At 46.6% G+C, this 144,179-nt stretch overlaps 2 protein-coding genes across 4 annotated transcripts in view; one reads left to right on the forward strand and one right to left on the reverse strand.

The window, feature by feature from the left end:
• Window positions 1-5,819: 5,819 nt before the first annotated feature.
• Window positions 5,820-80,516, forward strand: LOC119459395 (ATP-binding cassette sub-family C member 3). Its single transcript, XM_049671693.1, has 12 exons — window positions 5,820-6,022; window positions 17,434-17,610; window positions 25,721-25,888; window positions 26,308-26,489; window positions 34,538-34,613; window positions 36,523-36,718; window positions 39,655-39,965; window positions 41,888-42,229; window positions 55,949-56,107; window positions 69,114-69,280; window positions 76,735-76,929; window positions 80,202-80,516. The coding sequence occupies exons 1-12, from the start codon at window positions 5,876-5,878 to the stop codon at window positions 80,365-80,367; spliced, it is 2,286 nt and encodes a 761-aa protein (XP_049527650.1). The 5' UTR covers window positions 5,820-5,875; the 3' UTR covers window positions 80,368-80,516.
• A 15,203-nt stretch (window positions 80,517-95,719) lies between these two features.
• Window positions 95,720-144,179, reverse strand: part of LOC119458764 (A disintegrin and metalloproteinase with thrombospondin motifs 13-like) — a 74,276-nt gene continuing 25,816 nt past the window's right edge. Inside the window, exons 4-11 of one of the 3 annotated variants that reach the window (XM_049671421.1) lie at window positions 140,811-140,956; window positions 140,694-140,731; window positions 123,314-123,419; window positions 108,742-108,876; window positions 105,590-105,704; window positions 99,563-99,601; window positions 98,556-98,663; window positions 95,720-95,860 (exon numbers count right to left, since the gene is read on the reverse strand). In XM_049671421.1, coding sequence (XP_049527378.1) covers window positions 95,825-95,860; window positions 98,556-98,663; window positions 99,563-99,601; window positions 105,590-105,704; window positions 108,742-108,876; window positions 123,314-123,419; window positions 140,694-140,731; window positions 140,811-140,956 — 723 coding nt within the window. In that variant the 3' untranslated portion in view covers window positions 95,720-95,824. Of the gene's footprint in view, window positions 95,861-98,555; window positions 98,664-99,562; window positions 99,602-105,362; window positions 105,504-105,589; window positions 105,705-108,741; window positions 108,877-123,313; window positions 123,420-138,859; window positions 138,891-140,693; window positions 140,732-140,810; window positions 140,957-144,179 lie in introns of those variants that run through there. The other 2 variants (XM_037720627.2, XM_049671422.1) reach the window with 2 other exon arrangements.

Raw genomic sequence — 144,179 nt, forward strand, 5'->3', positions numbered from 1 at the left:
TGTAAGATGACTACCGCTATATAATAATAATAATAATAATAATAATAATAATAATAATAATAATAATAATAATAATAATAATAATAATAATAATAATAATAATAACACCACCACCTTGGTTATTTCCACCGACGATGGAGGAGACTGCGGGTAAAAGTCGCCTGAGGAACAAGCAACTTGACTGAAGCCCGCAGGCACCTCTAGACATCGTTATTACTTTAACATCACTGTTATTTGTGACATCACGGTTGGCACTCTGCTGTTGAGCACAAAATCGCGCACTAGATTGCCGGCCGTGGCGTCTGCATTTCGCTGAACATGAAATGCAGGAACTGTGGTGTTGTTTAATGTAGCGTGGCGTTAGGAGCACGGAGGTGGTCGAAATATTTCCGGAGCACTCGTCTGTCGCGCACCTCTGTTCAATTTCGGGGCGTTGAAGCCCAGAATTTTATTTACTTTGAATGCTGCTCGTACCGGCACGGTTCATTGAAATATGATGTTTGGAGCTTCAGCATAGAAAAGAAAACCAAAGAATAATTTGCCCGCTTTCAGGGACGCATAGTTACAAATATGCAATCTGTTTTCCAAGTGATGACGAACCTGGAGCTTCGTTTATGGGAACATTCGTTTAATTTTGTGGGTAGCGCTGCAGGTCATGTGAAGGGGTATATTCAAACGAAGCTGCTTAGCGCACTCATTCACTCGGGACTGCTAAGCCTCTCTCTCTCTCTCTCTCTGTGTGTGTGTGTGTGTTTTGTTGGTCTATTCGAGGCTCTGAGTGACTCTAGCCTGTCTTTTTACCCATAGAGTTTCTCACTGCATTCCCTAGGGGGGACATATGGCGCTGCTGCGCTGTGGTATGCACGGGAATGCCGGTATATTGTGACTTCGGATTGGAATCGTTCTCAGAGAGCTAGGAAGCCTTAAAGACGCGCCTGGCTTGGACTGCTGTCACAATGATTAATTTCCTGCTGAAACAGCACGTAAGAAGCTGTTTTAGCTTTATTATTACACCAAACATGTTTTGTTTAATTTTGAGGACTTATTATTGGATGTACAATTATATGAAACGTAAAAAGTGTCAACTGGCCGCTAAAGTTGGAGGACAGACGACAAGATTCTCGCTCGCTTTGGGAAAACTTGTCGTCTGTTCTTGCTTTTCTTCGGTTGATCCTGCATTGTAGGTGAGTAAACTTTATTGAGAGATGTAATCTGAGAGGATGAAAACCTTTTTTATAGATTGTATTTTAAGAACGCTATATATGTGTAGCCATATCCACGTTTTAGACGAAGCTTCGTTCAACGCTAGCCAACACAAGCCTCGCCGACACATATTACGTCATTCCCATGAAGGCACAGTGCCCTTTATGAAACTCGCATAGACGGTGTTGCCAGATTACCCTCTAGGTATAATAGTGTGAAACACTAAGTTCTAAACACTAAATGTGAAGCGCATTTTAGTAACGTGGTGATGCTCTGCTTCAACATTGTTCAGAAAAATCATGAAAAAGCATTATGACACTTGCTCATCATCACGCAGCCCGGTGTCATGATAAGTCTTATCAAACTTGATCCGACCAGTAGAAACCCTTACCAAATCCTTATCGGTCGTTATCAACGTTGTCGCAATTGATCCGATCCTTAGGTGTCCTTATCAACCTTATCGGACATCTTGTGGTCCTTATCAACCCTTCTCGGCCCTTATCAACCTGATCTGCTTGATCCAACACTTATCGCCCCTTGTCAACGTGATCAAAATATGCTATGACCATTATAATTCCTATTGTTCTTTAGCACATTACGCATACGCCTGGAACCATTATCAACCGTGATCAGACCCATACAACCCCTCATCACTCCTTATCATCCTTATCAACTCATTGACTACTTATCTTTCTGTGTTGTGCGACGCGAAGCACATGATCCCTTAGAGATCGGTGTTATTTTGGTCGGTGAAGGAACACTCCAATGGAAGCAGCATCCCGCGCCCACGCATCGGGAATGCGGCTTCTTTGGCATTAAATTATGACAAAACGGGAATTTTACTGATGTCTAAAAGGCTCTAAGATGGCTCTACATTTATTCCGAGAGATGGCTTTTATTCCATCTCGAAATATTTCAACAAAGCCTTCATAAAAACTGTTCCCTCGTGACATTTTTTAAAGCGAAGCTTTATAGGCTCACAAGTGTCGGCGGTTGTGGTGGCGGCGGCGGTGTCACGCCGAAAAGTGGGCCGATCCTGGTGATAGTGCAGAACAGGTCCAAGCTCGATGGCACATACCAGGGACAGAAAAGGAAGAAAGAGAGAAAGAAAAAGAGAAAGAAAGAAATAAGGAGAGAGGGAAGGAAAGTTAGATAAAGGGATAGAAAGAAAAAGAAAGGAATAAACAGAGAGAGAAAGTTAGATAGAAAAAGAGAGAAAGTCACCATGAAGGTCAGAGGAAGAGAGAGAGCGAATGGAAAGAGAGAGAGAAATAGACAAAAAAAGAAGTAAGGAGAGAGGGAAAGAAAGATAGATAGAATGGTAGATAGAGAGAGAAATAATGAGAGAGAAGGAAAGAGAGAGGCAGAGAAATAGAGAGATAGAAGGAAAAATAGACAGAGGAAGAAAGAAAGCCACTATGACGGTCACAGAAAGAAAGAGAGAGAAAGAGAGAGGGAGAAAAAGAAAGAGAGAGAAAGAAAGAAATAAAAAGCGAGGGAGAAAGAGAGGTTGAGAGAGAAAGAGATAGAGATAGAGAGCAAGAGAGAAAGAAAGAAAATCACCACGAAGGTCAGATACACGATAAGCTTCGCACACCCCCATTTTCTCTACAGGGGAAGGGCTGGTGATTTATTTTTATAGCGCGTTTACAACACATTCATATGGCTCAGATATATTCGCCTTCTGCAAGCGTGGGGGAAGTAGAAAAAATATTTAATACAAGAAAGAACGCAATAACATATCTTTAAGTTACCTAAAACATGTGTAAGCTATTGGTACCAATCGCCTGCTTTTCGTTGTATGCTGATGTGATTGGTATAATGGCATGACACACCGCGAAAGTCGTATATAGATAAACTGAGAAACGCGTTTACAACGTTGTGATGTTAACTATAATCTGTGACAACCTACGAAATACAAGACAATATGTACGCTATGTACAATATGCAATATGTACGCCATTTATTTATCATTTATGTATTGCAATTATGAACTGTAGTTATTTTCGCCTATGCTGTCCTTGGGATCATTGTTGGCTTCTTATATGACAACCAAATATCGGGCGCCTCGGTTTTCTTGCTGCTCGTTCACACACACCCACACTCATTTATTATACGGACAGAGTTGAACCCACATATATCGAAACCACATATAATGAATTATTGTATATGACGAATAGTAGTAAAATCTCCTCGAAATTTGTGTATAAAATTTTTATTTTATATATATGGAAGTACCTATATATAAAAGTTTTTGTAATCCCTTTCAGATTCGTTATATCCGGGTACAACTATATATATATATATATATATATATATATATATATATAAAATTGAACCTCGGATATGTGTGGGTTATATATATATATATATATATATCTATATATATATAGGAGTGTGTGTGTGTGTGTGTGTGTGTACGTGCTTCTGCGTGTGTTCTTTATTCTTCTTTTCCATTTTTATTTGAATTGAATCATACTTTGTCCTTCTTTCGCAACAAGAATGTATACACGTCCATACACGTCCTGCAAGGGCCACATTGTGGTCTGTTGTATGTCATCATCATCATCATCATCAGCCTATATTTATGTCCACTGCAGGACGAAGGCCTCTCCCTGCGATCTCCAATTACCCCTGTCTTGCGCTAGCATATTCCAACTTGCGCCTGCGAATTTCCTAACCTCATCATCCCACCTGACTTTCTGCCATCCTCGACTGCGCTTCCCTTCTCTTGGTATCCATTCTGTAACCCTAATGGTCCACCGGTTATCCATCCTACGCATTACATGGCCTGCCCAGCTCCATTTCTTCCGCTTAATGTCAACTAGAATATCGTCTACCCCCGTTTGTTCTCTGATCCACACCGCTCTCTTCCTGTGTCTTAACGTTACTCCTAAGATTTTTCGTTCCATCGCTCTTTGTGCGGTCCTTAACTTGTTCTCGAGCTTCTTTGTTAACCTCCAAGTTTCTGCCCCATATGTTAGCACCGGTAGAATGCAATGATTGTACACTTTTCTTTTCAACGACAGTGGTAAGCTCCCAGTCAGGATTTGGCAATGCCTGCCGTATGCACTCCAACCCAATTTTATTCTTCTGTAAATTTCTTTCTCATGATCAGGGTCCCCTGTGAGTAATTGACCTAGATAAACATATTCCTTTACAGACTCTAGAGGCTGACTGGCGATCCTGAATTCTTGTTCCCTTGCCAGGCTATTGAACATTATCTTTGTCTTCTGCATATTCATCTTCAACCCAATTCTTGCACTTTCTCGATGAAGGTCCTCAATCATTTGTTGTAATTCCTCTCCATTGTTGCTCAATAGGACAATGTCATCTGCAAACCGAAGGTTGCTGAGATATTCGCCGTCGATCCTCACTCCTAATCCTTCCCAGTCTAAGAGCTTGAATACTTCTTCTAAGCATGCAGTGAATAGCATTGGAGAGATTGTGTCTCCTTGCCTGACCCCTTTCTTGATAGGTATCTTTCTACTTTTCTTGTGGAGAACCAAGGTAGCTGTGGAATCCTTGTAGATATTTGCTAAGATATTCACGTATGCCTCCTCTACTCCTTGATTACGCAATGCCTCTATGACTGCTGGTATCTCTACTGAATCGAATGCCTTTTCATAATCTATGAAAGCCATATAGAGAGGTTGATTGTACTCCGCCGATTTCTCGATTAGCTGATTGATGGCATGGATATGGTCCATCGTAGAATATCCCTTCCTGAAGCCAGCCTGTTCTCTTGGTTGACTGAAGTCAAGTGTTGTCCTGATTCTATTGGAAATTATCTTGGTGAATATTTTATACAATACTGAAAGCAAGCTAATGGGTCTGTAATTCTTCAATTCTTTAACGTCTCCCTTCTTATGGATAAGTATAATGTTGGCGTTCTTCCAGCTCTCTGGTACACTTGAAGTTGTGAGGCATTGCGTATAAAGGGCCGCAAGCTTTTCAAGCATGATATCTCCTCCATCTTTGATTAAATCTACTGTTATTCCATCTTCTCCAGGCGCTTTTCCCCTGGTCATGTCTTTCAAGGCCCTTCTAACTTCATCGCTAGTTATAGAAGGAGCTTCTGTATCCGGTTCATCACTATTTCGAATGAAAGTAGCTTGGCTGTTTTGGCTACTGTACAGGTCAGTATAGAATTCTTCTGCTGCTTTTACTATGTCATCGAAATTGCTGATGATATTACCATGCTTATCTTTCAGTGCATACATCTTGCCTTGTCCTATGCCTAGTTTTCTTCTTACTGATTTCATGCTGCGTCCATATTTTACGGCTTGTATGTACTAGATAACTAAAGCAATAAAATACTTTGTACGGAAATCACTGAGCCAGAGTATGTTAAGGGGGCAACATTTAGTTGTCCGTTTACTACGACCAGCAATACTGGCGCCGGACCGCGCACAGTGCTATTAAGCTGGACTAAATTCAGAAAGCTTTTTTTTTTTCATTACTGCTATTTGCCATTGGCGAGCCGCCTTCCCCTGTTGATTTATTCAATGTCAGTATTGGCTAAACTTGTTTTTGACGAATAATTCTAGAGTAAGAGGTTATTGCGAAAGCGTGCCAAGATGCTTTCAATTTTATCGCACTTGTAGGCTCGGTCTGCCTGGAAAATTGTTGGTTCACCTGGAACTCCGCGGAAGCCTCCACTGGAACAAACATGGAAGCGGTTCTGCGTGACGTGAGCCTGAAAGTGGAGCCTGGGTCGCTGGTTGGCCTCGTAGGCTCCGTGGGAAGCGGGAAATCATCACTGCTGACTGCACTTCAGGGCGACGTGCATAAAATAAGGGGCCTCTGCAGGGTGAAGGTGAGTGCGCGTGCGCACAATAGTCCGCCCGTGAAAAGTCGGAGCAAGAGTGGTGCGCAATGCAGCATCAAACTCGTCCAACGACAAACATTGGCAATGAAGCCACGTTAGGGGGAAATGTTCGCGATTGTCGTTTGTCTCGTAAACCTACCCATTATCACTTTAGTGGCTGCAGGTTAGAGGAATTAAACTTATTACGGTAAAAAAAAAGTTTTCTGAAGGAACCACCGGACAGGAAAGACCATCCTTTATCCTGGCTGGTCATTCTTCACAAGGTTTCGTGTCTACTCCACGATAATAAGCTATGAACTTTCTCCCGCTCCGTGTGGTCGTCCTTTATCACAACATAACCGGCATAAAGAAAACTCGCGATCTCGACTCTGAGAAATTGGATGTCCAGCGAAGCTGTTGAAAACCACCACTACAACTGCTGAAGGCTTTGTGCAACTGCTGAATGCAAGGCTTTATTGCTTTAGAGTAATGGTCGTTGTGCTGTTTTAGAGTAATGGTAGGAATGGGAGTAATGCTTATTTTGACCACACGCCGCCGCCCATAGCAATGCTTCAACAACATTGAAATCACTTGCAAGGCTGGTATACGAAAGGCTAGGGACGTCACATCCCACGTCGCAAGCTGGCGTCGCCGCGGCAGCTTCCGCAACAGTAATCTTTAGTGGGAAACGCATGTGGGGAGTGCTACGTGCTTCGTATTGCTATCACGGGCGCCTTATCATCAATTATGTGGTTCGGATGCTTGTTTTTAGCTTGTTCTTTATCGAAGCGTATGCGCTTCTGTATATGGTACGCGTGATTCCAAAGAATGTATGCACTGTTCACTTCACTTTTCTGAGTGCTTGTAATCCCTGCCTAACAGAGCTATGAGCCATTTCATTTTTTGCTTGCTTAGGAAGTATGAGGCATCGATGATGATAGTTTTCTGTTGACGGACGCGAAAGATTCCGGGATCCTAACCATAGACAGGTGTGCTGTAACAATGCAGAACATTGCGTGCTTCGTGTTTTTTGACTGTGCGGAAATAACAGTTACCTGCGCCAAGAAACAAATATGTAAGAAGCTTGCCTGCTGTCTCCCCTTTCGATGGTGGTTTCGTAAACAAAGAAAATTACCAGCATAGTAGATGCTTAATTTTGTTTCATTTAATATAAATAATCTCCAGCCACGGTCAATTATTCTCGATCTTTGATATCGGCAGTATAAACAACCATCGAGGTGGCTTTAGAGAAAATGATACAGGTGCGATTTTTCAGGACGGGGTCATGTAAAAGAGCGTGATGGTATTCACTGCGTGATTGATACTTCAGTTGGGCGTTGTGAAGTCTCATACCGGAACTAGACGAATGATTTCTTATGGAGCCAAATAAATGCAGTGTGTTGAGTTAGACGAGGGCACACACATATATACATAATAAAGCAGCTCTAAAATTTGTATTATTGACAAAAATGAATGATATGAATAAAGCTGCTCAACACGCGCACGCTCACCCAGTAATTCACCTATGTGGGTGTGTCTGCTCAGACATTGGGATCACATATATGTCGAAAGTGGGAATGGAATTGCCTAAAAAGCAAGACACAACCGGACTAAAAATACCGGGTGAAGTCGGGCAGTGAAGTCGGGTAATGTAAAAACTTGGCAGACGCTTAAGCTTTGCCTTTAAAAGTAGAGCGCGATAGCATTCAAATATCCCTGACGGCTTCTCGCGCTTCCCGGCAACTGCAGCTGATGCAACCATAATCTTTACCGAAAAACGCTTGCGGCAAACGCTATGCACGAAGGCGCGCTTTCTGGTTCTTTTTTTTTCTTTCCCCGGGCTGGCCGCCGCTGCCGCGGCTGGTAGAAACGCGGCGCGCGCCTCTCTATGATTGGTAGAAATGTTTCGCGCTGTACATATTAGCGCTGTACAGGTCCTAACACATTGAGCGGAAACTTGCAGGTTAACAAAGTCCGAGAAAGAGCAAGAGCAAAAAGCGAAAAAAAAACATGCAAGAAGCAATGCAACGAAAAATAAATATTGCGGCAGAAATAATCGAATATCATCGCCAAAGTGAGGGCTAGTTTTTTTTAGGTACCCAGCTGCATATTCCTATGCCATTCGGGAACCACGAATCCTTATGTGTCCATCAGCGCACACAGGATGTGACAATCTCGCGGGCAACCAAAATGCCAAATGATACCAGGTCGCAATATGCCAGGTTATAATCAGTGCACCCATGTTAAATCTCTGTAGTAACCTCCACTATCCGGAGTTTACTGGTTGAAGCTTCCTTGCAATGTCTACTCATCAAGGCGATGCGCTCGACGCGGGGGTATCTGTTGCGGATGGGTCAATATCGTGTTAAAATTTCTGGTGCCACACACCTCTTGTGTCAGGACTTCAAGTTTACCCGAGAGCTGGAAGAATGGCAACATTATACTAATCCAAAAGAAGGGAGAGGTTAAAGCATTGAAGAATTACATGCCCGCTATCATGCTTTCAGTACTGTATAAAATATTCACCAAGATAATTTCCTATAGAATCAGGTCAACACTTTACTTCGATCAACTAAGGGAACAGAGTAGCTTAAGGAAGAAATATTCTACAACGAATCACATCCATGTCATCAATCAGGTAATCGAGAAATTTGCGGAGTACCATCAACCTCTGTATAAGGCGTTCGTAGATTATGAAAAGGTATTTATTCAGTAGAGATACGAGCAATCATAGAGGGGTTGCGTAACGAAGAATTACAGGAGGCATACCTGAATATCTTGGGAAATATCTGCAAACATTCCACAGATACCTTGGTCTCCATAAGAGAAATAGGAAGTTTTCTTTCAAGAAAGGGGTCAGGCAAGCAGACACAATGTCTCCAAACCTATTCACAGCAGGCTTAGAAGTATTCCAGCTATTAGATTGGGAAGGCCTAGAAGTGAGGATCAATGGCGAATATTTCAGGAACCTTCGCTTTGCAAATGACATTATTCTGTTCAATCACATTGGGAAAAATTATGGCAAATGATTGAGGACCTCAACCGAGAAAGTGTAAGAGTTGGGTTGAAGATTAGAAACTTGGGAGGCGCTTAAGCTTCGCCTTTAGGTGTAGAGCGCGCTAGCATTAAAGGGTCCCTGATTACTTCTCCCGCTTCCCGGCAACTGCAGTTTATGCAACCGCAATCTTACCGGGAAACGTTTGCGTGGAAAGCTGTGCACGACGGCGAGCTTGCTGGTTCTTCTTTCTTTCTTTCCCCCGGCCGGTCTCCCATTGTCTCTTGTTTATCGTATAAGGCGCGCTTGCGCGCTTGCTTTATAGGGCATTTCCGCTGGCCGATAGCAAGCACTTGCGTGGCTCAGGGGTAGAGTATCTGGCTCCCACGCAGCCGGTGCGGGTTCGATCCCGGCGGCAAACGCGTGCTTTTTTCGCATTTATAGCAATAGTGGTTGCGGCGGCTAAACGCCGGCGGCAGCGGCATCATCGCGAACCGAAACGGCTATTAGAATGAGCCCAAAACAGCTTACGCTGTAAAACTGGGCTTCGCGAACCTCAGGCCGATAAAGCTTACCCCCTGCGTGGGCAAACTTATGGAGCACGTCGTTCAGACGCGGCTCAATAGGTATATGAAGTAAAATGGACTGTATCCGGACACCATGATCGGTTTTCGACCAAAGCTGTCGGCATGCGACGTGATGCTGCAGCTCAAGGACCAAATCATAGACAAGCAATCGCGAGACACGACAGTTATCGTGGGGTTAGATGTGGCAAAGGCATTGGAGAACTAGAGGTACGTGTCCATCTTGGAGAATCTGAACTCACTCAATGTCGGGAAGAAAGTGTACGATTACATCAAGGACTTTCTTACGAACAGGAAAGCCACTCTCAACATAGTGGAAGAATCTATCGAGAACAATGAACTGGGTAACATTAGGACGCCGCAGGGCTCAGTTTTATCACCGACGCTAGATCCTTCAACATTGTGATGTTGTTAGTCCCCGAAAAGCTGGGGGAAATTGAGAATCTAAACCACACCATATACGTGGATGACTTAACATTATGAATGAACAAGGTCAGTGACGGGCCACCTAACAGCTTCCTGCAAAGTGCAATTGACTTCATCGAGGACTACTTGGAACCAAAAGGACTTAATGTTCGGCCTAAACATCGGAAGCACTATTCCTCATGTCCCCCGTAAAACGGCGGCTTCACCAAAAGCGCGAGGTGGAAGTAAGGTCCAGAGCTCTCCCTCTCTCTCAAAGGTACGGCTATTGCTTCCCCACTTGGGCGTGCGAGACGCACTGCCAGAGACGGTCTACGCAAGTGAAGAATACCGCCGCTACGGATAGCGGCGATGGTTTCGCTGGATGCTTCTGATGGTTTAGAAGCAGACACAGATGAGGCGTGAAGGCACTTTGTATTTACAACTTTTTACAAGATATACACATAGAAATGAAAGTTGCAATTGGCATATATAGGGCGACCCTATATCCGCAGAGCCGATGGTGCATAGCACTGCAAGTTGAGTCCAGAACGCTTGGTCGGGCAACGTGGCCACGTTTTCTATCCCTCGTGCCCGCCCCAAACATTTACAACCGAATCGCCACCGAGTGGTTTTGAGTATGGTCTGCCGGTACACCAATCACTAATCCTGTACGATGATCGTCGTGTGAGTGGCCCGCCGGATATTCAAGCATTAAGTCTCGTCTACGCCCCCATGGTTTCAGCTGTTTGCGCCTCTGCCTAAAAACAACGTACCGAAAAAACGCCATGGCAAGGGAGAGGTTACAAAAGAAAAGCAATCGTATACCTCGCAAAGCAACAGAGCCCAACACAGCGGGCGTAATTTAAGATTAATAATGTAATCTCCTGCGATCGACGGCGGCAGGGTGATTGACAAGCGGTGTCTCCCCGTCCCACTTTCATAACCGCGTACGATCTTTGGAAAAACCGATAGCGTAGTAATTGCGGGTCGTACCTCAACGAAAGTTACCCACGCGAACCTTTAGGATAGCGTATATTTGCGGAGTAAACGCTTGCTGTGAAAAGGTTTTCAACGACGGTCAATTGGCCATGGTCTTAGAAGGAGTTTCCCACGATGGTAACAATAGAGACTGTGCGTGCTGCACATGATGAATACGGCGTTTACGCGTTCTGTGCCGTCACCGCGATAGTCACCCGCCGCCGACAACCCATTATCCCATTGTGCGTCGCTCGTCATGAAAGGACCATCCGCAACATACCACCAACCGTTTCTTTACCCCCTCTTTGCAGCCGTTCCATTCGGCGAGACCAGGATGAAGGAAATGGCGATCCCAAGCTTTCCGAGGAACAATTAAAGAATTAACTCGCACTTTTCAGCAGCAGGCTGACAGCGGACATCCACCTGTACGTCAACGGTGCAAAGATCCCCGCGGTCGACAGTATTCGCGTCCTCAGGCTGAGGATTCAGGCGAACCGGAAGAATTATGAAACGCTTGCTAGGTTAGAAGCCAGTTTGAATCAGATGTGTCATCTCATCAGACGAATAGCGAATAGGCATGCTGGGATGAAGGAAGCGAATCTCCTGAGACTCGTGCAAGCCTTCGTAATCATTAGGATAGTGTACGTGGCACCTATACCTCAAGATTAGTCATGTGGAACGGAACAAGCTGCGAAAACATTATCAGGAGAAGTGTCAAGGTCGCGCTCGGACTCCCCACGAACACGTCCATCGACAGAATTATGAAGGTAAAGTTATCGAACACTCTCGAGGAACTGATCCTAACAACGAGCCTAAGATGTTTTATAGCTTTAGCATTCTTTTGGTTCTTCAAATGTTTTGAGGGGCCTATGTTTGTGTCTATGTGTATACTAGCCGTTTTCTCGCCTACCTGGTTTACCCGGTAGTCAGTGTTCGAATGCGTAGCGTGTAGGACTGTCTGTGCCGAGAAAACAGGGTGTGAAACGAACCATCGGAGTAGCTAGCGCCACTGAGTATGCGGCAATGTGCAATGTGCCGCTGTTTAACGAGCCTCGCTCACGCCGACATGGGTTCGAACAAACATTTTGACACCGACTTGGTCCACTGGGTATGTGCCATTCAGTCTGTGATGGTCTTCAATGAAACTCTTCGATGTCAACTTGGGTCACTGAGTATGTTCCAGCTGGTGCGTGCCGATCTTCAATGAACGTCTTTAACGCCAGCTAGGGTTGCCAGGCATGTGCCACTGGTCATGCGCCCGTCTATAATTTCCCGATAGATCCGTTTAATTTCTCCGATGCCTAGCGGAATCCAACCTAAGAGACAAGGGTTCCTCAAGGACAGCAGGCGGATTCATTAGCAGGCTGCGCCACAAATGCATCGCGCATGCGCTGCTTAAATCAACGCCTCTCACGCCGACGTAGTAGCGAGCTACGTCATGAATGCACGTGGTATGTGCCTCTCTTCAATGAGCCTCTCGTCAACTCGGGTCACTGAGTATGTGCCACTGAATCTGCCACAAGTGAGGCAACAATTCTCAGCGGTCGCAGGTACCGGCGCGCCGCGCTTCTATTCTCGGGGGCCACGTGCGAACGTCTCGGCAGCGCTGCCAGATGGCGCCGCGTGCCCGTAAAGTAGCGTGAGAGGAGCCCGGTTGCCGTGTGACGCGTTTCTCAGCGCTCGCACGCACCGGCGCGCCATGCATTTCGGACGCTGCTAGCAGGCTTTACGGCCGTGGCGCTAGATGGCGCCTCGTGTTCTTAAGGAAGCCCGAAAAAGGAGCCTCGCTGCAGTACAAGCCTCCTAGACAGCTCGTTTCGGTGGTTGAAATACGTTCTGTCGTTAAATTGATTCTACTAACACATTACCGTCGATACTCATCGTGAAATGGTTTCTTCCTTAATTTTATCTAGTTGCGATTAAAATGAAGAAATAGATTTGGGCAGGCCATGTAATCCGTACGACGTATATTTGATTCATTATTAGGGTTACGGCATGCGTGCAAAAGGAAGGAAGGAAAACGCATTTGGAGGACGGAGATACATAGACGGTGGGACGAGATTAGAAAAGTGTAGGCATAGGACGGGGTCACCTTACGCAAAAGAGAAGTAAGAAGAGATTGTTGGGAGAGCCCTTGGTCCTGTAGTGCTCGTAAAGAATCTGATAATGTTGACGATGATCCTCTGCAGAGATTATGAGGAAAAAAATATGGCTTAACCCATCTCATAATTAATGTCGACGTTAGTGCGATTAGTTTCAAGTTAGAGGCGTGTCTGCATTCGGGCTACTCTCGCTCTTACCTCGCTCTGCCCATGCTGCGTCATTCAGCGGCACCGCCACAAAGACGCGGGTGGCGCTTGTGTGAGTACACGTTCAGACAAGATTGTTTAATTATTTATGACGCAGGTTCAAATCCACCAGCACTGCATAAATTCCGGAAATAAATTGTTTCCCATTTGTGAGCAGCACGCACTAGGTGGCACCGAATGACCCCAGTTCGCGTGAAAGAGGTTCATTGAAGAGCGCACGTACCCAATGCTATATACCCAGTTCAGCATCGCCAGTGACTCATGTCAGCGTGAAAGAACTTCATTCAAGAGCGGAACAAGAGCGGTTGAAGTGCTGAGTGAACAGGGCAGCCCGCTGCTCTAACCATTCGACCATGGACTACCCTGTTACCCAGGTTGGCGGGAAAAGGGTTACAGACATAGGCATACTGACAGACACGCAATAGTCCCCGGAAAATACGTGACGCACACAATGACTGCTAATCGCATTAATATATTTTTTCCCGTCTCTCTGGGGCAGACGCGCTTCAAGTTTGAACGTAATGCACCAATTTCTTCTTTTCTTTCCAACTTCACCTGAGGAGTACTGGCCTGCTCATTGTGAAATGTGGATGAACGAAATAATGGTCTTCTGAAAGGGCCCTTGATCTGTCCTCACCTAAAGCGCGGTTTCGTGAGCTAGGGAACGGATATTATGCGCGTCTGAGTTCGCAAGTACTCGTCGTAAGTTTGAGGCTACCGCGTTTTGTAGCAATAAACTAGAGAAAATTTGTAAAATATGTACCTTTTTACTATAACGTGTTTATATACAGAGGCGTTAGGACGTTATCTTTATTTCGTTTATTCAACCGAAACAATCACCAAACGAAGCACAGGACGTTATGCACTCTGGCAAAAGCCACATGGCGTCGTCCAAAGAGCTCGTTTGTGAAGCGCCACTTGCCGGTTTTTCTGCTTTACACCTAAATGAAAGTGAACCGTCATGCCTAAGAGGGCCTAATTCACAGAAGCAATGGACCTTTATCAGCGGCTTCTCCTTCGTGAAGAACGCCAAATCTTGTTCAGTTTGGATATTCATCGATAATAGTGTAAAAAATTGATGTCAGAGTTGTTGAACGCCTATATATTTCTGCCAAGACAATTTTGGATACATGCGTCAAAACATCCGCGACGCCATCTTCACTGTCGTTCGCCCACGAACAATCAAACCACTATTTTCTTCCGATAGTTTTCGCGCCCGTCTTTCGTTTCGACGGTTGCCAGAAACAGGTGACAGCTAGGGCGCACGCGCTGTCGGCATCATTTGTGCGATATGCATCATGTGGGCAATTACTGAAGCGAAGCGTTCATCTAGGACCAAAAGGGGGGAGCGGTTTTTAGGCAGTAGATTACAGGAGCCAATGCACGGCGACGAGCTCTGTGTCCTGTGAAGCCCCTTAATTCCTCAACAACCAATGATATTATTGATTTCTTTCCAACCTGCCGTGTAACGCACGGCCTTTATTGAAGATTGCTGTCAGTGGTATACACTGGACCCGCCCGTCTGTAGCCTTGCATTTCGGCAGCACACGAGGCAGTGGGTGGAGGCAAGCACGCGGCTCTTGGCAGGGCGCCTATGGCTGTGATAATATGAAAAAGAAGGACTTTTGCTGAGGAGTATTTGAAAGGGCGGATGGAAAGACTTAACCGGCCTGTCAACATAGCAATCTACTAATGTGGATGAGCGTGTTACATGTACCGTGGACCAAAATGTATCGTTATTCCATACTATATATCGTAGACTCTAAAAAAGAGTCCATGCTTAATCTTACGTGAAACTTAAATTTTAAACGTTGTTCTTCTTAAACAAGTTAGTATGACGTTTTGTGCACCCTGTGACGAAAACATAAGTGATATATTGTTATGTAAGCGTGAGGACAACTCTTCATGTCAGATTAAATTATATGCAACAGTGAGCAAGCAACCAGTGCATGGGGAACGCAAATAACACGCTTAGATTTCTGTCAAATGCGCGCGCACTACTTTTCCATCGCGCATGAACAAACCCCAATAAGGCAATGTACTCGCCACCCATCTTCAAAAGCGCGAACTTCTTTTTTTTTTTTTTTTTGGTGTGAAGCAGACTGTCCGGTGATTCTTGTTCAAACGCCTTGTCGGAATGTTAGAACGTTCGTTGCCGATTGATAGAGCTTTCGATAATGAGGCGCCCCTAAAGCTTACAGAATCATTACGCAATCTTAAACGTGTAAACATAAGTCCCAGTCACGGCAAGTAAGCGTGAAGATGAGTGCCTGGTCACTTGTGTTGGATATTTTTACACGCTTCGTATAGGCGTGTAGACTTCTTCGCGTGTACCGACCACGCTTAGCATGTAAAAAATATCCAAACGCACCGTAGTTAAGGGTGTTTTCTTTCGTAGTGTAGCGTATTTTCCTGCAAGAAACTGCAACTCGGCTACATGCGATAGGGATGTCGTCAATGTATGGTAAGGGGAGCAGGCATTGTACGGTGCATTGTAAAAGCCTGTTTCCCAGCAGCTCTTCTATGCTTGATGGTACTGTGTCATTCTGAAGAGCAAATAGGGAGCAAACTTTCACTGCGCTGTAATTGGCACAAAGGGGCGCTGATGAGGAAGAAAGTTTGTATGTGTGTTTTTTTTTACACTCAAGGTGTATAACTGCCGTCGGCGTCGCTGCGATGTTCCGCATAAAGTGCAACTGCAGTAACATCGTGGCCGCGAGCCGTATTCTGTGGGTGTGAGTGAAAGGGTCGGAGGGTGAGCCAAGGATGGTGGCTCGAGTTAGCGCGCGCGAGGGAGGAAGGCGGTGAGCAAGCGCGCTGTTTTCCATCGTGCGGCCGCGCGCGCTTTATCTTGAAAGCGACCTGCGATGTGTACATAGTGTAGTTGCCCCGAGAGCTGATAGCTTCGTGGGCGCTTTGTTCTCGCCACTTAGTTCGCGCTGAAGCGAGAGCCAGCACTAATGCCAATTTTCTCGCTGCTGCTGCCGCTCTTCCTCACGCCAGCGCTTTCGCAGCGAGTGTCCGCGGTCATCGAGTGTGCGTATAGCGTGGCAGAGCGTGGCCACGCGGGCCCTATCTTGAAATCGATCTGCGATGGGTGCAGTGTAGGTGTGTCAAGGGCGTATAGCTTCGTGTGCGCTGTGTTCTCTCCGCTTAGTTCGCAGTTCGCGTTGAAACGAGAGGCAGCACAAAGGTCAGTTCGCTTGCTGCAGCCGCTCTTTCTCACGCCAGCGTTTCGACAGCGAGTCTCTGCGCCCACCTAGTGAGATGTGCTTATTTGTAGCTATGCGCGCGTGACACCATGCTTGATAATATGGTTGGTAAGCGATGTTTACAAGTATACTCGGCCGTTAACATTACTGTTCTTACTTCATATAGATGTCTAATAATTTGCTCTCGCAATCGATGGTTCGACTTTCGGGCCAAAGTGCGACTTTTTTTTTGTATACGGTTACCACCACCTTCTTGGAACTTATCAACAGGGGAGGAACAGAAAGGGCATGTGGTTCTAGGGAATAGGAAATGTACATCAGTAGATGCGATTACGGGAAATAGGCTGCTATGGAACCTACGATGTTTTTTTGTGCGGTTGTTTTTCGGCTCGGCCTTATGCATTCGTGAACACTCGCCGGTGGTAGCTAGGAGGGGAGCTTAGAATGCTTTTGTCTCGAGGTCTCGTGAGTTATGAGCAATCAGATGCAACATGGTGGCCCGTTTGTGCTCCGCGGCTGCAACTTGCACAGCAGTCCGTAACTATTTTCGACGTAGCCGCACTGTAGGAATTGTTCTGGAAGGGTGCTAACTTCATAGGCGAAAGGGCCGTGTCCGTTCAAACTTCTGTGCAGCAATATTTTGGGCGCTCGTGTGTATGCTAACGGAATTCCGTCTGGCTCTTCTGGCAGCAGTCTTTTCAGTGGTTCAAAAAGTTCCATTTGGAAACTCGTTTCAGAAAAGCTTTTCCCTTGTTTGCTTATACCGCTTCTGCACATTCAGAGTGAACCTGCTCGAATAAAGACAAGATAAACGCACTTTATTGTTGGAGTGGGCAACTTTTCTTGTGTGACTGAGTGGGCGATCACACTTGTCAGCCGTTCCCGCTCAGCAATTTCTGCACAGCCCGTATTCACTATGTAATACTTCTTGTCGCAGGGCCCCATAGCCTGCGTACCACAGAGCGCGTGCATCTACAACATGTCAATCAGGGACAACATCTTGTTCGGTAAACCTCTCGACGTGTTGCTCTACGAGCGGGTGCTGTCTGCTTGCGACCTGCTGAAAGACCTAGCCGGATTTCCTGCTGGAGACCTTACGGAGGTTGGACAAAAGGTGCAGTTTGCTGATGTCTCCTCACTTAAGAGGCAAGATATAGAAGATACAAATATTTATTATGACTAGCGGTGTTCTGTTAGCCATGTTCTTGAAGAGAATCAAATATTCTAGATAAACTATTGTCGAAAATCAAATATCGAATATTTTTAAATATCCGGAGAAATTAAAATTCCAAGTTACCTGCAGTCCACTCACATAAAAAATGCTTTATTTTCATGTTGGACATAAGTAACGTAAACAAGTAGATGCAATGCCAAATGAAAAGTTTGTGAATGAAAAATAAATTATAGGTTCTCGTGTCTGAAGCGTCATGGCAGCGAAGTGAATACTACAAATGGACAGCACGTGGTCATATGCACACTGTAGAGTATTGTGTTTCTTTTGAGGGGCTACGTGTAATACTGTACCCCACAGCTCTTTTGACAAATCCGAACATGGCTAGTTTTACAAATAAATAATTGCTTAGCTTAAATCACAAGTTCGCTGGCACACGTTGCACAGGAGGGTTCTTTTCACTGCGTTCGATGAGGTACTGGTGCAGACTGCGATTTTCAGGCAACGGAATTATTTGGCAACAGGACTCCACTTCCATCGATCTTTGTCCCCGTAGACTGCCACAAATATTGTCGTCACTTATATCATTCGAAGAGAAATGAATATCCTACGAATTCGTATAGTGAATCCTGAAATTGAATACTCGTTAGATAGCAGATACGCTTGAATTCGTAATTAAAATTTCGAATACTCGCGCACCCCTAATGCAATCAATCAGCGGTAACGTGTCCTCGTGAAAGAGAACGCGAAGATTTCGGCGAGGTAACGCCATATCATAAACACATATAGAATCGAAGCCTTTAAAGTCTGCTATGCAGCGTTGGATATCTGTGCTAGTACAGGCAAAAGCGTAGCGGGAGGTTTAGTCGGGCACGTGATTCAATAGTTGGACAGTACCACGTGCTTCGGCTTCCGCCTGCGACAACTTTTCTTTCACCAGCGAAATATGAAAATAATTCCCAGTTAGCACTACTAGTCTTTTTCCGTGTTTTCTATACCTGCGTCCATAGACCTACACCACGGCGCTACGTCACGAATATGCGGTGGCGCTGTCGTCGGGAGTGACTCGGAAAAAAAAAAGATTAGGAGATGAGTACAAAAATGCTTGAATGAAAAGCATGATTAGCTCAACAGGTTTGTGATTAGCTCAAGCAGGTTAGGTGCCTTTTTGTCCCGTTTCAAAGAGGATGCCATTAAATCATCATCATCACTCTCGCACGGTAGGCACTCCGCCGCCGAGCCGCCGCGACTACCTCAGTAGTCGCCGGGTTTCGCGGGTGAATGTGCGGTTCAGTGTGTGCGGTCATTACTGCACGGTTTTACAACGAAGGAAACGCAGTATCTTGGCGAGCTGCTTTTTTGCCGAAAGACGCAAATGGTTCAAGGTTTCATAGGTTTCCTGTTAATGAAAACCATCACCGGCCATGAGCTGCCGCGGTAAAAAGCGAGAGATGGAGTCCGATACCAGCTCATCGATTAGGCGCACAAACATTTTGTGCCAGTTAAGCTTCTTTATCATTTTGCGCGATGTGAATTAGCTAATAAAGGTGCTTAGGATCTTCAACAGCGTGTCATTACAATTTCTTACCGCGCATTAGGATTACCCTTGAATGTAGGTCGAGCGAGCATGATGCGCTTCAAAGCACATCACATTAGCAGTGTAGATAGCCTAGCCAACACCCTGTTCACATACGCAGGACAGCATGGTCATAGCTGCGTTATTGCAGTGTGGATGTTATGAAGTCACCCTAAACGTGTTAATGAATTTCCGCGCGAGTAATAAAATGTACAGAGTTGGTCATGCACGAAAGCGCGAATTATTGCGCGAATTCGGCAACGCTTCATCCGTAGGAGCAGGTGACACGCGGTTTGATCCGGCGTCCGAATTGTCGTGTGAAAAACCGCGAAATGAATCTGAATTCTCGGGTTTTACGTGCCAAAACTACGATTTGATTAGAGGCACGCCGTATAGTGTGGGACTGCGCATTAATTTTCAATAACAGGGAATTTATAACACACCCCCAATGCAGGGGACACACGCATCTTTGCATTTCGCCCCCATCGAAATGTGGCATGCCGCGGCTCGGATTTGATCTCGCGACCTCGTGCTTAGCACCGCAACACCGTAGGCGCTAAGCCACCGCAGGCGGGTGTCCCTAAAACCACCTAAACAATTTCTAATATTTCTGACAAAATGCGGCCGCGAATCGGACGCCGGACGAACGATCAATTCCTCGGATATCGTTGTACGGTAGCCGGAGCGATCGGACAGCTGCTGCCAACAGCACAGATTGCGCAGGCCAACAAAGCGTGCCTCGCGGTTGGGCGGTACCTCGCCAGGCCGATCACCCAGCCGAGGCGATCGCTTCTATCGCCACTTGCGGCGACGCAGAAATCGGCTACAGTTTGTTTTAGAGCGCAGCTCTTAAGCGCCCGTTCCGGCGGCGAGCGTATGCTTAACCGAGCGAACGAGCACAGCGAAAGATCAAAGCGAATGCGGAGCGCAGCGAGGGATGAAAGACGCGTGGAGGTAAGCGGAACCATGAGGCGGAAAGCGGAGGAGGAGCGTATGGCGAAAGGGTGAGAAGAAAAGCGCAGTGCGGTGACGATGGCTACGAGATGGCGCCAAAGTATCGCGCGTCGTCTGGGAAGTCTTTCGGCGGCGGCTGCTGTGAATCGCACCCAGGCGTCACCCACGCGCTGGCTCTCGCGATCTCCAAATCAGGGAGGCAGTCGCGCCACACTTCGCTCCGTTTGCGACGTGCCACACGAGACAGACTGTCCGGGCCAGCCAATATATCGCGAAGCGAAAACACGTATGGACGAGAAAACGATCGCCAGACTGCTCTACTGCGCCTCCTGACAGCGCCCCCAATATGGAAACGTCAAGCAGCGCGGTCGCACCGTGGAGCAGTCTCCGCTTTGTTTACATTGTTTCGCCCGCGCTTTCCCGTTCGCTGCTCGCTCTCACAGGCGCTCCGTTTTCGACGGCGGCATATCGCCTGCTTTCGGAACAGCGATGCAAAGATTGCAATGCGGTTTTAAAAAGGTTGCCCACGCTGACAGCGTTTTACAGTGAAGCTGTTAAGGGCTCACTCTTCGATGGTCGCGTCCGGATGTAGAAAAAAAACTCATTGGCCGTATGCTGTATGTGCGAGTGAAGCGCGCTTTCACGGGAAGCGGACGCACGGCGGAGAGCAAACGCGACTTCCCAGTGGAAGGGGAGCGGTGGGCTAGGAGGGCATCGAGGCACCCTAGACTTTGCGTGTGCGTGCCCGCTCTCCCACTGCGGCGCATGCGCGCAGCCCTGACGGCCTCTGCCGCCTGTGCCGCCGACTCTCTCATGGGCTCTCCCCTGCCTCTCCCCTAACAGTGTCGACATCTGCGTTTAGCTGTTCCGTCACGTAGACATCGCGCTAGCGCTCTTATCAGTTGCCCTTACGACTCGCCATGGCCCGGCCGCGAGCCGTTCGTTCGCAGGACCAATGCAACGAGCGACGGGGAACTGGCGATTCAATCTCCCACGCGAAAGGAGGACAGCGGGAAGGCAGTGCGGGAGGGAGGGCTTGCGGCTTCTGCTCTGCGAGCAACTTGTACTTTGCGCGGCCCCGGGCGGTCACGCGCACCGTATCTTGAAAGCGATCTGCAACACGGCTCCTACCTTTGTATGCGCTGTGCTTTCGCCACTCAGTTTCCGTTGAAGCGATAGACCGCAGGAACCATCACCCGCTGCTGCTGGCGCGCTTGCTCACGCCAGCGTTTTGACAGCGGTTGTGTGCGGTCACACAACCAATGCACAGAACTGTTGTCGATGGCGGCGGCGTTTTGCCCGTGTTCGCACCGAACGTGCACGGTGTTGGTGACGTGTTTATGAAGAACGTTCCAACCTTTGCCGTACACCCTATGACGGTGTACCGTAGCGACCATAAGGTCCATGGGGCCTGTGGTCACTAAATAAATGACAACCACCGGATCATATATATTTCACTTTCTTTAATAGTTCAAATAAGCAATTACATCATCAAATATTAATAGTCATAATTGGAAATAGATCATTCCCACCATAGTACAGCTTCGCTGGTCTTCTATTTCCACCCCATTAGGAAGGGCTGACCTGTTTTTTTCCGTCGCGGCAACCTCAGCAAAGGGAAACGTCTGCTTCCACACGTGTATGGCGTTGAACAAATTGTGGACGGTGATTAGACAGTGAAAGCCAAGTGCCTGTCGCAGGTGTCCGACAAGATCGCATACGACCTCTAGTTTGAGGTAGACACTCATTAAATAATCTAGTGACTATTATTTTCACGAACGGTCATGCATGCTTGCAGATGTGTGCAGAGACGGTGACAATTGCCGTTGCTTTCGTTGGTAGCTGGGCGCGCACGCACGGCTGCTCTCATTTTGGCTCCCAGGGAGTGTCATCAGCACTGCGAGCACAGAAAGAACACATGCGTGAGGCAACAATAAGCATGACACAATATGCACGAGAATTACCTTGGGACCAGCAGCACGAGCGCTGTAATGGGGGGTCTCAAGAATAATTTTGACGACCGGGGTTTCTTTAACACATACAAAAATGAAAGTACGCGGTAAAAGGATCTTATTGAATTTCGCCCCCATCGAAATGCGGCTACCGTGGCCGGGAATCGAGCTCACATCGTCGAACTTGGCGGCGCAGCACGTATGCATTTACCACTATATAAGCTAACACAGCGGATGTCACTGTACGATTCAGCTACGCGACACGCCTAAAGAAATGGCCGCGCGCTAAATACAGGCATATTACTATTGCGTTTTTATCGAGCGGCTGTGATATTGCACGTGAATGCGTAAGTAAGTGACTTATACCACTGTAACACGGCACATGTAATGTCATTCAGAGCGAATGAGATTACGCGTCAATGCCATTATTGTTGCTTCTACATGGGCATAGTGAATGACATTCACAGCCAATGGCATTCGCCCAATAAATGAGTTTCTCGAACTCATGCACGCGCGACTTGTGTAATCTCGAGACAGGCGTTTGGCAAAAAAAAAAGCAATTACAACCCGCCGTGGTTAATTAGTGGCTGTGGAGTTGGGCTGCTAAGTACGAGGTGGCGGGATGGAATCCTGGCCATGGCGGCTGCATTTAGATGGGGGCGAAATACGAAAACACCCGTGTACTTTGATTTAAGTGCACGTTAAAGAACCCCAGGTGGTCCAAATATCCGGAGTCCCCCACTACGGCGTGCCTCATAATCAGATCGTGGCTTTGGCATGTAAAACCCCATATTTTTTTCAAAAATACAAGATCGACAAGTTAAAACGAAATGTGATATATTTTCAAATAACCTTCTAATGTTTGCCATTTTATTGCTAAAAATTTAGTGAAAATATGTTAACAAGAAGCATGATTTCTAAGCTTTCGTTATATTAGCAGCCTGCGGACAAACATTGCCGTTAATTGCAAGTGCCATTTTGTGTACCCGTGTAGACTGGGAACTTACGACCGCAATGACATTCGATATGAATGTCCTTTTGTGCAGATGACATTACATGTGCCATGTGACAGGGGTATTACTCGCCTCGGCGCACTGTAGTTATCCACGCTTGTCGTCTGTCCTGATCGTACCACCTGCCCGTAAATCTGTAGAACTTCACGGGCGGCGTTCAGCCTTTCATGTTTTCGAGGCTCTTGTGACAAACAACAACGCAGCAGTATCGCGTGCCACCTTTCCTGGTTGATGAGGTCACGCTCGTCATCGACAAAGCAACGCGCACGAGCACTCGCGCCGTAAAGAACACAGGCGCGCGCTGGCACAGCGACGACCTTCGACACTTCCATCCGACCACTAGGGGAGCATTCGGCGCTGGTGCCGCGTGGGGAACCTTTAGGTTGCCTCGTCTTTGGAGCTGCGCTCAAATGTCGCTTAAGGGAGTATCGTAATCGTCGGTGAATTTTTTTCACTTGAAATAATAATTAATAGAGCAAACTTTCGAATACGCGCCAGTTTCATAAAGCAGCACCGAGTATATTAAACCACCGGCATGATCGCGAGCAATGATCCGGCGGTATTTTGTGCGGAAGACCGAAAGCAAGCACCGACCGTCTCCGCGAGGTGGCTCGGCTGGCTTGCAAGTAGTACGTTTAGTTTGCTATTCGCACCGACGACACCAATAAAACCAATTTGTTTAAGCCTCAGTTAATCGCGTTGCCCAAAATAAGCGCACGATGACGAGTTGCCGCCAGATCACAACAGCCGTCGGCCATTATTGCGGCGATCAGCGAGCTAGGCCAACCATGCGACTCGTTCTGCCGCATTTCGATGGGGGGCGAAATGCAATAACCTACAGTCGGCCGATTACTTTACAGTAGCGAAAGAGCGTCGACTGGCCAACGAGTCAGCGCATTCGAACAGCGCGAAGCGACGAGGTCAGCAAGATCAGCGCATGCGCACCAAGTTGACTCGACTTGCTAGTTTAGTTTCATAGACTTTTCCTACCAGCACGACACAACCCATGTCACGATTATTTCTGCGCAAACTCCCGGCATATTGGAGATAGCAGGAGTGTGTGCCCCTGGCTTGCGTCTTTTTTACAGCGAATCTGTATGTGGCTAGGTTCTGACCAAAAGTGCGGGCGTTCACAGGGTGTGTAGAAAAAAGTCCCGTCGACAAAATTGAATCCACAGAAGCCCACCGGTGGTGCTCCGTGACTCCGGAGTGGATGGCGGAATAATAAAATGTCATTGTTTAGCCACCAATGTCTGTGCCTCGTTTTCTTGTGACGTTATCAAGAGTTGTACTTTGGTCTTGCTATGGCCAGCACGCGTGTAGTCCGTACTGAAGAAGTACGTGCACGGAAGAGTGCCGGCGTGAGCAACAGCGTGAATGGGCACGAAGGCGACGGGAAGCCACTATAGCCGAACGCGTGTCGCCCGAAGGATCCGTAACGTCGGATAGCCGCTGTGTGACCGATGAAAGACAACAGCGTGCCCGTGAGTATCGCCTTCGCGAACAGAAGCGGGTAACAGAAGCATCGGCAACTAATTGCAGTAGATCACAGTAACCACAAAGCAATGGTTACCATGGTGACAAAGTAAAGAGAAAAATAAAAGACGAGAACAAGAACGAAGTCATGTGTATGTGTCTTTATTCAATCAATGCAGCAATTACCCATACATAACCCATTATAGTTATCAAGAAGTACAGTTTCGCAAGTCTTCCATCTTCACATAGTAGAAGGGCTCGGAGTTTCTTTTTTTGGCGCCGTTTCTAAACTGAACCAACACCAGCTCGCCAAACTGTTAGCTCTTTTAAGTATATCCAGTCGGAGTATACCTATAGCCATCTGTACTAGCCCTGTAGATCTGCCATTGCCACCTCTGTTTTCTGCGCAATTAGTCAACAAAACGACAAATGCAACCTAAATACGTTCTCGCTACAACAATCAGACGCGTTCAAAGGAATAATTCCTTTAAATAATTGAAGCAATATTTTTTGCCTGCCTCTGCCGCTTTAATGCCAATAGCTATCTTTGTTTGGTTTTTTCTCCCGTTTCTATATTCGCACAAGCGCGATTGCCGCCAAGCGCGAACTTATTGACACGCACGTGTTCTCGCGCGAGGTAGGTAGGCAGGTAGAACTTTATTCGACAAAAGGTGTCCTTCAAGGGGGGAGGTATAGTCTGTCAGATCGTGCCTGCCAGCCACCTCCCCGGCTCTGTCCACGACCCGGAGCTGGTCCTCCAGGCTGGTCGCCGCAAGGATATTATTCCATGCCCGTCACTCGAGAACTTAGTGGTGTCTGAATGTTTAGATGATGTGGTAGGTGGTAGGGCTCTGTCGCGTTTCCCCACCACTAAATATTTTCTTGCCTTCTGGTCCTTGCTTTCAAAATGTGCTCTTCTTCCATAGGTAACCGCAAATGTCAATGCCATGTATTTGCAAACTTGTTCGCGATTGCTTTCGCTTTTCCTATCACGCATTCAGCAGCCGCAACTTCTGTAGTAACCTAGTTTGGTTCAGAAATCAAACAGTGATGCATCTTTTTGTCGCTTGTGTGATTCCCAGGGTGCAACGCTGAGCGGTGGACAGAAGCAGAGAATAGCCCTCGCCAGAGCGGTCTACAGTGAGAGGAGCGTCTACCTTCTCGACGACACACTCAGTGCGCTGGACGTGCATGTGGCGTCGAAGGTTTTTCACAGAGTGATTGGTAGACACGGAATGCTCCGAAAAAAGGTTATGTTGTGTCCTAAACTTACAAATGGCTATGCTCGAGAATCTCAAACAACAAAAGTTACAGTAAACTGCTAGTGTCGCAGTCAACGTTTCCTGGCCGACGTGCACACTGCATAGTTAACTTTGGATGTTTATGGGGCAATATAATGACACGTGTGCAAAAACCATAAACCGGGCCATTAGAAAAAGTTGGACAATGTTTGGACAATGTTTGATGTAATGCTGTGCGAATATCTGTTACAAAAAACGACACTGTTACAATGTAACATGGAGACACTGCCAACTTACGTTTGCCTGTGTTTTAGCGTCGGGGTAGGGTAGAGTACAGCTGTACAATGTTTGGCACTTCAGTAACAATGTGTTTCTTTTGTGTTGAAGGAGGACTGTTAGCGCAACCTTTGTCGTTTTGGTATTTTCAGACGAGGCTCATTGCGTGCACACAGTCTCGATACCTTGAGCAGATGGATAGGATACTACTTGTTGCTGACAAACAGATTGCGTCTTTTCAAACTGTGAAGGAACTTGTCAACGACCCGAGATGCCCTAAGATGATTTGCAGTGACGACAAAACGAAAGACAGACACTCGGATGTGAATCACAAGTAAGTGGAAAGCTTTAAAAAACAGAAAATACTATGCTAACTGAACCTCTTCATTGTGGTCGTTGTGCCGGGATAGAATGCATCTTTGCTGTTCAATAGATAATTCACCATTACATTTTTTTCATATAATTTGCCACGTGCCCAATTTAAGAACAGAAACGACGTTGACAATAAAGAGCGTGCTCAAGAATAATATACAAAGCAGCAGTGCATATTGCTTACCATGAAAGCCCCCTACCCTTATAATATTTGCCTAGATTATAGCAGCATGAGTGAGCGAGAATGAGAAAGAAGGGAAGGGAAGGAACTGTACTATTCGTAGTGAACGCAAGGCGCTTTGTGCACTGCCAGTTAAAAGCGTATTTCATGAATGTTACCCACAAGCCATTCATGTGATGTCTTTGTATAGGAAAAGTAACTTGTAAAGGACAATCGGTAAACATAGTTGTTTTCAACGATAAACTGCCGGTAAACCTAGCGTTCTTCCTACCGGCCCTATCCGAGCGTGGCAGTGCGGTCAGTAATTTTTCCGCAATATCATGATCAGACCATGATGTGAGCTCTCCGAGAGTGTGCAGTCTTAAACTGTTCACGTTATACTTGTGTACAAAATGTTTGTATGTTTTTAACAAGCAGTGGGGCTTCATGTCTGCGCAGTTTTAATGCGAAAGCATTATATGGCTCGTGAAGCGGAAAATCCGGCGGCGTGGCTGGAGATGCTACATAAAGTAACGTGGTCACAGCCAATCAACGCGAGGTGCGTGCCGCTGGGTTCCTTGAACCACCACCACATGGCGTTCACTTCCGCTAAACCCCGCGATGAGCGACTCTGTTTGCATCTGTGCGTTTTTGCAAAACTATAGGTAGGACATTGGGGAAAATATTAAAGAGCTCGGTGGCGCAACGGACTCCCCCCCCCCCCCCCCCCCCCCGTCTCAAAGGAGACACTCATAGCGTCCGTCCGTCCGTTCCTGCACAAGTATCTGTACCTGAAAAGCGCGGACACAGAATGGAGGACGAGGTCAAGAAAGTTGGGAACAAAGTATAGGTTAACTGAAAGTGTAAATAGACAAACGGGAGTCATCAGAAAGAAAGTGAGAGAAATAGAGACAGTGAATTGGATACAAATACTGGAAACAAAAAGGACCATGGAGGTTTAAAAGAATGAGAAGAAAGAAATTAGACGGGAGAATTTGTGCGGTAATACAAGGCTGTAGTGGGGAAGAGAGTCTGCAGCCATTGAGAGAGGATGACCATGTCCAGCAGCCCGAAGAGCGCGAGACAGCGACCGACGCTTTTAAGCCAAGGCTGTTGCGTAGCCCTAACTGCTTTATAAATAAACCCCCTCACAGATTGGTGGAGGTGCGGGGTATCAATCCCAGTCTCCCAACCTGGAACTACGAAGCCGTACCTTACCTCCAGCCTCAGCGATGCCGGAAGAAACCACCACGCAAGACTCCCTTCCCCTATACAAGGCCAATGATAATATGAAGGCCAATGCCTTACTATTTGAGGCACGAGCTGCTTGTGTAAGGACAAAAACATACCGGAGGAAATATTCGGAATTAGATGAGGCAGGTGAATGCTGCAGAAAAAAAAAACCTGAGACCACTCAGTACATCCTAATGCAGAGAGATATATAAACTTTAAATAAGAGCAGACCATGATTGTCGTCTCCAGGTGGGTGGTATCCTCAGTCCAGGACGCCGTGGTTCCTCGCTACCGGTCGTGCTCTGTCCGAAGCTGGTCGAAGGGCACGAGCTGGTCAGCAGGTTCTCCCACTGCTCCGTAGTAGGGGGTTGGGAGATCGGTGGCAGTGCTTTGTTGTGCGCACACTCCCATACCATATGGTTGAGAGTGCGCGGCGCTGAGCATTTCTTGCAGGCGTAGTCATAGCATGTCGGATACATCGCTTGGAACAACGTCCCATGCGAAAATGTGTTTGTCTGTAGCCTTCTCCATGCAGCGGCGTCCTCTCTCGTCAATTTGGGATGCGGTGGACGATACTGTCTTCAGCCGAGTCTGTAATGCACCACGATGTCTGTGTATCGTCTGGGTACGCCTTCGTCCGGGTCCCCTGCGGCGCGGACCCCCGGTGGGTTAGACCGGAGAGTGTGTTCTCGGGATGCAGCCTGGGCCGCCGCGTTCCCCGTCAGTGACTCGTGCCCCGGCGTCCAGACTATGTATATGTCCGGGAAGTCCTTGATCTTTCTGAGAACGTCTAAAGCTGGAGCGCTCATCCTTCCAAGTTGGTAGTGCGTACACGTCGCCTGCGAGTCCGTTATCATGACTACGTGTTCCTTTACCCTCGCTGTGGTAGCCGCGAGGGCGATTGCAGTCTCTTCGACCGAGTCCGTGTACCGGGTGGCAACTGACGCGGCCGCGAGCTGTGCTCCTCTACCGTTCGTCACGCTGACGGCGTGCGCCTTCACCTCTCTGTACTTTGCGGCGTCTACGTAGCGGTAATGCTCGTCGTCTGGGTACGCCTTTCTGAGCGTCTTGATTCTCGCTGTTCTTCTTCCGTTTTGATACCAGGGATGCATGTTGCGCGGCAGCGCCGCGACTTTGATGTTGTTTTGTAGCTGCAGCGATATTCTTTTCTTGCCTTTGTCTTCGTCTTCTACTCGGTATCCCAGGCTTCTCAGGGTGTCTCTTCCCGGCTTCGTCAGCTTGAGTCTCCCGAGCTGGCAAGTTCTATGAGCTTCCGCTTGCTCTTCCCATGTGTTGTGGATACCTAGGCTCAGTAGGTTTTCCGTGGACGCCGTCTGGGGTAAACCTAACGCCGTCTTGTGTGCCATTGGTATCCGAGCGTTCAGCTTGTCCCGCTCGCTGTCTTTGAGTCCCACGTAAGGCGTGCCGTACGTCATAATACTAGGAACTAGGGCCTGCACTATCCTGAGCGTATCTTGCTCCTTAAGGCCGTGTGTGCGGTTCGCGACCCTTTGTATTAGTTGGACGACCTAAGCGACGGTCTTGTTGAGTTGGCTGATGGTAGCCATTCCGGTGCCGTCCTTTTGCAAAGTCAGCCCCAGGACTGGGAGCGTATTCACCTTATATACTCTTACGCCGTTCAGCGTCAGGTCAGGGTCCGGCATCCCCAGTGGAGGACGCCCTCTCGTCCTCCCCTTCAACACTAGCAGTTCGGACTTCTCCGGGGCGCACGCGAGATCGCACTCCCGCAGGTAGCTCTCGGTCTTGTCGACCGCCTCCTGCAGGGCGTCCTGCTGCTCTCCCGGGGAAAGGCCCGGCTTGGTCCAGATGGTTATATCATCCACGTATAACGCATGCTCGATGCCCTTGATTTGCCTCAGCAGCAGTGGCAAGCCCCTCATCACAATGCTGAACTTCGTAGAAAGCTACAGCGCGGAACAAACGAATTAAGACGAAGACAGGAGAGGCACACAAGGAACATCTGTGGGGGCAACAACAACAACACAGAGAGATCACTGACGGTGAACAAGAATATTTTGCCGGTGCACAGCTAGTTTTATAGTGAAAACATGACAAAAAAGAAAACAAGATCACACAAGCGCACAGAACCTGCTCATAACGCTATCGCACCCTCTAATCGGAATCTAGGAAGGTCAGCTCTTTTTTACACAAGGCTATAGATGGACAACTAACGCACTTATTTCCCGTACGTGTAATTGTGGCAGCCACGATAATTTTTCTAGTAAGGCTGGATTTGCTTCTAGATAGTATTTTACATTTTTTGAAGACAGGTTTGCAACCACAGTCGCAACAGTGCACGCCTACAAGAACTTCTATTGTGTTGTGAAACATTGTTGCGGTGGTTCCTTAGCCGATCGTTAACGCATCGGCTGGTTTCCCGATGTAGACTTTACCACATGAGATAGGTATCTCATATACGACACACTGTGCACATTGTGTGGGGCACTGTCTGTGCATGGTTTTATTTATTTTATTTATTTCAATACCTTCAAGGCCCTTGGGGTGTTACAGAACGGAGTGGCATAAAACACGAAGTCATAATGCAGCGAAAATAAAATAACATGGTTACAGCAACGAAAAAACGTAGGTTTAGGCGAATTGCAAGATCAGATTGGCAACAAGGCAGATTAGGCAAACAAATAGTTTTCTGCGGCAGTTAAAAAAAAACGCTGGAAGACCGCGCAAGTTTGCTTACTCAGTGAGACAAGTTCCGTAGGTGCGGAAAAAAACAACATTAACAATTGCACTCCTGCCTATCTCTTAAGGTTGTGTGAGATTCCGGGAAAATATGGGATAACTGCCTTTTTAGGAGCCAAGCTCCGTAGGTTCTCACAATGTCCGTTGTCGCCGTCGTCGTCGTAGCTCCCCGTCGCGCACGCAGCGCGCATACCGACCATGCACAGGTGTTGCGCTGCGCCGGCGCCGCTCCGAAACCCCTATCCGAGCAAGTGCACGACGTCATGCGCAGAACCGTTCGCAGAGCCCACGCAGCGCGCATACCAACCGCGCGAAGGTGTTGCGCCTGCGCCGCGCCGCTGTCGCTAGACTTAGCACTGCAGTATGGAGGAGCGCGAACGTAAGCGCAAACGTCGTGACTCTGATCCTACACTTCGAGAACGAGACGCGGCAGCCCAAGGGCAACGCCACGAAGCTAACCCCGAGCTACGAGCACGAGAAGCAGCAGTACGCCGGCAACGGCAGCAAGACCCTGAAGCGAGAGCTCGAGCAGCAGCCGTAATCGTCCAAGGGGCTTCGCTCCATCATCAGCATTCACTTCGGGGATCGGCTGCCATGTTTTGCGTTATCAGGACTTTGCCTTTCTGTAACCTGTGTCCATGCGCAACCAGCTCTTTTCACTTTCTTAGTATGCCTTCCACGAGACTAACCTTCAAACATAAGGCATATCCAACAATGGCGATATCACCAACCAGTGTGGGGTGCCTTTGTTCGGTAGTTGGAAGCTGTCGCTGCGGAGGTTGTTTGTTCCCACTGCGGCCGTGCGGACCATGAGGAAATTCCTGACATAGTCGTATGTCCGCGACCCACAGCTCAGGTCTTCAAGGATGCAGAGGAAAGCTTCGTGATTGACGTTGTCAAAAGCTCTCTTTACGTCGATGGCAAGGATTGAGGATTTGCTTCGGGTGCTCCGATGGTCGATGAGGTCTTCCTTGAGTAGAAAGAAGACGCCTTGCGTTGACAGGTTCTGTCTGAATGCGAACACAGAAAATATCCGTTGTCTTCGAGGTATGGGGTTAGCCAATTGCGTATCATGTGCTCGAAAAGTTTCGCTATGCACGAGGTAAGGAACAATAGCAGGTCTAGGATGTTAGCATTACCCCGAGTGTCATGCGTTGCTCCGTTACCAAGTGTGTAAGGGTCAATATTAGACAAACATTACCACCTCGTTAGATCCTATATTTCCAGTAGCTATTTGAAGTTTAGACCAGTCAGTGGTCGGGTGGCTAAAATCCCCCAACAATAGAATGCCCGCGTTAGGGTACTTTTTGACTAGTTGGCTTAGGATGTGAAGTTTCCTGGGAAAATCGGGAGAACTGTTAGAGGGGTGGTAGCACATACCAATGAGCTGTAGGTGTGGCTTGGCACGACAGATGATCCCTAAAATTTCTAAATCTGAACATATGTCAATTGGTAGAACACGATTGTTGTTTGCTAATGGCAATAAGGACGCCTCCACCTCTGCATCCTTGCCAATCTTTACCGATTAGATCAAAGTTTGGGAGGTCTTGTAATATTTCAGTATCAGGGACGTCATCGGTGAGCCATGTTTCAGTTAGCATGGGCAAGTTACTTCCATTTGGTGAAACAAGGTTTGATACAATATCACGCTTTGAAAGGACGCTTCATGTTTTAATGTAGATAACTGAAAATGGCGGAGAGAGAGAGAGAAAGAAAGGGAAAGAAAGACAAGGAGGTTAGCCAGTGAAAAATACCGGCTTGCTACCCTGTACTGGGGAAAGGGGTAAAGGGAATGAAAGGTGATAGACGAAACAAAAAAATTAAGAAAATAAATAAAAATAAAATAAAATAAAATAAATAAAATAAAATAAAATGAAATTCGCGCAATAACGCGACCCTACGCGCTACAACGTTCAAAGCCGGTCGCACAATTCACAAGCCCTCAAGAACTTCAGCAGAGCCCTTAAGGACTTGAGTGCCGAAGCCCGTCTAGACCAGTGTCCTAAAACTTTTTCCTCTGTGAAGGGGCGATTGTCCAGTTTTTCAAGCGCAGTCGCGAGCGCTTTTCTTGCCACATTGTAGCGGGGACAGTCACAGAGGAGGTGCTTGATTGTCTCCTCGCAGCCACAGTTGTTGCAAGCAGGGCTGTCGGCCATTCCAATGCGGAAGGAATAGGCGTTCGTGAATGCCACGCCGAGCAACAGGCGGCACAGAAGTGTTGCTTCCGCTCGTGGTGGAAGACGGAGTTGCAGACGTGGATCCAATCTGTGGAGGCGTGCGTTGCTGAAGTCACTGGTGTTCCACAGAGTCTGCGTAAGCTCGCGTGCGAGGGGAACGAAGTTTTGTGGCTGCGTCTGTTCTCGACAGTGGTATCGATACAATAGGAGCACCATCGTGGGCCGATCGGGCAGCGTCATCCGCACTGTGATTTCCCGAAATTCCGCAGTGACCCGGTATCCACTGGTAGATGATGTTGTGCCCCTTGTCGGTTGCGTGATGGTGAAGTAGTCGGATTTCTGCGACTAATTGTGCGTTAGGTCCATGGGTGAAAGGGGACAGCAGGCACTGGAGAGCTGCCTTCGAGTCACAAAAGATGGACCATGACTGTGATGATTTGGGACCAATAAATTCCAGAGCAGCACGGATAGCTACGAGTTCTGCAGCCGTCGATGATGTAATGTGAGACGTCTTGAATTGGATGGTGACAGATTTCACGGGAATTACCACTGCTCCGGCTGAACTTTTGGAGGAGACAGAACCGTCCGTGTAAACGTGGGTGCGTTCTCTGTGCTTTTCATGCATGAATGAAAGCACAGTTTGTTTGAGGGCGAATGACGACATCTCCGTTTTCTTTTTGATGCCGGGAATTACAAGAAGGGCTTGGATTGGATGCAGGCACCTCAGAGGTAGAGATGGTCGTGCTGCAGGCGTGAAGTTCGATGGTAAAGTTCCATGGCTGGCGGCAATAATCCTGCTAAACGCTGAACGAGGTCGAGTGGCAGGAATGGAGGCGAGATGATGCGATGGAAGTCGGGCGAAGTGCCTGATGTGCATCCTTAAAGCGTCGACTTGAATGTACGTATTGATGGGGTGATCATGCGTGATGGCTATTGTTGCTGCCGTGGATGCACACCTGGGAAGACCAAGACATATTCTCAGAGCTTGAGCTTGCACAGACTGGAGGGCACGGAGGTTGGTCTTACCGGCGGAATTGCACAAGTGGCAGATGTAGCACAGGCAGGCAGTTTTTGACGTCGCCATAGCTATTTTAGTTCCTGGACACAGTGAAATGATTCGTCAAATACATATCGTTTCGAGTCGATGTGCAATATTTTGAAGCGAAGGGAAAAATGCATATATTTGTTTTCTGCAAAGGAGACAAGGTGCTTCGGCGCACCTTGGGTTGTAGTCCTCGCCAATGCTGTAGGAAGTATCCTTTAATTTACGGCCGTTAGATAAGACCACTGCTTTCGTTTTGAAGGAACTAAATTTTACAATAACTGGGTGGTTACGTCGATGCGTTAAATTAGCTGAGAGTCCAGTGTCGGGGCAGGAGTTACATCTGCAGAGAAACGTTAAGGGCCATCATCTACAAGGTTATGCAATTTTTTTCTTCGACTTCAAGGGGATGGGGGCAAGGTCAGTGATTGAAGGCCATAGTTAGCTTGCGGCGTGACAGAGGGAACACGATGACATAAATTATTGATCTGGTCACCCACAGTGACAGTTCTTGCGCACTTCACTTAAATGAGCAGATCACGAAGAGCCCAATTATCTACAACACAGTCACATTATGATAATAAATCTATATAATGCACGGTATAATTTCTCTAGACTTTAAGGTACGACGAGACCCTCGTACAGCCATGCAATGCGATTGCGTTCATTATTTCTTGCAGGGCAATGCCACTGAATCAAGATAAAAAAGGGCCTGCACATATACTCACAGATGATGAAGTCGAAACGTCAAACTTGGTATGTAAAAGGTCCACTTATTATGACACAATTGGAGATAGACAGTGTGGCACATTTCGCGTGGCGTATGTGTCAACACTCTGAAGCTCAGAAGGAGCTGTACTCTGTACTCTCCGTTTTCTTACTTTCCTCCTGGAGAACAAGGATATGCTTTTTGCTTGCAGCGGTAAATGGTGTGTAAGCAGAAACTAAATAAAGGACATAATTCAGTAAAGAATTGATGACGTTAAATAACGAAGTATATTCAATATAAGAGCTGAGCAGGTTAGCGGGGTGGTACATGAATGTAACCAGTTTATACCCATGCGAGGCATAGAGTTTAAAACGCTCGTAAGCGGCATAACAAGCAATATAGGAATAACAAATACCAACTGGAACGTCTGAAAGTTGACCTGTTCCCACGAGACAGATCAGAGATAAAGTTTCGTAAAGAGCACGAAAAAATGAATAAAGGATAATTTCAGTGATTTTTATGGAACGTATTTTTATGCTGCTTGCTCGGCGCGACCACATTCACCACCATTCTGAAGAACTTCGCCCTCTTTCGCAAAGAATTGGCTATTCGAATGGTTGAATGTTGCTAATCCGTATTTATAAGCCTTATTGACACCACAAATTTGACACCCAAGTTATGCTTTAGGTTGATTTATAGTGACGGTTGATGCTAGTGCTAGCCTACCTTTACAATATGGACAGTTTTTATTATGACTGTGTTAGACCTCGGCGTTTATAGGCATTGCACCAGGAGCCTACATTTTTGTTGTTGCTACTTAAGCCTCGCGGCCTACCAAACGCACTTAAAATTGAATACTTATGACCGCCCTTGATCGGGCTTTCCTACGGAATGTACCGTTGATAACTTGCTGCAATGACAGCAGTTTCGGAGAGAGCAAGAAATACGGCAGATCGAATCTACAAGTTAAAATTGACGGTACACCAATGCTTCTTGAAAAGCTTTTAAAAAATGACAGGCAAAGAGACAGAGACGTATGTCCGATCACAAGCGCATGCACTTGCAGTAGCGTATAGAATGTTGCTGGTTGGTGGACTTCGGGACGTGAAGATAACGGTGCCATAAACTGAGCCAAAATGAATGTAGACAAACACAGCACCACGCTCGTCTACGGTTGTTCCGTTACGGTCCTGCGTGTTCAGTTACGGTCCTGTTTGTTCGGTTGAGACGGTCCTGTTTTTAACGTCCGTGAGCTTCAAGAATCACAAGAAACTGTTGACGTTCTCCATCCATCATGGACGTTTTGTATCGTTAGGCTTGGTAACGCGCATGTGTTTTCTGTTCGGGTTCTCCACCGCCCTTTTCAGCATAGCGATTGAGTGCCTTTCCGGCCAGGCCTTTTCTTTTTGGCCTTCAGAGTGCGCTTCGGTCTCTGGAGACAAGTGCGAATGTCGCACACTCCCTTAGTGGGATTTTTGTATGCTTAGCCGTATCCACGCTTTACCACGGCGCAGTTGCGTGACTGTAGAGATCCCCACCAAATGATACGTAACCGGTGCGATGGGGGTTTACAAAACCTGCGGGATCGGCATAATTGATTATTGCATTGTCTCTGGAAAGGCCGAGTTTATTCAGCGAGAAACAAATCGAGCAGCCAACCCAAACGCTGGGGAGATAGGCAATAAAGGCGATGCTTTATATTTGAGGCAGTGATGATATTTCGGTATAATTTGTTGCTTCATGGCGGAATTCAGACGAGAATGTAGCCGGTCATTGAAACGTCTGCAGGGCCAATAACAATCGCTATATAGGTCGCTTTGTCTGCCTCGCCGCTACTGCGTCGACTGCTCAGTGAGGAACATTAATGCTCCCGCCAAACCGCGAGTGTAGGCAAATGAAGATTTGCTTTAATACTGCCCGAGAAATGCTGACCAAAACGGAATGGTTGCATTGCAGAAAACTACAGACCTACTCTTATCTATTGTGCGGATATGCGGACCCTCACTCGCTTTGTGCTGCTCGAGCTTCATGCTCCGTGCATGTGCCGTGGGCACATATTTGGTCTGGATGAAGCAGTGGACAGATGCAAGCAACAGCCAGTGGAATACGTCCATGTGGGTTGGAGGCCTGGCTGCTATATGCTTCTGTGATGGTGAGTGAATGTTCGTTGCTTAATGCACGATTATCCCTGGTTTGTGTAGCTTCATGTGGCATCTATTGTCGCTATGACAGTCATACTCTTTTGATTGCTGCGTATGGCTTAGCGTCCCTTTGAAATGGGGCTATGAGAGACGTCGTAGTGGAGGGCCCTGGGATAATTGCAGCCACTTGGGGATTATTAAACGTGTACCTAAATCTGCACGTGCACAAGCGCTTTGACGTTTCTTTCCTATCCAAATGCGGCCCCCATGGCCGAGAGTCAAAGCCATGACGCCGTGCTGAGCAGTGGAATAAAATGTAGACCATGGTGTAAGAAATAGTTTAGGTGGTTACACTCCGCCGTCTCCTCGGCAACCGGCGCGGCCAGATCGTGTTCGGAGATACCCGCGCCGATTCCGTAATTGTAGAGGGCGCAGCGGCTAGGAGGCCGAGCCGACAGAGCAGCGAGCGTGGCTCAGAGCAGCGGTTGGTTCTGTGTATCGCAGTTGTGTCGTGGCCGTTGTTAGCAGCGTGGATGTGTTGAATCAAGGTCTGTGCCACTGAATCGTTTCAGCAATGGGAAAGAAGGGCTTTGTTCCAAACTGCAATTCCGGCTACAGAACTTGCAAAGAGAGAGTGCCGCTCTTTAAAGCCCCATCCCAGCATGCTCGCTTAGAAACGTGGCGCCCGCTGCAAGTGACCGGCCAGTCGCACAAAAAGTCATTTTTTCTGTGAAAATAGTAAACGCAGAAAACAATGAACAAGTAGCTGAAGCGGGGCCACTTAAGAAACTCTGTGTCAAAAGCTGCGATACCGCACCACGCCAGGCACTTTCCGTACTTTTCGGCGAAGAAGACGCACCACTTGCAGAGAAGTACCGGGGCGATGACAGCTCTTTATCGTGCTCGTCATATCCAGAGACGGTTGGCTTGGATGACGCAAAGGTTTGTCAATTTCTTTTCTGTAAAGTCTAAGTATCTCCACGACCAATGTTGTTCAAATCCTTTCAGTACACCACGTTAAGCGCGCGTTTGCATTCATCAACGCTGTTTATTTACTTTTTTCCCTGTTTCCCTGAGGGTCTAGAAATTAAACATAATTTGAAATCTCTGAAAGTTCACCGCTTGTACTTCCTAGTTTCTACGAACATGCTATCCTGTCACGATTCTACGCTCAAAGAGGACATTTCAATTAGGAATAACTTCGTAAATCGTATATATTAGTTCACTCAGCCGCAGCTATTTTATTTTCTTACCTTCTGCATCCGTTTACGTTAATTGTACATCTTTGTGATTGATTTTTTTTTTCAAATTCAGAAACTGCAATTAACCAGCTACTGCCAAGTGAAAGGAAAGCATGGAGGAATGTCGGATTCAACGGAAGACGCAAGGCAGTGTCTCACAATTTCACGGCTTTCAAGCTCTCTTGCCAGGGTTAAATTTCCGGCACCCACTTGGGCAGTGAATTCGGTTGAAGGTTTTGGTGTAAAAGCTATCGTCTTCGCAGAAGCGGCTGTTTCTTACGGTGTAAGAAACAGTTTGCCAAATGTTTGCAACAGCTGTTTGCTTAATGAGAATATTGTAGAGTTTTTTCAGATGCTTTACTGGCCATTGGGGATTTCTTGCAAGTGCTTTGAATAAAGGTGTTTTATGCATGTACAACGTTTTACTGCCATTGTAGAATGTACATCAAAAATATTGTAATTGCGTTTTCAATGTGCGCGATGCAGTAATAGATGTTTGTGCAGTAATAGATGTGTATATGGACACATACACACACGCGCACATAAACATACACAAACAAATTATATATCACAGTCCCATAACTACCCTCTTTCATATCCAACAGTTTCACTACCCAGCACGTCCCTTGATGATCTGTCCCCAGTAAAGCAATTTTATTTATTGTGTATCGTCCCTCAGGCCAAAAAGCATTTGTTAGGGCAGAGGCAGTAACCGTTATGAATTAAACTGTACAAGCACAGAAAATGTGACGGTATTAGTGAAGATAATTCGACTGCCCTAAACTTAGTGCACAGATGGAACAGGAACAACTGTAGCACTGGCAACCACTTGCATTCTTTAATGTACTGCGTTAGATTGAAATATACCGCAAATATAAGGCAAGCAACACGAGAAAAATATTTTAAGAAATGTACTTCATTCCTTACTCGCAAAATATAATAATAGACTCTTCCGAACAATTCCATTGCGCAATTCGTAGAAATTTCTGGCATCGATCTGACAAGTGTGCTCAGTTCGGACCATGGTGAATGAGCCTTTTTAAGAGCCCATTTTTAAGGCATATTCGGATGCCTTCAAGCCCGTTGTATCCATTGGGCCTAAGCGCTTTGGAACCGGCCGCGCGCCCACTCGCGATAAGCGATGAGAACGTCTCCACGCCGCTTACGAGCAGTAAATAAGTAATGAAAGGACACAACAAAGCTTGCCGAAAATAGTGGCAGCAAACTTCCTCTCAACCTTGCACACCATTATCCCGGTATCCCGGCCCATCGCTAGGGATTACTGCGCGTAGAGCAACGAGCAAATTTTAAATGTACTGACAAGATTTCTACACTGAAGGCAATAAAGCTGCGTGCTGCAATTAATACGCTTGGGGGCTCCGCCTACACGTTCAGGCAAACCGCGCGACAGATGGCACACGTTCTGCGGCAGCGTGGTTAAGCCCCCAGACACTAGTGCCATCTACCGGCCGAGCGAAAAGCGTCGGTGTGCCGAACAAGATGTGGCCGCTTTGCCGGGCGCACTGTCAACACCTAAGCTATTTTTCTTACACCGTGATGTAGACTGAGCCACATCGGAGGTTAAAAAGGTTACAAAATACGACTCCACAAGCAGTTCACAACCTTTTCTTTTTTATAATATTGTTGTTCGTAGCTTTTACTATGTTAACTAATAAATGTCATCTTCTCTGAAATCATCTCTTCAGTGCTGTTTGGTTGTCTGGGGACCTTCACCCTCGCTGTGAGCCAGCGCAACCTGTCCTACCGCCTGCACAAAGCGATGATCCGCAGCGTCCTAGGAAGTTCTGTGGGCTTCTTCGATGCGACCCCGAGGGGTCGTGTGCTCAACCGCCTTTCCACTGAACTGGACTGCATCGACTCGCGTCTTTTTCTGGGCTGCAAGCAGCTGCTGCAATCGCTCACTGCAGGGATCGCGAGGATTATCGTCACTGGACTACTGCTGCCGACGGCAGCAGTTATGGCAGCTTTGGCTGTCACATTCTACCTATTTACAATGGTACTACCCAGTGGTACTTCCCATAATATTTCCGTAGAAAATAAGTAAACGAGACATGATCTGATAAGTAAACGATGATCTCGTTGGTAATAATACTCTACAGGCTACTGATTTAGGAATGGTCTGGTTAATGCTATTGCGAACATTCTTGAGATAGATCTGTTGTGCCATTACAGCAAGATGCTTCCATCGATGGCGTATACGTATATCGCGGCTTTTTAACTTTGTTTTAATATTACGCGAAGGTACTGTTCAGATTATTTGATGGCATGTCGAAAATGTTGTAACACGCTGCACGATCTGCCACTTTATGAAAGCTAATTCGAATGCACCCTTACTAGTTGTTTCCTTGCGGGTAGCGAGCACTCAACATGCGCTGCAGCTGCCCTTGGCTGCAATTTTCATGTCCCTGAAGTCCACTAATCTAATGCTGCTAGCTTCAGTGAATTTCAAATATATCTTAGTCTCATCAGTGGTGGGTTTGTTTATTTTTGAAGCCAGAAGCTTCATTGCTTTTAGCGGCTCGGCGCAGAGAGAGAGAGAGAGAGAGAGAGACAAAAAAGTGTGAAGGAAGGGCGAGGTTGTCAACAACACGCAATTCTGTTTCGCTTCCCTTTGCAGGAACAGGGGGGTTAGGGGATGGAAAGAAAACAAGGAGAGCACACATTCAGGGTACCGCTTTATCATGAGGTGCCCATACAAAGTACAGTCAGTGTTGCATAAGAATAGGCGGTCGACTTCTACTATTTCTGTCGACAACTTCTATGGTAATGATGTTAGAGCGGTGACAAATGTGTTGATTACGTCTTAGCTCGAGTACTAAGTATCAGCCATCTTTGGGCGCGGCATTAGTGCATTCACCAAACATCATCTCTAGAGTCTTACGTTAGCTCCGCTGTGTCAATAATTCACTCAAAGCACTAAGCAGAAAATTTCCACAGCTGTTTATCAAAACTGACCCTGTTGACCCTTAAGTACAGTCCGCTGTACTGTACTTAAGTGGTGCCGGACATACTTCGGCAGGACCGCACAATCTGCTAGAAACTAGCGTGATTATTCATATCGGCCGTCGTGCGTATAAAAAACTGATATACGAGAAGCATGTATAAGGCATGCACACTTACATTTTAAACATCCTTGCACATTTGAAACATGCGCTATGACAAGCAGGTAGGGCAAATGGAGAGGCAATCTTTTGTCATTCGGGCCGGCGTTTGTGTCTGGAGAAGACAGGAAAGAGCGTAAGTGGCCAGGAGATTGCTCGTAACTGCGAATATATGTGGAAGTTCAGAAAAAAAGGGAAGATACTGTGAGATTTGCGCATTCTTGTTTAGGCTTTTGATAGCTTCTCATGATGGCTAATGAGAGAAGGAGGAGGGGCAGCGCTCAACTAGTAGCATAGAGCTTGATTCGTCAAATGCTGTACTAAGGTCATGGTTCGTGGCAGGCTTCTGCAGAATTCGTAATTGACCTAGTTTTTTGTAGTAGCCACTGATCTCACACATTATCTTGAGTTAACATAAAGAGCACGTTCCTATATTTCGCCAAATATTGTTACAGTGGTATGTCAGCAAAATTCAATATGAACTAGCTTAATGAGGGACTTTTTCCACACAAATTTGAACGCTACCTCATTCACTTGTTTGCTAATTACGGCTGAGCAGCAACAAAATAATTGCTGGTGGTTTGTCTCGAGTGTGACTCTCCAAAATGGCCAAATAATTACAGTCGGTAGACTGCGCAGAGCACATATCAACAATGCCTCTGACTTCGAAAATTTGCAGTAGGACGAAATGGTACCGGCGTTCTCGTTCCTGATACGAAATAAATAGAAAAAACTAATTTATCGATTGAAGCTGTCCGGTCATTTACCGTCGGAGTGCCGTCTTATTTGTGCTAAATTCCCTGCTATCATTTTGTAGGTGATTGTGGCCAAAGCCTCGAATGCGGCGCGCCGGTTGGAGAGCGTCCAGGTATCGCGCCTTCTACATCATGTGGCCGAGACACGTGACACGCTGAGCGTGGTCCGCTCATATGGCGTCGAGGACCGCTTCTGCGCACATTGCTACCGGCTCGTGGACGCGGCGATGACGGCGCTGTTGACGCTGGTGGACTGCCTTCGTTGTTCCCGCTTCCTCGGTGGACTGTGCGGCTTTGTCGTCATCCTTGCATCAGTCGTTTTTGCCATTCTTCCTCCGGGGCGCAGTCAGAACGTTGCTGCGGATGCAAGCTCGGTGGGACTTGCACTTAGTTCATCTATGGGGGTGAGTTGTCCTTCTCCTTTTCAGCGTAAGTTTACACACGTTTTTTTAAAAATTTGGCGATGTGTTCGCTGATGTATTAGACTCCCTGTGGAGTACTGTAGACACAGTCAGGCTCAGAAATGAAAGTGGCCATGCATGTTAAGAACCAGCGATGGTCGGTGTGTGCGTTAAGTACCCACAATGGTTGGAGGCCGTACTTGCTGCGCAGAAACCTGGCCTGAGGTCGCGGAACCACCGGTCACGGCTGGCGCATTTCGATAGGGGCGAAATGCAAAAGCGCCTATGTACCGTGCGTTGGTGGGTGCACGCTACAGAACCGCAGGTGGCCAAAATTGATCCGTAGTCCACAATACGACGTGCCTCATAATCATACTTTGATTTTGGCACGTAAGGTCTCATAATTAAATTTATTGAATTTTTGATTATGTGGACCTGGTGGGCTGCAGTTTTGAACGCAGCGTGCCTGGTTTGCGAGTGACGAAATTGGCTGGGTAGCACAAGTACTGTCCGCATTGCGTTACGGTGTCATCGGACGGTACAGCCGGTCTCGCTTGTTTCGTTTGTGTGTACACTTCTTATTTTATTCGGGTGTTTACTTGCGGAAAGGGTACCTTCGTTTGCTGACATTGAGCTGTGTCTTATCTCGTCAAGAGTGAGCCCCGCGCTCGAGTCTCTAGAACTACGGGTGGTGTTATTTGTTTATTAAAACTGGTACGCACAGGAATTTGCGTGACTTGCGATGGCGAATTTTCACAGGCAACTTACGCAAAGAGTAATGATCGGTACACACCGCTAAGGAACACGTTGCTTAAGGTACAAGTGAAAGCCAATTGACTGAAGTGGCATAGACTGCCAGATACAGCATGAATGCAGATAAAAAGTCGTGTTTAAAGATCGGTTGTGACAGCACACGGTGGTGTTAAGCAGATGAATGACAAAGAAACGACACAATTGCTGCCGGACATACCCCAACAGGGGCGTTAAGGGCCACGTAATACCCCAGCAGGGGCCTTTAAGGGCCAATAAATGATTATGATGATGATAGTTCATGTCTCTATGAGCAATATCCATGGGCGTGAACGGAAATCTTCGGAGACGCAATCGCGCCATTTACTGATAGCAACTGCCGGGAAATGTGCGTATGACCTATATGTTTGTCTGTGTCCGGCAGTCGAACGGCAGCCAGCGTGGGTACGCGCCAGAACCAGTCAGACTCAGTTTGTGCGTTCGTTTTATAGCCGCTTATTTATTCGTTTAATATTTTGATTCGTTGACTGCAAAATTGTTCAGAGGCCATGGTTCTGAGTTTACACGCGTTAAGAAAATGGACGCACATTGCGCCAGTCTGCCGTTGCGGCTTGACATCGGGCGACTTGAGCGGCAGCGCAGCGAACCTGTGTCTTCGACTACGCGCACGCAGTGTTAGCATTCGGCATAGCACTTTTCTTCTTTCGCAACAGAAGGCATGCTTCAAAGCCTCGCGCGCACGAAATTCTCCAAATTCTCACCACAGCGCAGCTGAGCGAGCTGATAAACCGCGCCGTCTTGCATTCACCAGGATGACCTCGCGTTTTGTACTACACGATTGTACTACGCGATTTTGTACTGCACGTTTGTACTACACGAAACTGGTAAAAGCGGCATGCAAAGCGCTGTTGACCGGCGCTTCCGCTGCGCCGCCTGGGCAGCGCATTGCGCCCGCAGAATCAAGATACGGCGCTTTCAGTTTTGATATCCTCTCGACACTTTTGTGTATGCGCTTGCTACTGCTCTATGCATTTGTCCGTTTAGAAATGCGCGTTGGTCACATGGGAAAACTTAAACCAGTGACAGCTTGTGGGGCTTTCTTGAAGTGTACAGAGGTGTTTTTTATTTCATGTAAAGATTACATTCGCAATGATAATAAATGGGTAAAGTTAGTTGCATTTACACTGCCTAATCATAACGGAAGCTTAAAAGTCACAATACTAGACGCCCTACAAATAATGTATGAATAAAAATACGCCTTAGAACGTGAAATGTTTGCCTATCATAAGGCGTCGTAGTGTTTCAGTAAATCATTAGCATCTCTGAACACAACTTTTGTAGTGCTTCAGAATAGTAGCCTGCATGCCCTGACTGCATGTAATTTACCATACTGCATTTTTTGTTGTTGTCACTTACGATGTTTACGGATAGCTGAAGTATCATTCTGACATTCTTGCGCGACGTAAGAGTAAATATTCCTAGATAATTTTAATAAACGAAATGACACTTTTAACAGACGATAAACATCTATAAACATTGCATTTTTTCGAAGCTTTTGATAAAAGAATGTCGTATTACGTTTTCTTTGTAGAACATAAATATTAGCATTTAAAGCGGGGAATAGCGTCTGCTGCATTTGATATTGATTTGACAATTTCGTTAGGAATAAAAAGGAGAAGCTCTAGGGAATTACGTCACACTGTTCGTTGGCCGCATTAGTAGGCCACTGTCAGGTATTGTCAGATTGGCCGCAAAGGTAAGCGATTAACTGATATAACGCGCCAGTGTATCAAGTAAAAGGTCACCCACTCCATTGCGCGAGGACTAGTCAACCGCGCCGGAGACACTGGAGACGAGTTGGACACCAGGGAGAGTCTGACTACTTACAACGATCTCGTTAAGGCATTTTACCTTAGTCACCGAACCTTCCCCCCACCTCACCCCAAGTTCAGCCGGGCGCAGGCTACCACCCTGCGTCTGCTACAAACAAATACGTACCCTTCACCCGCCCGCCTCCACCTTATATTCCCTGAAGTTTACAATACCCCCAACTGCCGGTGCTGTGGCACTCACCCGGCTACGCTTCCGCATATGCTGTGGGAGTGCCCAGCGCAGTACACACAAAGTAACACCACGACCCTCTCGTCGAGGTTGCGTGAGGCTCTGCGGAGCTCCGCCCTCGACGACCAAACCTGGGCGACCCAGCACGCCCGTGAGGCGGCGGCGAGGCAAGCCCTCGACGTCCCCTCATGGGAGGGTTAGGCCCGGCCACCTTAAAGTGCTGGTTCCGCAATAAATGTTTATTCCTCCTCCCTATCAAGTAAAACCACCAGATCCCGCAACATTCTTTAGAGCGTACCATTTCTTACTTGCGGAAGCTCACAAGAGAAAATGTGGTATTTCGGTACCAATTCCTGAATTTTATACTAGGTGCCCTTCAATACGGAGTTACGATACTTTTTTTTATTCTCGCAGATTTCCCTTCTTGTCATGGCAGCCACAGGTTCCGTGTTCTTTTTTGTCCAAACGTTTGTGTCATTGGAGAGGTGTCTGGAGTACACTCGGTTGCCCCAAGAGGTAAGTGTTATCAAATAGTTTTAGAAACTTCAGTTTGCGGCGAAAAATTGTAATGAAATTGCAACAAGACTACGGAATATTTGAACTTTGTAAATCACGTGCCAACACAGTCCTCCACTACACTGATATTTCCTGGTAGTTCCCAACAGTAGATGATGAAAAACGTCTGTACTTTTATTGAATTCTCTGTAAAAATCAAGCGCCCCCCCCCAAAAAAAATTCAATATATATAACCAGATGTACTTATAGTAATTAATTTCTACGTAACCAGACCACATAAAAGTGAGCGACTTCTCATTGGCTGCCCGAGTATTTCCTTTCGCAACGTTGATTGCATTTTTACTTGATATGCGTGTCAGAAATAGGAGGGGGGTGGTGCTGTCAACTGATTTGAAAAGTGTAGCTGCATCTCTATAAGAGTGTTAGAGGTAACTTTTGTTGTTTACTCAAAACAAAGATAGCAGACGTAATTTTTTTCACTAAACCAGGTTGACAAGCACGAATCACGGAGCGACAATACCCGGCGACATAAGAGAGGATGTGACGACAACCAGGTCATTTGCATTCGTCCACTAGATGAAACAATGTGGCCCTCTGAAGGAAAGCTCGAATTCGACAACTATTCTGCGTCCTACAAGCCCGGAGTCCTGCCAGACGTCCTCACCGACGTGTCTTTTGTCGCACGTCCGCATGAGAAGGTGGTTTGTTTGTTTTAAAGGTTGATATGCAGCTTCTTGAACGCACTGGTCACTCATGAAAAATTTTACGTCTTCTTGAAGGGGATAGCAAATTGGTTGTCAGGGTAGAATATCCCTCAGAAGAACAGATATTGGGCAAATTAGCAGGGTTGCATTTTTCGAAACTGTGGAAGTTCAGACAGGATGAGGTAATTATGAGCGTAATTAGAGAGGTGAGGACGAGCGCGGACACGCAACTGATGTATATATATATATATATATATATATATATATATATAGAAACGTCGAAAAGTATCCTCTAGACCACCTGGTCAAACTCGAACAAAATAAAACGACGAAACGCATATTTGCTTATCCCTCACGTGACTCACGCTTTAAAAGTATGTAAATTATTTGTCTGTTACATTGATGGCTGGTTGAGACACGTGTCTCAATATTTTCTGATATGAAATGCGTGGATGAGTTCCTGATTTATTTTTATTGCGATAGGAATTATATGGACAACCCAGCAGATTTTAGCCTTCCAACCGCCGTCGGTGTGGCCCTGCGGTTCCGCAAATATTTAGATATATGTATGGTATATTATATGCATGTCGTATTTACCGTATACGAATGATATACTATTCGACCACGAGGTTGCTCAAACCAGGTCTTAAGTTCTTGACTAAATTATTCCTCAGAACTTTAGAATGGCACCCAACAAACAAAAGCCATGAAGCATAATATTCACAGCGCATGGCCTTTATCTCAAATTTTTTCTCAGACTAATAAATAATAAATGTGCAAAACCACATTAGTGCTCGAACCTGAAAGTGACGTTATTTTACTGGCGCGGCTCTTTACGGGCAGCATCGTGGTGTCCTGTGCAGCGCCACAATAGGCCCTACACGGCGTGTTATAGATTTTAGGGGTGCCAGAAATATTCGCGCTGCAGCGTATGTTGCGGGGGCGGGACACGTCAAGGAGCCTCTCCTGGTCAAAATTAATCTGTCGTCCCCTACTACGGCGTGGCTCATAATCAAATCGTGGTTTTGGCACATAAAATCCTAGAATTCGTTCCTTCGTATGTCGCGTCCGCGGCAATCGGAACCACGTATAGTTGGAACATCATCCAAGTTGTTGAAGCGCAACGTCAAGCCCTTGATATCGCAGCCAGTGCTTCGCCCTTCTTCTCTCGTTTTGTCAAGAATTTATGAATATTTGAAGACAAGCTGGCAACCACGTCCTTGGAAGCGCTCCGATAGATAAGAATGGGACGCTGCTCCTAGCAACTGCTCATAATCCATCAGACTCTTCGTCGTCATCCTTGATTCGTCCTCTGACTATCGTCATGCCGTCGTTGTCTTATACTCAATACGCATCCCTTCTTGTACCGTCATTGTGATGCCTTCGTAGTCATTCCATCGCTGTCTTTATAGTTCGTCATCCGACTCTCGTAATTCCGTCGTCGTGACAGCTTCGCCGCCAAGCCATCGTTGCCTTAGAATCGCCTTCACACAGTCGTTGTAACATCATCCTAGTCAACCTATTGCCCTTGAACTGCTGACAAGCCGTTGTTGTCATAGCGGTGTCGTCGTACACAGTTCATCGTGCATTCCTTGTCATACCATTACGTGATGCCGTCGTGGTCGTTCCTTCATGGTCATTATAACTTCGTCACTCGACGTTCGTCGTGCCGTCGTCCTCATACTGCTCTCGTCATGCTGTCATCGTCACTCGGTCATCTCGATAACGTCAACGCTTCAAAAAACGTCCTCCTAGTGTGGTCATGCCATCATCCTAATACCGTTTTCATTGTTTCATCGACGTCATTCGTTATTCTTCATTCTGCCCTAATCATGCTATAATCATTCAATCGTAAATATGCCGTCATTATCATGCTTTCGCCGTGATTGCGTCGTCGTCGGGAGTGCAGTAGTCATGCATCCGTTGTGATACCGTCGTGGTACCATGTCATCCTGATACCGTGTGATATGTACCATGTCATCCTGATACCGTGTGACATGAAACCGTGTGATACCATGTCATCCTGGTTCTCATTCCGTCGTCGCCAAGCTGTCCTCATTACGCCATCGTCGTCATTTCAGAATCGTCATGTCAATGTTGTCATGCTGTCATTGTCATAGTGCCTTTCTCGTTACATCGATGTTGTTCGTTCGTCGTCATGCCGTGCTGCTCATGACCGAGCTTGGCAAATCAGCGCCATAGCAAAGTGGGCTGGTACCGGAGAAGGTGTGCGTTGCATGTAGCCGAAGCAAGCAAGTCTGAGAATGATTCTACAGATTCTAAATAAAGCTTAGCCGCTATGCTGGTTTCGCTACATTGCCTCAATTCTAACCACATTAACATCAACAGTTATGGTGAAATTTGTGCCGGAATTTTAGTTTTTTATGTTGTGCTTCCAGTTTTTCCACTTGGCTTCGTTGTTATTACGAATATTATATTGCGTTGAATTTCATTGGCTCAAACGCTGGTGTCAAAGAAACGGGGTACCACGACGCACAAAACGGACGCTTTGGCAGGTTAATGTATACACGTGAAGAACATGCTAAAGCAAATTCAATGTGCAGGTGCTCTGCACGTGCCAAATTGTGACTTAATGCAACATGCTCATAAAACTTGAAATTCATGCATTCTTTACTTATAGGCACGATGATCCCTGTATGGTAATAAGACACTATTCAATATCCGGTCAAGTCATTCTCATATAGCCTTCAATATCAACCACGATTTAATAATTAATTTGGTTGCGTACATCAGTTTCGCTTATTTCCGGTAATACTGGATCAAAACGGCATCACATGAACGCAATCAACAATGAGGGCTCGAAGCTAGGTTTGAGAATGCGTTTAACGGATATGTTGAACCTTTTTTTTTCTTATACTTTCAGCAGCACGCTTCCTGCACCTGTTCGCAATGCCTTGATCAGGTACTAACCAATGGGAAAAATACTGGCTCTCCCGTGTTTGAGAGTAGATGTAAGCATGAAATGGCTACCATAGGGTGTCTTTTGCTACCTGTGATGCCGCCGCCTTCAAGCGCGTTTCTTCTTGCAACATTGCAATGCGCTCAGCTCTCTCGCCACTTTTGAAGCTTGTATTGCCCGCAAGTGTTGGTGCCGTTGTAGGTGTGACCGCAAAAAACCCGTCTCGCACAAGTGAAGGAAAACGGCGGGAAAGGCTATGAATAATAGACCGCTGGTGAAACACGTGAGGCGCGCACCCGTGACACGTGACGGGAGCACCCAATCAGGAGCGGGTGCGCGCCGGGGGAAGAGGAAGGGAAAGAAAGGGCTTCGCGCGCGTTGGGTCTGGTCTCCTCTTCAGTGCATGCTCGGCAAATGGATGGAAAGGACGCGCTTTGTTGGGTCGGCGGCAGAACAGCCCGCTTTCGACGAGAAAAGCCGTCAACATCGCCAGGAGCAGGCTCGCGCTCGCGGTGCGGATCGTGCGTTCAAGGCAGCCCAAGCCCAGGCTCGGTTACAGCGGCAGGCAGCGGATCCCACGTTAAAAAGCCGTCTTACCGAAGCCCAGCTTCAACGAAGGGCTGCAAACCCAGACGCCAGGGAATTTAGGGGTACCACAAGCTTCGCGTGCGCCCCCGGGAAGAGCCGACGCATCTTTCTTCCTGTCACATCGAAGTGGTCGGCTGCAAATTTGCGGCCTTGGTCCCCTGTATCTGCCTTTTCAATGTCGCTATTGGAAATGACATAAAACTTCAGCGTACTAGGAGTTGCAGCTTGGGTGATTGTGTGAAGAAACATTGTGTGAAGAAACTCCGAAGCAATATTTTTTGTAACTTGTTTAGAGAGTAACATTAGTGTATGTAATGCGGTCCTGTAGAAAGTGTTGGGGGCCAGAGACCGCATTTTCTTAAGTTTTGACTGGTTGTTCAGATGATCTCGTTTTATTCTCGCAACTTGCTGGCATGTTCTCGTTTTGAGTGCCCGGATAACAGCTCTGGCGTTTGGCTCAATGTCAATTGAAGGTCGCTGACAACGGGAGCTAAAAGCATGTTATGCTTAAAAATTTGCTCGACCCAATGGGGCGGAAGTATATGGAGCCCAACCGTGACACGTGGGGCCTTGCTTGCCAATTTCGCTCGGGCCGTCCTTGGGGATTGACAACGGCCTTACATCAGCCAATTAGGGTGCCGACCTAGAGCCGATCATTGCTGCCAGCCTGGCTGACCTCAAACCTAGGAAGTCCCATGACAATTTGTAGGTCGGCTCATGGCTGGGCCTACATCAAACCTAGCATCGCCCCTGACAATATGATGGTTGGCCCATGTCTGGGCTTACATCGAATCTGGCATGGCCCACGAGCATTTGTAGGTCGGCTTATGACTGGGCCTACATCGAACCTAAGATCCCAGTGACAACAATCAAGTCGTATGGATCTCTTATGAACATCCACTGCGAGGACATGAATATCCAAGGGATGTGTCGAATATGTCCTGCGGACGTCTCTCACCTGACCATACCCTCCACGGTGGCTTAGCGGCTATGGTGTTGCGCTGCTAAGCACCAGGTCGCGGGGTCAAATCCTGGCCGCGGCGGCGGGAGGTCGATGGGGCGAAATGCAAAAACGCCCCTGTCCCATGCATTGGGGGCACGGTAAAGATCTCCTGGTGGTCAAAATTTATCCGGAGTCCCCCACTACGGCGTGCCTCATAATCAAATCGTGGTTTTGGCACGTGAAACCCAAGCATTCATTCATTCTCACGTCACTGTGTAGCTGGACTTTACGACATTCCTTGCACGTAAGCGAGGGACATCATAGGGACATTCTGCGTATATTTACGGACATGTCAGGTACTTTTGCTCAGTGTTCGCTATACCATATGCAATGGGCGCCGCTCACACATTAAGAACAGATACGTCTTGTGCACGCATGACGCGCTCACGCATTTGTGCAGAAGTGCAGCATGCTCCTCAATCACCTAGAGCTTCTGCCAAGCGCAAGTGACTTATTGAATTAACTAGAATTTTCACATGAAATTGCTTCAGAAAATTCCTAAAGTAGGACGTACACATGAGTTGCGGACATGATAGCTTGGCATGGTATTTCAAACATGCGAGAAAGTATAATCCTATTACGAGTAAACTCAAAGATAAAGCCTCAATTAGAGGAGCAAATATTCACGCGTATGTCGAAAAAGGTCCATACGGGAAAAGATTAGGATATCCGTGATATGATATCTGAAAGTAGACTTCCATCGAATCTTCTATTTGTCTAGAAAATGTGCGTGGACATTGGGGCACGATTCGGACGACGAAGTGTTTTACTGGAATGGCCCACGACAAATTGTAGGTCGGCCTATGCCTGGGCCTATATTGGCTTAGATGGATTTATAGCATGTCTTATACTTATGAAGCAGCGTATTCTTGGCCGATAGCAAGCAAGCATGCATCCTGCTCGCTGTACAGCATGCACAGCACAAAATATGCCGCACCACAGAGAGCATATTCTTTCAAACATTCATTTGAAGACAGTTATCTTAGAAAAATCACACAAAATTCTGAAGCACATGCCACATAACCCTGTGCACATAGACCAGAACAATCGGATCACTGAAACCCCGTTACCAAAATATGAATGCTCATTATAAGAAGATTGTGTATGTATCTGCTTTGCATTAAAGGGAACGCAGGGAACACTTGGTGCCATTATAAATACCGTAGTAGAGAAGCAACTATACATGATTCGAAATGACAAATAGGCAAGAAAATGTTTATGAAAAAAGAATGTAAATACATTATGCGGCTCAATAGTTTCGGAAAGGCAATATAGTGCACTCAACTAAGCTATGAATGAACTCCTTATTCATATCATAAAGTAGAAAAGAAGCACTTGTCATTCCAGAAAAATGTTGAGTCGAATATAAGTTACGTAGCAGCGAAAAACAGCCTGATGCTCGGATCGAAAGGCGCGAAAATAGCTTTTGAATGCGCCTGATACAGTGCGTTGGCAATCTGCTTCGGCACGACGTAGTTCGCACTTCGCATACCAAGCTGTCGCAGCCGGCCTTAGAGACTGGTTGTATTTCAACCTCGGTCCAATGTCCTTTTGCTACTCATGTGCCGACGAAGCTGGCAAACAACCTTGGCGAAACGTTTTTTCCTTTTATGACAAGCCACGAAAGTGGGCAGCCGACCTCCTTCCTCCCAGCAGTTTTCCAACCGCCGGCAGTCGGCCAATTCCCTTTGCGCAGGTGGCAAGACTATGGTCTCTTTGAGAATACGGCACACTCAAATGTCCATACAGCAAACCCACCTTTAGCAGAACACCTTTGCTCGCATATCTTCATTATTCCTGCTTACGAAATCAGTGAAACAAGCTGACGAAGGCATTTATTATAGGCCATAAAATATTTCTCAGAAAGGTACCTCTCCAGATACTCATAGGTGCAATGTTATCCTGTCAAAGTTGCTAAAAAGATTAGCTGCAGAGAAAATGCGCTCGGCTGGGGCCTTGTCTACGCATTATATTTTCACATGCTTGTGCTGAACCACTACTGAAAACGATAATGTTTCAATTTTTACGTGCTGCGTACAGCTTAATAAAGCAGGCTTGCGTTTCTAGAAATACGTGCAATAATAATAACAAAAGGTAATCAGTCGCATGAAACGTATCTTGTTTGTTACCCTAATTACAGGAGCTGTCATCGCATAATAATAACGCATGCAATACTTAAAACTAAGCACTTCGCACCCTATAAAGCATAAGAAAACATATGTTCTGAGTTTTCTGCCGGCCTCGACTGCGCTTCCTTTCTTTTGGTATACATTCTGTAACTCTAATGGTCCATCGGTTATCCGTTCGACGCATTACAAGGCCTGCCGAGCTCGATTTTTTCCTCTTAATGTCGGCTATCCCCGTTTGCGCTCTGATCCACACCGCTCTATTCCTGTCTCCTAACGTTAGGCCTAACATTTTTCGTTATATCGCTCTTTGTGCGGTACTTAAATTGTCCTCGAGCTTCTTTGTTAACCTCCAAGTTTCTGCCCCATATGTTAGCACAGGTACAATGCAATGATTGTACACTTTTCTTTTCAACAATAGTGGTAAGTTCCCAGTCAGGATTTGGCAATGCCTGCCGTATGCACTCCAACCCAATTTTATTCTTCTGTAAATTTCTTTCTCATGTACAGGGTCCCCTGTGAGTAATTGACCTCGATAAACGTAATCCTTTACAGACTCTAGAGGATGACTGGCGATCCTGAATTATTCTTCTCTTTGGCCAAGGCTGATTGAACATTATCTTTGTATTCTGCATATTAATCTTCAACCCCACTCTTACACTTTCTCGGTTAAGGTCCTCAATCATTTGCTGTAATTCGTCTCCATTGTTGCTGGATAGGACAATGTCATCAGCAAATCGGAGGTTGCTGAGATATTCACCGTTGATCCTCACTCCCAAGCGTTTCCAGTCTAAGAGCTTGAATACTTCTTCTAAGCATGCAGTTAATAGCATTGAAGAGATTGTGTTGCCTAACCTCTGTCTTGATAGTTAACTTTCAACTTTTCTTGTGGAGAACCAAGGTAGCTGTGGAATCCTTGTAGGTATTTGCCAAGATATTCATGTATGCCTCCTGTACTCCTTGATTACGCAATGCCTCTATGACTGCGGGTATCTCTACTGAATCAAATGCCTTTTCATTATCTATGAAAGCCATATAGAGAGGTTGATTGTACTCCGCAGATTTCTCGATTACCTGATTGATGACATGGATATGATCCATAGTAGAATATCCCTTCCTGAAGCCAGCCTGTTTTCGTAGTTGGCTGAAGTCAAGTGTTGCTCTGATTCTGCTGGAAATTAGCTTGGTGAATATCTTATGCAATATTGAAAGGAAGCTAATGGAGCTATAAGTCTTCAATTCTTTAACATCTCCCTTCTTATGGATTAGTATAATGTTGGCGTTCTTCGAGCTCTGTGGTACACTTGAAGTCGTGAGGCATTGCGTATAAAGGGCCGCAAGCTTTTCAAGCATGATATCTCCTCCATTTTTGATTAATTCGACTGTTATTCCATCTTCTCCAACAGCTTCTCCCCTGGTCATGTCTTGCAAGGCCCTTCTAACTTCATCGCTAGTTATAGAAGGAGCCTCTGTACCCTGTTCATCACTACTTAGAATGAAATTAGCTTGGCTGCTCTCGAACTGTACAGGTCAGTGTAGAATTCTTCCGCTGCTTTTACTATGTCATCGAAGTTGCTGATGATATTACTCTGCTTATCTTTCAGTGCATACATGTTGCCTTGTACTATGCCAAGTTTTCTTCTCACTGATTTCATGCGGCGTCCGTATTTTAATGCTACCTCAATCTTTTCTACGTTATAATTTTGAACATTCCTTACTTTCTTCTTGTTGATCACTTTTGACAGCTCAACAAATTCTATCTGCTCTCTCTAGTTTGACACTTTCATGTTTCGTAATTTCTTTATTAGGTCCTTTGCTACTTGGGAGAGCTTACCTACTGGTTGCCTTGGTGCCTTACCTCGAACTTCAATTGCTGCTTCATAGAAGAGCCTAGTTACGGTTTCATTCATTACCTCTATGTTATACCTTAATCCTTCTCTTCTAAAACGGCATATTTGTTTGTGAGTACCAGCCTGAATTGGTCTGCTTTCACCTTTACTGCGTCTAGGTTGGCCTGTTTCTTCGTGACTAACTTTATTCTTTCTCTCTTCAAATTAAGAGAAATCCTAGACCTCACTAACCCTATACTCGCTGCACTTTACCGTACCTAACACTTCTATATCTATCACTACGCTGGTATCGACAGAGAGTATGAAATCTATTTTATTCCTTGTTTCTCAATGTGGGCTTTTCCAGGTCCACTTCCTGTTGCTGCACTTCCTGAAGAAGGTATTCATTATTCGGAGCCCATTCCTTTCCTCGAATTCTACGAACATCTCTCCTCTAGTGCTCCTAGAATCGATGCCATAGATGCCAATTGCTTGCTCACCAGCCTGCTTTCCCCCCACTTTTGCATTGAAGTCGCCCATGATTACAGTATACTGAGTTTCCACCTTTATCATTGCTAATTCAACATGTTCACAAAACTGTTCTATTTCTTCATCATCGTGACTGGAGGTTGGGGCGTAAGCTTGTATTATTTTCATTCTATATCTCCTATTCAGCTTTATTAAGACGACTGCTACCCTCTCATTAATGCTGTAGAATTCATCAATCTTGCCCGCTATGTCCTTATGGAGTAGAAATCCTACCCCGAATTCTCTCTTATCTAAAAGACCTCTGTAGCAGAGGACGTGGCCGTTAGTCAGCACTGTATAAGCCTCACCAGTTCTAACCTCACTTACATGACATAGATATGGACACGCAACTCGGGAGCGTAAGGGAAACAAAACAACGCTTATTCAACACTGTGATGTCTATTTCCTGCGGGAAAGGCCGGGAAACATGCGTGGCTCTGCGAAAGCTCCACACGTGTCGGCTTGATGTGATGCTCAGCCATTTGCTTGATGAAGGCAATGATAGCTGCCAGATGGCACCACGATTGTATACGACGCCTCAAATTGATGACATTAATTGGTTTTGGGTGAGATAATTTTCATAGAGGTCAACATAACGTATGATCCCATGGATCTTATGATCTTAGTCCTTGCGGTACTGTCTCGTCGGGTGTGGTGAACTGCTTGTAAAAGGTTCCTTTATCTGGTTGTATTGCAGGTGGGCATTGTCGGCCGCACTGGCGCAGGCAAGTCGTCGCTGCTAATGGCTGTTCTGAGGGTCCTGAACGCATCTGCTGGAAGCATCCGCATCGATAATGTCGACATATCGTCGGTGTCGCTGCGCCGGCTACGATCTGTTGTCACCATCATCCCGCAGGTGAGCAAAAGGTTTGCTTAATATCACGCAATATAGGTGACACCACGAAAACTGTGTGGGGGTGGAAGATATGAATCCTGGAAGAGGAAAGCCCTTGCGAAGAAAATTATGGCGTAAAGATTTTTTTTCAAGCTTTTTGTTGGTACTTAGCTTTTGGGCTAAGAATGCAAAAAAATGTTTTCAATAATTTTGTTGTGCTTATTTGCATAAAATAGGAAGAGCCATGTTTAAAAACATAAAGAAAAATAATGGAAGCAACCAATGTTATAATTGTACATTACCACATGTACAGCCTCCCGCATTTTAAGCTACATCGCGCGAGCGTCCATCACGCGTCATTTTAGGGACATTAAGTGCCGATAATCATTGGGACCGGCAGAAGTACTGTCAAGTGCACTAAGCACTCTCCTGTGTAAGACTCGTCAATTGCGATGTTCCTTTCAGGAGGACGTACGACCAAATTATAGTGTTTTCGCGCGATATAGCTAAAAATGGGGGAGGCTCTACATGTGACCCATGTACCACGCTAAAATATGCCAAGCCTTTAGATAGAATTGAATACTTTTTAACTGTGTTGGTACGTATATTTTGCCCATGATAGAATTCAAGACGTTGGCAATGTTTTTTTTTCTGCATAGCACATTTTGAAAAAAATATTACCAGTTTCCATATATCAACGGGATACATAATTATTTTGCTTTCCACAATAATGCCGACAAATGTCAGGGTTATATATTTCAATCACTAAACGTATCTGGCAGACCACGGTGGTGAACTATGGAACGCTGTTTTCAAGAATGTGTGCTGGCAAGCACTTATGCCTTTTCATTTCTGCCGCAAGTTTTCCGGCAGTATATTGAAATTCACTGTGTTATCAATCATTGCAAGATTTCGAACAGGATCATAATCGCCTTACGTATAATATGTTCAAGCAACTTACAAATTGTGGATGTGGATGTTACAATTTTAGGTCATAGCAGTGATTGAGTAATTAGCAGCGTTTCTCAAAGGAGCCACACTTTCGACAATATTTCACTCTATTTGTTTTTATTTATTTATTTATTTATTTATTTATTTATTACAAATACCTACAGTGCCCGAGTGGAGCGTTATCGTAGTGGGGCTTATTACATCATCTATAGGCAGTAAGAAATAGTGCCTATAGATGATGTATCTGTTAGTGAGGATGGTGTCCTGGCGATGCTTGTGAATTTAGACATCAAGAAATCACCTGGTATTGATGAGATTCCGAACGCGTTCCTAGTACGATATGCCGAATGGTGCGCGAAGTATCTAACCCTATTATTTCGCAAATCATTGACTCGTGCGGAACTTCCGGACGATTGGAGATTTGCTAAAATTACTCCTATACCTAAAGCGGATGACCATTCATCACCTTCCTCATACAGGCCTATATCGATTCTATGTACTTCAGTGAAATTGCTTGAACATATTATGTTTAAACACATATCCTCCGTTATTGAGAGCAATGACCTACTTGACCACCTGCAACATGGATTTCGTAGAGGAGTATCTACAGTAACCCAACTAATAGTAACAATACATGACATTGCTATGGCATTAGACAGACATAATTCGGTGGACATAATATTGTTGCGCGAAAACGTATATTTACAAGTATTTACAAAATAGGCGAGTAGCACAGGCGTAGCAGCAACCAGCCAAGATGGCGAGGAGCAACCTCTACTTCCTCTTCCTCCGTGCCGGTCTAATGCTGACCTCTGCTTCGGTGTCGGTCTTCTTCTTCTGTCTCGCGTAATTACCCCCCGGGCGAAAACACGCGCACCATCCGGGCAGGTCAGAGTGCAGCATCAGCGGACGGGTGATACGGCTTCAGCCGGGCAACATGAACTACGTCAGTCTTGATCGGCGCAGAAGATAACATTGGTTGTGCCGGTGCAATCTCATAAGTCACGTCGGTAACTTGGCGCAGAACGCGATAAGGACCATGATAGCGTGGTAGAAGCTTCGCGGAGAGACCAACGTGTCGAGTTGGCGACCAGAGGAGCACTAAGGATCCAGGAGCGTAACATACATCCTTGTGACGGCAATCGTAACGGTTCTTTTGTGACACCTGCGACATCTGAAGGCGGTCACGCGCGATATGACGCGCAGCGTGCGCCCTTCCGATGGCATCCTGTGCGTACTCCGGTGGTTGTTGTGGGGCGGCTGGTAGTACAGTATCCATAGGTAGTGTCGGTTCCCGGCCAAAAAAAAAGGTAAAACGGTATCGTGGTATCGTGGCGTGACGAATTATAGGCAAATGTGACAAAGGGTAATGTAGCATCCCAGTCGCGGTGGTCGGCGGAAACATACATGGACAGCATGTCGGTTATAGTGCGATTCAGACGTACGGTGAGGCCATTCGTCTGAGGGTGATAGGCGGTGGTGACTTTGTGTTTCGTGGAACATGAGCGTAGAAGGTCATCGATGACACGCGACAAGAAGTAAGGACCGCGATCGGTGAGCAGTTGACGAGGCGCTCCGTGATGCAGAATAACATCGTGAAGGAGGAAGTCGGCAATATCGGTGGCACAGCTGGTTGGAAGTGCGCGCGTAATAGCGTAACGCGTGGCATAGTCTGTCGCGACAGCGACCCATTTGTTCCCTGATGCTGATGTCGGGAAGGGTCCGAGCAAATCGAGGCCGACGTAGAAGAACGGCTCTACTGGGACATCGATAGGCTGAAGAAGGCCGGCGGGAAGCGTCGGTGGTTTCCTGCGTCGTTGGCAAAGTTCGCAGCGGCCAACATACTTCTGTACGGAGCGATAAAGTCCAGGCCAAAAGAAGCGACACCGCACGCGGTCATAAGTGCGCGTTACACCAAGATGACCTGCTGTAGGTTCGTCGTGAAGCTGCTGGAGGACAGTAGTACGCATGTGGGAGGGCACCACAAGCAAGTGTTCAGGGCCTTCGGAGTATACACTGTGGCGGTATAAGGTTTCATTATGTAAGGTAAACATCCGGAATGACTCGTCAGGGGGCCCGGAACTGAGACGGTTGATGATGGAACGAAACGCCGGATCACGCCGCTGTTCATCGCCGAAATGAATTAACTGAGATATGGAAAGGACACATGCATCGGTGTCAGGGTTGGTGCTGTCGGGTGGATCCACGGGATAACGGGACAGGCAATCCGCGTCCTGATGTAATTGGCCAGACTTATGGATGACGGAAAACGAGTACTCTTGTAATCGCAAAGCCCAGCGTCTGATACGGCCTGTAGGATCTTTCAGCGAGGAAAGCCAGCAGAGCGCATGGTGGTCAGTGACTACCGTGAATGGGCGGCCAAAGAGGTACGGCCGAAATTTGGAGATTGCCCAAACAAGGGCAAGGTATTCACGCTCGGTAATTGAGTAATTGCGTTCTGGGGCAGAGAGCAGGCGGCTGGCGTACGCTATGACGCAGTCACGACCATGCTGGCGCTGGGCAAGGACGGCTCCGATTCCGTATCCACTGGCATCCGTCCGAACTTCCGTTGGGGCAGATGGGTCGAAGTGCGCCAACAGAGGAGAAGTCGTCAGAAGGCGGATAAGCGCAGAAAATGCCTGAGCTTCGAGATGGCCCCAGACGAAAAGCGTATCTTTCTTGAGAAGGTCGGTGATCGGACGGGCGATGTCAGCGAAATTTTCGACAAAGCGACGAAAGTAAGAAAATAAGCCAATGAAGGAGCGAACGTCTTTGGTTGAGCAAGGTGCAGGGAAATGCTTCACCGCGCGAATTTTTTCTGGGTCAGGTCGGATTCCTACACCATTAACAAGGTGGCCGAGCACTGTTATTTCGCGGCGACCAAAATTGCACTTGGATGAGTTAAGCTGGAGACCGGCGCTGCGGAACACTTGAAGGATGGCGGACAGGCGCTGAATATGGCTCTCAAATCTCGTGGAGAAAACAATAACGTCATCCAGGTAACATAAGCAGGTCGACCATTTGAAGGCACGAAGGAGCGAATCCATCATGCGCTCAAATGATGCTGGCGCATTGCATAGGCCGAAGGGCATAACTTTAAATTGGTATAACCCATCAGGTGTCACAAAAGCGGTCTTCTCGCGGTCCATAGGATCTACGGCAACCTGCCAATAGCCACACCGCAGGTCGATGGATGAAAAATGACTCGCTCCGTGGAGGCAATCGAGGGCATCATCTATACGTGGCAACGGATATACGTCCTTCTTAGTGATCTTGTTCAGGTGTCTGTAATCGACACAGAAACGCCAGGTGCCGTCTTTTTTCTTGACAAGCACAACTGGGGACGCCCATTGGCTAGACGAAGGTTCTATAATGTCTTTTGCAGCCATCTTGTCGACTTCTGCTTGTATAATCGCCCGTTCAGCAGCAGAAACACGATAAGGACGGCGATGAATAGGGTTTGCGTCGCCTGTGTCGATTCGGTGCATGGCAGCCGTTGTCTGGCCAAGTGGGCGGTTGTCGAAGTCAAAAACGTCCCGGTACGACGCTAGCACACGGCAGAGCTCATCAGCCTGCGCAGAAGAAAGGTCCGCGGCTATCATTTTGTTGAATTCACTGGTAGGCAAGCTGGTGGATCCTGCTGAGCACGTCGGACTCAAAGTCACCTCAGATGTTAGCGTGGATATTTGACAGTTGCTGAGGGATGCCAACGTTGCGAGCGCAATTCCGGATGGTAGAACACGGGCGGATAAGCCAAAGTTCAGCACAGGCAGATAAGCTTCGTTGTTGACAATTTCGACAACCGTGTGGAGTAGGGTCACATTGTGTGCCAAGACAACGTCAGTAGTAGGGGATGCAACGTAATCCCCGTCAGCGACAGCAGGAGAGGGCGTCAAAAGAACATAAGTAGTGGATTGGGGCGGTAATCGCACGTACTCTGACGAACACAGTTGTGTAGGTTTAGCAGGAAGAGTCTCTGGGGCAGAAGGGAGTTCAAGTTGCAGGACACCGGTGCCGCAGTCGACGAGGGCTGAATGTGACGTCAAAAAGTCAATGCCCAAGATCACGTCGTATGGGCACTGCTCAAGCACAAGAAACTGAGCGCTCGTTGTATGGCCAGATATAGTAACGCGGGCAGTACACGTTCCAACAACAGTAGGTGTGCTTCCATCGGCAACCCTCACTGTACGTAGCACGGCGGGTGTCAGGACTTTCTTCAGCTTCTCACGAAGACTAGAGCTCATCACCGAGATCTGGGCACCAGTGTCGATAAGGGCCATAACACTAACACCGTCGAGTTGGACTTCGAGCAAATTAGAGCGGGTAGGAACTGTCAGACGAGGATTTCGAGGCCGGGTCGAGAATGCAGCGTCACCTCCGGGCGCTGGACTCGTTAGTTTTCCGATGCGTAGCGTCCAGAGTTGGCAGGCGACGGGAAACGGCGGGCTTGCGGCGAAGGGAATGGGCGGGCTTGCGGTGAGCGAGATCGGCGATCGCGCGGCGATGGTGACCTGCTGTACACGTTGGTGCGAGTGTCGACGTCGGGCGTGTCAGTCGGTGAAGAGCGCGATGATGTTGTACGGGAGTAGCCTTCAGGACGAGGGTTCCGGGTGCTCCAGCCAGTCGGTGACGTCTGATGGCTCCAGCAGTGTCGCGAAATATGCCCAACTCGAGAGCACGCGAAACATAGTGGGCAATCATCCGGCGTCCTCCACTCAGCGGGATTGCGGTATCGCGAGTAAAAGGGCTGGTTCCGCGGCGCGACTGGTGGAACTGGTGGTGTGACTTGTGCGACTGGCAGCACGCGAACAGCGCACACAGAGGAGAGTCCCAAATTCGGGACCTCCTGTCGAAGCACGGCTTGAATCAATGAAACCATAGGCTGGTTGGCAGTCGTGACATTGGGCACGAGATGGGCTGGTGACATTGCTTCTAGTTCCCGTCGAACGATCCGTGTCAAAGTGTTCGAAACCGGCGATTGTGACGTAGGTAGTGGTTCCTCACATGATGACGATGCGGCAGTATTGGGGAGCCTGGTGAATTGCTGGGCGATACGGCGGGATTTAGCTTGTTCGAATCGCCGACAATCTGTGACAATAGCATCCACGGTGGCGCAGTTCATGAATACTAAGAGGTTGAATGCGTCATCGGCGATTCCTTTCAGTATGTGTCGGATCTTGTCCGCTTCGGACATGTTACCGTCAACTTTACGGCAAAGCGCTAGAATATCCTGAATATACGAAATGTATGATTCAGTAGATAACTGCGCTCGGGTGCCAAGTTCTTTTTTAGCGGCTAGTTGACGACCCAAGGGCTTGCCGAACAAATCATTCAGTTTTTATTTGCAAACGTCCCAGCTGGTCAGATCGTGTTCGTGCGTCTCGTACCAGACGCGCGCGGTTCCTTCCAGGTAAAATATCACATTCGCCAGCATAAGCGTATCGTCCCATCTGTTCTGTTTGCTGACACGCTCATACCATGCAATCCAGTCCTCGACGTCCACGTTATCTGTGCCAGAGAAGGTTCCCGGATCTTGCGGAAGCGATAAGATGACAGATGGCGGGGACGGCTGCTGCACGGTAGGTTCCGGCGCGGTGCGTGCTTCAGTGGCCATCACCGAGGGGACAACGCGGCGACCACTTCGGAGTTCCGGGCTTGGGTGATGGGGATGAACAGGCAGCGTACTCCGCACCTCCACCAGAAAATGTTGCGCGAAAACGTATATTTACAAGTATTTACAAAATAGGCGAGTAGCACAGGCGTAGCAGCAACCAGCCAAGATGGCGAGGAGCAACGTCTACTTCCTCTTCCTCCGTGCCGGTCTAATGCTGACCTCTGCTTCGGTGCCGGTCTTCTTCTTCTGTCTCGAGTCAATATTTTTGGATTTCGAGAAAGCCTTCGACAGGGTATCTCATTCTAAGCTAGTACTAAAATTGAAGCCCATTCTGAAAAACGATCGCCTTCTGGCATGCATTGCTGCATACCTCTCGTCAAGGCGCCAGTGTATAGTCATTGATGGTATAGCTTCCTCTTCAGCTTCTGTGGCGTCTGGTGTTCCGCAGGGCTCCGTTCTCCGCCCTCTTTTCTTTGTTTTGTTCATTAATGATATTGTTCAGGATGTAGGCGTCCAAATCCGGCTGTTCGCGGATGACTGCGTCATATACCAGGAAATCTCTAGCCCTAATGATCAGGTATTACTGAACGAAGCATTAAGCACAATTGCGAACTGCTGTGGCACATGGCAGATGACCATAAATAGTAGAAAAACGGTAGCAATCACCATAACCCGTAAAAAGCAACAACTTCAATTCACCTATTACATCAATAACGAACCTTTAAGCATAGTGCATAGCTACAAGTATTTGGGAGTGATGATAACCTCTGATTTGCGCTGGAATGAACATGTGACATTCCTCACAAAAAACGCGTTCAGAAAATTGGGATACCTTCGGCGTACGCTGGGTCACTCAACAACAGAAATAAAGCTTTTGGCGTACAAGACGTTTATTAGGCTCATATTGGAGTACGGTGCAGCGGCCTGGGATCCCTGGACAGAAGCTAACAAACTAAAACTAGGAAGCATCTAAAGAAAATCTATTAGGTTCATCTTGAACTGCTATAGCTGGAAAGTATCCCCATCTTACTTCCTACAAAAAGCAGAACTAGAAAAACTTGAAACCAGGCGTAATCATGACAGGTTAAAACTTTTTTGTTCGTGGTATCACAACATGGTAAATATTGATCAATCCGCACTCATAGCGCCTGCCATAAGCCGCTTTACTCGGTCTCTACACCCAAGAAAGGTATCTGAGCTTACATGCAGGACTAACGCGTTCATGTACTCCTTCTTTCCTCGGAATATTGTAGATTGGAACGCCTTATCTTCTGATGTGGTTGAACGGCCAAATATTGATTCATTCCTACAAGCGATCAGAAATTGAGCGCCGTAGGCGCCTTCACAACGGAAATGTGTGCGCACGTTATCATTTTATGTATTGGAATCAATGTTGATACGTTTTTTTGTGCTTTGCTTGTACGCATTGGCGCGTGTGTGTCCTTTGATGTTTTCCTTTCTTTTGTTATGTGATTTTGTTTTGCTTTAGTACACAGAGCTTGTATTGTATTATGTTCCTGTTCCCACTCCTGCCTAAGGCCTCCAAAAATGGCCGGCAGTATGTATCAAATAAATAAAGGTCAAAGATTGAACTTCGCGAAAAATAGCATCAAGTCAGCTATAGTACGAAAAATACAATCATCGTGATTAGAGAAAGACAATACATCCAATACCAAAACATCCCATTATAAAATTTGTTACACAATGCATAAAACACTATAGTGGATGTATTGTCTAAAACAGATTCATGTAAAGTTCTCAATGGCAGATGAAAAATTGGGTGCAGAAACTCTCATCCGCAAGATTAATCCGTTATTATCTTGTGCGAAGCACAAGCTTGAGCGGTATTTCTAGGAGTAGTTACCCAAATAGTTAGCGGTAGTAATCCACCGGCTTTCGAAATATTCATAGGCGCATGCGCGTGCTATTTTCTAGCGAAGTCTCAACCCCTGAAAGCGAGTATATGGTTGGTGGGGGCACTGTTTACATCGGTTGCGTAGGAAATCAAGCCTTCCGATGCATACAAAAAGGGGTTCATGAAGAATAAACTGTAGCCCGACTTCATGAGTAGCAGCTGTTGCGCGTGGTCCAAAGCACCAGAACAATTCGTCTCCTTCAGCCCAACAAACTGACCCGCGCGCAGAAGGTCACAAAAAGTTTCATTCAAGCGGGTACTGGTGTTGAACGACCCGCTAAACGATATATCCACCCGATAGCCTCAAGATAAATGATCTTGTCCTGCCGTCTCTTTCTCTATGGAAATCCTCTATATGAACATTGTTCCATAGTTGTCGGAACTTACTGGACTGTTGTAGAAGGACGAGGTTGCCTTTATTAATCCTGTCGAACTAGGTCGTTGACATGGGGCTGGGCATTGACCTTAATTCCGAAAGGTATTCTTTGGACCAACGCTTCCAGGAAGTTCTTCGTGTTTTTTTCGCTGTTCCCACATGTGTATTATATGGCGACTATCTACATGATCTCGCCGAGTGCTAGGCTGGAAAGTGCTGATATTCGCCTTCCAATAAGATAGTGAGATGGGGAGAGGGGCTCCACATCTCTAGAGTCACTATGAACGTATGTGATTGGCCGGGAATCGATCACAGCTTCTACTTCAGTTATGGTTGGTTGTAGCTGTTTCTCCGTAAGACATCCCTTTCCGATGCAGTTCTTCAATGTGAGCTTCAGAGGCCTGATGAGTCTCTCGTAAAAACCGCACCACCATGGTACATGATCGGTCATAAATTTCCATTTTATATGGTGGTTAGCGATGTAGTTACAAACTTCATTCTTTCTAAATGATTGCCATAGTTTTGAAAGCTCTCCTCTTATTGAAAGCTAATGCGTTGTCTAAATACAGGTATATCAGAAGGAAGTCCCCGCCGCGACAAAAAGCGTCGGAAAGCGTTAAGAAAGGTTGTGGTGGTCATGCCTTCGATTAGTTCGAGGTGAACAGCTCTAATTACGGCGCACGTAAACAGGAAAATGTACACTTTGACATAGTTACCTAGATTTTTCACGTAGAGGGCACCGGCGAAATCTAGTCATGTTACCTGGAAGGGTTCTGAAGCGGACTCTCAGGTGGTAATGGTGCAGGTACTTCGACAAAGTTCTTGACGTTGTATCGTTGGTACACGATACATCCTCAGATGACTTTCTTGACTTGCTGCCGTCCTCGTAATATCCAGAACCTTACCCTTGTTTGTAGAAGTGTATGCCGAACTCCTGCTTGAAGTTTTCGATGGTGCTGTGCGACGAGCAGCTCGCAGTAGTAGTGATCCTTTGGTAAGACGATTGGATGTTCTAATCGTAACACTTTTTGATGAATCGCAGTTGTCCTGTGACCCATATAACTCCAGGAAACAGATCACGTCCCGAAGCGTTGAATTCTTTATATGCTGAACTCCTTTAGAGACACGGTCAATTTCTTGCGAAAAGAAACTTTGAACCTTTTTTATACAGTATAGTTCGCTGGCTTGGATTTTTTATCCAGTCAGCTTCACTTCACTTTTCGGCTTCAGCTTCGAGGTAAATCATAGTATACAAGCAGTAACACGGTTTAGTCGCACAAGGGAGCTGTATTTGTGAATGCCCATAATTGGTGATTCGGTTGGCATGATGATTTGCAAGGATGGTGCCCGATGAGGACGTTCCTCCGCGATACTCGGTCGAAGATCGGTAGAGTTTTATGTACGGTGTGCTGGCCAATATTTCTTTTTACAATTAAGCCAAGGTGTTCCTTCGCACCAGACTGAGTTTGCTGTTAATTCAGGGACCGAAATCGGCTTGCCAAAAAGAAAGTCTCAGTTTAGCCCGAAATGCGAGGCATCGAGTGCGACAGCAAACTAGTAGACAGCTATACGAAGTAAGGACAGTAGTTTTATCGGCCGTATAAATTCATAAACATTCGTTTACTAAGAAAATTAGCAAGCACGGTGCTTCGCGTGCACAGTAAACGTGCACACATCTTACTCAATGACCGCGGAAACTCGCTGTCAAAACGCTGTAGTGAGGAAGCGCAAGAGCAGCAGCGAGCGAACGGACCTTCGTGCTGCCTCGCGTTTCAACGCGAACTACGCGTCGAAAGCACAACGCATAAGAAGCTACTAGCACTCGGCGCGCTTTGTTCACATTGCAGATCTCTTTGAAGATGAAGCCCGCGCGACCGCGCACTTTGTCCAAATCTCAGATCGCTTTCAAGACAGGGCCCCCGCGCGGCCGTGCCGTACGCAGCAGCCGTCGGAGTAGAACATCCCCCCCCCCCCCCGTCTCTCCCCTCCACCCTGGTGCCTCGCGTGCGACGGAAGACAGCACGTTACCTCGCCGCTTTCCTCCCTTGTGCGTGCGATATTGATCCGCGATCTTCATCTCACCCTCAGAAGCTTTTAGTCGCACATACAGCGCGCAGGTGACGATGTTATTGCGCTTGGTATTTATACGGAACATCACGGCGACGGCTATGGCAGAAATGCGCCTGGATGGTCCATATAACTGCTATCGCAATAAAAATCTGCGGTTTTCTGCTTTCCAGTTCAATGGCTCCACAATTTTATATCCCTTTAGCTGTGAGTCTCCATGACGAATTAAATCTTCCATCTGTTAGGATCCCCGATAATCAAGTACATTGCAATTATTGAGTCAGTCCAAAACTGCATTGATGTTATGTGCTCGGCTAGCTCGTTCCTATTTACTGCTGTGAAAATATAGCAAACAGTGCCGTAGGCTGACTTACTGACGTCGTAAAATGCAGTGCATATCTGTCGCCAAGTCCATGTACACCCTGTCGGTAGAACCGGAGAACTCTGATGTAACAGACCTGTCGAAGTTCATTGCACGAAAGTCTTCCATTCGTGTGGAGCGTCCAGTGAAGGCTGTTCTTCGCAGTCAACAACTTTCCGCCAAAGCTTCTGAAAACAGATCTTCATTCTTATTTTGAAAGGGTTAAGCATTCCGAGAGGGTCATATAGGCAAAAGGTCGTCTGTAGCATAAACCGCTTGTTGAACAAACTCCATAGCGTTTCCAGGACTAAACGAGAATACGTCGACGTCAGGATGCCATACCAATCCCAGGACTTTCAGTAGTCATGTCAGTAACGAGAGGTAACTCCGGATGTTGCGTCGATTGTTTGCTAAGAACGCATCAGTCGTTAGAAGCCCACTAGTGTAGCTAAATTTATGCACTTGCGAATATCTCAGTGGCTTCTGACCGTAGCTTGGACGCGTCTTCGACTGCGTCTGCTCCTCTTAAAATGTCGCCAACATATACGGAACCTCACAGCTATTTTGTAGTTTCAGGTTAAACAGATGACGTTTGCTGAAGCTGATGACAGATGGTTGCCGCCAAAAAAAAAGGCTACAGGTCGGGCCGAATGGTACTCTGATCATACGCCAGATGCCAACTTTAGACAACGGTTGACCTGGCCTTGGCGCTTTCTCCAACCACAGGTAGCGCAATGCGTCTCGGTCTGCGCTGGTGATGCTTATTTGCGAAACGCTTTTTCAATGTCTGATACTATAGCAATGCGATATTTTTTGAAGCGAAGTAGCAGCTCTATCAGATCGGCATTGAGGGTCGGTCGGGAGTACTGGATGCGATAAGCGAGAGTTCCCCTTTTGCATGACAGGAAGTACCGAAGACCAACCTTACTCTTGTTGTACGGGCCTTGAGTATTACTGCATGGTGTGCTTCCCGCTAGAGCTTGAGCGCTTGCATGCTTTGACTCCGCGGTGAGCAGAATAATGTCGGTACGATGAATCGGTAGGCAGGAAGGCGATTACCTGTGGTTGTGGTTCGCAGTTCCGATGAGTTCAGGCGCCACTCGTAGGAAATGAAACCTCCTGATGCAGCGAAAAAGGGGTTTATTAAGAATAAACCGTAGGCCGACTGCGTGGGTACCTGCTGTTGCTTGTGGTCTGAAGCACGAGAACGGTTCGTCTCCTTCGTCATTATTGTTCTAACAGCTATAGTGATAGTCGTCAGATTGCGTCGCTTCAATAAATTTATGTCTAGGATCAAAGTATGCCACTTTATGCTTTGCCTTGTGTATCGAAGCTGTCGGACCGCTAATCATACGCCGTAGGTCTCTCACAATCACGCCAGTAGTATGAGCACATGAAAGAATGAGACAATAGTTGTTTGTGTTGTCGTCAACGTTACTAGCTGTAGAGAGAGAGAAAACAGCACATGCACCCGACAACATGCGTTTTGTTTATGAGTACCTTTAACAGACAAGCGCATTGAATACGTTTTTTTACACCTGCGCAATCAATAATGAATTGAAAATAGGATTGAGTAAACTCGGCTGTGTGCCACCGTGTTTCTTATACAGCCTGTGCGCATAAGCTAACGAATGCTGCTAAAATAAACAGTGATTGGGATTTAGCATTTTAGGAATATGTGCGCTTTCCAGGAACGCAGCAGATGCTTACAACAGAAAATTGGTGCTTACTCCTAAATAATAGGACCCTTGCTTGACACGAGGCTCGCTGCGGGACGTTTTGGATCCGACTGGCAGCCACTCGGACAGCGACGTGTGGCGTGTACTTGGGCAAGCGCACCTGACCGAATTCGTCACACGCCATTCCATGAACCTTCGAATGGACGTAGGGGATGGTGGCAACAATCTCAGGTGAGGTGCTGGAGCTCGAGCCCCATAAAAATCCTGTGGATTTCACGCATTTGTGGGGATCAGTGTTAAACAAAGGTTCCAGTTAGGCTTACGCAAATGTTTAAGCAAATGGTATGAAAAAACTTACGCTAATCAAGAAATGTATGTGTAAAATGACCCAAATGCAATACAATGTTCACTGATCGTGTCCAGTAAATGGTCCCTGATCGTGTTCCAGTAAGCCAACGTCATCACCGGTGCAGGGTTCACCATTTCAGAGTCTGCTTCCAGGTGATGGTTTGGCGGCATTGACCGCAGGGACGCCCCCTGGGTCAGACGTGGGTCAGACGCCGCTTCCAGAACACGCCGATTCCGCATGGGTGAAGCTGACCCAATTGTTCGGGCGCAGCCACGACAGCATGCGACCTTCCAAATTGACACAGCGGCACCAGCAATGCTACCACTTGCAGTTTCGGGCAGCCGAGTCGAAGATGGACCATCCTCCACTGCTCTCGGCAGACCAGTTACGCGATAACACAAATCTAGCACGATGACGCAAGTAATTTTTCTATGTAGGCTCTACGTTCTTTGAACGGCACAGAATTGATCTTTCAATTTATTAGCTGGAACGCACGTGCCTGTTGGCCTATTGCAGTGCCAAGTCACTACCATTACTCACAAGACCCTTTTATCACGTTACGCATTTTTAGAAATGTCAGCGTTCGTATTCGCTCATAGGCGTTTAAATATATTACCATTTCACACGGTTACGCTGCGAAGAGGCGCACGCGTTCAGATATACGGAGTGCAACGAGAAACGTTCACCTTGATCTGTCTAACACGTGGTCAGTCACCCTACTAGTAGTCGACATGGGCATGGATGATTGGCTGGGGTGACAGTTGTCGAGACCCAGATCCAAGACGTCTTTCGTGAAGATAAATAGGCACCGCTTTGACAGATTTTGTAGGTAGAGGCTAAAGTCTAGGGTTTAGGAGGACCAACGGCATTACCTTGTCGTGGCTGCTGTCGAAGCAAGGGGCCATAGTCCCAACTGCTGCTGAAAGTTGGCGATTGAGTAATGTACAGCGTGGCCAAAGCGACGTCCATAATGGTCCGCTAGTGGACGTCGCTTAAGCGACGTCCACTCGCGCAACTTACTCATCACACACACTCATATTTACAATTAAGCCTTCTACAGGATTGTGTAGTGATGTGGACGTATCTGAAATAAGCAATTTGTGCTCCAGGTGCTTATGGGCAGGGACTTGTGTACTGCTTCTTGTTATGACGTTGAGTGTGTACCTTAGGAGACTGGTTTTGGGCGTTCTATGTTGAAGGACCAGGCAGGGGCGAGACGCCGCTTACCAAAACTTTACAGCGTATAAATCTCACGAAAATGAGAAAAGGCACACAGCTTTCATAAGCTTTCCCTCTGCCTAAGTCTTGTAAAAGAAATTTCACAAAAAATACTGCGTGCATATTTGACGTGCCCTGAAGAAACACGAAATAAGTAACAAAAAAGGTTGCGAACGATGATAATATGAACTTGTGGTGGGGTTCTTTTTCATAAATATGCAATTTTACAAAAAAGATTGTTTAGCTCAAGCCACATGAAAACGTTGAATCGCAGTAATATTTGATTGCTACGGTTCATTGAAGTTGCCCTGAGAAGCAGGACTGATGTCTTTCACTGTCACCCATCTACTCCCGCCTGCGGTGGTGGTGGGCGAACCTGTGCCTACCACTAAATGTTACTGTGCTAGCGCAGTCCATGTGAGTCGCGTTGTTCACTCGCGTGCAGCTGTCCTGGAGCCATAGGTGTGCCTTGTCTTTTTTGCACCGAAGCTGTTTATGGCTAGGCTTCCATGAAATTTTCATGTGCGCTAGATAGAACTCCGGTCTCGGGGGCCAATCTTGGAGATAGTGCAAAGGCACATACCCCTGTGAACTCCGGGACATGTAATGTACCCTTGAATTACCTCTATCACACCTCACACCTGGTGCCCAAAGAGGTCCCAGGAACAAGAGTTACAACAGAGGGTTTTACCCACATGTTTAGAAAAAACACGAAGGGTAAGTGATGCTAATAAAGGCATGAAGATAGTGAGTAGTGAGCGATAGTACATAGATAGAATCTGTATTAAGTTCACAGGCACGGGCACAAAACGGGCCGAGCAGGGCCCTACACTGGTGGACGTCACCGACCAGTGTTGGTAGTCGAGTCATCAACCGGGGAGTCAACTACCGGTGAGCTACGTGGTTGTGGTAGATCTCTCGGGAAGCAGTGACCACCTCACTCACAACCAGCTTCTTGAAGAGCTTGAGGTAGGAGCGGGTGCAGATCCGTCGCATGATGACATCTTTTTTAGTGCGGGCTGTCGAGAAGGCGTCAGGTCTCCTATCGAAAGGACAACAGACGTCCAGGACGAGCGCCGCCTCGCCGCGCGCCACGACGACGTCGGGGCGAAGGTTGGTGCTGGCGACCGGTCGGTTCTCGTGCGTGATGGTAAACCGATTCCGGCACGCAATGCGTAGACGAGCCACGATGTTGTTGTATCGGGCCATGTACATATGGCTCTTTGACATGCAGTGGCAGAGGACGTGGGGTAAGGTCTCCCTCACGTACCCGCAGACTCTGCACCGCTGGTCACGGCCGGTCATCCATGGGCAGGTTCCGTTTAAAGGTAGAAGGTTGAGCCTGGCCTTGTGGATGAACCCCCAGTCAGCAAACCGGGTAAAGGACCCGGAGTGCATGAAGTGGAAACTCGTGGGGTCAGCGGTCACGCACTGCAGAATCTTGCCTTGGTGAGGCTTATTCTGGAGGACCGTGTCCCTGGCAGCCGACTGAATGGCGCGAAGCGTCCGGATAACCTTCCTGTGGTGGGTTGAGCTGAGTGTATTGTCACCGCAGGTTAACCGGACGCCATCAGGGTCCAGTTGCCATAGTACATCCAAAGGCGGGACGCCTTGCGTGCCTCCGTCCAGGTGAAACGTAGTTGCGATGTCGGCGCCGGAAGTCGCCCTCCGTGGACCCGCTGAGGTAGTCCTCGACGTTCCTTTGCTCCGCCGGCCGGCGAACACACCTGGACACTACCTTGAACAGGCCCTGCGACGCCATATCGCGAAGTTCCAAATCCCAGGACGTAAGCAGCTTGAAGGCATTGTCGACGCGGCATAGATCGCTGAGTTCGGCAGCGATTGGAATGGCTGCTGCTCCCGAGTGTGGGCTGCCGTATAAGTACTCGTTCGACGCGTTGGTGTGGAGGTAGAGCATCCTGTTTAGCAGAGGTCGCAGGGCGTTATCCAGACGCTGCCAGTCGTTCTTTCCCAGGGTGCCGCACCTCATCATGAAGTTCAGCCCTGGGATGACGAATGCCCGGACTGCGTCCAACCGCTGCCAGGGGGCCAGCATAGATGTGAGTAACGCTGTACCCCTCTGAATGGCCTGGTCGATGATGGTCACGTCGTCATTGACAATTCAGAAGCCCACCTGGCGACCCAGGAACTTCCGAGCGTCGAAGTCAGCCATGGCAGGGATGGCAGAACCCGCGACCGTGAAACTCGAGGGTCTGGTCCCTACCGGATGTACTCCGCTCAGATCAAGGGAGCGGCACTTGGTGGGGTTGAGGGCGAGACGGAGCTCCGACGCAAGAGCTTTATTGCGGTCAATGAGGGCCTGCAATGCCTCGGGGCTGGCTACTAAGGGTGTTAAATCGTCGGCGTACGCCAGGATGTGATGGGGACGATCACCACCCTGGATGTCCCGGATGATAGGGTCAACAACAAGGTTAAACATTAGCCCGCTGAGAGAACAGCCCTGGTGGATCCCGGCAAGGATAGGGATGGGCGCGGTGATGCCGTCGGCAGCGACGATCGTCGTACGGTTGTCGGTGTACAAGTCGGTGATGAGATCGACGAATCGATTGCCTGCGCCAGCCCCCCGAAGAGCATCCAGCAACGCCTGACCTATATAGGCGTTGGTAAAGTCGACGCAGGCATGCTCACCACCGCTGCGGGCTTTGTCCAGCCGCTCCTGAAGGACGAAGTTATGCTCAAAAACCCCGTCGTGAAGGAGAAACCCTTTATGGCAAGGGGAGAGGATTCTGGGTTCTCCCAGTCAGTCTTGCAACCGCCCTCCTAGGCACTTGGCGTAGAGCGGTGGTGATGCAAACAGACGTTGAAGAAAGCCGAGAGGAACCTCCCTTCTTGGTCCACAGCCTTCCAGTGGTGGTACGTGAGGCGGTCTTCCCCGGGCGCGGTGTTCTCGGAGCGTTCGAGCCGGAAGGCAACCTCCTCTGCCGTGAATGGATCGAGGTTGATATCATCGGCAGCAGGGGTCCGCGCGAGAAGGATGGAGGTGTTGGCAGACCTCTGGGCTCAGGTAGTCTCGAAATGGTCCTGCAGGGCGGCAAGCGGGATTGGGAAGAATCGGGAGGGGCCTGTAAAAGATGAGTCAAACAGCACGCGGCCGGTTGCGCCTATAGAGCCTCTGGATGTTCCTCGCGTTGTGAGGGTTGATGGAACGCGGGGAACGGTCGCCAGAGTCTAGAGGCAGCTTGACCTTGGTGACCACAATTTTCACAGCCTCGCGCCAGACCTGCATAGCTTTCTCACAAACCCTCAGGAGAAGGGGGCTCTCTAGTGAGGGACCGCAGAGTGGAGGCCTGGTCTCGAAGCAGGTTGGTGGTGTCAGGAATGTCTGTACTCGGCGGGCCGTCAATGACGCCATTAAGGCCAATCTGGTCAGGTTCTGTCGCCGCACTGTAAGGTGGTCCTGGCACATCTCCCGTGGTAGAGCCCGGGGTGTTAGGGAGTGGGGACGGCTGAGTATCTGATAATGGCGGGGAAGTGCGTTCGCCAGACGCGGGGTCAACCACACTGGGCAGCAGGGACCTAGTGGGGCTAGCTGGTTGCTCCTCAGATGGGGAGGCCTGGGTGTCACTGCTGGCCGCAGCAGGCAAGGCGGGAGCACGAGGGGCTCGCCGAGAAGCCACGTGTACCATGGCACCCTGCTTCTCATGCCACAGGATGTGGTTCGTGAGGCCCCGAGCAGATGGAAATGATGCCACACAGTGAGGCCATCGGCGGACCTAGATGGTAGGGGCCTCCAGAATCTCGTTAGCGAAGTAGGCATGGCCAGAAGGGCGCTGCGGAAGCTCCTCCCCACAGAGAGAGCACTGGTTGTACCTGGCGCTGATTCGGCTCCAGTTTTCTGCTGCAGGTGGCGAATCAGGGACTGTTGACGAGTGGTGCAGGATGTGCCACCGTAGGAGGCCCGGTATACCGTCTCGCAGCATTTGATGATGCGCGGGAACGGGAAGTACAGGTAGAGCACCTGTCCCTCCCGAGACGGCTGCCTAGCAGAACCGGTTGTTCTTGAGGACGTCTAGGTGGTCGGAGACGCCTCCGAACTCGCAAGTGGTGACAAGACCGGGGTCCTTTGACGCAGAGGGCCTGCTCGATGCCCTGGTACATTGCTGCGACCGTTGCGACCACGAAGGAGTGGTCATACGGCCACAGGGCTGCACCGGTGCTCCAGGAGGCCAGCCAGATGGGCCAGTCCGGCGAAGGCTCTCGGCACGCGAACTTTAGGTAGTGCCCAGGACTGGAGCAAGGCGGCAGGTGGGCACGGCCAAGGCACCAGGGCAACCACCAGGGAGGCTCCTTGTTCGGACCTCGACCCGTCGTCCAGTTGGTGCAGGTCAGGTCAGGTGGAGGCAGGGGCCACCGGAGATGGGTCTCGCCGGGCGAGCAGGCAGAGAAGTTAGAAAAACTACAGGCTCACCAACCGCCAGGGAGGTCTGGGCCGGGGGCTGGTCGGACAGCCGAGTGGTCTGGCCGAGCGGTAGAATGGGCCAAGGACAGTGGGTCGCATCCTCGCAGGCAATGGCACATACCCAAAGAAGATGGGCTCCGGGGATTGAAACCTGAAAAACGCGCCTTAAAGTGCCCCTGCAGCACATGGGACCTGTTGAGGTCCCAAGTACAAGGGTAAGAGCAGGTACGATCTGTTCCTTAGCCAAAAGGCCGAGATCGGATCTTAGCCCAAAAGATCGACCCGCGTCGGCCATGTCTACGTTCGCACGGCCCTCTCTTTGTCGGGGTTTGAGCCGCTTACTTGCGTGCATAGTTTGCTGCCGCTCTCCCGAAGCGGCAGCACTGACATACGTGTATATAAGACAAGGTGCTGTTCTCCATTTTGAATTTCACTTCTCTTCCCCCATCGTAATGGGGAGGCCGCGTGTAGTGCGCACTCCCGAGGAGCAACGTGCGTGTGTGAGTGCCTTTCGTTGCGATGACCGCCGCCTCCGCTCAAGACAATAAAATGTGTTCGTACCTTTGATTAAAATTTTCTGAAACCTCTGTGCCGCGTGCTAAACAGGTTCGCTGGTCATCCACCTTCACAGAGTGGAATGGCTAATGACTTTTTTCGTCAGCCCAGCGCGGTGGTCTCTTGCGCGCGCAATGCTGTCAGGTGCACCCGGCTGCTCGTGCCGCGATGAACGCGGCCTCTTGTTGCTGAACTGCAGCGTGGTAAGGCGTTCTTGGTGTAGAAAGGGAAGGTGAAGGGCACGTTACTTGAACGTGGCCAAGGCACCCTAGAAATATTCAGTCAATGCAGGCGTGCGCCGCACGCAGACTTTGCGTCGGTGCCCTAGGGTACAGCCACGTGTCTCGAAGGAAATGCGAGAGAGGAGCCCGGCTCTAATTGACGTCTTTACGTGACGCGTTTCGGCGATGGCAATACAGTGTGCCGCTGTACATTGCTTAAATGCTAATCACCCTAATGTCTACAGTCATGCTGAGATTGTTTCTGCCGGAATTTTTTTGACCGCTCGTTGAAAGGGGGGTAGCGAAGCTCACCCTCATGATTGCTCTGAAAAAGTTGTCTTTCCACAGGTGTCGAAAGTTCCGCTGTGGCTTAGTGGCTGGAGGATTGCACAGATTGGTGAAGTACACCTGTGAGAATTCACAGCCTTCTGGGCCAGACAACTTGACGGAAAAATATGGATGCATATTCTTTCCCTATATACAAGTTTAACTGAAAATAAAGATTGGTAATACTGCCAATATTATGGTCCTGTTTTCAGCACCTAGAAGCTGTGTAGTTGGTGCAAAGAAAGCTACCTTGTTACTATGGCTGGCTGTGAAACTTAACACAGAATATTGAGTTTGCCTGGTTATTCACTTTCTTGATATTGATTATTCCTGAATCAGAATTTTTTGTATGAGTTCGCAAGTATCCGGAATGTTTTAAAAATGTTGGTCACCCAGAACAATTATTTTGTTGCCGACCTACCTATAAAACGCTAGTCTATTCTACTATGAATCACATTTGTTTATGGACTGATGTGTCTAGTGCAGCTCTGTAATGTAGTTTTTAATATTCTACCAAACCAGTAATGAAATGCTTTAGCATTCGCAGTGTCCCACTATTGATTCTGTCCGTCACTTTCCGGCTGATTATTTCCAGTGCCGGCCAGCGACAGCTCGTGTGCCTCGCGAGGGCCCTGCTGCGGCAACCCCGTGTGCTGCTAATGGATGAGGCCACGTCGCATATGGACGACGACACTGACAGGATCGTGCAGGCTACGCTACGGCAGAGTTTCGCCCATTGCACCGTACTTACGATCGCGCACAGGCTCGAGACTGTACTAGACTACGACAAGTGAGCTGCCTTGCTTTGCTTCTCAGCTACAGTATGAGAGGACAGCGCCCGGAGAACAGGTGTTTAGTTACTGCAAAGGACCCAGCCTCGAATAAAAAAAAAGTACAGAGGCACAGCCACGTTCAATATGAGCTGCACCTTGGGGCCCTTTGTGGAAAGGTAATTCGGTGCGACGCCCCGACTGAAAGGCGCTCTATCTTTTAGATAAATTTTCAGCATCAGACATATGCTCATGAGACATGAGGAAATGTCATTTCCTCATGACATTTCATAACATTTCCTTTAGTAGCCATTCAAAAAAGACAAAGGCTTCACGGGAAGTTAGAGATCTAAATTATTTAGCAGTGGGTGAACAAACTACATCTCTACCTGTACCGAGGTTTCGACAAGGCCATTTACCTTCGTCATAGCAACATCTACTTTTTTCGGAAGCGTTTATATAGCTCGCCCTCCCATCAAGGGTGATGATTATAACTTACTAACACAGACAAACGTCACGCAAGTTAACAAGAAATGTTCAAAATGAGTTGGTTATGACCGTGAAGTTGAGGTGGATGCAGCACTGTATGTTCTTTTAAGGAGTAAGAAAGAGAAAACAACGAAGGAACCGCTAGTTATAAGCAGTTGACGTCAATATGGTTGCTTAAGTTTTCCGAGGAAAGGAAAGATAGTTACGTGAAATGAAATATGACAAACTATGCCTAGTTATGAGCGAAATGTGGCAATGGCAAAAGGAAACAGTATGTACAAATGTATGTCTTCTCGAAATATAAAAGAAAAACAAAATACTAACTACAGCATAAATTAAAACAGTGACGCAACACTAGTCTTATAGTGTAAGAAATTGAGGGTTAGAAATTAGTAATACATTAAATGAGGGTAGCTTGGGCACTAGTGGCGCAAGGTTAAAGAAACAGCGGAGCTGATCGGCACCTAGCTAATCCTGGCCTTACGGGTTTTGCTTTTCCGGAATTTATTGATTATTGATCGATTATCGATTACCTATTGATCAGCTATCGATTGGCTATTGCAAGGTATTGACCACGTATTTGAGCTAGGCTAAGCACTACCAAGTCATCCCAGCATTTTCCAGAATTTCTTCATCATTGATCGATTATCGATTAGAGCACTGCACGGGCTCGGGCTTACCCGAAAGCCCGGGCACGGCCCGGCCCGTGGGTGCCGGGTAAGGCAGTTTTTTTCACGGGCTCGGGCTGAGCTTGGGCACGGCATGGGCTTTTTGACCCGGGCCTGGGCCGGGCTCGGGTATTTTGACGCGGGCCCGGGTCGGGCTTGGACTTTCTGGTGGTGTGCATGTAACGTGCAGCGAGTTATCCTCGCGTGTCTCGACTCTGAAAATAGCTGTTGCCCCGGCGCAGCTGGAAGCTAGCAGTGCTACTCCTGTGTACTCCCCTTTTCTTCTTCCGTCGTATTTTGCGCTGTTTGAACAGAATGTAAAAGTCCAGAAAGATCGAAGTCGCCTCAAACCAAAGGATGCCATTGTATTCCTTACCTAAATCAATGTGATTAATTCTTTCAGCGCGGTGTAAGCGCGTTCGCGACTTGCTGATTCTTCAAAGGCGAATTGGTAAAACGATTACTGGTGAGATAAGATAATTCATCACGCGGCTGAAATATGGCACTGCGTCCATCCATGATTGCACGCATGCTCTCAACCGGCCGCCTAGCAGCAGCGCATTACAGCTGCACCGTGGAGGAACGAGAAGCTTTCTTTCTCCATTTACTCGATCCATGCGCTGCGCTCAGGACCTGTCGTGGTGTGGAGATCAGTGGTCGTGGTTGCGCTTCGGCTAAAGTGTACTAGAATGCGGTTGAGTGGGACGAGCGGCTGGGGCGGTGCATGCTTTGCAGTGAGGCGCCCGACGTGGAAAAATACTGTGGCGGCGTGGCGATAGAAGTGGATTGGGCCGCATCAAAGTCGTGCCGTTGGAAAGTGCTGGCGATACTGCTCGGCAAGGTCATTCGTACTACTTCTCGCGCTGGTATTCGCGTTCAGACCGCTCAAATAGTGTTCATAATTGCATATGAAATGTATTTATGCCTTAAGAATAAATTCCTTTCATTCTCTTCTCTATTTAAATTTTTTTAATGCCACTCGGTGATCTTTTTCGGTCTCGGGCCGGGTTCGGACCGGTTTCGAGCCGGGCTCGGGCCGGGCTCTGGCCGGGGCGGGCGGGTAACGTAGATTATTTCCGGGCCCGGGCCGGGCCGGGCCCGGGTCTCACCATAAAACTTTTGGTGGGGCTCGGGTGGGTAGCCCGACGCTAAATCGGGCCGGGCCCGGGCTGAAAAAATCGGCCCGTGCAGTGCTCTATTATCGATTAGCTATTGCTTGGCTATCGATTGGCTATCGCAAGGTATTGGCCACGTATTTGGGCTAGGCTAAGGACGACCAAATCATCGCCAGCATTTCCGGAATTTTTTGATTATAGATTATGATCGATTGTAATTAATCGAGTGGCCGCTAACCATCCTTAAAAAAAGTTGCAGTGGCTTAGCTCGGCTATGCCAGGATATACGTAGCGTTAGCAAACGTTCAGCTGATTATTCTTAGCTTTCCTGGTTGTCTAGATTGTCATGCTTACTGCTGCTCCAATGACACACACGCGGTATACGTATTATGTGGCACATGTATATAGCCTTCTTCTGTTCATTCCTTCTACGCTCAACCACTAATTGCCAGGCAACTACTTCGGGATCCGATGAGTCAAGCTTCTCCGTTCTTCTGCTCTGTTGAGCAGCATTTGCGCTCTCCTTCTCCATGGCTATACCACACTGGCAAACGCCAGTCAGAAGCGCAGCGGCTCCAGCGCAGTGCCAGACGGCCACTGCACAGCGAGCGCGCGCCGGCGCCAGTGCGTCTACCACGGCTACGACGTCACTCCTCTGGAATGCGCAGACCGGCGGCGGTGAGTCGCGCGCGGCGGTGGCGGAGTGCGCGAGAGGTGCCGGCTCCGGTGGCTCCGGTGAGCAAGCCGTGTGACATCACTGATCCTTGCGCATGCGCAGCACGGCTCTTGATGTGCCGCGCGAAACGGGCTTGGCTAGGCCAGTGTAGCTAACGCTACAAAAAGGATGGTTAGCGGCCACTCAGATTATTGTTCAGGCTATTTTTAGCTAATGCTGACCTACTAATGCTAAAGTGATACTGGTAATGGCACGTTGAGAGCTAGTTGGTGAAAGCTCATGGCCGGACGCGATGAAGTATCATGTTGCTTACAGACTGTCTCCTTTTCTTTTTCGGCGTGCAGGATCCTGGTGATGTCCAAAGGTCGCGTAATGGAGTTCGCTTCCACGCAGAAGCTGGCCTCTAATCGAAATTCCGCATTCCACGCTATGCTGCGCCAAGCTGGTCTGGTACCGAACTGCGATTCGCGAGTTTATGATGAGTTACCTGGTCACAACACTCGTTTGTGAGCGCCGCGAGAACTGCTGCTTGTACATAGTGAAATATCACATTTGTGCCGATACATTTGTTTAGCACGCCCTGAGGGTCATAACACTGTCATTGTGCGGAATAACTTTATTACAATGGTAAGACCTTTCGTTCAGGCGAAATAAATTGCGTATGGCCCATGATCCATAAAATCAGAGCTGTTCGATGCCCGTAAATCTCATGGAGAAACTTTACCAACTGAATATGGGTTCGCATTCAGTTAAACAAAGATGTTGGAGATGGATGGATGGATGTATGCAGAACTTTAATGAAAGTCCTGAGGTACGCGACTCAGCGCGCAGCGGGCCGCTCCCACGTTGGGACAGTCAGGTCATGCGCGACCGCCGCATCGTGGGCCCTCTGGACAGCTCATATTTGCGCCCCGGCATCGGAGCTCTTGATAGCGGAGACCCACTTGTGCTCATCGATTTGTTCCGTCAACTCCAGATCATATGGTCTAGGTTAGCGAAGTCCTTGCAGTGCCTGCAAGAACCACTGGCAGTAAGTGTCGGGCTAAAGCTTGTGTAATAAAGCCGGGCTGGGATATGAGCCTGTTTGCAATAATCTGAGGTTCAATGCCTGCGCTCTATTTACCTTCTTGTTAGGAAGGGGAAAGTCTCTCCTGCCGAGATAAAAGTACTGCGTTGGAGATGTTGGAGATGGAAAGTATTTTTGCAGCGAAGCTGTTGAGAGCTCAGTCTCCGATGGTCGTGTCAGCAGTGTAGAAAAAAACTGTCATTGGCCGTATGCTGTACGTGCGAGTGAAAGCGCGCGAGGGACGCGCGCTTTCACGGGGAGTGAACGCACGGCGGAGAGCAAACGCGACTTCTTCCGTCGCGCGAAAGGCCGTGGGGGACGGGAGGCAGGGAGGGGGGAGGCGACGTTTAGCTGCGGCACCAAATGCGTATCTTGCGACCGGGCGCAAGGGGAACTGGCGACTCAATCACAGTCTGAGAAGATTTAACATAAAAGGCATGCGCTGCCTGTGTTTTGTTTCATGACATTTGTTTATGGGCTGTCATTCTCTAAATTCTGAGGAGCTGTATAAACTTGGACATGTAGCAGCACCATAACGCGCAGAACTGTTGTCGACGGCGGCGGCGTTTTGCCCGCGTTCGCACCGAACGCGCGCGGTCGTTGGTGACGTGTTTATGAAGAACGTGCCAACCTTTGCCATACACCCTATGGCGGTGTACCGTAGTGACCATAAGGCCATGGTTCATGTGGTGACTAAATAAATGAAAACCACCGAATCATATATTTTTCTCATTATTTATAGTTCCAATAAGCAATTACACCATCACATCCTAATAGTCATAATTGGAAATACATAATTGCCAAAACAGTACAGCTTCGGAGGTCTTCCATCTCCACCCCAGTGTAAGTAAAGCCCCTGAAGGGGCTTTAAGTGGAAGGCCAGACAGTTTTTTTACCTAGTGAGCCTTGAAAAAGTGCATTTATTTGCTTTTTTGACAATGCGAACGAATAGAGTGACGCGGTAAAGAATGCAGGCGCCAACCGTAAAGAGAATGTGTCTTACGACTTCAAGTGTACCAGAAAGCTGGAGAACGCCAATATTATACTCATCCACAAGAAGGGAAACGTTAAAGAATTGTAGAATTATAACCCATTAGCTCGCTCTCAGTATTGTATAAAATATTCACCAATGTAATTTCAAATAGAATCAGAGCAACACGACTTTAGCCAACCAAGAGAACAAGCTGACTTCAGAAAGGGATATTCTACGATGGGTAACATCCATGTCATCAACCAGGTAAAGAGAAATCTGCGGAGTACAATCAACCCATGTCATCAACCAGGTAATAGAGAAATCTGCGGAGTACAATCAACCTCTCTATATAGCTTTCATAGATTATGAAAAAGGCATTTGATTCAGCAGAGATACCAGCAGTCATAGAGGCATTACGTAAGCAAGGAGTACAGGATGCATAGCTAGGTGAATATATTGGCAAATATCTACAAGGACTGCACAGCAAACTTGGTTCTCCACAAGAAAAGTAGAAAGTCACCTATCAAGAAAGGGGTCAGGCAAGGAGACACAATCTTTCCAATGCTATTCACTGCATGCTTAGAAGTATTCAAGCCATTAGACTGGGAAGGCTTAGGAGTGAGGATTAACGGCGAATATCTCGGCAACCTTCATTTCGCAGATGCCATTGTCCTATTCAGCAACACTGGGGACGAATTACAACAAATGATTGAGGACCTTAATCGATAAAGTGCAAGAATTGGACTGAAGATGAATATGCAGAATACAAAGATAATGTTCAATAGCCTGGCAAGGGTAGAAGAATTCAGGATCGCCAGTCAGCCTCTAGAGTCTGTAAAGGAGTACGTTTATCTAGGTCAATTACTCACAGGGGACCCGTGATCATGAGAAAGAAATTTACAGAAGTATAAAATTGGGTTGGAGTGCATACGGCAGGCATTGTCAAATTCTGACTGGGAGCTTACCACTGTCGTTGAAAAGAAAAGTGTACAATCATTGCATTCTTCTGGTGATAACATATGGGGCAGAATCTTGGAGGTTGCCAAAGAAGCTCCAGGACAAGTTAAGCACCGCACAAAGAACGATGGAACGAAAAATCTCAGGAGTGACGTTAAGAGACAGGAAGAGAGCGGTGTGGATCAGAGAACAAACGGGGATAGCCGATATTCTAGTTCACATTAAGTGGAAAAAGTGGAGCTTGGCAAGCAATGTGATGCGTAGGATGGATAACCAGTGGACCATTAGAGTTAAAGAATGGAGACCAAGAGAAGGGAAGCGCAGTCGAGGACTGCAGAAAACTAGGTGGAGTGATGAAATTAGGAAATTCGCAGGCGCAAATTGGAATCAGCTAGCGCAAGACAGGGGTAATTGGATATCGCAGGGAGAGGCCTTCGTCCTGCAGTGGACATAAATATAGGCTGATGACGATGATGATGATGATGACGTAGTGCGAATAATGCTGTTGTGGCGTTGATGCTTTTCTGGTTTTTGGTTAGCGTTTGTTCTTCGTTGATGAAAGTGCAATTTGCTCTATTATATGCCTTCATGAAGGTCTGTAAAGTGTAGAAGAGTGAATAATGAAATCAATGCTAATAAGTCCATAAAGAAATACATCAATAAGGTTGTACTTATTGTGCCATTACTTGTGTTGCCTTTCCTTCATAAATAGAATCAATACGTCAGTAATCAATATGTCAACAGTAATCAATCAGTAATAAATACGTCAGTAATACGTCATAAATAGAATCAATGATAATAAGGAGTTCCTTTAGTGCTTCGACAGCCACCAAGGTGCTTGGTTATATTCACGGAATGAAAGGAAGCTCTAGAAGTGCCTGGGAAACATGCACCAGGCCATGGAACAACAAACCAGCGGCCTGTGGCGTTGCCTGTAGCCACTGATGATCCTCGCCACAAGGCTAACATTGCGGAGCGTTGCATAAACTGTCAGTCACTCCGTTATTTTTACTGCAGTTATGTTTACCTAAGTGGTAGCCACTACGCTAACTTGGGAAGGAACAAGGAATGCCTACCCGAAATGAACTTCAATAGAAAAATTTCAGAATATCTTTTCACCATTGCCGCAGCTTTGCAGATGTAAAACTGTACGCCTGTGAAGAAATTGATCGTCTCTGGAATCTGCCGCTTCACCAATTAAAGCTTCCTGCTATCAGTGGACTCCGAAGTAAGATCGTAAATTCCACGACTACTCCCTCGTCGTCATAAGCATTGTAGCATCAGCTTCAACAAAACGTACCATTGACTAACAGCTGCCTATATCGCATAAGGTCCTATGTCTTGTGCTTGAAAACAGCGGTGGGTCTTGAATGTGTTCTTGCGATACCTCTCTGGGGAAATGGTCTTTCTCGCAAAGCATAAAAGAAGACCCCCTTCCTGGTATAAAATTCAGCAATTATCTCACCTATAATTATCATTGCCAGATTGAGAAATTCATGTTCTTTCATGTTTTTATTTGTCTTCTTAATGTCTACTTTGGAATGTTTATATCAGCGTCCGCATCCCTATGGAGAGCAGCATGCTCACCGTCGTCTCCACACCAGCAAAACTATTTGCCTTTTCTCTGTCTCTCTCTCTGAACACCTTGTGCTTCTGCACGCGTCTCTCTACTTTGCAAAAACATTCAATTGTAGTGACATGGCTGAACGTACGCAGCTGCATTGACTTGTCAGGTATAATGAATGATTACAGGGTGCTAGTAATATGAAAGCAGAAAAAGGGTAACTGCAATCCCCAAGAAGGCCTACAGCCCAGGTGCTCATCCAAACACAACTTGGCTCTTGAGACTATTTAACGTGCGGTTTGTTATTCCTCGCGAAAATTCTTAGCAGCACAAGTGTGCACCGGGCACTTGTAGACTGTGATACCTCCTAGCAATATCGTGTCAGCTGTAGCCCAATGCTATCAAAACTGTCGTACAATTAAAAAAATAACTAGATGTTGTAAAACAAACATGGTTTACTATGCTTTAATTCGTTTAGCTTTCACCGAGACTTGACACAAAGCTTTTCAAAATAGGCATTCTTTGAAATGACATGGCCATTGAGCATTCCAATCTGGTTCAGTCTAAACATGGGAAATCCGCATTCACGAACAAAGTGTCGTCGAAAATTCCTTAGAATTTCTGCGCAGTCTCCTATTCTCTAGCAACTGCAATAATTAAGGCGCCTTTTGAATTTTGAGACAAAGGTGGCGTGAGAATACACAGGGCTCCTCATGACGTGCTCTAATCTCTAAAATGTTGTTTAGCGTCCGTCTATATTGATAGTTCTCAACAAGGTGCCCTCATAGCGTCGAAGCATGATAGTTAATGTTATCCGCTCATTTTCTATTCGTCAAGCTGAATGACGCGCCTGTGCCCATAAGCACTCATATCTTGCTATTAGGTCAGATCTCATTGGTCCAAAAAATGTTTGATTTTACGAGGAACGCTGTCTTCTTTGCGTCGCGTGTTGATTCTTTCGTGCCCTATTGGAGTGGATTCTAAGCGGGATCACTTGACATGGTATTAGTAGTTTTCGCATAAGTCCTCTCACCATTCCCTTTTGCCTAATGGCCGTGCCTAACGTAATAATGCAGTGTAGGGCAATGTGTCACACGATGCATAGTTTCAACCCCAAGGAAGCCCTTCCATGATTGATGATGATATATTCTGAAATTGCTTCTGGCACTTTGCTGTGATTCCTCGTATTAAGAGTGCCATGACGGAGAAACCTTTAAGCATGTGGTCCCGTAACTGCAGTAGGCGCCTTTTGTCAAAATATTATTCTGTGAAATTGCGGTCCTTTATGACTTTAAAAAGATAGCAATGCACCAGAACTCAAATACGTTCACATGAAATTTGTTGCGAAAGCATTACTTACAGGTTTTCCAAATTTTCACTTGTTCTATTACCCGCAGGTTATAACATATCTAAGCGTTGGGCCACATAGGTACGGTCTCAGGTTAATTATCTGATCAGAGTCGCCAAACGAGCGGTTCTGCTGACGGGCAAAATGATCATAATTCGAGCTCTTGCACCAGCTGAACTGCCACTGAACATGTCCAGCTTCACTATAGACATAACGCACCAACCGCAAGTACAGTGGACTCCGGGAAAACGAAACTCTGTAAGACGGACATGCCGGATAAAGAGAACGATGGTACTTTTGACCGCGAATAGGCACCAAGTAGACAAATTTGGGTTGAACGAAATACATTTTTCGTGAAAATTGGTTAAACGGAAATGTGTTCAAAAATACCACCTACTTCATCAGCATTGGAGCGGGAAAAGTCTACGAAACCTTTAAAGTGATGATGCTATATTGAGTCAAGAAAACCCAATCCATCGGGCGGTTGCTGGAAATTTAATGTAAATTAAAAGTGCTGCAGTTCAAAAGTGTTTCAATCATGACGACTTTGCTAGGCAAGTAATGATCTCTTGAAAGGAAAAGAACCCTACGGAGGAGGTAGGATCTCTTCAATTTTGTTGCCGCTGCTCATTTACAGCGCCACAATTAAAATGCCCCATATCATGCGCACCTTACCTACTCTGAAGAGACCGTTGAAAATAATGTCGGTGGAATTCGTGGGGAAGGCAGTCATACTATTATTATACTATTAACGACAGCATATAACGCTTCCAGGACACGGTACTCACTCGGGCCAGAGGGAAAAGATGCCGATAAAAATCTGAAGCGCTGTTTTGAACGCGAGAATTGCGCAGAATCCTTGGGATTTTTCGCATATCTAAAACTAGAGCCATCGTGTTTTAACAGAGTTACATGAAATACTCGTACATTTTTCGCATCAAACAATCGTACGTAGTTTTTTTTGTCCTTCATCCAAATGAGACATCGACAAAACGGAAAACTTTTTTTCTGTACCTTCCAGTTCCGTTTAAACATAATCTGCTGTATCTTCGAAATTGGTTGTTGTTGTTCCACGGGCTGGCTCTGTGTAAGAGTTAGCCTTGCTAGCAGCTTTTTGGTGCCTTACTGAAAGTGCGATGCTCACGTCAAAATCAATCATCATTGCTATCTTCCCCGGTCTCTGAGCCTACTGGTCCACTGTTCATTTCAATGGTACCTCTGGGGCTCATTCGTAACTTGACATTGCTGGCAAAGGCTTCAATGAGCTGAGTTGTAATCTGTTGCATGGAATCCTGAACAAAGTCTTTACCAAACAAGGCAAAGCCCATCATGAAGGCGCGGCGGTTCCGTTTTGCGACGTAGAATGTTACCTTTGTAGCTGTGCGTATATAGCTTTTTATTACGAGAATTCTACGTGTCTATATGGCGTTCTAAATTCGCCTTGTTCTCCTCTTTTTTCCTTATAGGTCTTCTTCGCCAGGTGTTCTGCAAAGATCACTATGCATAAACGCCACTATTATGGCGCGATGTCAAACGACGGCACATGGTGTATTTTTGAGGGTAGCAAATTTTGCATGGAAGCCAGCACGTTGATTTACTGATTGATTGATTCATTTTTTATTTGTTTATTAAAATACATGTGATGTGAGGCGAAGGGAAAATCTGTTCAAGGATGATTGAAGGAGCCCTATTGTGTTTGTATTGTGGTAGCATGTGTGGTAAATGTACCCCCGTGGGGTTACGCATTTGGCTCCAGCCCATCAACGGAGGAGAAATGTAACTGCGGGTGTACAGCTCCCGCGTCCACTGGGAAGTCTGTAAAGAGGTGGCAACGAGGGATTTCACTCCATGACAAGTGATGCCATAAATGGTACTGTTGGCTGGACGATGACGAGGGGTCGTCACAGCGAAATTGCCCTTGCTCTAGCGGGGCTATAGACAGCACGCACAGCAGCAACCGAAATATTGAAGACCATTGCGTTTATCAGTGCCACAGGTGAAGCCGATAAAAGCCCGCAGGAAGAAAGAAAAGTCTGCAGAATGAGGCACAAGAAACTCCAGAATGGCCCATGGTTGCTGCTCTACCTTGTTCACTCAATATATGTCCACAAATGTATCGCTTCGTTGTTCCTGTGGGCCGATCCCGGGTATAGTAAAGTGTAATATTATGTGCCACTGGGACCATTTCTTGGCGTGATTTCCAGGATCATCACCATCAGACTGTATTTATGTCCACTGCAGGACGAAGGCCTCTCGCTGCGATCTCCAATTACCTCTGTCTTGCGCTAGCTGATTTAAACTTGCGCCTGCAAATTTCCTAACTTCATCACCCCACCTAGTTTTCTCCCGTCCTTGAGTGCGCTTTCCTTCTCTTGGTATCAATTCTGTAACTCTAATGGTCCACCGGTTATCCATCCCACCCATTACATGGTTTGCCCAGCTCCATTTTTTTCTCTTAATGTCAACTCGAATATCGGCTATCCCCGTTTGCTCTCCGATCCACACCACTCTCTTCCTGTCTCTTAACGTCAGGCCTAACATTTTTCGTTCCATCGCTTTTTGTGCAGTCCTTAACTTGTTCTCAAGATTCTTTTTTGAACTCCAAGTTTCTTCCCGTATGTTCGCACAGGTAGAACTTTTCTTTTCAGCGACAGTGGTAAGCTCCCAGTCAGGATTCGGTAATGCCTGCGGTATGCACTTCAATCCCATTTTATTCATTTGTAAATTTCCTTTTCATGATCAGGGTCCCTGTGAGTAACTGACCTAGATTAACGGACTCCTTTACAGACTATAGAGGCTGACTGGCGATATATTTTCAGGATATAGATACGTATATCAGCGTAAGACCCCTTGTACAATATATTCTACATTGCCTTAAATTTTGTTTAGTTCTCTCGATTGCGATTATTCAACATATTCATTTTGGGTGCGATTTCCGGTGTGTGTGGAAATGCGCTGAAATGGCTCACTCATATTCTTAGCATGGCCTTTCTTGAAATCTGGCACTGAATTGAGCTAGACCTGTGTGTTATCACAGAAGGCAGAAAGCAACCTTGAAGCGTATTTCTAATTCTTTGAGAATGCGTGGATATCCATGATGCAGCAGCAACAGGGCAATGTACTACACGTAATTCTGTATTCACCTCTGCGTTTAGGCAATCAAATACAGTTTTTACCACAGCGAAGATGAGGAGATATTCACTTCTTTCATGTACATCGAGATGCAGTTCTGGCACCAAACCATAGTATTCAAGTTTAAAAGAACAATGTTTTTCATGTTGGTAACACAGGAGCAGGCAATAAAAACCAGCTTGAAGAGCGATTATGTTCCTTAGGTACAATAATGTCTAAGGAGGACATATGTATTTGTATATTGTGATAAGTAAGTGCTGCAAGATGGTCGAAGCGGACACTCAAGCATCGTGAAGCATCGAGCCTCGTGACCCCGTTCTTCGTGCACCCGTTCACTTCCTTCTTGGAAGTGAACGGGTGCACAAGAACGGGGTCACGAGGCATGATCTCGCAGTGTATGGACCAGGCGGGCAGCAGCTCCAGGCTCCTGGGGTGAAGGCGACCCTGCCGGACGAGATGGGCGTGGCAAGGCATTGAGGGCCGGGGAGGCGAGTGGGGACGGGGGAGTGCGAGGTGCCAGACCCTAGATGCTAGTACTCGAGACGCTGGATGACCCGAGGGCCGCCAGCCCTTGAGCTGTGCCGAGAGGCGTTCCATTCTGGCACTCAAGTGGTTGTGCTAGATGCGACCCTCAAGTGGGTCAGAGGTGGTCATAGCGCTAGTAGACACGGACAATCACGAGAGAACAGGACGAGCGCTAACTTTCAACTGAGTGTTTATTTCGAGAAACAACCGTATGTGTAGGCCCGCATACAGAAAAGGCCCAATCATCGCACATGAAAATCCGGCCGCATCTAGGAACGCAAATTCATTTGTAGTCAGAGCAACTAAAGGGGAGCTGATGCAGCTATCACCGGCCCTCGCTATCAGAGTGTCTTCAACAGCCTCTCGACTAACTTTATCTACATTTCTATACAAAACAGAACACTTCTTGAACAAGGTTTGCACCCTTGTAAGTTTGCATACTTGTGAACCTCAAGTGCGACCGCCGCACGTGGGATGCGAGTGGCGTACGATCTGGGCAGCGATGCCGTGCTGGTAAAGGCGTCTCCAGGCTGCCGCTGCTGCTCCTGTGCGTGTCGTGCGTCCCGAGAGCCGTGCTGGACGGGGCGTGAACGTGTCGTCGTGCAAACCGACTCAAGCACGAGTGCCGTGATGACGGAACCGTGAGCCTTTCAGCACGAGACTGCTTCAACCAATTTGCTCTGATGTGCTCGTGTGTGGACATATTGACTGCCATTAAACAACTCACTATATTTTTACTCTTCATGCGTTTTTTTGTTTCATTAAATGCTTACCACGGAACAAGGTTCTCAAACGACTCTCCTTCTCTTTACCTTATCACTGCGCAGTAGCAACAGTGTCGAACAGCCCTAAACAGTACAATTTCTGGTGTTCGCGACCCTTACATTATAAATAAGCCAACGTAAGTAAAGCTATCCGATGGCCAGATTTGAACAGAATGTCACTAAGCACAGAATTCTGATACTGCAACCATGACCTACACGGATGCATGCATCAGAGGTGGAATAAAACACCCTTAAGAATTTCCTCCGTATACCAAAGCCACTGATGAAGCTGCTAGGAGGGCTGACGAAAATGCTGTGAAGGAACCGATCCCACTTTCAAACGCTTATGCAGCAACAAAGTTTCTCATAACCGCGCGTGATGCCACACGGTCCATGTGGAACACGCCACGTTTCCGGTATGCTCGACTGCACTGCCTGGACCAATCCCTCCGACTACGTATTCCATCTGGACTTTTCCGAATCAAAACAACTGCTCTCTGCCGACTGTGGCTTGGAGTATCTTTTACGAATGTTTTTGCTTGCCCCATCGGAATGGCTGACAGTGCCGCGTGTGATAGTTGCGGTAGTGAGGGCTGCGAGGAAACAATCAAACATATCATGTGTCATTGTCCCTGCTACAGCTCCCAGAGACAGTAACTCATGACGGCGGTGGCCCGCCTCGACGACCGGCCGCTTTCTGAGCAGACAGTTTGATTGCCGGCTGATTGACCGGAGGCTCCTCCGGTCAAGCGACCTGCTTAACCGACTGTGACACTCCCGAGTTCCTTTGGGTGTGTGTGTGCTTTTTTCCTTTTATCTCTCTCTTTCTATGTGTGTGCATTTTTCTTTATTATTCTGTCTCCCCTTACCCTTTCCCCAGTTCAGGGTAGCAAACTGGATATGTACCTCCCAGTTAACATCCCTGTATTTCGCATCTTATTTATCTCTCTCTCTCTCTCTTTAATTGAGTCCGCAATGTTTTTCGTCGCGATGAAGACGAACAGAATGACTTGCCTTGCAGTGCTCGTGCTGACTTCAGTACTAGCTGCAATTTTACGTCGCTTTGCCAGTTTACTTAATGCGTTTTATTGCGATGACAACTATCCATGGCGCATTTGCGCCATCGATGTTGGCCCCACTTTCGGCGTCATCGTGTTGTGTTGCATGCTACATGCGCATTCGGCGCATGTAGCTTTAGAAGGTGCTGAAGGTGCTTTAGAAAATGTGTTTTGCTGCAAAAGTTACGAAGCCAAGTGGGTCGATGGTCCTGCTCTGCTCAATAGGCCTTGCCGGTGCTGGCGCAGTGTTCTGAATTCTCCGGCTCGCGTGATCTTTGGGCGCACACGCATTAGTGTTCCTGCTGAGAAGCTCTGTGGATACCGCACCGTAGTGCTAACAGAAGGTCTGCGCGAAACAGCCATTAACCGTCAAGTAAATTTATGCTATTCTTTCTTCGCACGCTGACAAACAGCGATGGTTTTACTTCAGTCTCCTGTCGTGCGCCATTGAGGTGCAAAGTCTGCAACGGCGCTGGAGTGCTCTCGTTTTGAGACGCATTCGGCGCAATGCTAAAATATGTTATCGCATTCAGTCCATCGCCTTCGGGCGAAATTGAACCTCTTTATACGAATAGGTTTATTTTGATCTTTCACCTGTTTTGGTGCTGGGTGGCCGGTCTTTCACGGGTTTTCCCAACGCCGGGTGGTCTAGACTGGGAGTGTTCATCGCCGAACGGGAAACAACTCAGATGTTCGAGATGCACGGATTTGTTATCGCCGAAATTACCAAAATATACAGTTAACACAACCTCAATACTGTCGTGTGTGCATATATACGCCGCCAAACGCAGCATTCATATTTTAAAGCAAATACCTTTGTATATTTCTGACACTGATATTCATCGTCGATGGTTTCTGTACAATTTCTTCTGAATATAATTTCAGCTTAACAACACGTACATTTTGTGTGTACATATATTCATAGGAATGATCAACTTTTAGTCAAAAATAAACAGTTAATAAACATACGCTGTCGAAATAATTGATATTGTCGCCATCTCTCCTTTCAAGGGTATCTCCGCCTTTTCTTGCAAAGTGGTAGTGTTGCTTAACACTACACCGACAAACGTCCCTAGACGCTTTGAAAGGGAGACTAGGGAGGAACAAATAATTTAATTAGATTCTGCTAGTGAACTATTTTTTCACAGATCTATTTTCATTGATTCAAGGAGGAAAGTGTTGTTTATTACTCGTTCAACTTTCTGCCCAACATTTCTTTCTTTAATTTTCCGTCTAAACCACTGCGTCAGTACTTCTGTACGAGGGTTGTGAACTTATACGTAATTTCTCATATTTGGGTTGCTTTCGCTCAGCAAATGCCATCTAAACTCAATCCATTGCCCCCACGGTTGTTTGGAATGCAGTGTATTCTTTTTAATGATCAACAACAGCACTCCACTTCGTAGTTAACAAACAACGCCGTTTAAAGCACAGTAATCAGTCCAGCCACAAAAGTCTCAGTCCGTGCGAGTCACAGTGCAGTTGTTTTTCATTTGCGATCGTCTCTCCATGATAAATAGTGCATGTATTCCAACTACAATTTTGAATATCAGGCTACGCCAAATCACCTGTAATTTATGCGCCCTTGCACTTCCAGTATGCGGCGTATTATATCTTGGCCAGCGCGAGCGGCTGTGAGCGCTGGTCACAGAAGTGTGTAACTCCACTTGTTCGGTGGTAAATAGGGCCCGAATCCACAAAGGTTGTCGTTTGAAGTGCTTTTTGCCATTGGATGGCAGTTTTCGCATCATATGTCCAGCACGAAGATTGACAGTTGACAAGAACTTTATTGAAAGGTCCTGAGGAAAAAAGATTGGGGGGAGCCGCAGGCACCCCAATCGAGTTGGTGGCTCCGCCCATGATGGAACCGGAAGGTGGTGGCTCTCGGCGATGTCGCGGGCCCTATGGAGGGCCTCTCGTTGATGCTTAAAGTCAGCGCTTTGAAGTAGGGCGTTCCACATGGACTTGTGAAGATCAGAGCCCGCGTTGAACGGGCACAGCGAGAGCATATGATCGAAAAAGCACTACTCGTGCCCACATTTGGAGCACGATTGCGCGAAGTTCGAATCTGTCCGATTGAGCGCTCTGGAGGTGAGGTACGATTTCGTCTGTAAGAGCCGTAACGTGACAGACTGAGCCCTGTTTAATTTTGGGTTAGGGGGAGGGAATTTCCTCCTGCTCAGTCTGTAGTGGAATGTTATGTAGTCTGTAGTCTGCTCAGTCTGTAGTGGAATGAATGTAGTGAAGGTGGTAAGCTAGAGCACCATGATTGCTTGTAACTTTAGCTTACCAGCTTTTGTAAATATGGGCCTATGTTCGAATCCGTGACGTCACGTTTTGCGGCATCAAAATATCAAACTTAATATTATATTGACTTACATGACGCCTCTTTCTTGTGACGCAAGCTTTTTCGGTTGCGAATGCAAGGAGATGCATATGTCCTTCCAACCTCAGTAAATTTCCTTGATATGGACAATCAATAAAGTTATCATCTCTCTCTTGCTATGTATGAAACGGAGAATGGCTGCACAGATGAAGCGATAATCTGTGCCATTGAGTTTAACTGCCAGGGCAACTAAGGGCATTGTTGGGCTTCCCTTCTTTCACTTTCGCCGACGTGACTGCCTTGAAGCACAAACTCGTGATAAGAATGAATGCCAAAATTTTCACTAGCTAAACCGGGACTTAACAATTCACTTTATTTTCGCTCTAAGTATAAAAATATATATCTAGCTCTTGTAGTTTGTTAGTTTGTGAAATTAATGCTCCATTCTGGTCAGCGAGAACGTTTAGTTCGGCATACTGCGGACGAATGAAGCTCAGTCTCTGCATGAATCAGCGCTGCCTTGAGTACAAGTGACACTCCAGAAGAAGGCAACAAACACATAAAGCATAAAACTTTGGCCAAACCCATGTAATGGTGACTGTCGACGGTAATGAATTTAGCATTGAAGCGACGTAGCGACGCAACCTATTGCCACAGTCGTCGCGCGTTACATATGAGGCGTGTACCCTCCTAAGGCCACTTGTTCAATATGTTGCACATTGCCTTGATTTTTTTTCTTAAAAATTCACTGGACAGCGATAACTGAAATATTCATGCTTGCAAGTCCAGTGCGTGTGGAACTGCAAAGAAGGGGTTACTCATATTCTTGCCCTCCGCATTCGTGAGATTCGACTCTAAATTGTTCTAGACCTCTATGATGTCACAGACCCGGTCCACATTCCGAATTCAAGCGTGGTCCGAATTCATTGATATTGCGTGAATATCCAGGATGCAGCCGCACCATGGCGATGTACAACGCGTAGTTAATCTTCATCTCTGTGTTTAGGCAATGAAATGCAGTTTTTACTACAGCAAACAAAAGGAGACGGTTACTTATTCCACAAACATAGAGATGTAGCTATTGACATCTATCAATAGTATTTACACTTAAAGAGACGTTTTTCATATTCGTAATATACCAGCAGAGAATAAAAACCAGCTTGAAGAGCGATTATGTGCTGGGGTCTTAGGAGTGTACTGCAGCGAGACTCTTCTTTCTCTCTTCTCAATGAAAACACTGCGCGATCTAGTGGCGCCGCCGCGAAGCTTGGCGTAGCCTCCAAAATAAATGACACGTCAGCGCCTGCGAACGCTGAGAAACAAATCATGCGGAAGTCGAGCTCCTGTATCGCGCTTCGTTCTGCACGCGGCGCGCTATGTAGTGGCGTTTCCGAGAAGTCCGCGCGTGGCGTCTTGGACGAGACGCGTGGCGCGCCGGTGCGTGCGAACACAGACATTTGGTAGATAGCTGACCGAACACCTATAGTGGCACATGCTCAGTGACCGAATTTGGCAAGAGGTTCATTGAAGAGGGCCACATCCCGCAGTGCAATCATGGCGCAGCTCGATAAAGCATTCGCGTGAAAGACGTTCATTGAAAAGCAGCACACCCGCAGTGCATTTGTGACGACGCTTGCTAAAGCGTCAAGCGGCTGTCCTTGGGCAACCCGTGGGACGTGGGTTCGATTCCGCTGAGCGTCGGGAAAATTCAAGCGATCTTTTTTTGTTGTTGTAGACGGGTAAATTCGCAGTGGCGCATATATAGTTACTCGAGTTGGCGTCCAAAACGTTCATTGAAGAGCGGCACTCACCTACTCCACTGTCGGCGCCAAACAGATTGACTGAATAGCGGCACATAATTAGTCACACATCTACAGTGATCCTTGTCGGCGTCAAAGAGTTTCGTTAAAGAGCGACTCACAGGAAAGAGTGTCGCATGACCAGTGATCCAAGTTGGTTTGACGGTTGCTGTCAGACAACTGTGCTCCCCCAGCACAACAACCCGATGCGCTACCCTATTGACCAAGGAGTACCGAGCGACCCCGGCAGGCGGAAGAACAGCCAGAGAAAGAGATAGGTGGATAGTCAGCCCCCGAAACGTGTGTCAAGAACCCTAAGAATGCTGATCACCTAAGCACTTGGTTCGGTATTTTTATTTAGACTACAAGCATCCATCGGCGGTTAATCCATTGCCAAGTTGTATCTATAGACTTATGCAGAATAAGAGTGTTTCACTCTACGAAGTATTCATTGGCTAGTTCACTTGAACGCATTCGCCGTTTATACATCTCTGAAATGAGGAATAAAGGCGGGTTACTAAATAAATAGACCCTCTGAATGCATTCTGTGCTTTCACGTTTTGATATCATTCACAACGTTGAAATAACTGAGAATAATAATAAAAAATACCATTCCGACGAGAAATAAACGACATTCCCAATATCATGGTAGCTGAAGATAAGAAAGAAAAATTCCGCAACTGACATAAAGATGCATTTCTAATAACTTCTTGTCTGCTTTGCTTCTTGTATGCAGTTTTTCCTTTTTTTTATCATGACGATTTTAGAGTTTGTGTAAACTTGTTTCTTCATTGTAATAGTATTAACAAAGCGCTCTTATGTTCTGTATAATTGTATGCTCTTTATACTATGTAAAATTTTGAAACTCCCCTTACGCATTCTTACAGGCCCATTCTTCGGGCCTATAAGGTATTTTGACTAAATAAATAAATCACTCGGCCAGCCTGTTCCCTTGGTAAAGTAATCCCTGTGTTCAAAAAGGGTTCTCGTGAAAATATTAATAACTACCGCCCAATTTGCATTTTGCCGTTTTTTAGTAAGGCCATTGAAAAACTATTTACACTCGCCTAATGTACTATCTAAATACATTGAACCTTCTTTCTTCATTCCAGTTTGGTTTTAGGCAGGTTATTCGACGGAATTGGAATTATTTACCTTCACGGATAACATAAACGATTTATTGACGAAGGGTTTGTTGCAGGAGCCATATTCATCGATCTAACAAATGCATTTGACACTCTAGATCATTCTATTCTTCTGTATAAGCTCGAATCTTTCGGTATTACTGGCCCACGTTTAAATCTTATTCGTAACTACTTGTCTAACAGGCATCATGTAGCGTATCGTAATGACCAGTTCTCTTCCACTAAATTAATTAACTGTGGCGTTCCCCAAGGCTCTATACTAGGTCCATTATTGTTCTTATTATTTATAAATTATCTACCTAATGTACTTACCACTTGTAACTGTTTGTTATGTGCTGATGACACGACCATTTACTCATCGCAGAAATCGCTTACCGCTCTCCAAGACACACTAACACCGATCGTAACAATCTGTATTCCTGGTGCACAGATAATCAAATTCAAATCAATCCTTTAAAAACAACGTTTGTACTATTTCATAACCCAAAAACTGTGATTTCTTCTTCCATAACTGTCTCGTTAAAAACTTACGTTATACCGACATCTGATACTGTTAAATTCCTGGGTGTTACTCTCGACAAACACCTTAAGTTCAATAGCCATGCCAACTCGTTAATAAAAAAGGTTTCATTTGACATCCGCATTATCATTAAAACACGTGCATTATTCCAACCTCATGTGATTAGTTCGTTGTATCATGCTTATATTATTAGCCATTTATCATACTGTTTATCTTTATGGGGTAATACATATCCCATTCATTTCAAACCACTTGATCGTCTTCAAAATCAGGCAATAAAATTAGTGACTTTTAGCTCATTCCGTTGCCATTCTTTACCTATCTATCGACACCTTCGCATTTTACACATTCAATAGCTGTTCTATCACAAGTTTTCACTCATTACATTTCGTCTCTTCCATCGTGAATATCATTAGACAGCCTTCCTTTTGATAACCTCATGAACAAAAATAATACTAGGTTTTCAGAAGGCCATAATCTTCTCTTACCTATAATGAGATCCAACTATGGAAAATTTGCATTTCGCTTCTATGGTATTTCACTTTGGAATCCCATCCCTGTTAATATTAAGTCATCTCTTTCATTGCAGTTTTTTAAATACAATATGAAAAGAATACTGTAAGCAAAACCATCTTTTCATTTGTCATAAATACATTTTCATAATTATTACATTTTCTTTACATTAATTCTATTGTTGTATTGTTAGGCTTCATATTTCTGCAAAAGAGTTTTTATTTTTATTCTTTAATAATATACAGAAGAGCCAAATTTTTTGTCACGCAATACTAGATATTCCTGCTTTTGATTATTCATTATGATATTATTGTATAGCGCTGTTTTAACACATATCTAATTGTTCTCTATTTATTATAACTCGTTCCCTACTTAATTGTTTTTATACGTTTTTTTTCTTTTGTTTGTTTGCTCGCCCTCTTCTTGCTGCTCGCATACTCTTATGTACCCACTAATGACAGGAGATCCCCCTGGCAGCTTCTCACTCTGGGACCTCCTGATGCTGTATATAATATGTAAGCCCGTTTTTTGTGCATGCAGTAACAAACAATAAATAATGAACGTAAGTGTTTTGTTTACCTAATTGACGGCAAAGAAAACTCTCAAGCAAGGATGATGCTTCATGCACAATGTGCAACTTACGGCATGTGCTCTCGTTCATTTCGCAAGTCTGTTGGTTTGACTTGCAACGTAAAAATTTATTTTCCTCTCCTCTATTTTGCTAATGTGCCGCCTGTATTTCACAGCTGATGTCTATTGATAACCTCTAATATTAGCCCGTATAGTTACCAATTATACTGCACTAGTAGCGAGAACTAAGCGAGTTGGAATATGTTTATGATCTGTCAGTGCAACAGCTAACCTAGACAACAAAAAAAAGCAGAATCACATTTGTAGCATTGTAAAGTTTACGATGTAACTGCGTGTGCGACTTCCTCAAAAATACAAGCTGACATGTGCTGCATGTTACCTGCAAAAACTGCGTACATTTGAAAATGGTACGCTTACCCTGTCCGTGATACCAGTGACGTCTTTACCGCACTGTAAGCCATCAGGTGCGACCATCTTCTCAGGAGGCCCCATGCCTTTGCAGCAGAAGATGAAGCAAAACTTTTCCTGTGTCAAAAATTTCAAGCAAATCAGGAAAGGCGGCCTAAGGCGTTCCCTAAGGAGATGTTCAAGTAAACTGCAACTAGTAAACACACTGTTCCAACCCGATGCTCAGCATACAGGGGGTTTCAGAGAACCCATTAAATATTCCTTAAGGATTCGGAAAGTGGGATGATAAGCGAGTTCTTCGGGAGTTTTTTATGACGGAAACGCAAATTTTAATGTGAGTGCATGCAGGAGATAAAAAAAAGACAACCTAATTTTGGAGGAATTTCCAACAGGAAAACTCAGATGAATGGTGGTGGCAAGAGGAACCGTGTAACCGAGGTGCTGATAACCAGTTGTAGACACGTAAAAAGCTTCGGCTGTTGGTTTCTGTAGCATAATGAATTCCGGCAAACTTCATCCGAAACTGAAATTGAGCTGCGGAAGAGCGCAACTGTCACGCCTATTGCAGACATTCAATGAACGTAGTGGGTTATGTGGGCCTCAATGATGAGCGAGTTGAAACCAAGCGCTGTTAGCAACTTGGGATCTCACTCGCTTCAGGCTTGTCTGATGATCACGTCACCCATAAGTCACATTGCTCATGAACGTCTACTACTGGCATAGAAATCGCGCTCTTCTGAAGATAAGTTTAGGCGTTCTGGGTGCATTTAAGTGAAATTCAATAAGCTGCAGAAATTGGCAGCTTCACATCTAAATATAAGTCAGCAGTGATTACGTTTTTATGCTAATGTTTGCCAGTGTACCGTAGAAGTGATTGAGGTAAAATGCGCATGGATGTACGCCTCAATGAAATAAATAATAACAATATTGTTCTCTTGTTTCGCTACAGCATGCCAATAGACTTTTAAAACAGAATCGCCCCCTTAGAAGTGTAATATCGATAACATTTTACTTACCTCATAAGTGAGGCTGGCTAGGCTGCCCATTCCCCATTTCTGAAGGCACAAAAGAAATACAATCGAGGTTTGTAAGACTAATATTAGCAGAAATCTACATTATATATTCAGAGAAAAGATGAGGTGTTCTTTGCGGTGCCATAGCCATGTGAAATTTCAGACATTGTCGATAAGTGTGCACATGTTACTGAAATTATGACGTAGCTGTGCAGCATATACTCTTCAAAAGAAATTAAAGCCATAGAATTAACATCCTGTGGAACTTGTAGTGTGTCATCCATTTCACAAAATGATTGAATAGCGATTAACTTGAGGAAATGGTTCAAGAGGGGGAATCCGTGGCTATAATTCAGTACAACTGGACAGCCATGGTTTCCAAATACAGTTGTACTCGCGAATAGCTCTATGTGGCATTGAAGGGAAAGGTATGGATGCGAAGCGCGTACAAGTAACAGCGTTTCTGAAAGAACTTTCACATTTTCATCTGTGTTATCTTCAGCTAGTGAGGAGAAAACATAAAAATATAATTTTCAACAAAAGAGGGCCACAAGCACCACTGGGGGTTAACTTTGATTTCTTTTTCTGATTTTCTCTCCAGCGTTTAAATAATTTGTAAACCGTCGCACGTGGAAGCTATGTTTGTTTGCATCTGCTATAAGAAACGAAAGCGATATCAAACACTGCCTGATTGCTTGGCGGGGTGACACATGTGAAGGAGCTCCATCCCCAAAAGATTTTCCTTCGTTGCTATTAAGGAAGCAGATATGGGTGGTAGTGAAGTTATTTGGCTAATAGATAAGTACAAGCATGAGGATTATGGACAGCTTAACAATCATCAACATTACCGTAAGCTAGACAATGATCCCATATTACATACACACTCACAATAACCACCATGCTGAAATCACGCTTCGCTAAGGATTTATAACGCCATTAGAATTCCAATTTCTTAACCTAACCACAAAAGTGCAGGAAGCTTTTACATCCTTCCAAAAATTTCCTATCTCGCTGCAGAGGCATGCCCCACACATACCTACGATACATAGACGACGGATTTGTAATATGGGGACATGGCCAGAACAGTCTAGATAAATTTTTAAACTCCTAAATTCTTTTCACCCAACAATAAAATTCACATAGGTATCTTCAACTGAGTGCATAAACTTTCTGAACACAACAATGAAACACAAAAGACAATGATATATAGGAAAGCTTTCGACAAACAACAGTGCCTAGAATATACAAGCCACCATCCCAGATATTGACGTAATTGTTCAGCGGAAGCCCGCTAGGTGGATAGAAGTAACTAAAGGGAAAATTTGGTGGATGTCTCATTTTCCCTTTAATTACTCTGCTAGCCGCCTAATTAGCTCAGGTGGTAGAGCGGCTGACCCGGAAAGGCGGTGGACCCGGGTTCGAGTCCCGGACCAGGACAAATTTTTCTTCAACTGCGAGGCTTTTCATTCATGGAACCCGAATGGCTTTCCTTTGTAGCAATTGATACGATTGGGAGGATGTCTCATTTCCCCTTTAGTCCCATATATTGCAAGCATTTTTAAAGGGACACTAAAGAGAAACCGGAAGTTCTGCTTTAATGGTAGATTATCCTTTCACAATCACAGTCATACCATTCTTACGGCGAACAGATGTTTAATAAGCGAGAAAATAGCGAAAAACTGAAGGATAAGTGTTGACAGCCCTTCGAATTTCCCGCACTACACGTTCGTGACCTCGGTGATTACAAACGCAGGCCGGTCGCGATTGGTCGAGAGCAATTTCTCGCTGTTAATAAAACGCAAATGAAATACACCTCAAACCTACATAAATAGCATTTGTCAACGTTTTCAACCGAGGAAGTACAATTTAGCGCAAAATAAATAAGAAAAAATGGCATGGCGCTACATCCAGTCGTGATAGTTTCATAGTTACGTTTTTCCTCCACGTATCATTGCACGCGCCTGTTCCCTCTTACAATGTTTGGTTGCCTGTTGCGTGGCTCTGAAAACGTTGACGTCGCGGGAAACAGCCAGACAATGCCTCGTGTGTGTAGTGTTGAGGGCTGTATAAACGGCCCAAGGCGCTTGCTCAGGGGCAGCGGCTGTGTTGACCCGATTGTGTCCTTTCATGTGGTGCCGCGCGATGAGCCCCGGCTCCCCGGTGTTCGCAATGGCTCAGTGCTTTGCCGATGATAAAACGACAAAAGAACCAAAGAAACCGATGGTGTGCTCTCTGCATTTCTCGCCCTCGGATTATGTATATAATCCTGCCCTCGGAAATTATCTTGACGTGCTCCAGAGGCCAATCCTTTCTCGAGCAGCTATTCCCTTAATGCGGCCTTCATCTAACCCCCTAGAGGTGCCCCTGCAGCAGCAAACTGGCGGCTCGGTGAGTGCTGAATGTCATTAAATAAAGCCACGAAAAAACCATACCGACTACGCGCGCAACTTTCTACGCTTGTTCTGTCGGGGAACATCGTCACCTGGCGGAGCGGACGCCTCGCATTCCAGTCAACGAAAACGAAGTACTGCTTTCCGCCGGTGCGGCCGGCGGCTCACCGCCATCGCACGCGGAAACACCTACCGCTCGAGCACGGAAGATAATTTCGCACTCCGTTTCACTGAATATCGCTGAAATGCAGTTCTGCTTCCTTGGCGAGCTCTTCGTTGCAAGGTTCAGCGGCAGCAACGGTATCTATCGCGGCGAACGCAAACGCAGCGGCCATGCAGCCATGATGCAGCCAGCACCTCGGCCGTTTACGCAAGCGGTGACGTATCATGGCGCATTCTGATTAGCTGAGAGCAATGAAATCTGTGACGACACTACTTCGGCGTCAAATCTGAAGTGAGAGAAATTGAGGAAGAGGTATTTGGTCTTTATTTATGAATTTATCCGCTAATAACTCATATTTTTGCACCCAACGGAAACTGCACGCATTCCTGAAGGTCCCTCTTTTATTCCATCTGAACTTCCTGTTTCTATTTAGTGTCCCTTTAAAGGTCAAGCCACATGACTAGCTCGCATTTGCGTTGAAAATCAAGATTATACAGTCTGGATCAACCAAAGATACCCTATCAAACAGTAACCACCCGAACATTGCCCTCCAAAAAGCCCACACCATTGCAACCAAACTTGTGGGAGCCATGGTCCTCAAACCCCGCCCTATAACCACAAGAACAACAACGCCTCCCTTCTTGTTGCTAAATTCTCAAGTACACGCCCAAACGTGAACATCCTCAAAGAATACTGCCCAATTCTCACCAGCAACCAGAAACCTAATAAGCTCTTTCCCGAACCGCCCCGAGTAGCCCACAGCGATATACAAGCCTAAAGCCTAAATGACATACACTAATTTTAGTCTTCTTTGAGGGTGAGCTAGAGCGTTCGGAAATTCGCTGCCGAATTGGCGTTATCTATGTTCAGCGTTTTCAGCACAATCTGCGTGGTTGGTGGCGCGAGGCATTGGCCACAAACTGTTCAAATTTATAGCACCTATACAACACGAAGTTCATTTGATGACTTCCTCCAGAATCTCGGTGGTCACTGCGCTGTGTTATAGCAGTCGCCTAAAATATCCCTGTAGAAAAATATTCCGTTTTTATGCTATTAGGCATTGCTGGCAAAGAAGGCAGGCATTATTTCAGTTGATACTGCTCGGAATGCACAACGAACCTGTGATCAGATATCTTGCGTCTCAATGCCAGGTCTCCACTTTGCGTGGAATATTGTGCTTCTTTCATTAGCATTAGGAAGAATCCTCTGCTGCTCGCCTAACAAACCACAATCTAGGAGAATATATTATCGCTTCAATACAACTGCAAGGTTCGAACACCAGAAAATTGACCTCACACAGCGATGTGCCACTGTTTACATTTTATTGCGTCTACGCGGTGGTTATGTAATGTTTGGAACCTGTAATATAAGACCGGACAATATTTAGCGCGAATGTAACGAAAGCTTTTGGGTCATTTGGCACAATGCTGTCCTGCACCAAAAATGATTACTTTGACCTCGCCACCAATTGGCGGCCTGTCACATAGCACTGTGTTTCGGCCCTTAGCGTTAGTCGACTCATCGTCCATGTCAGAGACGACGAGTGCAAGATAGAGTTCTTTTGGTCCTACTTTGTGTAGGGCACATAGTTAACGAGGGAGATTTCTAAAACGATGGGAATAAAACCAACGTTTAACGAAACTAGGTGACGACATTCTACGAATACATCCTACATTGTCCCGAATGTACAATTATTTTTCTTATATGAGCGGGTCTTTAGACTTTGACAGTAGCCTGATATTAATAAATTCGGCGTTGCTAAGGTTTCATAGAACAAGTAACTGAAGCGCTCTAGAGACGACAAGAAGGCAGAGGACGCACTGAAGCACAATAAAAATTTTTAAGCCTTCTTCGTTTAAGGGAAGCTTTGCCTTTTCTCCTAGGCTTAGCACTCGTTGTCGTTTCCTCACCGGATGCGCTTGTGGACATATATATGAAGTCCAAATGTGCCCCGGAAACTAATATTGAACGGGTTTAGATCATCATTCGATCATCTTTTGATCGTCTAACAGCCAGACTTTTTAACTATGTAATGGAATGTTGTTGCCGTTAAAGACCAATATTTTCGTAACATTTTGTGCCAAGAAGTATTAGACTGCATTCCAGAGAAGCCTAGAAGCCCAGTCAATGGCATTCGAATATGGCTCTACATCCCCTGCTTGGCTGAAAGCCGGGAACTGCGGAGATACGGGGCTATGCCACCACAGCAGAGGCTACGTTAGAGAAGGGCGCTGCCCCTAAAGCTTGTTTTGGGTGTTCGTGTGAACACCACTACTTCCAGTTTCGGCACATGAGATTCGCTAAGCTACGCTCCGCTATTGTAGCGCTGCCTTTTCCCGATCGTAATGCCTTTCGGAGCTTATCGTGCTGATCACGTTCGGGAGTGGTCAAAGCAACGGTTAGACTCGAGCGGAGCATCGCGTTGACCTCCGGAGAAGCTAGTGTGATTGGAACAGCTGGTGGCCGCCGAACACCGGAAGTGCAAAACAATTTTAATAAAGACTTCGAACGCAGTGGAATGTTGTGGTATTTAAATGCGTCAAGAAATACGGAAAGTGATAACAATGTAAACACTGTTGTGGCCTTTGATGAAGTAATAAGTGGGAGTGGCATTTCCTTAATCCCAGACTATAACAATTTCAGGGTGCCATTGCTTCATCATTTGTAGTTAATATGACTGGCGTTTGTCGAAGCTGCAGGAAAGCATGAAGGATCCTTACCGAGATGTTTGAGTTTCCGACAGCGTAGAAGTTAGTAATATTTCGATTGGGTGTTCACATCAGCATTGTCTCGCGTCTAATACAATTTATTTACTACGTTGAAACTGTGCTGCGGGGCCCCTTCATCTGTGTAGAAAGCGCTTTAATGACAGCAGCGAAAGTAATATTAGGAGAAATCATTGTTTACTTGGCGATGCAGCTATGCGACACTATATTTGTAATGGTGGAATGGACAGTTGAGAGCGAATGTAATGACATAGTTGACGATGACAATGTCATGACGATCAAATTATACAGTTAGTTGCAATACACTGAGACTGACGGCATTCCGTGGTCATGTAATGATGTTATCAGAGAAAAATAAATTGAATGTCCAGATACCTGAGCGCGCACTTATGTTCGGCTAGCCTGAACAGAATCTGGTGTCTTATATCTAGTTTCAAAATATGGAGCAGTTTCGCGAGCAAAGGGAATTGCATTGAATCAATTCGTTGAACTAAGTAGTAGGAAGTGTAAAACAAACATTTGTCGCAATTATTTTTTATGAACCATCTCTGGCACAGGGCCAAATGCACTTGAGCAAAGAAAAATCGTTCACCGAAATACTGACCACCTGGTGTTATTTGCCTATGAAGTGGCGCCGCCAGAATTTTCTAGCCTTCTTCGTATACCTGAATTCCAAGGTATTCACATGCGTCAACCTCAGAAAGACATACACGTAAAAATTCTCAAAGCCATGTGAGCCTAAAATGCTTACATCACAGTGTGTTAAGCTCAACGCTGAACAATATGCCACTCTTGTAATCAACGGAGGTAGTGGAAGAGTCTGGGCTGCCTTTGAAGCAGCAACCTTTTTTAGGCATGTGTGCTTCCTGCAAAAAAAAGAAAGAACCGAGAATATAAGAGCCCCTGAATTGGAAGTAACATATATATTATGCTAGTTGTTTTCCATGTGAAGTACCTACGGCGTGTGCCATATGTAAGAGCGAATTTACAACGCCTTTTTTCTTAAGCGCTCTATGCTATTGGTAGTTTCTATTCGCTATTATTAATCCCAATGTCAACAATGGCTGTCAACTGCTCTTATAACAGTTTTTTTATTTTTATTGAGAGCCCGGCCACATCAATGGACAATTGTTTCGGGAAGCAAGAGTTTATATAACAATTACACAGTGTTGCAGACAGTCCATCGGATACACTGATAGAATATACCAACCTCCAATATTCCTTGGGAAATGTAAATATACCTAAGCAAAATTTTCCTGGAGCGGTAACTTCTAAGATTATATGAATAATTTGCATAATGAAACCTAAGGCGGAGAGTGCAAACACATGATAAGGTAAGCACAAATTTTCAATCTGACCCCTCCCTCCCATTTTAAGTTTTCTGATAGAAAAAAGCAAAACCTCCGTGTTGATGGCGTTTGCGTAGAGATTTTGGGCAAAATATGGCACATTCTGCATACCGCATACCTATGTTAAACAAAAACAGAGAACACTGTCAATCTCAATTTCAAACACTCTGATGTCTCACTAAGTTTCGTATTCAAAACGTTTTGGCACAACACTAAATGTTAGATATGGGTGGTGCCGGTTTGGAAACATTGAGCACCTCATTTGATATGGCGCAAAAGAAGTGGGACAATGCCCTATTCGACTCAATCTTGCGCCAATATCTTTGCTTATATTGATGATTGATAAAGTGGTTATTTAAGCACTTTGGCAAGCTTAACTATTGCCATTTTATGGATGAGACGCGGAAAATAAACAGCCTACCATATTGCATCACCTACTTGAGGGAATATCGAATAGAAACTACGAATAGCATAGAGCGCTTAATGAGAAAAAAGCGTTGTAAGTTCGCTCTTACATATGGTGGTTTTTCGTAAGCACAGGTTACGAGCGTTTGTTCGTATAATTTGTAGAAGTTGATGCAAACAGCCGAAAAGTGCCAAACGAAGATAGAGACGGCGAATGTATTTTAGCTGCCGTATTTACTGTATTGCTTTCACATAACTTGCGAAATTAACGAAATGTTCGCTAGAGCTCTGTAATAAGTTGTTCGTGAGTCAGGATTCATTTTCTGGACTGTGTAGCGCAGCTTTATCAGAATTAATAGTCTGCAAAACTCTGAATACAAAACACTCATCAAATTACTTACTGGCTCTGAAGCAAAATTCATGGTCTGGGTACAATACGAAATACTGCAGAAAAAGCATTCGCCATCACTGCCTTGAAACGTTTTACAAGCAGTAAACAAAGAAAATACTTGGCGTTTATACGTCTATAAAAATATAAAGTATGAATTCATTTTGCTTTCTTGGTTTTTAGTTATATCCTGTCCACGAATGTAAATTCTTCTTGCTAGTTTGCAACCATTACAGCACAAGACTTTACGCATGTTCTGTATATTTCTGGAAACTTCCTACACATCAAATAACAAAGCATTTCATCTATACTTTTTCTGGCTTCAGGGTGTGTTCATCCGTACGGCTGTGACTATGTGAATAACAAGAAAAAAAAGAGAGCAGGACTCAGTTATGTACATTTTCGTTCATTGCATAGTGAAGGCCAATAATTTGGCAGTCTTGATGGCATCAGGTAGCATACGAGGATTAATCTTTGGCCTCCTCCTAAACTCATGCTGCTACCGAACGCATGTGGTTAAAAGGGTGTTCCACATACAGCACCTTGGCCGTAACAGTCATGGCTAACACTGCCAGGGATCATCTTGTACACATATACAAATACCCCAAGAAGTGCATGAAAGGGCGGCCGTCGAGGCAGCTTTATTGTTAAAGCACCGCACGCGTACTACGAAAATGTGGGTTCGGCTCTCACATGTGGCCGGTAAGCTTTCCATCCACATTCATTTCCTTTTATCTCATTGTACCCGCTTATCAATGAACGTAGCAATCAGTCTTGTCTGTGCTTTCTCTGACTTCAGCATTTTTTTGTATAGTTGTGATTGCATTCGAAAAAAATATTTTTTCTGTTATGATCCTCGGAACTTCGGATGTCGGCCTAGAATGGAGGTCGGCGCTGATTCGAGTAAACGCCCTATGCTGATAATTTCCCCGTGAAGCGGCTAATGCGAACAGCTTGCTGTTCATTGACTTATAATCTGTCCAATATTAGAGGTTTGATGCGATCGTCGGGTGCACATTCGGGCACCGGAATGAGCAAGTCGCCCGAGGTGGCACGAGCTGCGCGCGTGAATAAGGTGCGGAACAGTTTGCGCTGTTGGTTCCATGACCGGGTGAGCTATTCTGCGCCAATCACTGTTTGTGCGCATTTGGTGTCGACGCGTTATTTGGTGACTATATTGGAGCAGCAACTTCGTAAGCCCACGATACAAGCTCCAGTTTACTTTGGCAATAAAAGCACATACGGCTGAACACAAACATAAAATTATATTTTTACTTCTTGAAAGATGCGCCAATGCACGTCTTGCAAGTCGAGATGTTACATGTGTAACGAAGAAGAAGTGCCGGTTATCCAGGCGCATCTCCGGTGTATGAAATACGACGAAGTGCCGGTCAGTCAGGCATGGTTCGAGAAGGCTGGGCGGGATCGTCCGGCATGGGCCTAGATGATTGAAGGGTTTGGCTTCGAAGTTCCAGCGTTGATGGAGTCGTACCCCGCACTCTCCACCAAATGTCGAGGTGTTTATTGACAGGATTGACAGGTCGAACTCGGTGCGGCAGTCAGAACCCTACGAGCAGTCAGGACAAGCCCTGTGCGTAAAAGTGCTGGGGATGCGCCTGACTGACCGACACTTCTTCGTCGTATTTCATACACCGGAGATGCATCTGGCTAACCGGCACTTCTTCGTTACACATTCTTTTCTTCTAATTTCGTCAGTGTCTATACACTTTTCAATGAATATCCCTTTGTTTTAATTGTCACCTTAATGCGTCTTGCAGCAGACGCTTTGTACAATGCGAGAAAGTCAAAGGGAGGTGGAGGTCTGTTCCCATGAGGTGTCCTTCATCCTTCTGACAGTAGCCAGCAGCGCCTACTCCGTCCATATCCACGCCCATCCTGTATAGAGTGTAACATCAAGACATGTTAAGGTAACGGGCAAAGGCAACCGAAGACTGCTGTTCAAAAATTTGTTGTTTTGTGCCATCTTGTCCTATACCCTAATATCATAGTCTCTGCATGCGTACCTGTCGACAGTATTCTGCTTTCACGCGACATATGGCATTGGCTATTTGAAAATGTATTTATTTTATTTATTTATTATTTATTACAATACCCTCAGGGCCTACAGGGTGTTACAGAGGGGGTGGGTGGAAAAACGAAAAAGATTATAAATACTTAAAGAGTACAATCAATCAATCAATAATTTTATTCATGTATCAGTGTACATGAAGGGGTGAAAAGAAAAAGCTGCCGATAAGGCAGCTTGACGGGTTCTCACCCCGAACGTTTGAGCAGCAACCGTTTACAGCAAGCAAAAAGCAAAAATCATGATGCAGATGTTCGTTCGATGATATGCCTGGTGATGGCTGTCTTGAAGGATGGCGTGTCTTGAAGGATGGCGTGTCTTGAAAGTTGGCGTGTCTTGAATATAGGCAATAAGTGTCGGAGGGTGGTTCTACTCTGCGCTAGTCTTAGGCAGGAAAGAAATAAAAAGCACATTCGTTCTACAACTAGGGATGACAACTCTATGTGGATGATAAACACGTGATGATATGTATCATGGGTATAAAGAAATTCCTGTTTTGGTGTCTGGTTAGGAAAAAATGCTGTGGAAAAGACAAAGGTGTGAAGTTTTCTACGAACTGCAAGATCAGTTAGACCAAGTTTCAATTTCATTAAAAAAACCACTAGCCATGTGAGAATAATTTGAAAGGATGAAGTGAGCTGACCGATTTGAACAGCTTCTATAACCTAGATTGAAGTGAGTTGTACGGGGTACCATGTGAATGATGCATATTCCAGCTTAGGCCGTATTAGTATTTGATACAAAAGTAACTTCAGATGGTATGGAGCCTGAGAGAAATTTCTTCCCACGTAACCAAGGGTACGGCTCGTTTTGTTCGTGACTCGATGTGCATGCGCCAGGATAGGTTGTTAGGGATGTGAACACCAAGATATTTCTAAGACAAGACAGTCTCAAGTGAAACTACGTTATTATTGTAATGGAACCTTTTGAAGGGGTTACATTTGCGTGAGATGGACGTAACTTTACACTAAGACAGGTTAAGAATCATACACCATCGCTCACGCCAATTAAATATGTTGTCAAGATCACACTAAATGATTCAATTATCGTTAGGGTCATTTATTGCACGAAAAAGAACATAGTCATCAGCAAAAAGCTTAAGGGAAAAGTAAATTGCAGTAGGAAGGTCATTAATATAAATTAAAAAGAGTAAAGGGACCAAAACATAACCTTCAGGAGCACCAGATGTTACGGCACATGGTGATGATAACGAGTCGTTAGCTGATACAAACTCAGAGCGGTTAGTCAAGAAACATTCAGTTCATTTCAGAACATTAGGGTCAATATTCAGGGAACTTATTTTAAGAAGAAGTAAATGATATGACACCTTATCGAAAGCCTCAGCAAAGTCTAGAAGGATACAGTCGGTTCGTAAACCAGTATCAAAAGACGGTGCTAAGATATTATTGAAAGACAAGAGTTGAGTCACGCAAGATAAATTATTTCGACAACTGTGCGGTCAAGAACTGAAGAACGAGTTGTTTTCAGGAAAAGAAACGAGATTGGAAAACGTAATCTGCTCTAGAAGTATACAGGGCATGCTTGTTAATAAATAGGTCTGTAGTTAAGAGGAGAATTCGGATAACCTTGTTTGAAGAGAGGAGCCACCCTCGCCACCTTCCAATCAGTCGGCATTGTGGAGTATTCAAATGACTGGATGGAAAGGTGTGCTAAGTATACGCTGGAATAAGCGGCTGTATTTTTCAAAAACTTCGAAATAATGTTGTGAACACTGCAACTGGACCATAACTTCAGGCCCTGGATTAACGTTACAATATCTGTGAAATCGATGGCATTGGGGTCCATATAAAAAATCGCGCTTAAGCACTTCGGGGCAACATAAAAAGAACAATCAGAAAATTATTTGGCAAAAGCGACATTGGAGGCAGCGCAACATACATCGTTTGTCATAGTAAAACCAGCACTATCAGAAAGCTGAATGACATTTCGTTCTTTGGGTCTTATAATGCCCCAGAATTTAGACGGATTAGTGGAAAGAAGCGAAGACAGTGTGTAATTCAGAAAGATATGCTTGAACTCCGTGATAGCTGATCGATAAGTTCGGAGAACTTCGGTGTATGGATGCCAACGTTCCGAAGTGTTAACACGTTTTGCAAGGCGAAAGAAGAGTTTCTCCTTATTCGAAAGTCGTTTCAAGACCACGGTTAACCACGGTGATCGGGATTATTTCGCAATTAATGGGACGTACTTATCAACTAGGGATGCGACTGTATTCTTAGATAAAGCCCAATTTTGATCAACTGTTCTCTCGAAAGGTAGGCATGCAGTTTTCTATGAAGAGTGAAAGTTCGGTGTTATTTGATGCGTAGTCGCCTCTCGGATAGTCTTTAATTGTATTGATGCCGTTAACTTGGTTTTGTAGTACGCACTATTATTTCGAAGTGAATAAGGCAAGGGTCGCTTAAATAGGGCAAGTAAGTAATACCATGTAAAAGTTCAGGAGACAGTAGTAAGAATTAAATCTCACTGGTAAGATTTACCGCTGCCAAACCTTGTTGGTCTTGAAACCAACTGTGTAAAATTGAACTGCATGCATAGGTTCAAAAAGGATGGGCTGATTGCGGACGTGTCTCTGATAGTAGGAAAGGGCACAGACCAGTCTATTTTGGCAAAATTGAAGTCACCTAACAAAAACAAAGGCAATGAAGGGTATCTCGTAAACATATCTTTCAACAGATTGCATAGGTCGTCGCAAAAATATTGTGTTGAGCTTGGTGCACACAAAGAATAATGCATGGTATTCAAGGTTTACGCGGACACAAAGAATTTCAAGGGCAGTAGCGATGACGTCTGTTATGAGGTAATCGGGAACCGCAATCAGTACACCACCTCTGTATATTTCAATCCGGTCTTGGCGGTCAATGGTGTAATAATTTTAACAGTAAAATAATTCTGTACTGCTGACAGCGTTTGAAAACCGAGTCGTTGTCAGCACCGCCATATGGGCAGAGCATGAGTCAATGGTGGGTGATAAATCATCACGTTTGTTTACAATGCTCCTGACGTTACTAAACAAAAATGGTAAATTCCAAAGGATGATATTAAGAGCATGTTATTGGCTAGGATAAAGACGTATCTGTGTTAGTGTGGCTAGTGCTGGACGAAGACCCGACTGGACCACTGTCTCTGGTTGGTCCTAATTGACAAACGCTGTGTGTGTCCACGGAGAAAACATAACTCTTATTGCCAATATGAAGCTTGTAATACTGTACTGAAATAATACTGATAATAAGCTCGTAATACTGTACCGCTTTGCGTACCGAACTCAAACAACGTTTTCCTCACATTTCTTGTGGCTTTACAAAAACCTTCACTAACGGTTGCATTGGAACATTTTAACTTGTTTTTTGAGGCAAGAATAGTTTCCCTGAGTTTAAAAGACACAAATTTAACAAAAATAGGTCGACGTTTGTGGTGGTGGAAATGGCCTTGTCTGTGGGCACGAGATATCCGTTCGTCGTACCCGTCCTAACCAAAGTTAAACGCGTTATTCAGAACAGAGCATATTTTTTGTTCGGATTCGGCCCACGCCTCTTTAGAACTATCGGCGATACCGTGGAATATTAGGCTCTTTTGGCGTGAGCGATCTCCGAAATTTTTCAGTCTCTGATCAAGCGTCACGACCTACCGAGCAACACTTTGAAACTGCGGTGCCTCAGATGTGCGAATGCTTCTTTCAAGTTCATTATGAGGACATTGAATATCAGCAATCTGTTGTTGCATTGAATTTTGGGCCGTCTTAGCTTCATTGAGCGTGGTCATAACTTCGTCAGGCGTAGAATGCAGTTTTAACTAAAGATTTTATAAGCGAAACAAGATCGCTCCATTGCCGGGAAGGATCCTTCTTAAGGGGTCCGAGTGTCGATTCTACGTCACCGGACGTTAGCAACAACTTCGCGACGAGAACGGATTCACAAGACAAAAAACAAACACTTGTGGGCATGGAAGTACTAGGAAAAAAATATCGTCATATTTTTTGTAAAACAGTGCAGGAGCTAAACCTACCTGCACCAAGAAACGCAAAGGCTTTTGAGGAATGCTCTCAGTTGCAGTACTTCCAAGCCCACTAAGATGATTCCAGCGGCGCCGACTTCGTAAGTAGTGTGCCGAAGATGATGCATCAGTCGATGCCGATAACATGGTCAAGGTGAGGTGCGGAACGTTATCTAAAAAAATGGGGCTGTTCCTTGACAGTGAAGTGGTCCGGTTGATGGCGAAGCCAAGAGCTGGAAGCTGCCATCCGGTGGTAGCAGCAATGGAGGCAGCTATGCAGTTTCCCTGCCGGGAGAATACCACGAGGCAAACAGGATGAAGATCTGCACCAAGAAACGGAAAAGCGTTTGATGCACGTTCGCAGTTGCTGTACTTTCATGCCCACTAAGAGGATTCTATTGGCGCGGACTTCGTAAGTAGTGTGCCGAAGATGATGCATCAGTTGATGCCGATTACATGGTCAAGGTGAGGTGGGGAACGTTTTCTTCAAAAAAAGTGGGCCGTTCCCTCGCAGTGAAGGGGTCCAGTTGATAGCGAAGCCAAGAACTGGAAGCTGCAGTCCGGCGTCAGCAGCAATGAATGCAGCTGCGCAGTCGCAGTGCCGGGAGAATACCACGAGGCAAACAGGATGAAGATCTGCACGAAGAAACGGAAGGGCGTTTGATGCACGTTCGCAGTTGCTGTACTTTCATGCCTACGAAGAGGATTCTAGTGGCGCCGACTTCGTAAGTAGTGTGCCGAAGATGATGCATCAGTTGATGCCGATTACATGATCAAGGGGAGGTGGGGAACGTTTTCTTCAAAAAAAGTGGGCCGTTCCCTCGCAGTGAAGTTGTCCAGTTGATAGCGAAGCCAAGAACTGGAAGCTGCAGTCCGGCGTCAGCAGCATTGAATGCAGCTGCGCAGTCGCAGTGCCGGGAGAATACCACGAGGCAAACAGGATGAAGATCTGCACGAAGAAACGGAAGGGCGTTTGATGCACGTTCGCAGTTGCTGTATTTTCATGCCTACGAAGAGGATTCTAGTGGCGCCGACTTCGTAAGTAGTGTGCCGAAGATGATGCATCAGTTGATGCCGATTACATGATCAAGGGGAGGTGGGGAACGTTTTCTTCAAAAAAAGTGGGCCGTTCCCTCGCAGTGAAGTTGTCCAGTTGATAGCGAAGCCAAGAACTGGAAGCTGCAGTCCGGCGTCAGCAGCATTGAATGCAGCTGCGCAGTCGCAGTGCCGGGAGAATACCACGAGGCAAACAGGATGAAGATTTGCACGAAGAAACGGAAGGGCGTTTGATGCACGTTCGCAGTTGCTGTACTTTCATGCCTACGAAGAGGATTCTAGTGGCGCCGACTTCGTAAGTAGTGTGCCGAAGATGATGCATCAGTTGATGCCGATTACATGATCAAGGGGAGGTGGGGAACGTTTTCTTCAAAAAAGTGGGCCGTTCCCTCGCAGTGAAGTTGTCCAGTTGATAGCGAAGCCAAGAACTGGAAGCTGCAGTCCGGCGTCAGCAGCAATGAATGCAGCTGCGCAGTCGCAGTGCCGGGAGAATACCACGAGGCAAACAGGATGAAGATCTGCACGAAGAAACGGAAGGGCGTTTGATGCACGTTCGCAGTTGCTGTACTTTCATGCCTACGAAGAGGATTCTAGTGGCGCCGACTTCGTAAGTAGTGTGCCGAAGATGATGCATCAGTTGATGCCGATTACATGATCAAGGGGAGGTGGGGAACGTTTTCTTCAAAAAAAGTGGGCCGTTCCCTCGCAGTGAAGTTGTCCAGTTGATAGCGAAGCCAAGAACTGGAAGCTGCAGTCCGGCGTCAGCAGCATTGAATGCAGCTGCGCAGTCGCAGTGCCGGGAGAATACCACGAGGCAAACAGGATGAAGATCTGCACCAAGAAACGGAAGGGCGTTTGATGCACGTTCGCAGTTGCTGTACTTTCATGCCTACGAAGAGGATTCTAGTGGCGCCGACTTCGTAAGTAGTGTGCCGAAGATGATGCATCAGTTGATGCCGATTACATGATCAAGGGGAGGTGCGGAACGTTTTCTTCAAAAAAAGTGGGCCGTTCCCTCGCAGTGAAGTGGTCCAGTTGATAGCGAAGCCAAGGACTGGAAGCTGCAGTCCGGCGTCATCAGCAATGAATGCAGCTGCGCAGTCGCAGTGCCGGGAGATTACCACGAGACAAACAGGATGAAGATCTGCACCAAGAAACGGAAAGGCATTTGATGCGCGTTCGCAGTTGCTGTACTTTCATGCCCACGAAGAGGATTCTAGTGGCGCCGACTTCGTAAGTAGTGTGCCGAAGATGATGCATCAGTTGATGCCGATTACATGATCAAGGGGAGGTGGGGAACGTTTTCTTCAAAAAAAGTGGGCCGTTCCCTCGCAGTGAAGTTGTCCAGTTGATAGCGAAGCCAAGAACTGGAAGCTGCAGTCAGGCGTCAGCAGCATTGAATGCAGCTGCGCAGTCGCAGTGCCGGGAGAATACCACGAGGCAAACAGGATGAAGATCTGCACCAAGAAACGGAAAGGCATTTGATGCGCGTTCGCAGTTGCTGTACTTTCATGCCCACGAAGAGGATTCTACTGGCGCCGACTTCGTAATTAGTGTGCCGAAGATGATGCATCAGTTGATGCCGATTACATAGTCAAGGTGAGGTGCGGAACGTTTTCTTCAAAAAAAGTGGGCCGTTCCCTCGCAGTGAAGTGGTCCAGTTGATAGCGAAGCCAAGGGCTGGAAGCTGCAGTCCGGCGTCATCAGCAATGAATGCAGCTGCGCAGTCGCAGTGCCGGGAGAATACCACGAGACAAACAGGATGAAGATCTGCACCAAGAAACGGAAAGGCATTTGATGCGCGTTCGCAGTTGCTGTACTTTCATGCCCACGAAGAGGTTTCTAGTGGCGCCGACTTCGTAAGTAGTGTGCCGAAGATGATGCATCAGTTGATGCCGAGTACATGATCAAGGGGAGGTGGGGAACGTTTTCTTCAAAAAAAGTGGGCCGTTCCCTCGCAGTGAAGTTGTCCAGTTGATAGCGAAGCCAAGAACTGGAAGCTGCAGTCCGGCGTCAGCAGCATTGAATGCAGCTGCGCAGTCGCAGTGCCGGGAGAATACCACGAGGCAAACAGGATGAAGATCTGCACCAAGAAACGGAAAGGCATTTGATGCGCGTTCGCAGTTGCTGTACTTTCATGCCCAAAAAAGAGGATTGTAGTGGCGCCGACTTCGTAATTAGTGTGCCGAAGATGATGCATCAGTTGATGCCGATTACATGGTCAAGGTGAGGTGCGGAACGTTTTCTTCAAAAAAAGTGGGCCGTTCTCTCGCAGTGAAGTGGTCCAGTTGATAGCGAAGCCAATGACTGGAAGCTGCAGTCCGGCGTCATCAGCAATGAATGCAGCTGCGCAGTCGCAGTGCCGGGAGAATACCACTAGACAAACAGGATGAAGATCTGCACCAAGAAACGGAAAGGCATTTGATGCGCGTTCGCAGTTGCTGTACTTTCATGCCCACGAAGAGGATTCTAGCGGCGCCGACTTCGTAAGTAGTGTGCCGAAGATGATGCATCAGTTGATGCCGATTACATGATCAAGGGGAGGTGGGGAACGTTTTCTTCAAAAAAAGTGGGCCGTTCCCTCGCAGTGAAGTTGTCCAGTTGATAGCGAAGCCAAGAACTGGAAGCTGCAGTCCGGCGTCAGCAGCATTGAATGCAGCTGCGCAGTCGCAGTGCCGGGAGAATACCACGAGGCAAACAGGATGAAGATCTGCACCAAGAAACGGAAAGGCATTTGATGCGCGTTCGCAGTTGCTGTACTTTCATGCCCACGAAGAGGATTCTAGTGGCGCCGACTTCGTAATTAGTGTGCCGAAGATGATGCATCAGTTGATGCCGATTACATGGTCAAGGTGAGGTGCGGAACGTTTTCTTCAAAAAAAGTGGGCCGTTCCCTCGCAGTGAAGTGGTCCAGTTGATAGCGAAGCCAAGGACTGGAAGCTGCAGTCCGGCGTCATCAGCAATGAATGCAGCTGCGCAGTCGCAGTGGCGGGAGAATACCACGAGACAAACAGGATGAAGATCTGCACCAAGAAACGGAAAGGCATTTGATGCGCGTTCGCAGTTGCTTTACTTGCATATAAGAGTGTGTCATTTAAAAACATCCATATAAATACCGTACTTTAACTTTGGCTTTTCTGTGTGTCCATGATCACATCGGTGAGGTAGTTCATTGTCGTTGCACAATCAACTTCATACAGTATGCGAAATGTTTTTGTGTTGCTGGTAAATTGCATTGTGACACCCTTTCAGGAGAGCTCTCAGGGAAAGAGCGTGTTTTGGAAATCAAGTCTGCTTAACTTCAACTGATCAATGTCGTGAAGTGCTAGGAAACCTCAAAAATTTATAAAAATATTCAATTTGGAGAATACAGCCGAACACTTCTATAGCGAACCATTGATATGACCGGTGTAACAAAGCATTTACTAAGTCCCTGCAGAATTCCTATCTTTCACATGCATTTTAAAGACGTATACAACGTAGATGACTATGATGATTCGCCTGTAGAACGAAGAAATGTACGTTTTCCCCGACGGCTGATTTGTTTCTTTGCAATAAACGTTACGTAGTGGTGCCGCTAGTGCCCTCCCCAGACACCACCAAGGCGCGTTCTGCGCTAGGGCTAAAGGCAGCACTTGCGGCCCACCTGGTGAAGGTGCCGATCTAACATGCACTTAAATCGTCCTCGTGAAAAATCCGGCTGCACTGCTCTAGGAATCACTCAACTCGTTAGCTGCACGCTGTAACACATCAGCGGATGCGATGGCTGAGAGCACCTCGCATTTGATGACGACGCCATGCGGGTGGCATAGACGCGAACGTCAAGGAAGACAACAGTGATGACGATTTTGTTAAACGAATCAAGAATTTTCACGGCAAGGGAGCCGATAGCGTCATTCGACGATCTGCAGCTTTACTTTGCTTGGCTTTGGCATTTCTCCGCAGATCATGCTGTGAACCTCGTTGTAATGCGATTGATTGCCAGCCGCACACACTGCCAGACCAACTGTGCATGAAAAAACAAGAACAAAAGCACTACATAAATATAGCGTCTTCTTTTAATAAGTGTGTCTTGAAAAAATGTCAAATAAAGGATCTTTTTCATTGAACGTGCTTAGCCTGCTCCCATTTGAGTGGTACGGTGCGCGACCTTTACAATAAAGGCACTTGTATAAATTGTAGTGGAGAAGAGCGTCAGGAAGTATTGAGAGAAGACAACGAAGTCTGGCAGCTGGCTCCTCAAAGTTTGAGTAAGCGGCGTTCGGCAGCAGATGTCGGCCGTCGTTCGACCGGCTCTTGGGGTTGTGGCCAAGGATTTAGCAGTTGTCTTATTTTTAGATTGCTAACTGTTTTCCGTGTGTCTTTGTTGTTTAGCTAGTGCCTTTTTTGCTATTCGAACCAGACACATGTCCCTTACGTCAACAGGTCCAAGGGCTTTCCTCTGGTCCACCTCTATTCCCTCGCAGGATTCACCTGTGAATTTGTTTCTTCGCAACGGCGTGACATCGGTTCCCGTGGCTCTCGCCCTAATTAATGATGACATCAAACGAATGAAGGACCCAAGAGGGATTCAGCGGAACTAAGATCGGCTACAGCCCATTTCCAGAATATCATAGAGGTTCGCCAGTTAAGCAGAGGAGGTATTATCTGCTTTTTCCCGGACCAGCCCTATGTAGAAGACCTTGTTAAGTGTTCCATGTTCACTTAAAATCCGGTAAGCGCATTTATACCACCTCCCTTCGCATGTGTGAAAGGGTTTTTAGGCGGAGTCAATGTGCACGCGACATCAACAGAAATACGATATTAGAGATGTCTACACCGGCAGGTGCAATTTCAGTTTATCGGTGTGGACGTGTGGTTGAGAATCACAGAAGTGCTACTGAATCAGTCATTGTAACATTTGCTGGGACAAATAGACCAACAGAAAGTAAGGTATGACCCCTAATCTACGAGTGGAACCTCTATCCCCTCGTCCTCTCCAATGTGTAAAATGTTGGTGTTACGGAAACAAGAGGAAAGGATGTCGGTCGACTTCCAGGTGCCGAGTTTGTGGTGAGGACCACAATTCTAGAGAGTGCAAAAGTGAGGAAGGAAAGCGCTGCCTCTGCAATGAAGGCCACTCTACTCATTATTCGAACTGCTCGGCAAAGGCACGAGAGACACAGATTCTAGAAATAGTTGAACGAAGACGGTGTTCCTGCAAAGAAGTCATAGCTGAAATGGTGGCTAGATCACAATGATACACAGCTACCACAGCCCGCTATATAGCGCAACGGATGCGTTTCTTTCCGTTTGTATTGCTGATGCTGTCGAATGGGCAATGGAGAGGGCCATGGAACGCCTAGCTAGAACCCTGTGCGAGACCTTGTCACAAATCCTAACTAACCAGGTGGCACAGATATTCGGCACAACAAAAGCTATCAGCAGAACTTCACAATATAGTGAGTGTCCACGGTCGCGAAATGAAGAGGTAACGCCTAGATTAACGTCGAAAGATGATAAAATTGCTGGTCCATCTGTCGATGTATACAAGAATCACAGTGAAGGCATCAATGAGGATTCACAAAGCTCAGACGAAATGGACATGGATCCCTGATGGCTAAAACGATCTAGATCGCCTCTGTCAAAATCAGCCACTACACTTATTCACTAAAAGACCAAAGACTACTTGAAAGATCGCCTTACAAAGAAAGATTTCTTAAAACAAAGCATTTTAAGTAAGGCAGTTACTGAGTCAATCCTTTCGCAACCGTAGGATTCCTCAAAATTGTGAAGTGGAATTGCCGATCAATTCACTCTGCAGTAACGCATTTATTGTATTTGTCATCGAAGTTCTCCCCGGATAATACTGCACTGCAAGAAACCTGGTTTTCAGGGCAGCAATTGTTTCAAATAAATAATTTCCGACCTTTTCTATTGGATTCCATTCCACTGAATGGCGGAGGCTTAAGATTCTTTTTAACTAATAGAATTAGTCTCAAGGTGAAGATTGCATATAAGAATATGTCTCCTGAAAGTGAAAATTTTGCCTTAGATATAAGATTACCAGGTTGGCTACCTTTCTCTTTAATAACTTTATACTTTCCTGCGGCTGTGCAGGACACTCGATGTCTGGATTCCGCTGTGACATCATGGTGTAAGGACAAATTCCTTGTGGGGGATTTCAACTCCAATCACACGTCTTGGGGTTTTCGAACTGACCAATTCAGCAAACGCTTGTAGGATTGGTCAATAGATAACAATTTGACTTATCTCAACACTAGAATTCCTACTTTCATTTGTGATAGGTCACGCTCAGCCTGAGATTTATGTTTCGTAAGTTCATCTCTCACTAGTTCTTCCTGGGCGACCTTGGACTGTTCCACTAACAGTGATCACATTACAATAATGTTTGAAATTGCTTGCCCGAGAATGCCATCATGCAACAGATCCGAGTATTTGTAAACTAGAATAAATTAAAAAATGATCTCATTAAAAGCACAATCTAAAGAGCGTGAAGAAACTAAAGCTATGAAAATTTGTGCCGTAATTAAACGAGCTTCCAAAAAAGCTGAATTTATCATCGAATCTGCCAAGAGAGCCTCTGGTAGTCCTTGGTGGAATACAGACCATACACGAGACCGCCGACGACGACAGGCAGCTTGGAAGCAGCTGCTTTATAACCAGTCACATAAAAATTGGGCTCATTAAAAATTTCAAGTCACTGTATTTACACACACAGTGTAACATTCACGGTGCTGGTCGCACTCTACGTCGGGGCCTGCTGATAAGATTGCCCCGCTTGCCGCGATATCTTTTCTTTTTATTTTTGCCACACCCTGATTGGCTACGTAGCGCACAAAAAGCGCGTCGCTGAAAGAATAAAGGTGATTGTCTTCCTGGCACTGCGTGGGTCGTCTGTTCCCTGGGCCGGTCGTCCTGCCGCCCTCGGCGTCGAACCGCCGAATACGTAACAACAGTCGCTCATGCTAAAGAAGATAACGAAGAAAGCCTGATGATTTCCTCTCAAAACCTAAGAACAAAAAAGCGCCGTTTAGTTATATGCAAAATCGCAAAATTCGGCCATCACCAATAAATATTAACTATGTAACTCTGTCGTCTGATGAAATGACAATATCATACAATTCATAGCTAAAGGCCTGGAGTGCAGATTCACGTTGTCTATGTCATATAACTTGCATAAACGAGCCCTAACGTCGGACTTTAAGGAAGTTACATTGCCTGAATTATCTAAATTAATTCTATACTTGCCCTTGTCAGCTCCAGGTCCTGATGCAATTACAGTGCATATGATAAAAGTTTTATTCGAACTATCTCACTGTGACCTCCTAAGCATTATAAATTATCCAAAAAACAATGCCTCGATATCGTGCGATTAGAAACTAGCTTAAGTAATCCCGATACTTAAAACAGGAGGAATAGGTTACACAATAGAAAATATCAGACCTATCTCTCTTAGTTCTAATATGGTCAAGCTCATAGAGAGGGTTCAACATTGCGGAATCACTGTCTGGATGACGGATACTTTAATATTAAATGCAAACCAAATAGCCTTCAGAGTTGACTGTTCAATATGGCGTGCCATGCTGCTTTAGAGAGCCGCATACGAAAAGGATACAATATGCTGCTTTAGTGACACTAGAAATAGCTAAAGCATATGACTCCGTAGAACATTCAGTTTTACTAAATGTCCTACAGAGTCATTATGTCTCAAAATGTATTATTGCGTGGTTGGTAAAATTTTTTAGGTCAAGATAATTTAATTGCTTTAAGGATGGCTGCTCCTCCTCTAAATTCAGAGTCGCGGTGTCCCCAAAGGAGCAGTACAACCTACAATCATATTTAACATATTACTGAGCTCGATTCCAGATAGTCTGGACTTGCAAGTTTACGTTTATGTAGATCATATTGCATTCTTCGCGGCGGACAACGACATTTACTCTCTATGCCAAAAATTGCAAAGATACTTGAGTATGTTTGAGGTTTCGCTTCAAACAATTTGCATGTCATTAAATGTAAGTAAAAGCACAATATCGGTGTTTCAACTAAGGAATTTGATTTAAATTATAGGGTTTTACGCGCCAAAACCACCATCTGATTATGAGCCACGCTGTGTCATGCAGTCGTCGTGACGCCTTCTATGGCGAGCAAACGAGGCGACATGTCTACGAGCTGGTGCCACTTTGTATCTGCTCGTGGTTGTGACGCCTTCATGGTCGTGGCATCGTCGTCATTCTATGTATGACAATCGCTCTTGTCAAGCCGTCGTCCTTACCCCATAGTGCTCATGCCACGGTGGTCATACAGGCTTCGTGATACATTCGTCGTAGCGTCATTGTCGTTATACACTCGTCGTCATACGATTGTCCTCATACCGTTGTCATGATGCCATCGTCACGCTATCCTTTTGCCATTGTCATCGCTTCAGCAATGCCATCGCATGGGTGCCATTCCATCGTGGGCATGCTACCTTCGTCGATCTATCGATGCAATTCCTCCTTCGTCATTTTATCATAATTATTCTGTTGTCAGTGAATCGTGATTATACCACCCTGTTCATGCCATAGTCGCCATTGCGTCGTCGTAATGCAGGCGAGGTCGTGCCATTGTCGTACTTCCAGCCTCGTCATCCGGTTATCATTTGTCATCTAATCGTCGTCGTCACGAAGTCTTCGTCATTCATTCTTCGTCATCCCATTGTCGGCATGTCGTCGTCGTCACGCTGTCCTGGTTATACCATCGTAATCATTTACGGATCGTCATGTCATTGTGGGCATGCCGTTGTTATCATACCGCTTTTGTCGTACCAGCAACATCATGCCTTCTTCGTAATTCGAACGTCGTCAGTGCGATGGCGCCAAACAGTCGTCATCATCCCACCATGATCACAGGAGCCCTTTGTAATCCGATGTGCTATAGTGACATGAGAGGGCACGGGATTGTGTCACATATAGCCGATAAATATAAGCCTGAGAATGACAACTACAGATGTTAAAAGAAACAGGACGCGTGGCTACATTCCTCGAATGCTACTCTCATTAACATCGACAGGCATCGTGAGATGATATATGTCGTTTATTTGTTTAGTTATTTATTCTTTCGGTAATAGTAAAGTATGTCTATATTTCGCATCTGCGGCTAACTCATATTGTAGCGTAATTGAGGAGAATAACTTACGAATGCACGAGAAGCTTCACAAGGAGGTTCACTGCTGAAAAGCTTCCGTCATCTTTCACCAGCACAATGTTGTCTCGGGTGCACATACCACCTTTCAGAGCAAAGCCTGAAATGGAATTTTTTGTCGTAAAAAGCGAGTAAAAAGCTATCTGTAATGAAATAAAATTGTTAAGCACAAATTTTGAAAGCGTAAGTACAAACATCTGCGGCTTCGTTACGTACGTAGACGTTGTGAAGAAGTTGCATGGTGTCTTAACGAAGACGACGAAGTGACGAGGCGTTCGGAATAAAGATGGCTGACACCATAGCCTAGCCCTACTGTGTATTATTACAAATTGGCGCCGCCGCATCTTTTCTGTGTGGACATTCAAGTCGAGATGTGGGTGAACTTCAGCATTCTGAGCATCCTTTTGCCTGACCCAATTCTGATGCTTCCAGACTTCAAGTTGCCGTTCGAGCTGAACACCGACGCTTCTTATTACGGCACAGGTGCAATGCTTTACCACAGGGATTCTGAAGCTCCACGGAGCCGGCAACAAAAGGTCGTGGTATATTATTCGTATACATTCTCGAAAGCGCAACTGAATTACACTACGGAGAAAGGAGCTTTGGCAGTCCTAATGGCCGTACGCTATTTTAGACCTTACCTGGATGGCAGGAGCTGCACCTGCAATTGTGCGAGAAGCGGAAAACTGCGGAGGCATACCAGCGATACCGCGAAGATATGAAGAGGTATTTCGACCGCCACCACAACACGCGGATTCCCCGTATACAGGTGAACGATTTAGTACTCGTCAGAAAAGGTCTTCCGGGTACGAAGCAGGTGTACATGGCACCGTATCGCGTGTTGCAAACTGCAGTACAAAAAGGTGTTCTTAAGAGAGTTGATTACGTCAACGATGACGGCGTGCTCGAGTTTGCAACCATTGGGAACGTATTTACGTATCATCATAGGAGGCATGAGTCTTCAAAGAGGGGGAGTGTACGAGGACGTTGTGAAGAAGTTACAGGGTGTCTTAACGAAGACGACGAAGTGACGAGGCGTTCAGAATAAAGAAGGTGGCTGACACCATAGCCTAGCTCTACTGTGTATTATTACACATTACACAAAACAAACTACGGCAGAACTCGCGATGACTGTCCACGCTAATGCGACTAGAATTCATGCAATGCAGTGGCATTCATGTAGTAAAGTTTATTTAACATGTGCCGTAGTCATTCTGAGACATTCCTTGGTTCGGTTATTTGCGACATACTCCACTGTCGCGCCACTTTGTCATGGGACTCGCTTGCCAAGGTCGCCTATGAGCATGGCAGCGTGACGACGACTGTATGACGCCGACGCTCTGAATTCCATGGAATGAAGATGAAGGAATGACGTCCCTAGGTAAATAAAGACGGTATAACGACGACGGCATGATGACATGGCGACAATGGGAGGACGCTTCTTAAATGAAGAGGGTGGTACAACAACGGCAGCGTGACCACAACGACTTGAGGACAATGGTATAACGACGAGTGCATGACAACCATGGCGTGACGACGACGATATGATGACAGCTGAACGAAAATCTTGAATATCGACGATGACATTACTATGACGGCATGACGATGACAGTATAGCAATGTATGCAGAATAGGATGTGTCTGACGACGGCCCAATGACGACTGTGGCATGATAAGAACGGCATAATCCCGATTGACTGACCACAGCGTGATTGCGCTAACGTGGAGGAGAAGGAATGACGAAAGCGTATGATTGTAGCGTTCCTAGTAAACACAACTAAAGGAAACACATAGCTTAATACTGACGGATGGTTTCCGCCATTTTATTCTCACTGAAACAGCCCTCCTCGTCCTCCTCTTCCTTCGCCCCCTTTGTTCTTCCTCTTCTTTCGTGGCCTAAATGCGGCACGCTTCACCCTCCCTGGCTCTCTTTGTTCACACCTCCTGGTGTGGTACTTGAAAACATTTCCGATGGAGGCATACTCTTCTTTATCAGAGGCTCCCAGATACCGTATTGTCTTCAGGATGCCGCGCTGTGACGCCGTATTTACCACAGAAAAGGGTCCGTGAAATTTCTCATTTGAAGTCCCAACGCTGTTTCTTATTAGGACCTTGTCATCAACCTGTATGTGTGGCATTTCGTTGTTTGTTCATATTCTCCGCCTGCGCGCTTTTCTTTGTTTCGGTAAGTTGAAGCTTGCCAAGGATACCGAGTTCGTGATCCGCAGGAAGTGTCGGCGTGACTCCTGAGGCGGCAAAAGTGGGCTGCACCCCAAGCCACTGGTGTATCACCGGCTATGCTGCCTCACAGCAGCCTCTAGGCAGCATTTCCACCCACCTGTAAACTTTGGGTACATCCTTATGAATTGCTTCACATCTCGGATGGCACGCTCTGCAAGGCCGTTTGCGTAGGGGTGGTAGGGCGAGCAAAATTTGATAGTCATGCCATGATCTCGAGTCCACTTCGCTAGTTTAGCATTACGGAAGGCAGGACCATTGTCACACACTATAGCCTTCGTGTGTCTAAAACATTCGGCTTGAAGAAGAGGAATGACGCTGTGGGCGTCTTGCTTTCCTGCCTTAGCCGTAATCATTCTGGTGCATTTGTCTATGCAAAGTAGAAACGCCTGTGTTTTCCTGACACCTTCACCCGCTTTCTTTAGCTCTGCAAAATCCAAGTGAACGGCTTCAAAGGGGACTCGCGAATGCTGCGGGATTATCATGACGTCTGTCGCCTGTCTGTACTTCACTTTGTTTACTTGACATGTCTGACATGTCCGTACATAGTTGCTGATGTCTTCTTTCATACTTGGCCATGTAAACCACTTCAATAGCTTGTTATATGTGCGCCAAAACCCATCATGCCCACCTGACTCTGGAGTATCGTGGTAAAGTTGAAGGATCTTCGGAACCGTTATCGATGGCACGTGGTACTTTCCATCAGTCTCTTTCATTTCTTCTGTGCCTTCCCACAGCTTCACGTAATTTATCTGTTCCGGCTGTTGGCTTGTTTCATAGACGAGCAATCTGGACAAGGCATCTGCATCGGTGAGCAGCGGACCAGGGCGGTGCGAAACGACGGAGTCGAATTGTTGCAGGTTGTTAACCCACCTTGCAATGCGTCCTCGTGGTTGTGCCATATCAAGAAGGTGTGTCAATGCCTGATGGTCAGTGAAAAGTGTGAATTTAGCTCCTTCTAGGTAAGTTCGGAAATACTGAACAGCTTTCAAGACGGCCAGTGCTTCCTTTTCGGTGGTGGTGTAGTTCACTTCTGCAGGCTTCAATGTATAGCTGTAGTACCCCACCACATGATGTCTTTGGTGGTCAGGTTCGTTTGAGAGTTTCTGATAGAGCACTGCCCCAGTTGCATAATGCGGTGCATCAGTGTTCAACACAAACGGTAGCGAGAAGTCAGGAATGCGGAGTATAGGGTCGGATGATATAAGCCTTACTAGCACACGGTAGGCACTTTCACACTCGTCATTCCACAGGAATGGTACGTCTTTTTGCATCAATCGTGTGAGGCATCGTGTTTTGACTGCATAGTCTCTTATAAAGGGCCTAAATTTTCCAGAGAGGCCCAGGAAGACACCAAGGGAATGTATGTTGTAAAGCTTCACCAACTTAGAAATTATTTCAACGGATTTGGTACAACCGTCAAATGCCCTGCCTAGAAATACCACTTTTTCTTGGAAGAATGCACGTTTCTTAAAGTTTACATTGAGATGTGCCAGGCTGAGCGCATGGAGAACTTGGAAAATGTGACTTTTGTGATCTTCTTTTGTCTTTCGAGAAAACGATTATGTCGTCTATATAAACATTGCAAAAGGTGCCCAAGTATGGTTTCAGGATGTCATTCATGATCTTTTGAAACCCCCCGGGGAATTCTTGCATCCGAAAGGCAATCGATTATATTTGAACAAGTCGATTGCGTTACAAATGCGGTGTACTTTGTGGTCTTCTCGGTCAAGAGAATCTGCCAAAAGCCTTTGCAGAGATCGATCCGTGAAAACCAGTGGCAACCACCAGTTTCATCGATAATAGCATCAATTTTTGGCATCGCGAAAGGTATTAATTCTGTTTGGCAATTTAGAATCCTATAATCGGTACAAAGACGAAAAGTGCCATCGTCTTTAGGAGCGATTGTTATAGGCGAAGCAAACGGTGAAATTGATGGTCGGATGATGTCGGCGTCTAACATTGCTTGCAGCTCCTTTTTCAACCAAGCCTTTTTCTCTCTTGACATATTATATGGGGCTTTCCGAACCACTGTTTTGTCTGCGAGTTCAAAGGGAACTGCATGTGACTTCATCGGCGGAGGATAGTTTTCTATGCATACGAGCTCTGGATACTTTGCTCGGATGTCTTCTTCACAGTGAACTAGTCTTAGAGGGCTTGGTGTCTCTCCGCTTTTGGTTAGTTTAGCATTTTCTTGAACCAATAGCCTGTCATCCCAATAAAGGTTTATGTTGCGCTTTTTCATGTCAGGGCGAGGTAAATGGAAGTCATAGGTGACGTCAGGTATTGCCAGTACATCGCTCTTTACGCAATGTCCTTGAAATTCAATCACTACAGACGCCCACTCATTACGGGAGCTTACTGCGCCTTCGTAACCCTGGACACGTAGGGTCCTCCCACTGTGGAGACGGCTGGTGTCTATTCTTTTCTGGTTGATGATGGACACAGACGCTCCACTGTCCACGAGTGCGTTCATCTCAACACCGTCAATCTTGAGAGGGACATGAAGTAGGTTAGAAGATGCAAAGTACACAGTTTCGTGGCAGTCTTTCACGAGAGACCGATCGTCTTTACCCAGTTCTGTGTGGGGTTCGCCGACAGTCGGAACGTGTAGAGTGCTACCAGGACTACTTGAGCAGCAATTCGAGGACTTCAAAGCTTTGTTCCGAAGGGTTCCTGCGAATTTGAGGGATCGTATATGCGACTGAGGTTCTACGAGCTCATTGCTGTCCAGGAGTAATTCTTGTCCGCAAGGACTTTCCTGTGCTGGCTCCATGGGCAGATTTTTCAGACACCGCGTGAGGTCGTTTATTGTATCGGGGGCTTTCAGCTGGACCTGTTTTCGAATACTGAGAGAGAGTCCCAGCGTTACCAAAGCTATAACTGCGAGTGATGAGAGTTCAGGTTCTGCCATGCGCAACAGACGACGCTTCTCAAGGCAGTACTCTAGTAGGGAGCCACACGTGTGTCTGAAGCGTAGCACCAACTCCCATCTCTCCAATGGATTGCATTGAAACGCCACCAGGAAGCTGCGTTTCCACTTCTCCCAATATGCTGGCTTTTGATCCAGGATCTGCAGATCGTACCATTTTCTGGCAGTGGCACCAAGGTAACGTCGCATGTTCTGTAGTTTATCTTCGTCGGATAGCCACCCGTTATTCGCAGAAGCATACTCGTCATACCATAACCAATGTTGCGGGTCTTCGGAGCCACCTTCAAAAACATCAAGTTCAACCATATCCGCCGCTCGTTTTCTTTTCCTCAGACTCGGCTAGTGCTGGCATAAGCTGGCTTTGTTGCATCATCTGTCGTTGTTGCACTTCAAAAACTTGCAAAACGTGGCTCACCTCTGTTGACATATCCTCTGACGGAGAACCACGGCGCACGGGTGCCAAAACTAGCTCTTCTATTGTCGCCAGCTGCAGGTTCACCTTGACTGATCCTGTCTGCAAAAGTTCCTCACGGCATATGGACGCTTCTTTGAGCACTGCGTCGACGAGGCCAGGGGAGCTGACGTGGCGCGGAAGGCTTGTTGACGGTTCATCTTGCACTTGGTAGCCAGTGAAGATAATGCGCTGCGACTAGGTCTGGTCAACGAAGAATGTAACCCACATCCTGTCGGGCTGCGCCAAATTATGTAGCGTTCCTAGTAAACACAACTAAAGGAAACACATAGCTTAATACTGACGGATGGCTTTCGCTATTTTATTCTAACTGAAACTGCCCTCCTCGTACTCCTCTTCCTTCGTCCCCTTTGTTCTTCCTCTTCTTTCGTGGCCTAAATGCGGCACGCTTCAATGAAGACGACGGCATAAGGACAATAGGATGACGGAACTGAAGTGATACACGATGGGAAAACTACAGCGTGATGACGACGGTATCATGATAGTCGTATGTCGAAGTCATAATGATGATGATGAAACGACCGCGACGACATCACGATTGTATGGCAACGAATGCATACGACTACATGGTGACGGCAATGGCATGGCAAAGGCGTTATAAAAATGGGATGACGGTGAGTGTATAATGAAAATGACGTGACGGCGCCCATATATTGAAAACTATAACGATGATGGTTTATTTTGATCTGCACGGAAAGCGATGTCAACACAAAAAGGAAAGAACACAGGAAAAGCGCTGTCGTCCTGTGTACGCGCTGTTCAAAAGATTGCATCAATTCTAACTCACCTAGCCTCCCACCTTACTTGCGACGACGATGGTATGAAGAGAACGGCATCACTATAGAGTCAGATTACGAAGCTGAATTGACGACGATGGCTTGACCGCCACGGTCGGACAACGTGTGCATAATAGTGACTGTCTGACGATGATGGCCTGACGGTGTCGGCATAATGACGACAGTATGATTACAATAGAATCACGAAGATTGGCGTTGATAAAACAATGAAGGCCGTATGACGACAATGGGGTGATGTGACTGATGTGATAACGATAGTAAAACGACAGCGTGGCCACAATGGCATGATGACAATTGTTTGACGACGATGTCGTGACGACGACTGCATGACCAGTATCGGATGTCGAAGGTAAAATGACAATACAGTAACCATGATTGCGTCACTACGTCGGTGTGACAACGAATTCACGAATACTGTATCACGACAATGGCGTGACGATGAAGGCGTGACAAGAGTTGGATGACAAAGGTGAAATCACGACGACGCAACGACCGTGGCGGCATCACAACCACGAGCACACACATACCTAGTGGCCCAACATGTTATAGGGTTCGGGCCACTGGGTCGATGTAAAAGACGTGACGACGACGGCGTGACCAATGTCAGACCACGAAGCTGAAATGACGGCGGTTGAACAACCACAATGTCATCACGACCGTGGCGTGACAAAGAATGCATGACGGCTGTATTACGACGATGGCGTTAAGAAATTGACATGACGAGAGTTCGGCGAAAAAGGTGGAATGAAGTCTATGCAACGTCGACTACGCAATCACTACCACTAAAAACACCTAGTGGCCAAATCTGTTGGAAAAATTAGGCCACTGGGTGAGGGTAGAAGGCGTGACGATGACTGCAAGCCCAGAGTCAGATCATAAAGCTGGAATGACGACAATGGAACGACCACGACGGCATCCCCATCACGAGTTTATACCTAGAGGCCGAAGCAGGGTGGCAACTTGGGCCACTGGGGTGGCGTAAGAGGCTAGATAGATAAGCTCAAAAGGGCTGAAGTAGGCATTGATAGCACAATAATACTAACACATGAAAAGTATTGGAATGCGATTGGCATTAGTAGCCTATTCATGATTACGTTGCGTTGAGTTTTACACTGGCAAAGCGATGAGCTGCGCAACTCAGCGCAACGTAATCATGAAGGTTCAACAACTAGCCCCTTGCATTAGTTTCCTTAATTATTGGCCTATTCCAGGCTTTCTGAGCCTGCCTATTTGTCTATCTATCTATCTATCTATCTATCTATCTATCTATCTATCTATCTATCTATCTATCTATCTATCTATCTATCTATCTATCTATCTATATTGCCTGTTGTACCAACGCAGTGGCCGAAGTTGTCTACCAGCTTGGGTCACTGCCTGTGTGCTCGTGGTCATGATGCCCTCATGGTAGTTTCATTTTCAGCATGCTAGCTTCGTCATTTTACTGACGTCATGCTGTAGTCGTCACGCTATTTACAGCGACGCAGTGGACCAAGTTGTTAATACCTAGAACTAGAACACTATATATGCGCTGGTGGTCGTGACGCCGTCGTGGTTGTTGTATTGTCGTAATTCCAGCTTTATCATCCGGCTGCCCTCATGTTGTCGTCGTCACCCTATCGTCATCATACAGTCGTCTTTCTTTCATAGTCATACAGTCATCAGGATGCCTTCGGGGTTTTTCCACCGTCGTCACGCTCCAGCTTCTTCATCCCACTATTGACATGCCGTCGCCGTGACGCAATCGTCGGCAGGCACTAATAGTGACGCAGTTATCGCCATGCCATCTTCCTCTTACACTTGTCATCGTCCCACATCCTTCCTATCATTGCCATGACGTCGTCGTCGTTGCGTCGTCACGCAGAATTTGTTGACGTACGGTCGTCGTCATGCTGTGGTGGTCCTTCCATCGTCGTCAATGTAAATGTGTCATTGGACTCTTGTGATTCAGTCGTTGTCATACCGGCTTTGCCGTTGCATAGAAGCGATTCCTTCTCCATTTCATCGTTGTCACTACATCGTCGTTATTCAATCTTGCTCATGGGCGACTTCGCCAAGCGAGCCTCACAAAAAAATGGGCTGACATCGCATGTAGTGGATGTCGCACATAGCCAAAGCAAGGAAAGTCTGAAAGTGACTGCAAGAAATTTTAAATTGACGTAACTTCAGCAATACGGATCACTTGATTGCTAGTAGCATTAGAGTTCCCAGTCATTAAGTTTACAGTGTTTGATGAGTTCTGCCGTAATTGTTCAACACTCAAATGAGTACACTGTAGTGAAACTGTAGTGTACCGCCTTCGTCGGCGCGGTGCCGACGAAGACGGTACTAATTATAACGACGATCACCGCAAGGTTATGCGAAGTGAATGTAATATGCGTAGTTTTGTTTATTTGGGCACGAAGGATCGACTGCTGGGTGACCTAATTAAACAACGAAAAAGAAGCAATAATAGCAGACAATAGGTACACCACATTAACGCGCATATCTCCCTTGTCTCGTGATTTCAGCTATATTGTGCTGCTTTGTCAAAAATAATATCGGGCAAACTCACGCAGCTTCAGTTCTCGCGGCTTAACTGAAATGAGGTGATACAGATAATTCAGAGCTACAATACAAGGCTCAATGAAAGATGTGTCACGCAGTTGATAAGCAATTTTCGCCGGAAGTATATTACATTTGCTTGGGCTGTTTGCCGTGCATTATGTTAAGTAATTTTGTTTTTATCCTGTAGATTGGTGCGCTTTTGGCACAATGCATTTTGTTAGCCATAAACTGGCAAACGGTTCTACTGTCTCTCGTACCAGGAAACGCAATGTTTCTTATAGTAAATAATTTCCTCTCTTTCGAAAAATTGTACTGTGGTAGGAAACTCTTTTTTTTTGGTTTACTCAGCGCACTACAGACATAATGTTGATTATATTTACTGAAGTTTTTGTTGTATAAGAAAAACGTCCTATCTGAAGCTTTAAGGTTAGGAAGAATCACCAGCTTAACCTTTATTGCCACAACCTAATAACACCCTTATTGAGCACACATTTTCTAAACTCATCAAACATAGCTTTTCCTGACAAGGCTTTATCCTGGTACACTTCCATCCTGACACAATGTACATTTGCAGGCCAGTTTGAAAAAATTTAGGCTGCTGAAGCAGAACTGCTGCGGCACGTAGAATGAGAACAATTTTAAGCAGGCAACTTATAGCGAACGCAAGAACCGTAGGTGGGTTGAACTATGATACAAAAACGAAGTGGCTGCACTGGCGCTTAAAAGTACTTCGTTACCTCTGAAAAAATTGTTTTATCGAAATACGATTGCAACGGATTATTATGCATTCGCCTGTTGCTGGTGTTCTTTATTATACTCTTCAGGACATGGATGATAGGGTAGCTATTACGAAGGGAAAATAACGTGCCTGTACTACCTTGTACGGCTGGTAAAAAAATGCTAAGAAATATAAATATGAGCGGTTTTTGCGCTTGTGGGTAAATTGTAAATTGCATCTGTTTAGTTGTGCTTGTGCATGCCCCATAGATTCCAGATGGGAATGTATCACCGGCTATTAAACCTCGGTGAAACAGCATTTATGAGGGATATAAGTATTAGAACAAAGATTAGTGCATAAAAGTAAACGTCGTAGTTTTAACTAAAATAGCATCTACAACATGCTTGCTGCCTCTACATCTACTTTTCCAAGAACCCGGTTACACAAGTAGTCCTTCATTACCGTTAACTTTCACCGGCCACAGCGAGTAGGAACAACATTTGCAAAGCCAGTAGAGAATATAAAAGCTCGCATCTACCTTGATCGGTGCTGGTATGTTCCTCTCTATATTTAATTCTCTCTTGTTCGTAGATTTCTATAGAGATCAACTAGAAAGTCCTTTTTTATATAATGCGTCTAAACTTCATGAAACTTGTTGTTGGGCTAGTTGGTACATGCTTCATACTACGAAAAGATGCAACACACCAAGAAAAAGACAGGAGAAAGGAAATAGCACTCTTTCCTTTCTTCTGTCTTCTTTTTGTGTTGCGTCTTTTCGTTGTATGAAGCGTCTAATCCTCCTTCCATTTCTTCTGTTCTTGAACATACCATGTTTCCTGCCGACGCAATGGAAACTTCAAAACTACACATCATACTTTTACAGCGAAGCTGTTTAGGGCTAGGTTCCCCAGGATCGTGTCCAGGTGTAGAGAAAAAAAAACACCGCATATCCACGAAGTGAATGATGATGAGTGGGCGAAGCAGCGGGGGATCATTCGGTTAACCGTGAATCCATCGATGCCGGCAAGCGGACCCAGAAGCGGCGAGAGCGCGGGAAGCGGCGGCAAAACGCCGGAAGCGTTCTCTACCTGAGGTTGGTGGCGCCAATGCTCGGTTCAAGCGCGAGCTTCGCGAGCCCTCAGCTCCGGGTCCGCTTGTCGGCGTTGCCGTGCTGCTGCAGCTTCGCGCGCCCTCAGCTCCGGGTCCGCTTGCTGGCGTTGCCGTTTTGCTGCAGCTTCCCGCGCCCTAGACTCCGGGTCCGCGTGTTGTCTGCGTCGCCGTGCTGCAGCAGCTTTGCGAGCTCTCGACTCCGCTTGCTGTTGAGCCGCCACTCTCGACTTTCCTTCCATAGCGGGCGCGCCGTTATCGGAAGCGACCGTTATCATCCATGGCTGAAGGGAGAAAGAGAGCACGCGTCGGGAACGAACGCCCTTGTGCACCGAAGCGCTCCTAGCGGACTCCATGCAAACCAAAGCTAGGGACGACGACGACGACGAGGGGGGGGGGGGGGGGGGCAAGGCTCGGCCCTAAGGTGCTTCGCCCCTAAAGCATATAGATATTATCAGCATTTGCTTTGGCTCCATCTGCCTGCTGGTTTGGCTCCGTGTGCGTGGCGGTCTCCCGCCAGTAGTGTCTTAGTACTGGCGATACAACGGATGATGGATGGCCCATTGTTATGCCCCTCGCCACCACCCATGCCTCTTTCACAAGTGTCGCGATACTAGGCGGCGGAACGTCCGACGGCGGAACCAATCGTTGCGCCCCTTTGTCTCGTAACGTAGAGATCGCGCGAGCGCTGTTATCAGCAGTTGCCCTTGGGACTATCTATGGGACGGACGCTCGTTTACCCACATCTTCCAGGACCCTGATGATGCCGTGCAGTGTGCCGCGGCTATGAACGCTGTGGCTTATACGCTAGTCTATGACAATGGAGTGGACTAGGCGCAGCAAACGCACTTCTTGGCCATCGCACCGGGCGAAAAAAAAGCCCCCTGTGTCCTTACTCTTTGACGAACATGACGAGCACGCTCAATATAGTCAATAATAATAACATATAAATTCACTATAGCAATATTCACTATAGCAGATCCACCCTAGTCACAGCATTGCTGGCTTCTATATTCACAGTTGTGGAAGGGCTCTGAATTTTTTCTTTATATATTCTTACTGTTAAACCGTTTTTCATGTCTACGTATATTAAATCAGTGTGATAATTGACCATGTATACCTAAATATCTAGCCATGAGAAACGCTAACCCCGTGTTTCGCAATGACACGTATTGTAATAGAACGCACCTCTTGCCTAGAACGCCTTGAATGCAGCGAATCACTAACGTTTGTGAATCCGAGCAATGAAATGAAAAAATAATCAATAAGAGCGACGAAAGCGTGAATTCTAGGAGGCGCGTTTACCTTTAGCAATGAAACATCTGTCGATGAGGGGGGAAGCACTGCAATCGGCCGACTGTCAACAAGTTGTGCTTTGTAGGAACGTATCGGTGCACCTACGAACGAGCTTTACGCTATGTGTTTACTTGTGCTGCCATTCTTTCATGTTATAGGCACAGTTCTTGCATTTGGATAGATCGTTAAATAACGACGCTAAATATGGCACGTAGCGTCGCCTTTCGTTTTGACGCGGTAGCATAATATGCTGTATAACGCGAAAGTCTGTCGTAGTCGGCCCGACCGAAAGATGGTACCGAAAGATTCACCGACGATTACGATACTCCCTAGCACGACATTTGAGCACAGCTCTATACGTGTTTTCATTTCGCGCAATAGTGGCTGGAACGGACAATATGTCCCGTGCGGCACGTTGCAAACGGGGCGAAGCGTGGCGCGACGGCTTCGCTAATCGGGAGGTAGCAAGAAGCAGCGCGTGGGTGACGCGCGGGTGCGATTGACAGCAGCCGCCGCAGAAAGACTTCCCAGACAACGCGCGCTACTCTGGCGCCATCTCGTAGCCATCGTCGCCGCAGTGCGCATCTTGCGCGACAATACGCTTTTGATCTCACCCTGGCGCCATACCCTCCTCTGCTTACAGCTTCATGCTCCCGCTACCCCTTCCTCCTCCGCTACCCTCCTCGCGCTGTTTTCACTCTCGCCGCTTTTTGCATCCCTAGCTGCGCTCCACGTTCGCTCTTTAACCTGCTGCGCTCGTTTGCTCGGTTACAAGGGACAACGCCGATGCCGACGGTCGCCGCAGGAGGGGGCGCCTCTAAAATGGCCGACAGCGCAAAGAGCAAAAAACAAGTAAAATGATGCTCGGATTGACGTCTGATTTAGCACAGGGGTTCCTGTAAACATAGTCAATATAACCCTGAAAATAAAATATGGTAAATTTTGGTCTGTGTGGGAATCGAGCCAGGGCCTCTGGAGTGCGAGACGAGCGCGCTTCTCCGATACCACGGCGCCTGCACAGTTCTGGAAGACCAAATGTGTGCCTAGTACGTGCGTCATTGCACACGTCAGGTCGCAGCCATCTGGCTAAATAAAGGCGTGCGCACGCACGCCAATGCGAGCGTGCGCCATTGAGAACGTGATGGCGCCGTGTATAAAATGATCGCGTTCATGATGTTCCGAGGTCTACAAACGCTATCACGTTTTCGCATTCCCAAGCATAAGCAGTCATAGGTGTCCCTGTCGGATTTTTTTTTTTTAACACGAAAGTGTTTTATGCCGGGGTCCACCAAGACTTCACTGACGTATTTCCGTCACGGAAATACGTCAGCTTACAATGTACACGAACATAATACAAAGAAAGAAACCAGAAGAAAAAGTTCCACAAACATGCAAAATTTGGAAATCGAACCCACGACCTCACGGTCCGCGACGATAGATCGCCGAGCGTTTAACCCATTGCGCCACAAACGCATTTGCAGGAGCTACACAGACGCGCCTTATATATCTAACACTCCTCCGTGTACCCGCGCTCTTGCTCGGGGCGGTGCCGCCGCCTACGAGCAGAAAAGAGAAGTACTGCATTATGACACTAAAGCCCGGGATACATGGAGCGAACTTTCTCGACGAACTTCACGCGTCAAGTAACGACGCGGCGACACGACGCAGGATGTTCGCTGTGTCGCGATACATGCGGCGAACGCCGCCGCGCGTTGGCCGCCGTGTTGGCGGCGGTCCCGGCCGCCCGCTTCGAACTGAATTTGGCGTTGTCCTTGTAGAATTCACTTCGTTGGTAGCAAATGACTGCGAAAACGGCTTTCGCTTAGTCTCAGGCCGCTTCGACGACAGAGTATTATGGATAACCTTGAGTAGTTTTCGAGATCGCTTCTCGTTTCGAACGCGTCTAAGCCTAGCGAAAGAAATATCCGATGCCAGCGCCATCTATCGGGGAAGTCGGGAGATAGGCATGACGACAGCATGTGGCCTCTGAGATCAGAAGATTTCTGTTGAAGGTTTTTGTAGAGAGCTTGCACGGCTTGTCTGTTTCCTCGCAGATCAGCGGATATGGGATGTACAAATACAACGCGATTCCTGAGAGATCCTACTAGGAACTACTCAATCGGTGCAGAGACATGCAGACACGGCAACACCAACGCGATTGCAGACGACGCGAAAAGCAGCGCGCGCGCGAAACACCAGCATGCATTGCGACCGGAACTGGTGCCTCCTGATTGGCTGTCGTCCACCGCTGCGCGCTAGACGCTTGCGGCGGCGGCGTTCGCCCGACGAAAATGTTTGGACAGGCAGATCGGCTGCGGACGGCAAATTTCTTGACGCCGGCCGTAGGACGTTCGCCGCCCGACGAAGTTCTTCGCTCGGACGCCGGTTATTCGCTCCATGTATTCCGGCCTTAACGCGCACCGACAGTGAACGCTTCGGTGGTCTCAGCACTACGACGCCTCGATGCCAGCATTCGAAGGGACGCTGGCATCAAGAAGCACTACCAACGCCACCTAGGTGGCGTTCACCGTACTCAGCACAGCGGAGCGTGGCCTCCGCAATTAGCTCTGAAAATGTTTCTGAAGTTGATCGCGGAGGCTGCAATTACGACGCGCTGTACGCGCTGATTTGACTCGGTGACGATTCAGTTACGTGCTTTGTCTTGCGCGTTGTATTAGTGTGTCAGTTACGTGCTTCGTCTTTCGCGTTGTGCTAGCGTGTGCAGCGTAGTGCAGCTTCCATATGCACGACTGTTGCTCATGGTCATCGACGTTGGTAGTCGTGATGGAGGAGACGTGCCACCAGGCGTCAGCGTGGGTTCATCAACGCCTAAGTGCGCTTTAGCCACAAAACACCAATAGACATTATATATCAATGTGCAATAAACATTACACTACTTCTGTGAAGACACGTTTCACTTTCGTGTTCTATACCGATTCCTATATAAGAGGGATCAACCACATTTTTTTACTTGGAGCCCTGTGGTTGTCGTTTGATGGCAATAAGTTTACGAAGCTGCCGTTGTTTCGTATATGCGGCACTGTTCGAACAAGGAATGTCGCTGGAACTCACGTCCCGACTGCTCTTCGTTGGGGTTCTGGCGCAGACAAGTCGGTTTGGCTCCAACGAAAATCGTAGTTCGACCACTGTTCATCAATTCAAGCCTACACATTTTTGCAGGTATATTTCTTGTTTAGATTTGTATAATTATGACACTTGGGCCGGCAGATCGCTTTTCCACCACTTTTGCAATGAGAGAATGGCTACAAATACATGATACTTGATACACACATGATACATGATACTTCAAGACAAGGCGCACTGCCTTCGGCACTGAGGCATGCGGACCCACGTAACTAGGGGACTTATCGATGACACAGGTGAAACTATGGGCAATGTTTTGTCCCTGTCTCTTTACCTTTCCTATACTTACCTGTGTCTGCGCACATCAAAGCCACATGCAGCACGCAGAGACTCGAGCATAGCAACGCAAGCCGGGTTTGTAGAACTTATATATGGTTTCCTTTCCAGCCTCGCCTCCTCTCTTCCTCTAACAAGGAATCTGTCATGTGTACAATTTTACACCCCACTACATGACAGTGTGAGGTTTAGTGAAGCATCCTGCTATCACAGATAGCGATGTGGAACACTTCGTGGAACTGTTAGACCAATTCAGAAATAAACTGCTCGACTAGTCACATTGAACCAACGTTTACTGCTTCAGCTGCTCGTACTCCAGTCAGTGAAGCACTGAGCCACGTATTTAGTCAAGCAGACTCATTGGGAGCATTCTAACATAAATGTTTTCAATAGAACACACAGCGCCGACCAAGGTACTGACATTCATATAAAAGACGTTTCAAATAAAAGGCGTGTAAATATTGTTGCAGTATATGTTGTGTCCTAATATATGCAACGATTGTGTAACAACTTTTCCGTCATTTCTACACGGTCTCTTCAAAGGAGATCCAAATGGTTACTTTTGGCTTTCCCGCTATTCAGTGTGCTGCTACTTGTGCAACACCGGGAGTGACTAAGAAATGTCTTGATGATGTTTACGCCATTTGAAGCTCATAGACACTTTTTTGGTTCGGAGGGTCGTTACATACAAGGGTACATAACAAAATAGTGGGCCTATGAAGAGCCCAGTGTCGAATTATTGTTTATCCCTCTCACGCCGCTTGCACAGGTATCGTTGTCCGCATGCAGTTGTTGCATGAAAAGGCTGGTACACATGCAATTGTTGTCTGAATATCTCTACCGCTTGCGAACGTGTTGACAAACTCATTCCCAATACAGAAAATATTCCAGTTAGCTCTAAAATATGTTAAAAAAGTTGCAGTGGCTTAGCTCGGCTATGCCAGGATATACGTAGCGTTAGCAAAGGTTCAGCTGATTATTCTTAGCTTTTCTGATTGTCGCCTACGCTCAACCGCTAATTGCCAGGCAACTACTTCGGGATCCGATGAGTCAAGCTTCTCCGTTCTTCTGCGCTGTTGAGCAGCATTTGCGCTCTCCTTCTCCATGGCTATACCACACTGGCAAACGCCAGTCAGAAGCGCAGCGGCTCCAGCGCAGTGTCAGACGGCGACTGCACAGCGAGCGCTCGCCGGCGCCAGTGCGTCTACCACGGCTACGACGTCACTCCTCTGGAATGCGCAGACCGGCGGCGGTGAGTCGCGCGCGGCGGCGGCGGAGTGCGCGAGAGGTGCCGGCTCCGGTGGCTCCGGTGCGCAAGCCGTGTGACATCACTGATCCTTGCGCATGCGCAGCACGGCTCTTGATGTGCCGCGCGAAACGGGCTTGGCTAGGCCAGTGTAGCTAACGCTACAAAAAATTCATGCTCTTGGCACTTTAGACCCCGACATTCACACTGTTACACAAAAAAATAAGCCTAATCGTTAAAATATAGGGTTCTTTAGGTCTTCGGGCAGAATTATGTATTACCACGGAAGCAAGAGGCGACAGTTTATAACTAAGGAATAGTCATTAACCAACCATGATAAACTATTGAAATAGCATTGAAATGTGCCTATTGAAGGTGCGTGTTAAAATAAATTGGCAGATATGTCTCGCAGCACCATCAAGACCCCCTCAGTACACGTTTAGCAAATAGCGCTGCTTCTGTGAAATGTGCTTATTTATTCCTGTAGCCGAACTGTGCGCAATACAAGCAAAAAAAGAAAAGAAAAGGTAGCGTAAATTTAACTTCGAATATTAAGCAGGTTTGTTCACGGTGTTATTTTAAAGTACGCATGCATACTTGCCATTGCCTCCATCCCCGTTACGTGCCGTGACTGTACGCCTGCAAAAAACCATTTAATATATTTAAAAGTCAAAGAAGAATGAGTGGTAAGATAAAGAGAAGGAGACTGTTTGCATACCTTGTTATTAAAACAACCACATGTTTACCATGTGTTTGTGTTGTAAACTTCTTAGCTAGCGTTGACTTCCATTGAAGAAATACTTCGTCGATATTCGCTGTCCTCCCAGTACTTACAAACAGAGCTTGGCTTTGTTCATGGGATAACTTTGAAAGGAAGCAGAAAAAAACCAGTTTCATGGATAATGTAGAGAACTTAAACATGCCGAACTTTTAAAATAGTGAAGGTAGTGTCGGTTGACCTACATAGGTAAACCAAATGAAATTATGATAGAATGTTCTGTGTTCTATTAAAAGTGTTTCTCATTCATAATCAAAATTTATCAAAGTGAAGCAAAAGTGTTTCTCTATATTTTCAATTAGACAATCAAAGGCAAAATAATGAAAGGGAGATAATAATACCAAATGTATTTTAAGGGAATAAATGATAAAAAAAAAAAACAGACGCGTGAGCTGCTTTAGTACAACAAAGGAGGTGAGCATTACAAAGCACTCACAAGTAAATGTTCGCTTCTACAGCCTGTAACAGTCATACACATCGTCACATCTTCGAAAATTTGAACGTTGTGTATATTTCAGGCCACTACACGACATTTATACAAAAAAGTAATTTAATAATACTTCAGGTAAGGTTCGTTCAGAATAGATTTTATTACATTAGCTTCCCACTAAGAAAAATTCCTTCCACCTCTTCAAGAACACTAATAGGTGCTTTGAGTACAGTCCGCAGGCGTAAATCAGCGTTTTCTGGCCTTAGAGGGTGGAAACCACAGTTTCTTTCAAGCAAAATATCTAGAAACAAATGCACGTTCAATACCATTTTCTCGAGGCTCAACATACATATGTCTAAATTTTGCGATAGAAATGATACGGATGCACGAGGCACACTTATTCCATCGGCACTGCCGCCACCACCTCCATGCAGGCGCCATGCTTGTGGATGGCGCATGCATGGATCATACGTGGATGTTTCTAGGCTCTCTAACCACACGGAGAACGTTGAGCTGCGATAGTGGGTGAAGCGAAGTGGATGCACCCGTCAACGCTACACTGGACCGCACCGATGACCGGAGCAGGGCCTGCCTGCCGGTGCTGGCATGAGCGTTGAAGGTACACACATTATAAGCCGACTAGCATTCCTGCTTAGCTGATGTCTGTGTACTACGGTCTGAACAGTAAACACCAAGCTAACGTTATCGAAGGTTTCACTCGGCGAATAATAAAGCCGACGGTTCACTGTCGGCCTCGTTTTGTGCACGATTGAGGGGCGACGCCTGCACGCCACAAACAGCGTTTGTCACTCTAGCGTTGTGAGATAAGTGGTAGATGCCACGGCGCTGTTCTTTCTCCGAGCATCACTTGTCGTGTATGCTACATGGCACCGACATGTAACACCTGCGCATAGTTAAAAAATTACACCATCTTCCCGAGGGGGACCATGGGCTGATGCGGAGCATCGCGGTCGTTAAAACGGCGATGATTACGTTGTTATTACGGTGTTATTAACGTTCTTAATTTGGTGTTATTACGTTTTTATTACGTGTTAACTTGCGTTGGTCACCATCACATCGCGTGAACGCCGTGCTGCTGCTCGACGTTCTCGAACCGACGCTGCTTCACGTTGCCAAAGCTCAAGATCCGCTGCTCGACGTTCACGAACCAACGCGGCTTCACGTTCTCGAAGGTCGGGTTCCGCCGCTCGCTTCGTACGTTTTCGTTGAACTTCACGGTCCCAAACCTCAGGTTCTACTGCTCGACGTTCACGAACCAACGCGGCTTCCCGTTCTCGAAGGTCGGGTTTCGCCGCTCGCTTCGTACGTTTACGTTGAACTTCACGGTCCCGAACCTCAGGTTCTGCTGCTCGACGTTCACGAACCAACGCGGCTTCCCGTTCTCGAAGCTCAGGATCCGCTGCTCGACGTTGACGTTTCGAAGCGGCTTCGCGTTCTCGAAGTGTGGAATCCGCTGCTCGACGCTGACGTTTCGAAGCGCCTTCGCGTTGGCGAACTGAATCTGGATCCGCTGCGTGTCGCCGACGTTTACGTTCTGCGTCGCAAGCTCTTCTCTGCGCAGCCTTGTCTTCAGAGGTACACGCGGTTCTGTTAATGAACGGGCTGCTGCTGTTTGAAGATGTGCCAGACAGTTCGTTGACAGATTCGTTGGCGTCCATTCAGCGGATCGGACGGCAAAGCGTGACTAAAGCGAAGCAGCAACTGAGGCAGCGGCGCATGCACCGGGTTTATATAAGCAGCTGGCGCGGAGAGGAGGAGGAGAGAGAGAGGCGCGCATGCGCGCGCTATCGCACAGGTGGCCGATGAAGACACGGAGGGAGAAGCGCGTTATCGAACAGATGGCGTGGAGAGGGGGAGAGAGGCGTTATCGCACAGCTGGCGTGGAGAGAATGAGGAGAGGTGCGGACGGACGCCGACGCCGACGCCAACGACGCCGCGGGACAGGCCGCCGCTATAAGATGCTCCGCATCTAAAATTTCGGCAGAACCCACCTTACGATGAGTGTATACGGTAATGCGCTTAGAATTGAAGCAATATGGCGAAACACCCTATTGACGCCATCGAAGCGCCTTATGCATGAAGCGGGTGCTACAGTGGGGCTCCTTTCTCGGGATTCTCCGTACACTCGGCGCGAACGCGCAGTGACACCGTGAAGCCTGCGCGCGGCGTCCAAATAGCATTCAGCGTAGATGCACGGGCTGAGAAACGTATGCTGCGGCAGCCGTGTAGCATCAATCGCGCATATTTTTTTCTGTACACGCTACGCCCTCTAGTGGTAGTGCCCAGAAGCATGCGCGTGGCCCCTGAGATGCCGATGCCTGGGAACGCAGAGAACTGTCACCTCTCCGGCCGCTCACGTAGTGGCACATACTCTGCGACGCAGGCAGATTATTATTATTATTATTATTATTATTTGATTTGTACACATATACACACAAGGACACAAAGGGATTAAGGAGGGAGCAAGCTGACAACTGCCACCGAGAGGGGCACAACGCCTGCCTACTCCTATAGGTGGAGGGAATAGAGGAAATGAAAACATTACAAAAGAAAAGAGGAAATCAAGAAATGACGGAGACAGACAGAACAAAACAAAAACACAAATAATATCTATAAACGGGAGGCCAAGTCAGTGTCCTTCAGAAAACTTAGCAGGGCTTGATGGGCCTGGTCACGTCTTGCAGCGCTCCCCCTTGGAAAAAGGCAATCCTCAAGGGTCGCACATTGCAGCCCCATAAGTCTATACTCCTTAATTAGTAATGCGCGCTGCGCAACGAATGCGGGACACTCTAAAATGAGATGTTCAAGTGTCTCACAGGAGCCACAAAACGTACACAAGGGCTGTCCACACGTCCTTG

Source organism: Dermacentor silvarum, chromosome 7 (assembly GCF_013339745.2).
Source record: "Dermacentor silvarum isolate Dsil-2018 chromosome 7, BIME_Dsil_1.4, whole genome shotgun sequence".
Taxonomy (NCBI): domain Eukaryota; kingdom Metazoa; phylum Arthropoda; class Arachnida; order Ixodida; family Ixodidae; genus Dermacentor; species Dermacentor silvarum.

Excerpts from the sequence above, each read along its gene's own strand:
- LOC119459395 (XM_049671693.1), top strand. The coding sequence starts at position 5,876 with ATGGAAGCGGTTCTGCGTGACGTGAGCCTGAAAGTGGAGCCTGGGTCG. Across the intron at positions 6,023-17,433 it reads GGGGCCTCTGCAGGGTGAAG|GGCCCCATAGCCTGCGTACC; the intron begins GTGAGTGCGCGT and ends TTCTTGTCGCAG. Across the intron at positions 42,230-55,948 it reads CACTTAGTTCATCTATGGGG|GTGGGCATTGTCGGCCGCAC; the intron begins GTGAGTTGTCCT and ends GTTGTATTGCAG.